General features: G+C 54.0%; 1 protein-coding gene across 1 annotated transcript; it reads left to right on the top strand.

Annotated features, from left to right (window-relative positions):
• Positions 1 to 15876: 15876 nt before the first annotated feature.
• MYH14 (myosin heavy chain 14) lies at positions 15877 to 106820 on the top strand. Its single transcript, XM_042919350.1, is given in 43 exon segments — positions 15877 to 15911; positions 20959 to 21369; positions 26970 to 27126; positions 30995 to 31022; positions 31152 to 31254; positions 31886 to 31906; positions 33206 to 33298; positions 34416 to 34479; positions 36622 to 36704; positions 36706 to 36721; positions 37383 to 37523; positions 46935 to 47030; positions 47978 to 48096; positions 49339 to 49491; positions 50991 to 51164; positions 51452 to 51625; positions 54069 to 54183; positions 58159 to 58346; positions 62270 to 62391; positions 64310 to 64379; positions 64502 to 64662; positions 65969 to 66077; positions 68311 to 68442; positions 69564 to 69770; positions 72212 to 72349; positions 74943 to 75066; positions 75744 to 75915; positions 78337 to 78549; positions 79123 to 79267; positions 79793 to 79999; positions 81526 to 81630; positions 81716 to 81868; positions 82953 to 83201; positions 88083 to 88295; positions 90515 to 90727; positions 91610 to 91771; positions 94365 to 94493; positions 95084 to 95172; positions 95268 to 95391; positions 99847 to 100055; positions 102780 to 102888; positions 105696 to 105868; positions 106014 to 106820. Coding segments are annotated over 42 exon segments (6018 nt in total). The 5' UTR covers positions 15877 to 15911; positions 20959 to 20961; the 3' UTR covers positions 106171 to 106820.
• The last annotated feature ends 1791 nt before the right edge of the window (positions 106821 to 108611 follow it).

The raw sequence follows: 108611 nt of genomic DNA, 5'->3' as shown, positions 1-108611 counted from the left end.
GTGCTGACAGCTCAGAGCCTGGAGCCCGTTTCAGATTCTGTGTCTCCCTCTCTCTCTGACCCTCCCCCGTTCATGCTGTCTCTCCCTGTCTCAAAAATAAATAAACGTTAAAAAAAATAAATAAAAATTTAAAAAAACAAAAATAAATAAACTTAAAGAAGATTCTCTCCCTCTGCCTCTCCCCCTGCTCACGCACACTCACTCTCTCTAGAAAAAAATCTATAAATTAAAAAAAGTAGATATCTAATCTAATCACATCACAATGATATCTAATCATTAATAACATCTAATAATAATAATAATCTGATAAGATGTCCACGTCCTAATCCCCAGAACCTGTGAACGTCTCCTTACGTGGCAAAAGGGACTTTGCCAGTGTGCGTAAACAAGAATCTTGAGTTGGGGAAATTATCTTCAATATCCGATACCTTCTTGGGTGTTACCTTGGGATCATCACAAGGATCCTTATAAGAGGTAAGAGGGCAGCGGGAAGGTCAGAGTCTGAGAGGGACATGTGCCGGCGAAACTGGCTGGAGTGACCAGGCATCGAGCCACAGAACAAAAGCAGCTTGGAGAAGCTTCAAAGAGCTGGAAATGAATTCTCTTTTAGAGCCTCCTGGAAGCAGGCTCCAGGCTCTGAGCTGTCAGCACAGAGCCTGATGCGGGGCTCGAACCCACAAACCTCTAGATCGTGACCTGAGCCGAAGTCGGACGCTCAACCGACTGAGCCACCCAGGCGCCCCTGTGCATTTTTTCTAAGGAGTGGATAGATTGTAGGGTTTCTCAGTTTTTGTTACTGACGTTAGGGGCCAGGTCATTCTTTGCTGTGGGGGCTGTCCTATGCACTGCAGTTGACCAACACCTCTCCCCCACACACAAGTTGTAACAATAAAAAAGAGTCTATTTCTAGGGGCGCCTGGGTGGCTCAGTCCGTTAAGCATTTGACTTCTGGTGCTGGCTCGGGTCATGAACTCACGGTTCGGGCGTTTGAGCCCTACATCAGGCTCCACACTGACAGCACAGAACCCGCCTGAGATTCTCTCTCCTTCTCTGTCTGCTCCTCCCCCACTCAAAATAAATAAATAAACATGAAAAGAAAAAAAAAAGTGTTTCTAGACATTACAAAATGTCCCCTGGGGGGTAAATTTGCCCCTGGTTCAGAACCCCTGAGCTAGAGGGAAGGACGCATGGATATACTTGTAAAAAAATAAACACAGCGGGGACGCCTGGGTGGCCTGGTCGGTTGAGCGTCCGACTTTCGGCTCAGGTCATGATCTCACAGTCTGTGAGTTCGAGCCCCGCGTCGGGCTCTGTGCAAACAGCTCAGAGACTGGAGCCTGCTTCAGATTCTGTGTCTCCCTCTCTTTCTGCCCTTCCCCTGCTTGTATTCTCTCTCTCTCAAAAATAAATAAAACATTAAAAAAAATTAAAAAAAAATAAATAAACACAGCAAATGACAATTGGAGAATGTAGCCAGTGGCTACATGTGTCTTCACTGGGCCCTTTCCCCCACGACATTTCCATATGCTTGAAATGCTTCATAATAAAATATGAGAGAACAATGCACAGGCCCTAAGATCCGTCAGTCTCACTGGCACCTGCCCTGGGGAAAGACAACTGGTCTCTGTTCACAGGAAGGCTTGTGTGGAACATTCAGTTTTCCTCTCATTTCCTTGTCTATAAAACACTGGAAACCTTGTAAGTGTCCGTCAACCCCATCAACCACTGGTTGAAATAAACTCTGATACAACCGTGCTGCGGGATTCTGCGCAGCTGCTTTTTTTGAATTTTATTTGCTTAGGTTAATTTATTTATTCTTGAGAGAGAAAAAGCAATCGCAAGTGAGTGGGGGAGGGGCAGAGAGACAGGGAGAGAGAGAGAGAGAGAGAGAATCCCAAGCAAGCTGTCCGCACCTCGGTCAGTGCAGAGCCCGATGTGGGGGCTGGAACCCACAAACCGGGAGATCATGACCTGAGCTGACATCAAAAGTCAGACGCTTAACCAACTGAGCCACCAGGCACCCCTGTTTTATTTATTTATTTATTTATTTATTTATTTATTTATTTATTTATTTATTTTTGAGAGAGAGAGAGAGAGCAAGAGGAGGCGAGGGGCAGAGAGAGGGAGACACAGAATCTGAAGCAGGCTCCAGGCTCCGAGCTGTCAGCACAGAGCCTGATGCGGGGCTTGAACACATGAACCGTGAGATCATGACCTGAGCTGAAGTCGGATGCTCAACCGACTGAGCTACCCAGGCGCCCCTGGTTTTGTTTTGTTTGGTTTGGTTTTTTTAAATTATTTATTTATTTGTTTGTTTTTGAGAGAGAGAGAGAGAGAGAGAGCAAGAGGAGGTGAGGGGCAGAGAGAGAGGGAGACACAGAATCTGAAGCAGCCTCCAGGCTCCGAGCTGTCAGCACAGAGCCCGACGCGGGGCTCGAACTCGTGAACCGCGAGATCACGACCTGAGCCAAGGTCGGACATTTAACCGACTGAGCCCCCCAGGCGCCCCTGGTTTTGTTTTTAATGAGCAAAACACGAGCATATTACCCTAGTGAGTGCTGTGACACCCGCCGACCTCAGCAACTGGACAGAGGTCTTGAGAGAATTTCAAGGGTGATGGATCTGTCCTGTATCTGGATTGTCTGTCTGCTTCTGTCAGAACCCACAGAACCATGCACTAGAAAGGGTGGATTTTGCCTGGTGTAGAAAAATGATATATGTGTCTATGATATAATTATACGTGTGCATATAGATTATACCTCAAGATGCCTGGCTTCACCAAAAAAACCCCAACTATACTGAGGAAGAGCTTGTGCGTTTTATTAGATGGCAGAGGTAGGAACGGGAAGGGACAGGAAGGCAGGTAGGGGAGTCAGGCTCGCGAGGCTTAAGGCGCGAGCGTCGTGTGTGCACATCAGCATCACCTGTCACAGCACACACGGAAGAAGGGGCAGGAAGGACATCCCAAGGTGAGGGCCCCGCCCGGGCTCAGGCGGAGGCTCAGAGGTGGGTCCTGGGGCAGGTGTGCCAACCAGGAGGCCGGAATGCAGGCAACATGGAGAGGAGTGGTTGGGGAGGAGGCAGGAGGTGGGTTGAAACCAGACCGGGACTCTCCGCGTTTATGGTTTCTACCCTGTCACCAGGCTATTCACATATACAGCCTGCCATATATTCGTTAATTATACACTTGCCTTATCTGCCCTCCCAGCCTGCGTTCCATTCAGGTGGGCAGACGGTTCCAGAGGCCTGAGGGACACTGGCTGCTATGCTGGGCTCTGAGGAACTCAAGGGGAGCCAACCCAGGTCCCTGGCCTTGAGGAGCTCCCGGGCCAGCGGCGGAGACCAGCAGGTGAGCAGTCAATGCCCACACCTGGGGAATTGGGGCCACAGGTGTGGGCAGAGCTCTTTATGAGAAATCATGGAAGGCTTCCTGGAAAAGGAGGCATGGGGGGGGAGGCCTTTCCCAACGTCCGCCAGCCAATCTCAGTAATAATAATGATGTTAAGATTGCTAATAATAGCTGGCAGCATTTATTGAGTGTTTGCAACGTGCCAGAATCACTGCGCTAAGCACAGGGCAGGAGTCGATTTAACCCTCCAAAAACTCTGTATGGTGATACTCTTTTATCATGGTCATTATCACAGTCCACCTTCTTGTGGATTAGGAAAATTGAGGCAGGACTTGGTTTCCTGCCCTCAAACTTCCCCCACTGTGGTGGGGGAGGCAGTCACGGACAGCGTCTCACTCTGGGGAAATTTGTGCTTTACGGGTTGCGGCAGAAGTCACAGGAGGGAACCGCCTGTTTCTGGCGGGGGAAGGCTGGGGGTCTTCTGAGAAGGGGTGACCCCCCTGAGATGGAGGGGCCAGAGCTGGGCGCATAGAGTTGTGACGTATATTTTCAGTGCTTGTCTCGCTCTCCTTTATCCATATTCCCATTTTGCCCTTCTAATTTTTTCCCCCTTGATTCCCCAGCTCCACCCCTGCACAAACCCAACACCTTTAAATTCATGCCTCCTCTGGGATTTGTGCCAAGTCTTGTGGACCAGACAATCTGTGTAACTCTGTCTTCTAAAGTGATACAAAAGATACATTTTGTCTTTTAAATGGTGCTGTAGAAGCCAGTTTTGTTTCTTACTTTTTCTGCTCAACCTTATGTTTTTAGGATCTTCCGTAAAGTCGGATTTATTGCTTCTAGAATACCCTGGGGGGGGGGGTGGGGGTGGGGAATCCACTCCCTTTTACTTCTACACGTTCACTCCCCAAGTAACAGGGATTGTCACCACGATTGTCTCTCTGTCCCCACACACGCCCGCGAGGCTGCCCCGGGCATCTTTGGACATGTCCTCGTATGTCCCCTGCGCATGCCTTCCTGTGGGTGCTTGGAAATGCGATTGCTGGGACGGAGTGTCGGTGCACAGTTGAGGTCACAAAATTCCTCCTGATCATCGAGGGTGGATCTCGAGGCCCTCACAGCATTTTAGCAGGCAGACAAGGGTGGAGAAGGGAACAGCCAGCTCGAAGAGCTGAGAAAGTCCACTGCGTTGGGATGGGGAAGGTACAGGTGACACCCCTCCCCCCACCAAGGGGTGGAACCTTTCGCAGAATAGCCATGTAATAAATACTTGACTTGGATTGGTTTCTTTTTCCATTTCTTTCCTAAAAAGGAAACCGGCAGTGTTGTGGGTGGCAGTTTGGCAACATTTATTATCATCTTAAGCGCTCAACACTCTGACTCAGCAATACCTATGCGTGTTGTGCATGAGGAAGTAGGAAGAACAATGTTCGATGTTCGCGGATTGTCATTTGCAAGGGTGAAAAATGGAAAACCACTGAAAGCCCCATCGATAGGGAAAGGGTCAAAGGTTCTACAGATTGATGTTGGAATGCTATGCAGGTGTGAAAAAGATTAAAGTGAATTTAAATGTAGGGGGTCCAGAAAATTCTCCGGGACGTATTGCTAAGTAAGAAAAGTTAGTTCAATATATCAAGTGTTATCCTATTTCCTAAACACAAGAAATCGTAGGAAATATTTTTCAGTTACTTTATCTATCTATCTATCTATCTATCTATCTATTTCTCATCTAAATCAGAGGTTGGCTGGGGCGCCTGGGTGGCCCAGTCAGTTAAGCGTCTGACTCTTGGCTTCGGCTCAGGTCATAACGTCATGGTTTTGTGAGTTCGAGCCTTGCATCGGGCTCTGCGCTATGAGTGCAGAGATTGCTTGGGATTCTCTCTCTCTCTCTGCCTCTCCCCCACTCACGGGGTCTCTGTCTCTCTCAAATAAATAAACTTTAAAATTGTTTAAAAATAAATAAATCAGAGGTTGACAAACTTTTTCTGTACAGTCTCAAATAGTAAATATTTACAGCTTTGAGCATCATACAATGTCTATCCTAAGTCCTCAGCTCCGCCTTGATTGTGTGAAAGCACCATAGACGATGCATAAACCAAGGAGCCAGGCTGTGTGCCAATAAAGCTTTAGTTACAAACACAGGCAGTGGATCCCTGACGTCAATAAATAGTGCATGTTTTTGGAAAAGGACACACCACAAAACTGTGAGGGGTCCATCTGGAAGGGGAAGTGAGAAGGAAGGTGATGGTCAAGGGAAGTATTACCCTCATATTCGAATTTTTTCCACCTTGCATAATTAAAATCGTTTTAATCCGAAAAGAAAATAGGGTTTGAAAAATAGCTTTTGGTAGCCTTTTCTCCCTTCCTGGTTATAAGGTAATGATTATTGAAAATGTAAAAAAGTAACCAGGAAGCAAAAGTTCCCCATCATCTTACCAGCTCGAGCAGAATTTTTTTTAAGTTTATTTATTTTTTTTTAGTAATCTCTACACCCAACGTGGGGCTTGAACTCAGGACTCTGAGATCAATAGTTGTGTGCTCTTCTGACGGAGCCAGCCAGGGGCCTCTCAAGCAGAGTTTCTTAAAGCGTTTATTTCAATCATGCAACAGATACTTCTAGAGCACTCACTGCGAGCAAGGGTTGGGAGCTGGGGACAGAGCAGTAAACGAAATAGAGTCCCCGCCCTCGAAAGGCTGATGTTCTGCAGAGACAGAGAATGAATAACAAACACAACAAATTAGTAAATGATATAATATGTTGGAAGGTCAAAAGTGCCGTGGGAAACAAAAACAGGAGAGCAGGTGAAGGAGATCGGGGTCACCTGGGGGCTGGTATGATATTAAACGGAATAGTCAGAGAAGCCCTCATTGCCAAGGTGACATTTAAGCAAATCCTTGAATGAACAGAGGGAGCAAACCATGGGGATTCTGGAAAGGAGGTAGCTCGTGCAAAGGTCCTGAGGTAGGAGCATGCCAGGTGTGTTCAAGGAACAGCCAGAAGGTATGGATGGAGCAGAGTAAGTGAGGGGTGGAGGGTGGAAGGTGAGGTCAAGGAGGGGACGTATGCGGGGGGGGGGGGGGGGGGCGGAGCATACCCTGCTGGGACTTGTGGTCATGGTAAGAACTTTGTTTTTATTCAGAATGAAATGGGAACCACAGGAGGGCTCTGAGGAGAGAAGGGACATGAGCTGACGTGGGGGAACTGGCTGACGGAGGCAAGGAGCTGAAGCAGGGAGACCAGAGAGGAGGTGACCCCAGTAGTCCAGGCAGGAGACGATGGCGGGTTAATTAGAGCAGAGTGGTGGCAGCAAGGGGTCGGATTCTGGAATCTTTTTAGAAGGTCATGCTGGCAGTGTTTGCGGGTGGCCCGGATGTAGGAGGTAAGGAAAAAGAGGAATCAAGGATGATGCCAAGTGCTGTGCTGTGTGATCTAGAACCACCTGCCTCGAGATCACCTGGGAACTTGTAAAAATGCAGATTCCCAGGCCCCACCCGGGTCCACTCAGCTGGGACCTCTGGGGTGGGGCCCGGGAACCCGCCTTCTGAGCGAGCTGCCCCGGTGAAGACTGGAGACCGTCGACCCCAAAGTAACCACGATGGGGTCCCCTGGGGGTGGGTCTACTCAGGAACAGAATAGGGGTAGGTGAGAGGCTCCCCGTTCCCCAGCTGCGTGGCCTGGAGGGACCCCTTAAATTCTCCCAGCCGTGATTTTTTCATCCGTGAAATGGGGCCATCGACGGAGTCTGCCTCGTAGGGCTGACGTGTGATCCGAATGAGCTCATGTGTATAAAATATTTAAACCAGAGCCAGCGCATAAAAGCTCCCCATAAAGGACAGCTATAATTAGCAGCCTCTTCCAAAGAGGATAAATACTCGGTAAAGGACCAAACTGATCATAAATAAGCCGCGATTTCCAGCAGACGCGAGAACGCCTGGCCCCATGTCGGGGAGTGCAGGGACAAGAGGTAAATCAGGACCCAGTCCTGGCCCTCCGGAGCCCCCAGCCTCATGGGCGAGGCAGTGCCAGCCCCAGACAGGCATGACTCACGGGTGTCAGAGTACGAAAGAGGAGGGCAGAGCTGGGGGGCCCCAGAGTGGGAGCAGGAGATCCTGGAAGGGGTGTCTCTGATTTGCCAGTGAATACATGAGTTCTAGGCAGATAAGGGGGGCCGCAGAAGGGTGCTGTGGACGTTCGGAAAGGTCGGAGGTGCCTAGAATATTCCCGCGAGTGCGATGAGCTTAAAAGGCATCGGAGCCGTGTGGTCAAGTGCCTGATCTTTTGAGTCAGACTGCCCGAGTTCAAATCCTAGCTCTGCCCCTTTCTAGCTGCGTGATCAGGGGTGAGTTTCTTCACCTCTCTGTGCCGAATTGCCAACCCTGTACTGGTTCTCCATGGGTGCATAACAGGTCACCCCCAAACAGAGAACACTTGGTGACTTAAAACCACACACATTTATGATCTCATAGTTTCTGGAAGGCAGGAAACACCAACAATTTTTTTTTAAGTTTATTTCTTTATTTTGAGAGACAGAAAGAGAGCATGAGCAGGAGAGGGGCAGAGAGAGAGAGGGAGAGAGAGAATCCCAAGCAGGTTCTGCACTGACAGTGCAAGGGGCTTGATCTCACGAAGTGTGAGATCATGACCGGGGCTTAAATCAAGAGAGAGACGCTCAAACGACTGAGCCACCCAGGCACCCCGAGCATCTGACTCTTGATCTCAGCTCAGGTCTTGATCTCGGGGGTCGTGAGTTCACTCCCCACGTTGGGCTCCATGCTAGGCGTGCAGCCTACTTAAAAGGAAAGGGAGGGGCGCCTGGGTGGCGCAGTCGGTTAAGCGTCTGACTTCAGCCAGGTCACGATCTCGCGGTCCGTGAGTTCGAGCCCCGCGTCAGGCTCTGGGCTGATGGCTCGGAGCCTGGAGCCTGTTTCCTATTCTGTGTCTCCCTCTCTCTCTGCCCCTCCCCCGTTCATGCTCTGTCTCTCTCTGTCCCAAAAATAAATAAAAAAAACGTTGAAAAAAAAAAAAAAAAGGAAAGGGAAAAAAAGTAGCTTTACTTCGAAACGAAAATAATGTTTTAAAAATAGCTGTGGTGACCCTCTCCTTCAGGACTCCTGCAAAGCCATAATTGAAGTGTTCCTGGGAATGTGGTCTCATCTTGTGGCTCAGCTGGAAAGGGTCAGCATCTGAGCTCACTCTCATGCTTGTCCACAGGATTCAGTTTCTTGCAGGCTGTTGGCTAGAGGCCGACTTCACTTCCTTTGCCACATGACCTTAAAGGTGGCAGCTTGCTTTATCAAGACCACCACGAGAGTCAGCTAGCCCCCGTCTTTTTATAACCTCATCGTGAAAGTGATATCCCATCACTTTGGCTGTATTCTACTCATTAGAGAAGTTTCTCTCATTTGTAAGCAATAGAATCTGACTCTAGATGCTCGTTGGGAGTTAAATGATATGACATATATGTACAAGAGGGAACTTGGGATGCCTAGGATACAATGGGTATCATAAGAAATATTAACAGTTGTTATCTGGCCAGCCAGGAGGAGTCAGAGAAGTCTTCTCAGAGGAGGGAACTTCTGAGTTGGGTTTTGAAGTATGAGTAGGAGCTCACCAAGTGCTAAAAGTCATACATCCATTCATCTTCTTAGTCAACAACCTTCTGCTGAAGCATCCTGTGTTCCAGGTCCTGTGCTGGGGGATCCCAGGGACCCAATGAGTCTGACCCTGACCTTTGTGAAGCTACCGGTATCAGGGATGTTAGTCAGACCCAAGACTTGTCCTCTAAAGGAATCAGCTGACAGATTGTTCCAATCTAGTGCAATCAGAGCATCGATATGAGGGTGAGGACATGGTGGCCGGACATAGGATGGGGGTGGAGGGAGACCAGGGAGCCTTTTATTCACCCAGCACAGATTGGAACTTGGGAAGTTGGCCTGGAGTTCTTGGGGTGGAGAGATGGAGAGAGGGTATAACAAACAGAAGGTACAGCACGTGCAAAGGTACGGGGGCACGAAAGACCATTTATCCATCCATTCGTTTGTCCATCTGTCCATTCATTCATCTTTCGATCTGTTTATGCATTAATTGATTCTTCTGTCCATCTGCCCACTTATATATTTATTTAGTATATATACACTCCATTCATTCACTTATCCCTCCATTCAAACAGTCATCCATTTCCTCACCAGCCATTTATTTATCCACTCCTTCAGTTATTTATTTATTCCATCAGTTCCACATCCATCCATTCATTAATTTACTCATAGTACTGTCATATCATCCTTCTACTCCACATGTCCCCTCCTCAAGAGGATTTCCCTGATCCCTTTCTAAAATAACACCCAAACTCCTGCCCTCTCTTCCGTCCTTTACTTTTTCTTTTTTTAATAAAATTTACAATTTTTTTTAACATTTTTATTTATTTTTGAGAGACAGAGCATGAGCGGGAGAGGGGCAGAGAGAGGGAGAGACACAGAATCCGAAGCGGGCTCCAGGCTCCAAGCTGTCACCACAGGGCCCGATGTGGGGCTCGAACCCATGAACCGTGAGATCATGACCTGAGCTGAAGTCGGACACGTAACCAACTGAGCCACCCAGATGCCCCTCTTTTTCTTTTTTTTAAAGATGCAATTCTTTTTTTTCTTAATTAATTAATTAATTTCGAGAGAGAGAGAGAGGTTGAGAGAGAGAGAGAGAGAGAGAGAGAGAGAGACAGCATGAGCAGGGGAAGGGCAGAGAGAGAGGAAAGAGAGAATCCAAAGCAGGCTCCATGCTGTCAGCACAGCGCCTGATGCGGGGCTCGATCTCACAAACCATGAGATCATGACCTGAGCTGAAATCAAGTCCATTGCTTAACTGACTGAGCTGCCCAGGTTCCTCTTTGCTTTTTTCTTCACGGCACTTACCCCGATTTGCCAATGTGCTCTATAATTATGTGCACATAATTATATGTTCATATTCATTTCTTCAGCGAGAATTTGTTGAGTATCTACTGTGTGCCCGGCTCTTTTATAAGCACTGGGGACACAGCAGGGGATAAGGCAGACAAAAATTCCCACCAGCACGGAGCTGCCATTCCAGTTGGGGGCATCAGACAATGATGAATGTAATAAGTAAATCACTGGCACGTTGGAGGATGCTGAGTGCTGTGGTTCAAAAAACCAAACAAAACAAAAACAAAAGGTGAGCAGGTGAGGGGCATCAGGAGTCCAGGAGACAAGGCGCTCAGAAAAGCCCTTATGGAAAAGGTGATATCTGAACAGAGACTAGAAAGAGGTGAGGCAGTCAAAGGGTTATCTAGGGGAAGAGCATTACAGTAGGGAGAATGGCATGTGCAAAGGTCCTGGGGCACGGCTGAGTCCGGTATATTTGAGAAGCGTCAAGGAGGCCAGCACGGCTAGAGCAGAGAAGTGGGGAGACGGCAGGAAATGAGGTCGGAGAGGGGACAAAGCGGGCCAGAGGGTGTAGGGGCCTGTGCGACCCCATGAAGACTTTGCTTTAACTGAGTGAGACTGGTGCCGGGGGTGGACTCCGAGCAGAGGAAGGATAGGGTCTCACTTAGGTGTGAGCAGTTTCCCTCCACCTGCGTGTAGGAGTAGATGAATATCTGAGTTCTGTGAGGGCTGGGATTATGTCTCCGTAACCTCCACCCCTTCAGCTTCCAGAACAGGGCTCTGCAAACTATGGCCCACAGGCCAAACCCTCCCACCTCCTGTCTACGGAAACAAAGTTTTAGGGAAACACAGCCACACATATAATTTACATATAATCCATGGCTGTTTACCTGCTCCAAGGGCACGCAGAGTTTGTACAGCGGAGGCCATGTGGCCCCGGGAGCGGAAAGGATTTACTGCCTGGCCCTGTACAGAAAATGTTTGCTGACCCCTCGTTCAGAACAGGCCTGACACGTAGTAGGCACTCAATAAATATTTGTTGTCACGGAACTGAACCCTTCACTTATCTGGCTGCCAGCTCGCTCTTGTCTCGGAGGCAGTTCCGGCCCTGAGTCACATGCGAGAAAAGAACAGCCCGGCAACCAAAAATAAAATACTAGAATCATTCAGCTCTTTACCACAGAGAGACAATGCGCAGGGAGGATTACAGTCGGGCCCCACAGTGAAATTTAACATGCTCTTTGTCCCTGTCTTTGTCTCTGTTAAGACTTGGGACGCCTTCAGCCCCGCCAGGCATGGGAGCTGCTCCCCTAACTTTTTTTTCTGGCTCAGTCAGTAGAGCATGTGACTCTTGATCTCGGGGTTGTGAGTTCGAGCCCCACGTTGGCTGTAGAGATTTAAACATAAAATGTATATAAAAAAAAAAATCCTCCCAGAATCTCTTCCACAGAGCAGCCCCTGCCTGGTCCTCCTGTCTCCTCTCCTCTCAGCTCCAACATTTTATTTTTGTATACGAACTTGGCTCCCCGATGGCTTTGATCCCACACCTGTGCTGCCCGTGCCTCAGATTCTGCATAACAAGGTCATTAGGAGTTAAGAATAATGAGGTCTGTGCTAGCTCGAGGGAATCCCTCTCTGCCTCTGGGGGCTCAGAATGCTCCCCCATTCCCGTCTCCTTTCTCCCTGTTACATCCATCCCGATAGTCCGTCCACCCCGATTTTCTGAGTTCCCTCTCTATTACAGCTTATGCTGCACCCACAGAGGAGTCAGACCTGGCCCCTGACAGCTTTGGGCTCACAACTTAATGGGGACGATTCCCGTGCCCGGGGTGAAGGGATGGGTGGATGGTGGAGATGCCTTGACCGCCAAGAGAATGAGTTTGGGGCTTTATCCTGAGGACCTTCTGTAGCCGACTTGGGATAGAGGACAGATGGAGGGCTTTGAACTGGTTTCCCGGGTCTCAGTCACTCTCTGGTGGTTTCATGTAGTGATCCACATTCCCTGCTTTGGAGCCAGACTGCCTGGGTTCAAATCTGGGCTCTGATGCTTTCTAGCTGTGCACACTTGGGCAGCTTTCTCTCAGTGTCCTCATCTGTAAAATGGGCATGACACCAGTACCTACCCCTTGGAGTTCAAGACTCATAAAGGGGGTAGCACCGTGCCTGGAAAACAGTAAGTGCTAGATATCTTACCCCAACGATTAGAGTGCTTAGCACAGTCATCCGTCTCATAGAACACCCTCAGCAAAAGGAAGCTCAATATCACCAGTCATCGATATCATCAGTTACCCCATAGATTGAGCAGAAGTAATGACGTCTCCTGCTTCCCCCTGGGTGGGAATGATGACATCACCAGTTGCCAAGTGGATTTAACCCTAGCCGGCACTGACGACATCACCAGTTACCAGGCAGAGTGTGGCTAGAATGGGGGCGTGCCAGAGCCTTCTTTCCTGTTTGAGTTTCTGTTGTGTCCTAGTTCACACACTCTTCCCTGGTGCCCTCAAGGACATGGGATTTCATGGGCTTTAGCCTTCGTTTTCTATCAGTCCAATGAGGATAATAAAAGTATCCATTTCACAGAATTGTTGAGAGAATCCAATGAGTTAATACACACAAAGGGCACAATGTCTGGCACACAGTTGGCACTCAATAAATAGCAGCTCGTGTTATATATATATTTTTAAGTTTATCCATTTATTTTGAGAGAGGGAGAACAAGCATGAGTGGGGGAGAGGCAGGGAGAGAGGAGAGAGTGAGATTCCCAAGCAGGCCCCACACTGCCAGTGCTGAGTCCCATGCGGGGCTTGAACTCACAAACTGTGAGATCACAACCTGAGCCGAAGTCGGATGCTTGACCGCCTGAGCCGCCTGGGCGCCCCCAGCTCCCGTTATCTTCACTGCAGGAGGCTTTCATGGAGAACACTTCGGTCGGAGTAACAGGGGTCTCAGCTCTGTCTTGGTTAGCCGCACAGACTCAGGGGTCTGATCTCCTGCAATCTAAGCCCAGATCTGCCACCAGGAGCAGCCAGGGGACCCTGGGCATGTTGCTGGCCTGTGCAGTGGGGTAATGACAGTGCCAACCTCACAGGACCCGGATGAGGATGCACTGAGATAATGGTGGGCACATTCCCAGCACGCAATCAGGCCTTAGACATGTGAGCTGTATTATCAGTTCGGGGCCCTCGGAAAAGTCCTTCCCTCCCTGGAATTCAGTTTCTCTGTCTGCAAAGAGTAGTCAGTGAACACAGCAACCTCAAAGCTTCTTGCCCACGAGGGCTCGCCTTGCTGGGCAAATGCAGTGGGAGACGGACGCTTGCACCTGTTTCTGCCCCCAACCCAACTCCATCTCTCTCCTCCTGTGTCTTTGTTCCCCATCTCTTACCTCTCAACCTTTCCCTTTCTCTGGCTTCTTTCCCTGGTGGTAGACTTTCTCTAGCTGCGTTGTTTCCCTCCTGCATGCTATCAGAAGGGTTTGTAGGGCAACAGATCACAACTCTCATAATAATCATTGTTTATTCAGCCTTTCCCTGATGTCTGGTCCACGGTAAGCTCTTTGCACGCATTAACTCATTCATATAATACAAGGATTTGTTACTATTGACTCAACAGAAACTCACTGAGTGCCTACTGTGTGCCTGGCCCTGACGATCCAGCACTGAACAAAACAAAGATCCTTGCCCTCTCGGGACCTATATTCTAGTGAGGAGACAAGATGATAAATAGATAAGCACATAAATACTTCCAGCGCTTCGAGGAAAAACAAAGCAAGGTCAGGGGAGAGAGTGATGAGGAGGATCAGTTTATACAGAATGGTCAGGACAGGCCTTCCAGAGCAGATGACATTGGAGGAGAGCTGGCAATAGGAGAGGCAGACAGCCATGCAGAATCTGGGGGGAACAGAGTTCCTGATGGAAGACACGGCAAATGCAAAGGCCCTGAGGCAGGACCACGCATAAGGAGTGTGTATAGAATTGAGGAACACCCAGGAGGCCAGTGCCACCGGAGAGGAGTGACAGGGAGAGGAAAGGAAGATGAGATCAGACAGAGCCCCAGGGAACACATCACCCAGTGAGTCACGGTGAGAACGGCTTTTACTTTGAGATGGAGCCATGAAGCACACGTTTCTGAGCAGAGGAGGGGTGCCGTCTGAATAGAGCTCGACAGGATCCCATTGGCAGTAGTCTGTGTGTGTGTGCGTGTGTGTGATGGGGGGGGGGTGGGCAAGAGCAGAGGCAGGGAGACATCATCCCATTTTACAGATGCAGAAATCAGTGAACGTCAAAAAAAAAAAAAAAAAAAAGCCGGCAACAGGCCCAAGCCCACACAGCTGTTGAACAACGGAGCCAGGCTGACTGGTGCTTGGTTCATGAGCAGGCCCCTGCTGCCACCCTAGCTGCCACCCTAGCTGCCACCCTAGCTGCTCACTCCTCCTGGAGTCTCAGTGCACACCTGTGAAATGGGGACACTGCTCAAAAACCAATGGTCCAGGGCTCTCCCACAACAGGCTGGCTTCAGTCGCGGGCTCCACCTTGTGGGTTCGCCGGGCCTTTGCTTTGTGACCTTGGGAACTCACCTGCCTCTCCCTGAGCCTCAGTTTTCCCATCTGTAAATTGGGAAGCATTAACCACCATTTGGCTGTAGCATGGTGATTAATTAAGAACACAAGTGCTGGGGACGTCTGGGTGGCTCCCTCTCTTGGTTTCCTCTCACCTCACGATCTCATTGTTCATGAGTTCGAGCCTGGCATCTGGGTCTGCGCCGATAGCGGGAGCCTGCTTGGGATTCTCTCTCTCCCTCTCTCTTTGCCCCTCTCCCACTCGTTCTTTCTCTCTCACTCTCTGTCTCTCTCAAAATAAATACACATTACAAGAAAAAAAGAACACAAGTTCTGGAGTCAGATTTGGCGGGATCAGAGTCCTTGCTCTGCCACTTGCCAGCTGCATGACTTTCGGCAATTAACACCCTCTTTCTAAGCTTCGGTTTACCTCATCTGGAAGATGAAGATCTTAATTCCAAGCAGTAGTTGTAAGGATTAAATGAGATCATGCAGGTAAAGCGCTTAGCACAGCTCCTGGCATACATCGGACACTCAATAAATGATCATTATTATTCCTGACGGTATCGCCCACACCTCCCTGGTGGGTGAGAGCCTGGGAGAGTGCCTGGTACGCGGTGGGGATTCGACAACAGTGAATTCTCTCTCCTGTCTCTCCTGCCCGCCGGCTCCCGGGGGACCCAGGCATTCCGGCCTCCAGCCGCCAACCCCCCCTACGCCAACTCTCACAAAGGCCCCCATTCATGCAGCGCGTACAAAGCGGCGCATTCACCCGTATCCCTCGGGCCTCCCGCCCCCAGCCGCCCCCCACAGATCGCCATTGGTCGCCTTCCCTGCCCGTCAGGCCTGGGGTCCTGCCCACGACCGCGCCGCCTGGCTCCGCACTCCGGCGCCCTGCTTTTCCCACGGCTGGCACACTCCGACAACTTCTGATTGGCCCGGTCAGCCAGCCGCTCCTCTTGATTGGCGGGAGCGTCCCCTACGGGCGGGGCCGTAGCTTGTCGCAGCGGGCGCCGATTGGCCCCAGCTGCGCTCGTGTGGGCGGGGCTTTCCTGGCGGGCCCGCCCCTCTTTCTCCCCAGGCCGAAGCCTCGGACGGCCCTGGAAGCCGGTGAGTGCCCGGGGCCCGCTGCCCGCCGGAGGCGGCAGAGCAGGGCTGGGCCCGGGGAGGCTGGAGCCTAGGGGCTTCGGATACGGGCCCCGAAGGCGGTGCGGGCGGCGGGGGAGAGGCGGTGACGCGGCCACTCACCTTGGGCGCGCAGCGGGACGGTGGCGGGGGGGGGGGGGGGGCGGGGGGCGGGGCGGGGAGTCCACACTCCCCCCGCCCCCAACTCGAGTTCCTACTATGTGTAAGGCCGGGTCTGGGTCCTCGCTGGAGGCTCCAGGCCTATTCCGCAGGAGGGGAAACTGAGGCTCGCTTAGGGACCTTGGACGCTCTAATACCTGAGTCATCGCCTTCACTCCTCCGCCCCCAGATGACAGTGTCTCTGTTTTCACGTGTAAAATCTGCGGACCAGAGGCAGGGGTCATGACTGGCAGAGGCAGAGGGGTAGGGAAAGACATATTTGAGCACTTATGATGTACTTGGACGCTTTTCTTTTTTACAACTAAAAAATTATAGTAACTCGAGATGGGTTATATTGTACCCATTTTACAGGGAGGGAAAACTGAAGCTGGACAGAGGCGGTGATTGCACGGAGAAGGGTTAAGAATAACACTTTGGAGGCCAACTGTGTGCTGGGCCCCTTAACCTTTTTAATCTCATGGTAGTCCCCTAAGGAAGGCTGTGGTCCCTATGGCGTAGATGGGGAAGCAGGTTCAAGAGATTTCACCAACGAGGAGGAAGACATTGATCTCTGAGAGTACCCACCACCCGTTCTCTCCAAATCCCTCTTGAGAAAGAAAGAAAACGGGTGAGCCTGAGTCCCAACTCTCCCTCTGTGTGACTGTGACCTTCCTCGCGTTACTTCCCTTCTCCGTGCCTCGATTTCCCCATTGGACAAATGAGGATCCTGAGCGTCCCTATTGTATTTTTTTAAAATTTTTAAAATGTTATTTATTTATTTTGAGAGAGACAGTGCAAGTGGGGGAGGGGCAGAGAGAAAGGGAGGCACAGAATCCGAAGCAGGTTCCAGGCTCCAAGCCGTCAGCATAGAGCCCAACGCGGGGCTTGAACTCACAAACCGTGAGATCGTGCATGACCGGAGCCAAAGTCAGACGCTTAACCGACTGAGCCACCCAGGCGCCCCGCTATCGTATTGGTTTTTGAGATCATTCTATGAATTAAAACTCGGAGAGATGTTCTGAGAGCAGAAAAACACCGGCGCAGAGTAGATGCGCTTACCACTATTGAGTCCTCCTTTCGCCCACGAGAAGAAAGGAGCTCCGGAGGCCGGAGTAACACCGTGGTCTTCTTCGATACACCTAATCCTCTCTGTGGATTGTGTTGTCCGGGGTTGGGGAAACTGAGGCTCAGAAAGATTAAATGTTGTCGTGAGGCACTGCTTGATTAAACACTGGGCTGGGGGCATTTTCTCCCACATCATCTTATTTCATTGGCCACAATTCACAGAGAGGAAAGCGGAGGTCCAGGTAGCTTGAGCGGGATTCGAACCGCGGAGGCTTCTCCGCCCCACCGGCCCTTGACTTTTGCCCGCCAGGAGGAGGAGGGGCTCATGGTGCCGCCGCGGCGGCCGCCGCCGCCCACCTGGCAACAATCTCATCTCCGCCTCCTCTTCCCTCCCACCTCCCCCCGCCCATCATCCCCCCCCCCCCCCCCCCCCCCCGGTGAAAGGCCCTGCAGCTCCAGGACCCGCCCCCTTCCCAGCCGGGCAGGTGCTGGGTGACATCAGAGCCGGGCTCCCTCCCGGTGACGCGACGTGGCCCCGCCCCGCGCTGGACCGCGGAGGTAGTTGCACCTGAGAGCTCAAGCGGCCTGGGGATTCCCGTGCCCCTCCCCATCTTCCCGCTTCCCGCACCGGCCCCGCACCGGCCGGCGGCCCCAGGTAGCGCAGAGGACCCGGGGGTTGAAGGGGCGGCCACAAGGGCGCTTGGGTCTCGGAGAAATGGGGGTTGGGCGCTCGGATTCCTGGATCAGAGGAGGGGAGTTGGGGGCCAGGAATCCCGGGTCTGAGTGGGGACAGCACTGGGAACTGGACTCCTAGATCTTGAGGGAGAAAGGCACTGGCGCCAGGAACACTGAGTCTGGGGACCTGGACTCCTAGTCTTGAGGAAGGAGGGGCCTGGGGGCTCGGGTTCCTGGGTCTGAGGGGGGAGCTGCTGGGGCCCAGACTCCTGGGTCCGTGGGAGGAGGGGGCTGGGAGTCCGGACTCCTGGGTCTGGGGGAGGAAGGGGCTGGGGGCCCGGACCCCTGGGTCTGAGGGAGGAGGGCTGGGGGCCCGGATTTCCGGGTCTGGCAGTGAGGGTACTCCAAAACTATCACTAGGCTGAGGTCAGAGGGCTGGATGCCAAGGGCCCAGCCCCTGCCCCAGGGGCGGATACCTGGCTCCTTTTCCTTTTCCAGCCCAGCAGTCTTTGCCCCTCCCAGGGCAGGTGAAAGCACCTGCCTTGGTGACAGTAATGAGCCCTGGCAAAGGTGTTCCTGCCGGCTCACGAGGGCGGGGCTGCCGGAGGGGCTCGGCCATTCCGAGCCAAGGCCTGCCGGCATTCCTCACGGGGGCTGTTGTCGGGGCTCAGAATTTGGATGTCCCATCATCCTCACCTCTAGCCTGGCTGCAGTGAGGTGAGAGGCCCCCGGGCTCATGGGTCCCAGGGAGGAGGGACTGGGGGCCCAGACTCCTGGCTGTAGGGAGGGGAGGCCTAGGACTGGAGGATTACAAAAACTCCCAAACCTTTCCTGGTCAAAGGTCGCAGATGGGAGGGAGCAGTGGGTGGGTGGGGTAGGGTGAGGGTAGGGGCAAAGTCCCAGGGATGGGACTTGGCTCTGGGTGGATCAGGGCCTCACCGGAGGCCCGGGATTAGCCTTGGCAATTGGGGGGTCTGTGGCGTGGAGTGTGGTAGAACCCTGCTGCTTGACTGTGGGGACCCTTGGTTTGAGGCCTGAGAGCATCAGGCCCGAGGAGTGTGTGTGTGTGTGTGGGGGGGGGGGGGGGGTCCGGGTGATGGGGCGCCCAGGTGGCTCAGTTGGTGGAGCGTCCGACTCCTGATTTGGGCTCAGGTCATGATCCCAGGGTCGTGGGATTGAGTCCCGTGTTGAGCTCCGTGCTGAGCATGGCTTTAAGATTCTCTCTCTCCCTCTGCCCCTCTTCCCCACTCTTGCAATCTTTCTCTCTCTCAAAAAAAAAAACCAAAAAAAAACCCAAAAAACAAAAAAAAAAAACCAAACAAACCAGACTTGGCCGTTTGGAGGGACTTCTCCAGGGGAATGTTGGAGGTGGGGGGCCTGATGGGCAGAGGCAGAAACACTGAGATGGGGAGACAAATGCTCGCGAATTCCGGTGACTGGAGTGGCGGGGCAGTGATGCGGGCGTTTGAGGTGGTGGAAGAGAAGAGGCAGACGTCTTCAGGGACAGGGAGGGTGTTTTTCCCGACTGGTGCTTAGACCGCCCTGGAATTGCTGTGGTCTATTCACCGCTGATCTGTGTGCCCTTTGAGGGCAGGGAGGCGTCTAGCACGTTCTGGCTCACCCAGTGTCTCCACCACGGCTCGGCTCATCGGCTCAGCGCTCACACTGGCTGCAGAAGCTCCTCAAGGCAGGGCCCCATGGGAAACATCTCTGGGTCCCCAGACAGCCTCAGGGAATGTTGAGTGAATGGAGAAGTGAATGAATGGGGCCTCTCTCCCCATCCTAAAGAAAAGGAAGCCGGGTTGCCAGGAAGCAGGGCACGGATTACTAAAGCATGAGATTTGAGTCTGTTCTGCAATTGTGGGGTAGACCACAGGTGGTTGGGGAACCTGCGTGACAGAAATCAGATTGACACTTTCCTAGGGCTTACACCTAAGAGGTTGATGTCCTCATCATGACCCGGTCTGGCCCTCTTGGTCCTCCTTGTTACCTCCCCTACTGCCTTCTCCCCCCCGTTTACTCGGCTCCAGCCACACTGGCTTCTTACAATGCCATAGACACATAGGCACACTCCTGCCTCAGGGCCTTTGCACTGGCTCTTCTCCCAGCCTGGAATGCTTTACCTCTTGACATTCCCATGGCTCATCCCTTCATCTCCCTCAGGTCTTTATTCAAATACCACATCAGAGAAGCCTTCCCTGGGCAATTAAAACTGCAGCACCCCTCAATCCTCACGTCTCCTGTTTCCTGCTTTATTTTTCTCCTTGACACTTATCACATTTAACATACTATATAATTTACTTATTTATCTTTTTATCTGCCTCCTGGGATTAGAGCAGCCCTATCCAATAGAAATACAATACAGGCCAAATATGTAATTAGGTATTTTCTAGTTGCCACATTAAAAATGAAAAAAAAAAAAAAACAACACACCAACTGGGGGTCACCTGGGTGGCTCAGTCGATTGAGTGTCTGACTCTTGATTTCAGCTCAGGTCATCATCCCAGGGTTGTGGGATCGAGCCCCGCATCAGGCTCTGCGCTGGGCATGAAGCCTGCTTAAGATTCTCTCTCCCTTTCTCTCCCCTGCGCACTCTCTCTTTTTCTCTAAAAGCAAAAAAGCCTTTTGAGTTTTTGAGGAAACCCTCAAAAGGAACAAGTGACATTAATGATATATTTATTTAACCGAGTGTATTCAAAATAATTATCATTGCAGTATAGCAGTCATCAAATATAAAAAATACTAACGATTATTTTGTGGTACCACGTCTTGGAAATCCGCCCTGCGTCTTATACTTAGGACGCTATCTCAGTTTGGATTCTCCATTTTAAGTGCCCAGGAGGCGAGCCCAGTGGCTCCCACACTGGACACACAGCACAGGGCCGGAAGGTAGAGGCGTTATTAATGTAGGCAGAATCCTTTGCTAAGGCTTTGAATGGTGCCTGGCTCAGCCAGGCTCGTTAGATAATTATTAAATGAATGAATGGAATTAGTAAAGGAGATCTGTGGGCCCATTTTGCAGATGTGTAAAAAGAGGTCGCGAAGAAAGGCAGTGGGGACGGCCTGGGGGCGGGAGCGGCTCCGGGCTGGGGATGGAGCCCCACCTGACTCCACTCTCTTCTCTCCCCTGCAGACCATGGCCGCGGTGACCTTGTCCGTGCCTGGGCGGAAGGCGGCCCCCAGGCCCAGCCCCGTGCCGGAGGCCGCCCAGCCGTACCTGTTCACGCCCCGTGGGCCGGGCGTGGGTGGCGGGCCCGGGGGCGCGGGCACCTCGCCGCAGGTGGAGTGGACGGCGCGGCGCCTGGTGTGGGTGCCTTCGGAGCTGCACGGGTTCGAGGCGGCGGCGCTGCGGGACGAGGGCGAGGAGGAGGCCGAGGTGGAGCTGGCGGAGAGCGGGCGGCGGCTGCGGCTGCCGCGGGACCAGATCCAGCGCATGAACCCGCCCAAGTTCAGCAAGGCGGAGGACATGGCCGAGCTCACGTGTCTCAACGAGGCCTCGGTGCTGCACAACCTCCGGGAGCGATACTACTCGGGCCTCATCTACGTGAGTGGCCTCCTGCGGGGAGGGCGGTGCTGGGGGGGGGGAGGGGCGGAGGAGCTGGGTGTCAGCACCCGACTGGACTCGACTGACGCTGGGCGATTTCTAAGGGGCATCCCGCGCGGTTGCCAAATTACAATTTACTGGGCCGGCGGAACTGCCTCCGACCCCATTGGGGGTGGCCCGGAATATTATACAGTACATGCCCCGCACTTTACTGTTTTCCTCAAGTGTAAAAAAAAAAATTCCGAGTTCGCAAATATAACACATCCAGAGGATTTTGAGAAAGGGATGCGGGTCTGTAATAATAATGGATAACAACCCCCGAGTATGGAAACTGGCAGGTCAGGCTCTGCGCTGACCGCCTTCCATGTGTTAATTCACTCCCTCTCACTTCGCACAGAGGAGAGGCTATTATTAAGCCCCTTTTATCTGAAAGGAAACTGAGGCCCCGAGAGATTTAATAACAGTAAAAGCTGACATTTGTTAAGCATGTACTAGGCACTCTTACCTATATTGTCTCCATACGCTTTCACAATTATAAAGCATGTCGTCCCCGTTTTACAGATTAAAAAACAAACAAACACTGAGGCACAGAAAGGTCAAGTCCCTTGACCAAGGTCACCCAGTTAGACATGGCAGACCTGGGTAGTCTGGCTCCAGGCTCCATCCCTTTGCTCTGGTGCCTCTTAAGATAAAGATAATATTAGGGCGTCTGGGTGGCTCAGTCGGTTAAGCATCCGACTGGATTTCAGCTCAGGTCATGATCTCACAGTTCGTGAGTTCACGTCCCACATGGGGCTCTGTGCGAACAGCGCAGAGCCTACTTGGGATTCTCTCTCTCTCTGCCCCTCCCCTGCTTGCGCTGTCTCTCTCTCTCTCAGGAATAAATAAATAAACTTGAGAAAAAAAGATACAGGTGGGGTTGATGATAGTGAGGTTGACTATGGAGCATTTCCTACCTCCCATGATTTCGTCTTCACAGCGGATAGGAGGAGTAGGGGAGTGGTTCTTAAGCCTGTCTTTGCCTTAGAATCATGTGGGGAATTTTTTGAAAATATAGCACCTGAGCCCCATCCCCCGTGTAAATCAGCCTTTCTGGGGCTGTGACAAGGCCGTTGGTCTCTTTAATAAGCTTCCAGGGTGGTTCTAATGGGCAGTCAGAGCGTTATTAGAGCAAACAGGATTAAAGAGATTGACAAAGAATGTCGACAATAATAACGAAAAATAATAATAATGGTGGCTAGCAAATATTTACTGAGCACTTACCATGTGCCAAGTGCTGTTCTAAGTGCTGACTGGGTTATCAGCGCACCCCTGGGTGGGGGACTGTTGTTATCACCTGATGTTCAGGAATGTCAAGTGACTTGGGTCCTGGGTCACCTAGATAGGAAGGAGTCAGGTCGGGATTTGAACCCAGGCGGCTGGCCCCAGAGTGGTATTCCAAACATCTGCTTACAGGACTGTGGTCTCACCGCCTTGGTGTGCCCCCCTCCACCAAGAAAAATCATTAAATTCCTAGCTAACACCTCGAAAGGAACAGTGCTGGTTTTATATTAAAAACAACAACAAAACTTAAAAAAAAAATTTTTTTTACATTTATTTATTTATTTAAAAAAAAATTTTTTTTTCAACGTTTTTTATTTATTTTTGGGACAGAGAGAGACAGAGCATGAACGGGGGAGGGGCAGAGAGAGAGGGAGACACAGAATCGGAAACAGGCTCCAGGCTCCGAGCCATCAGCCCAGAGCCTGACGCGGGGCTCGAACTCACGGACCGCGAGATCGTGACCTGGCTGAAGTCGGACGCTTAACCGACTGCGCCACCCAGGTGCCCCATTTACATTTATTTATTTTTAAGGACAGAGACAAAGCGCCAGCAGGGGAGGGGCAGAGAGAGAGGGAGACCCAGAATCTGATGCAGGTTCTAGGCTCTGAGCTGTCAGCACAGAGCCCGATGTGGGGCTCAAACCCACGAACCGTGAGATCATGACCTGATCTGAAGTTGGACACTCAACCGACTGAGCCATCCAGGTGCCCCCAAAAACAAAACTTTAAGGAGAGTGATGAAAGGACATTGACATCAGGAGTGACATATATCAAAATATTATAAACATTAATATTTATATATAAATATTATACTATAATATTATAAATATATTTAGTAGAGATAGTATATATTGTAAATAAATAAAGAGGCCCCACTATCCACCCTGTTAAAGGTCACAAAGCACAAGATCAGAGGTGTTTGTTTTTTTAAAAATTTTTTTTAATGTTTATTTATTTTTGAGACAGAGGGAGGCAGAGCATGAACGGGGGAGGGTCAGAGAGAGAGGGAGACACAGAATCCAAAGCAGGATCCAGGCTCTGAGCTGGCAGCACAGAGCCCAACGTGGGGCTCGAACCCACGGACCGTGAGATCATGACCTGAGCTGAAGTTGGATGCTTAACAGACTGAGCCACCCAGGCGCCCCAAGATCAGAGTATTTTTATGAAGTCAGACTCCCATTTAGGAAGGAGGGAACCGAGGCTGTGAGAGCCAGTGGCTGGCTCAGGCCCCTCCACTTGTAGTGACGGGCACGGGCTTTGAATTGAGGGCTGTCTGACCCTGGATGGCGTTGGCACCTTCTCCAGGCCGCACTGGCCCCTGCTGAGTCCTCCCTTGCTCTCGCAAGCCCTGGGAAAGAGACCTCTGCTCTGGATCTCACAAATGGAAGTGACATGGAAGATTCCAGAAGACTAGACAGGAAGCTAATTGGGCCTTAATAATAATCATTAGCACTTAGTGAATGCCTGCTTTCCCTGTTCTAAACTTTCTGATGTGATCTTGCTGACCCGCCCCCCCGGCCCCCTTGCCCAGGGCTGCAAGGTAGGAATTAGCAACTATTCCCACATCTTGGAGAGGAGAGGCTGTTGGCCCGGCAGTAGTTAGCAGCTAACGTATTGCGCCCGCACAGGGCGCCCGGGCCCTTGCTGTGCCCCACTCGTGCAACGTGAGCCTGCAGATGGTTCCCAGCAGCCGTATGTGGATAGTGCTGTTCCTGTCCTCGTGTGATGAGAAAGTGAGACCCAGAAAGCTCCAGGCGCTTGCTCAGGGCGCCAGCCAGAAGATGCTAGAGGTGTCATCGGGCTGCACCCCGTCCTGCCTTCGGGCCCCCGCTTTGTAAATATGTGCTTAGCGGCTGACCGGTGATGGGGAAGGCGGTGTCGCCCGGTGGAGAGTGAGGTGTCCGGGGCGCCAGAAACCCGGTTTCGGCCACTAATAACGTTATTTGGCTTTGAGTCGCTGAGGGTCTCAGTCCCTTTGCTGGGATGCTTCGGGCGTGGGGAGCACACGCTGTGCTCCCTGCTCCTTGAGGCACCGAAGATGCCCTGTGGCGGTTCCCTCCGAATCTTTCTAGGTGGTGGGGGCGCCCCGGTGGCTCAGTCGGTTAAGCGTCTGACTCTTGGTTTCGGCTCAGGTCATGATCTCACGGTTCGTGAGTTCGAGCCCCGCATCAGAGCCTGCTTGCGATTCTCCCCGTGTCTGTCTCTTTCTCCCTGCCCCTCCCCCACTGGCGTGCACGCACGCTCGCGCTCTCTCTCTCTCAAAATAAATAAATAGCCATTAGACAATAAAAAGAATCGTTCTAGGCGGTGAGGGTTAAAAGCCCCATTTCCCAGGCCTGGGGACTGAGGCTCAGAGAGGGCAAATCCCTCTGATGTGCCAGCCACACGCAGCTGGAAACCCGTGATGACTCGGCTTCCCAAGTGTGAGCGAGCTCCGAGCTCCCAGGCGGGATGGGTAACATGAGAGTCTCGGACCTGCGTTGGGAGTGCCTTTTATGGGCCCCGCCTTGGGCCAGCTGGTTTTTATTCATTATCTCCCTTAATCCCCACAGCCTCTGTAATGAGGTGGGGAGGAGACCGAGACTGGGGAGAGAGACGGGGTGGGGGGGGGAGGGAGAGTTGCTGGGCTGGTCCGCTTCAGAGCCCCGAGGGCTGGGGCCGCGGGGCTCCAGACCCTTCTGCCGGGCGTCCCCAGCTCTGCATGCCCCAGCCTCTGCCCTTTGCTCCCTGGCCTTGGCAGCCAGCTTGGGTTGCCACGGGGTGGAGGGGTGTCGCCCGGGCAACGAGGTGTGGCTGGCAGGAGGGGGCTGCGGTGAGCCGATGGGTGGCGTGGGGAGGGGGTTCCTCTGCCAGCCGGGAGTGGGGGCCGGGGCGCCAGGAGCCATGAGATACCCTCCCAGGGAATGTGGTCCGGCCGCCCCGCCCTCTGCTGCGAACAGGGGAGCTCAAGGCAGGGAGGGCAGACACCCAGCAAACCGGTTGTTCTGCTCCCGGCCCAGCCACCCACCCTCCCACCATTAAAAGGTTGGCACGGGTGGGGGGGGGGGGGGAGCTGGGCCAGCCTGTGGTGGCCACACCCTGAGAAGCTGTCTGAGCTTAAAGCAGTCCTTGTACCAGGCAGCTAAGTAGCTGGCTAGCTGGCTGAATAGCCCAGCGGCTTAATAGTTAACTAGCCGGGTCCCCGAGCAGCTAACTGTCTGGCTAATTTTGTGGGCAACTCCAGCTAGCTTCGCCGGCTAGCTCTCTGGGTCGGTCTAGCTAGGTGGCCAGGCAGCTCTCTAGCCATCCTGTCGCCTCTCTGTGCCCTCAGTGCCTCCCGTCTACCAGATGCTCTGTGTGAGCTGGAAAAGCTCTTAACCCGTTAACGGGGCCCTGAACCCCAGGCCCCCACGGATGTGATGACGAATTCCGGGGGTCCATAAACTTGGACGCAAGAAAAATGGCAGCTTTATTTCCACGCACCTTGAACCTGACGCTTAGCATTTCCAAACCCCAATGGGAGTGTGCCTCAAAGGCTGTCGCGTACGAGGCCCTGTGAGTCTGTTTTCAGTAGAGACCGCAGACTTGTCCCTGTCCTGTTTCAGCTGCAGAGACTGTGATGGCTTCTGAGCGTGTATTATGCGCATGTGCGCAAAGACATCCAAATTATTCCTTTTGCCTCTTTCGGTGCAAACAGCGCTCACCTTGTTTTCTTTATTTGATAATGTTTTGGAGAGAATTCTCCATCTGTACACCGAGAGCATCCTAGGAATCCATTGAAAGAACACGCATGCTGGGTCAGCTGGACGCACCTGCAGCTCTTGATCTCGGGATCATGGTTGTGAGCCCCAAGTCGGGGGTAGAGATGACTTAAATAAGTTAAAAAAAAAAAAAAAAAAAAAAAAAGAACATGAAGGCAGGTCGTTTTCAGTCTCCCGCCATTATATAGGGTGGTGCACATGAGCTGGCACATGGTCACTTTCTGTGTGTGTGTGTGTCCAGGCGGTGATGGGCTGTGAGCCAAGTCTGGCCAAGTCTGGCTGTACAGGCCACACTCTCTCTCACGGTGAATCATCCATACAGCACTTTTTGTGCCATTTGGAAAGATCCTCTTCTACCATCAGCCTGAAAGTCTTTGTAACAAAAGTTCGAATCTACCTTCTCCTGGTGTGAATGGCAACCCCTCTGATGGATATCCTCGTTCAGTGCACAACGTGCCCAACCGCACATGGCAGTCCCATGCTGCCCTCTGGGCCTCAGGCAGGCAGCTGAAGCCCTCTCCTTTCTTGCCCATTGCAGACGTACTCTGGCCTTTTCTGTGTGGTCATCAATCCATACAAGCAACTTCCCATCTATACGGAGGCCATTGTGGAGATGTACCGGGGCAAGAAGCGCCATGAAGTACCACCCCACGTGTATGCCGTGACAGAGGGGGCCTACCGAAGCATGCTCCAGGGTGAGTGTGGGGCCGGGACTGCTGGACATGTCTTTCCAAGGGGGGGCTGGTCTGGGGGTCAGAATAAGATGACAGGTTAAGAATTTCAGACTCTGTGAGGCTTCTTTGTGGGGCAGGAGGAAACATAAATGGAGGGCTCAGCGGGCAAGTTCTGGTCCTACCAGACAGGCCCCCTTTTTATTTGTCTCTGTGTTCGCTCACCCAGGCCTCTGCAACATTTCCTCTTGAGACAGTGATTCTTGGTGTTCATTCATTCAACACTTATGTCGTGGACATGATCTGCGTTGCCACGGAATTCATGTCAGTCCCATAGATGATGGGCAACATGGGGTTGCTGTGTACAGCTGGTCAGGTTGCACAAAGATGTCCAGGCAGGGGCACAGGGGTGACTCGGTTAAGCGTCTGACTTCGGCTCAGGTCATGATCTCATGGTTCACGAGTTCTGAGCCTGCTTCGGATCCTGTGTCTCCCTCTCTCTCTCTGTCCCTCCCCTGCTTATGCTGTGTCCCTCTTTCAAAAGTAAGTAAGACATTTACAAAATTTTTAAAAAATTTTTAATGGTTTATTTATTTTTGAGAGAGCGAGAGAAAGCACGAGCAGGGGAGGGGCAGAGAGAGAGGAGGACACAGAATCCGAGGCAGGCTCCAGGTTCCGAGCCATCAGCACAGAGCCCGACGCGGGGCTCGAACTTATGAGCTGTGAGATTGTGACCTGAGCCGAAGTGGGATGCTTAACTGACTGAGCCACCCAGGCGCCCCTAGGAAAAAAAAAAAAAAAAAAAAAAAAAAAATATATATATATATATATATATATATTTTTTTTAACGTTTATTCATTTTTGAGACAGAGACAGAGCATGAATGGGGGAAGGTCAGAGAGAGAGAGGGAGACACAGAATCGGAAACAGGCTCCAGGCTCTGAGCTGTCAGCACAGAGCCCGACGTGGGGCTCGAACTCACGGACCGTGAGATCATGCCCTGAGCCGAAGTCAGATGCCCAACCGACTGAGCCACCCAGGCGCCCCTAGAAAATATTTTTAAAAATGAAAAAAAAAAGATGTCCAGGCAAAATTACATAATTCACGTGTCTTATACATAATGTAACCATTATGTATTTATTGTAAGTTTATTTGAATAACTATTTGGTTTATATAAAGCACATTCACTATTTTAAAATGTATGTCTTACTGACGTATAATAATATGCAGCAGGATATTTATATGGTACCTATATACTTACATCATTTATATCCTTATATCACTTGTGTATCTTATATCATTTATTACATGCCATCGTTCTATCGTGTGTTATAATAATGCATTTATATTATATAACGCAGTGGTTCTCGGAGTGTGGTGCCCTCACCACCAGCATCAGCGTCACCTGGGCACTTGTCAGACCTGCCAACTTGGGCCCCACTCCAGACCTGCTAAGTCAGAGAAACTCTCGGGGTGAGGCTCAGCGGTCAGTGTTGGCACAAGATTCCTGGGCTCCTTCTGGGGATTCTGATGCTGGAGCCAAGTTTGAGATCCACTGGTGTAATATCCGATATATCACATGCCTGCATTATGCGATAGAACGCATCCGTATGCGATGTTTTTGTATTCACATTATAAATTTCTATGTAATCATCGGGACCGCCGATTGCCTTTCGTTATGTCACCTAATTTGTTCTACATTTCTTTTTAAAATAATTTTTAGCCATTATTACATATTAGTTATTACGTCTCAGGAATAAATCAACGTACAATAAAGTAAGGGTGAGTGGCTACTCTGTGCTAGGCACCTTTCGTGAATCAACAGGTTTAAATCTCACAGCAACCCCATGACGTAGGTGTGCTCGTTATCCCTGCTTTCCAGATGGGGAAACTGAGGCACAGAGCGGTACGGTCATTGCCTACAGTCCAGTGGTGGGTGGGTGTCTGGGATGGGACTTGAACTGAGGGCCCCCAACCTCCGCCTCCCTGTAAGTCACGCTGTGTGTCGCATCCTCCTCCTGGGCTGGGTGCTGTGGGTGTTAACGTGTGACCCGCCTGGGTTCCGATTCCGCACCCCAACTCGGCCCCTTGCTTGCTGTGTGACCCTGGCAAAGTGGCTCCCCGTCTCTGAATCTCAGCTTCCTCACCTGTAAAATGGAGGTGATAAACCTCAGCTGAATAGAACGTGGTTCACTCAACAAACTACAATTCGTGCTGGGTGTGTGAGATTCAAAGACGTGAGAGCGAGATCCTGGGCCCCAGGGCTCAGCCCCGGACACAAAACAGGCCACAAAGCAGCAATCTATACCAGCTAGTATGTAGAAACTTTTTGGACGTTCTCTCTGAGTTCTGACTACAGCCCTGTGATGTCAGGGCAGATTTGAGCCCCGTTTTTGAGATGGGAAAACTGAGGCACAGAGCACCTCAGAGTTACTAGGCAGAGGGGAGGCTGGACCTTGAACCCACGTCCGTATGGCTGCCAAACCAGGCTGAATGCAGCTCTCCCTCTGGCTGAAAACCACGTAGAGGCCTCCTGTCCTGCTTAAAAACCATCCAGATCTTTTTTTTTTCTTTTAAGTTTATTTATCTATTTTGAGAGAGAGAATGAGTGTGAGCAGGGGAAGGGCAGAGAGAGAGAGAGAAAGAAAGAGAGAATAAATCCCAAGCAGACCCCACACTGTCAGCGTGGAGTCTGACGTGAGGCTCAAACTCATGAACTGTGAGATTATGACCTGAGCTGACACCCAAGAGTCGGATGCCTAACTGACTGAGCCACCCAGGCGCCACCCCCCATTCAGAGCCTTTAACCATGGCCTCCAAACCCCTCTGCACCTATCTCCAGCTCTGTCCTGTCCCCCGGCCTCCCTGGCCTCCTTTCTGTCTCTCAGACGTCTCCAGCTTGGTCCCACCGCAGGGCCTTTGCACTGGCTGTGTCCTCTGCCTGGAATGCTCTTGCCCTACTTCCTCGTCCTGTAGGGCTGAGCTGAAACACCACCTCTTCGGGGAAGCCTTCCTGGCTCTCTACCCCTCAGTCATTTCTTTACGCCAGGGTTTCTTATTCCTCACCCTATTGGCATTTGGGGCTGGATGATTCCTTACATAGGGGCGTCTCATGCATTGTAGGGTGCTTGACAGGATGCCCGGTTGTGACAATCAGGGATGTCTGCGGGCATTACTAACCAGTCAGATCACCTTCGGTTTTACGTGATGTGCTTCTTGTCCCCACTCAAGCAGAAGCTGCGTGAAGGGGCAGGGACCTTGCCAGTTCCCACTGTCGTAGGCGGCTGGCACTCCGTAGGTAGTCAGTGCACGTTTCTTGAAGGGTTGTGTCAGGTGCAGGGTGAGCGCTGGGGGAGTCGCTGGGGGCTCAACTTGAAGTTTGTCGAAGGAATGACATTCTTTCCGGTTGGAGTTCGTCGGCTCCTTTTGATGGGGCAGGAGACTGAGGCTGAGCTACTTTGCCAGCATCACATAGCAGGCAAGAGGCTGAGTTGGGCTGGGGTATTAGAATCCAGGAGTGTCACACACCAAAGCCCTTCTTGGGGGCGGGGCGCCGGGGTGGCTGAGTCGGTTGGGCATCCGGCTTCCGCTCAGGTCATGATCTCGCAGTCCCTGGGTTCGAGCCCCACGTCGGGCTCTGTGCTGACGGCTCAGAGCCCGGAGCCTGCTTCGGATTCTGTGCCTCCCTCTCTCCCTGCCCCTCCTCTGCTTGCGCTGTCTCTCTCTCTCTCTCTCTCTCAAAAATAAATAAACATTAAAAAAAAAATTTTTTTTAAACCCTTTTTGGGGGCAAAAGGCTTCCTTACCCCCTTTGAAAAGGGTTTGGTATAAGGGACCAAAAGTCTCACTAGAGAGACCCTCCAGGTGACCTGTCCCCCTCTATCTCTTCCAGATCGTGAAGATCAGTCCATTCTCTGCACGTGAGTAATCCTGGAGGACTTCCTGGAGGAGGCAGGGTCCTGGCTGGGTGTGGCTCTGCTTGGAATGGGCAGGTCTTACCTGGCACCACGGTCCACCCTGTTGCTTCCCCCTTGTGTTCTCCCCCATAGTGGGGAGTCCGGGGCTGGGAAGACAGAAAACACCAAGAAGGTCATCCAGTACCTCGCCCACGTGGCATCGTCCCCAAAGGGCAGGAAGGAGCCAGGCGTACCGGTGAGTTACCTGCCTTGGGACCCGCTCTGGACCCTGCCACCGGCAGTGCCCCCTCCATCTCAGGCTCTGCTTTCCCCATGGTCCCCTGCCTCCCGTGTGGAGGGCCGCAGCTGGGAGCCTTCAACCGGCTGCCCGTGCTGCCTGCGCGCCTGCTGTGTGCCTGGAAAGGGAAATTTGAGGGCCGGTTCTTGACCCCCTTAGCCCTTGGAGCGGCACCCAGCACGTGGTAGGCGCTGACGGTCTTGAGCACCTACTGCGTGTGGGGCCTGACCTGAGCACCTGCAGTCCTCAGTGTACTTCAGCAGGGAGCGTCCACGTAGTGCCCGTCTCTCTTCTTACGTTAACCCCAACGCTCCAGTGAGTGGGTGTCGTTTTCCGGAGTGAAAGAGGAGGAACCGAGGGCGAGGCTGGGGTGCCTTGGTCGTCGGAGGTCACGCTCCCAGGAAGGGGCTGGAGAGGATTCGAACCCGGGCCACCCGACCCCACGTGCCCAGTTTTGCAGCCCCTCACATCTCTCCCCACCCTGCCCGCCACCCGGGACCTCCGGTTCACCTGTGTGTCTGTCCACGTTCCATGTGCCGCGTCCCGGTCTGTGTCCTGGTCCGTGTCTCGTGTCCCGTGGCTTCCTCAGGCTGCCATCACCGTGTCTTATGTGAGTAGCCGGGAGTCGCCTCAAGTCCTGCCCTCGTGCCCCGCCCCCCGGGTCCGCCCCGCCCACGTCCTCCCGGCAGACAGGTCCAGGGCATCGCCGGCCACCGGGGAGCCGTGCTCCTGTTTCTGTGGGCGTGCCCGGCCGTGCGCCGTCACTTAATGCAGCCCCACTGTGTACGTGCGGGGCTCCCACTGCTGTCGTGGGGCACACACCGGGTTCCATGCTACGGTGTGGTATGGCCCTACCATGGCCCACGCAGCTTGTTGATGTCAAAATTCTTTCTAATGTTCAGAGTCAGACCTGAATGGTCGAAGAGACCTACCGCCTCTTGAATGCCTACTATGTGCCAGACTTTGAAGCACGTCATATTGACAGTACAGATCTTTTTTTCTTTTTTAAAAAAATTCTTATTTATTTATTTATTTAAAAAAAATTTTTTTTAACGTTTATTTATTTTTGAGAGAGAGAGAGACAGAGCATGAACGGGGGAGGGGCAGAGAGAGAGGGAGACACAGAATCCGAAGCAGGCTCCGGGCTCCGAGCTGTCAGCCCAGAGCCCGACGCGGGGCTCGAACTCACGGACCGTGAGATCGTGACCTGAGCTGAAGTCGGACGCCCAACCGACTGAGCCACCCAGGCGCCCCCAAAAATTCTTATTTATTTATTTTGAGAGAGAGAGAGAGAGAGTGAGTGAGGGATGGGCAGAGAGAGAGGAAGAGAGAGCATCCCAAGCAGGCTCCTTGCTGTTAGCACACAGCCTGATGCGGGGCTCGAACTCATGAAAACCATAAGACCATGACCGGGGCTGAAACCGAGAGTCGGATGCTTATCCGACCGAACCAACCGGGCGCCCCTAGGTTTTTTTTTTTTTTTTAATTTTTAATGTTTATTTATTTTTGAGAGACAGAGACACAGAGCACGAGTAGGGCAGGGGCAGAGAGAGAGGGAGACAGAGAATCCGAAGCAGGGTTCAGGCTCCGAGCTGTCAGCACAGAGCCCGATGCGGGGCTCGAACTCCGGAACTTCGAGGTCATGACCTGAGCCAAAGTCAGAGGCTTAACCGACTGAGCCCCTCAGGCGTCCCTCTCAAGGGATCACGTTGTGATCTACAGCTGGCTTTCGTTATGTTTTGTGATGTTTCCACTTCTCCTTGTATCTTGGAGTTTCTCCCTGTTCCCTTAACAATCGGGAAAGCAGGCCCCGGCCAGTTGCAGCACAGACCCCCCCCCCCCCCCACAGCTGGGCCAGCCCCCCTACCCCGGGCGGTCCTCACTGACCTGCTGTCTCCCACGCCCGCAGGGTGAGCTGGAGCGCCAGCTTCTTCAGGCCAACCCCGTCCTAGAGGCCTTCGGCAATGCCAAGACAGTGAAGAATGACAACTCTTCCCGATTTGTGAGTGCCTGGGGCGGGGGGTGGGGGGAAGGGAGGCCGCAGGTTGGCTGCAGGGTCAGTGAGATGGGAGGTAGGAGTGTAGGGGGTGGTAAAGGGGAAAGGAAGATGGTGTGGACTGGCTGAGGGAGGAGGGTGCCGGGAACTAGACTCCTAGGTCTGAGGGAGGAGCCAGGGACTGGACTGCTGGGTCTGAGGGAGGAGGGGCCAAGGACTGGACTGCTGGGTCTGAGGAAGGAGGGACCAGGGACTGGACTGCTGGGTCTGAGGGAGGAGGGGGTGGCGGCCGGGACCCCTGAGTCTGAGGAAGAGGGGCTGGGGTTTGAACTCCTGGGTCTGAGGGAGGAGGGGCTGGGGGTCAGGACTCCAGGGTCTGAGGGAGGAGGGGGCTGGGGGTCAGGACTCCAGGGTCTGAGGGAGGAGGGGGCTGGGGCAGGACTCCTGGGTCTGAGGGAGGAAGGGGCTGGGGGCAGAACTCCAGGATCTGAGGCAGGAGGGGGCTGGGACAGGACCCTTGGGTCTGAGGGAGGAGGGGCTGGGAGCAGAACTTCTGGGTCTGAGGGAGGAGGGGGCTGGGGGCAGGACTCCTGGGTCTGAGGAAGGAGGGGGCTGAGGGCCTAGACCCCTGGGTCTGGGGGAGGGGCTGGGGGCCAGGACTCCTGGGTCTGAGGGAGGAGGGGCTGGGGGCTTGGACTCCTGGTCTGAGGGAGGAGGGGCTGGGAGTCTGAACTCCTGGGTCTGAGGGAGGAGGGGCTGAGGGCCTGGACTCCAAGGTCTGAGGGAGGAGGGGCTGGGGGTCAGGACTCCAGGGTCTGAGGGAGGAGGGGCTGGGGCAGGACTCCTGGGTGTGAGGGAGGAGGGGGCTGGGGGCCTGGATTCCTGGGTTGAGGGAGGAGGGGGCTGGGGCCTGAGGAAAGCAGTCAAAGGGGCCTGGACCTTAGCTTCCCCAGGGACCCCCTGGTTGGGACCTCATGATTGGGATGGGGTTCAGGAGGAGGGAGAAAGAAAGTTGAGATGCCGCCCTAGTTCTGGGAGGGGTGAGTGTGGGTTAGGGGTGCTGTTCAGGTCCTCAGGGGGAGCAGGAGGACCCTCTGCTAACTCCCAACCCCTTCCTTCCCAGGGCAAATTCATCCGCATCAACTTTGACGTGGCCGGGTACATCGTGGGCGCCAACATCGAGACCTGTATCCTCTCGTAGCCCCCGAGGGGCACCTGGCGGCCGGGGAGGGTGGCCCTTGGGGTCTCCCTGCTTGCAGGAAACAGGTGTTCACACACACTGGGAAGCCTGGCTCCTCACTGCTCAGAAACGGTGCCTCAGTTTCCCCCTCTGTGAAAGAGAAAGGAACCTTGGGTAGGCGTCGGTGCAGCGCCTCCCCGTGGAGGGAGGAGGGCAGGGGCGGTGGGTTGGCCGCGGCTTTACCACAGAGAGAGGACACAGGGCACAGCCAGCAAAGGGAGAAGGTGCTTGGGGCAAGTGTGGAGGGGACCAGGGCAGAGTCTCCTCCCCCTGGAGTCACACACGATGCACAAGGTGCGACAACGCATGTGAGGTGTCGATCAAACAGAGGAGCTCCAGGAGTGCAGCATTTAAGAGGAGGGGCAAAGAAATCACAACGACCTGGGTTCACATTCTGGCTCTGCCACTTTGAGCCGTGGGACCTATGGTATGTTATTTGACCGCTCTGTGCCTCAGTTTCCCCCTGTGTGCACAGGGAAGGATCATAGAACCTGCCCTCGAAGGGTTGTAGGACAATGGGGGTCAAATTAGTAGCATGGCACCCACCACATGGTAAGCATTCCAGAACGAGCTGCCATCGTTAGGAGTTAATGATGGGAACAAATTAGCAATGTCCTTATGGGAGTTACTGGCAGCTTCCTGGGGCTTTTGGCCTCGGGTCCCCTGGAGCTACCGGCACCTGCAGCCCACTGCTCCTCAGCATCGAGGCTCCTGCTTACGCAGGTTCTTAGAGTGCCCGGCTCTTCCTGCCCCATCCATCCCGCCATCTTGTACCTCCTCTGACCCCGTGGTTCCTGGTGGGGGGTGGGGGGGGGGGGAGAAGGACATTTGTCTTCTCTGCCCACCTCCAGATACAGACTTTCTTTGTCCGCACTCCCCTTCTAGTTCCAGCTGCCCCCTCTGGGCAGATCTCTAGTGCATGGCTGCCTCTGCCTTGGGGCCAATGACCAGCCTGTGGGTTGATGTTCATGGAGGGTGAGGTAGGGGGGGTGCCACCCCCAGGCCAATCAGCAATCAGGTGGGTCTCAGGCTCAACCTGACCCCTCAGCCCTAGCGTCACCATGACCAGAATTTTTTTTTTTAAGTTTATTTACTTCTTTTGAGAGAGACAGAGACAGCGCAAGTCGGGGAGGGGCAGAGAGAGAGAGTCCCAAGCAGGCTCCACGCCGTCAGCACAGAGCCCAATGCGGGGCTCGAACCCGTGAAACCATGAGATCATGACCTGAGCCGAAACCCAAGGGTTGGACGCTTAACCGACCGAGCCACCCAGGTGCCCCGAGCACGACCAAAATTTCTTGAGGGTTTCTCCTCTGAGAGGTCACCCTATGAGATCCCAGGTCCTCTCTCTGTACCCATACCAGCCAGATATGGCTATCATCCCATTTAACAGAAAAGGAAACCGAGGCTTGGGGTGCGTGCTCCCCCAACCCTACCCTGCCTTGGGGGATCCCTTCCCCGGGTCATCTTCTTCTTACCTGAGCAGGTTAGCGACCCAGGGCTTTTGGTCAATGGTTTGCAGCTGACCTTGGTCAGGGCTCCCCAGGGTAGGTCTTATGTGACTGCTGTCCCTCGAAATAGGTGCTTCGCGGTCCATGAGCGTGAGACGTAGAGGGGCAAACATGTTATCAGGTGTTTGATTTTACTTTAGGGCGGCTTGCCAATTTTTAGTGCGTGAACGTGCCATGTGACTTTCCTGGAAGGGAGGCGCCGATGGCCCCCCGTATCTGTACGGGGAAACTGAGGCTGGCAGGGAAACAATGGACAGAGAGATTCTTGGTCGCGGTTAACTACATGCCAGGCACCGCTCTGGGTGTTTGACGCACGATAACGCACCTGCCCTCGCAGCGGCTCATTCCTGCGTGTTGCGTCCAGCCTGTTGCACAGATGAGGAAACTAAGGCACGGTGCTTGAGTGACGGGTCTGAGGCCATTCTTCCAGTTAGTGGCAAGGACGCTGGCCTGGGCTGTGAACAGCTCCATGGTTTCACAGGAGAGCAGTGGGGAGCGGCGTGGGTCGAGGGCACCGTGTGGGCTCGCCTCCCCGCCCGTCACCACCCTTTCCCTGTGGCACTTGACTCCTGGCCGCCCAGACCTGCTGGAGAAGTCGAGGGCCATCCGCCAAGCCAAGGACGAGTGCAGCTTCCACATCTTCTACCAGCTGCTGGGAGGCGCGGGGAGAGCAGCTCAAGGGTCAGTGCAGGGGCTCACGGGGCGTGGGAGGGAGCCCCGGGTGGGCGTCTGGCTTCCCTGGGCCCCCGGAGGAGGAAACGGGAGGCGCTAGAATTTGCCAGGCACCTGCTTGAGGTCAGGCTCCTGCTGGGCGGTGGATACGGGTCCCCTCTACGCCGCCTCCTGCCTGAGCTCCCCCCTGTCTCCTCTTTGCTCCTCCCACGCTCTGGCTGAAGAAAGTCCGGGGCTCCCATTTACTGTGGTCCCCACTGTCCCGAGGCTCCTTCTCAGGCTGGCTCCTTCGCCCGTAGCCTTGGCTGCCTCCCGGCCCCCCTCTGTCAGGCTCCAGGACCCACGTGCCTTCTGCTGCCAACCCCACTGTCCCACGGCTTCCGCTAACTCAGGCCCCCGCGGCCTCATTGCTTCTGCAGCCCCTGCCTGCCCTGGGCAGTTACGGGACTGGACAGTCTCTCCGGAAGGAGGGAAGACGAAAGGGTCTGATGTGTGCTAAGCGTGCACTCCACCGTGAGGGAAGGGTCTTCACTCATTGGACAGGAGGAGACTGAGGTCCCCGGTGGGGAAGCGACGCTTGCCCCGGGGGTGGCCATCGTGGCCATCGGGACGTGAGTCTGACTCCGCGGCTCGCCCCTGACCTTGGGCCTCCACTCATGACACCCTGCAGCTGACCTCCTCCTGGAGCCTTGCTCCCACTACCGCTTCCTGACCAACGGGTCGTCGTCCCCTCCCGGCCAGGAGCGGGAGCTCTTCCACGAGACTCTGGAGTCGCTGAGGGTCCTGGGATTCACCCCGGAGGAAATCACCTGTGAGTGAGCCCCAAACCCCGGCTGCAGGTGGGGCTGGGGCGCCGCATGGGCAGGCGGGGAACCTGGGCATTCAGTCCCGGGTTGGGAAAAAGAACCGGGGGCGGGGGGGCAGAGGCTGGAGGAGGGAGGAGGTGTAGCTTTAAGGAAGGGATCGGGAAGGGGACACAGCGACGGTGGCCTCTGAGCAAAGGCCCGAGGAGCTGAGAGAGTGAGGACCGGTGTTCCCAGGGTGTTAACCCCAAAAATAGAACTCTTGGCTCAGTTGCTAACAAAATGGATTGATTTGGGAACAGCAGAGAACCGTAACTGGGGACAAGCAAGCTACGGCAAAACCACAGACCCGCCTGAGCTGCTGGGGCGGCCAATTTCTTTTTCTTTTCTTTTTTTTTTTTAATGTTTATTTGTTTGGGGAGAGAGAGAGAGAGCGAATGAGCAGGGAAGGGGCAGAGAGAGAATCCCAAGCAGGCTCTGTGCTCTCAAGCGCAGAGCCCCATGCGGGGCTCGATCTCATGAGCCATGAGATCATGACCTGAGGTGAAATCCAGAGTCAGACGCTCGACCGCTCGACCGACTGAGCCACCCAGGCACCCCGAGGTACTGTATTTGTTTGCTAGGGCTGTTGTGACAAAGCACAACCCGAGCGCACAACCCAGCGGAAGCCGCTGGTCTCCTGGTTCTGGAGGCCAGCAGGCCTGGTCCTGGGAGGATCTGTTTGTTCACTGCCTCCCTCCCAGATTCTGGTGGTTTCCTGGCAGTCTTCGGTGTTCCTTGGCACATAGGAGCATCACCCGATCTCTGCCTTCATCATCACGTGGCTTCTGCCCATGTGCACATCTGTGTGTTCAGATTCCCCCGTTTATAAAGACACCTGTCGTGTTGGATCAGGGGCCACCCTGCTCCACTGCCATCTCATCTGGACTTTAATTATATCCGCTTGAGTCAGTACCCGTATAAGGTCACATTCTGAGAGGTCCTGGGGGTTAGGACGTCAGCATATCTGTTTGTAGGGGAACAGGCACGATTCAGCCCATAAGTGCCTATAGGTGGACCTCAGTCCTTCCGCGACTGCCTGACTTTTCATTGTTCGCGTGAACTTTGAGGTCTAGGGTTGAGTGGAGGGGCCGCGTCCCTTTCTCCTCTGGCCTCCAGCACTGCGGGAGGCCCAGGGAGCTATTGTTGGCTCCAGGGCCAGCTGGGAGGGCTGGAAACCCAGCGCCAGCTTGCCTGTCTACCCAGGCTGCAAACTGGCCGGCCTCCTGGGGCGTATTGACCCAGGGTCTCAGACCTTCCCTGCTGGATTTCCCAACCTTGGTTGTGTAACTTCCTCCGCCTGCCTGAGAGTCGTCCGGGCAGCTGGCAAACAAATTCAGACAGCGGCCACAGGGGGGCCTGGCCTCTGACACACTTGCCTCAAGTAACCCTGGGAGCAGCTGCCCTGCTGTGCCCTGGGTATGGGCAATTCTTTTCCTTTATTTTTTATTTTTATTTTTTTTAACTTTTAAAAAATGTATTTATTTACTTGGAGAGAGGGAGAGAGAGGAAGAGAGAGAGAATCCCAAGCAGCTTCCACACTATCAGTACAGAGCCTGACGTGGGGCTCGAACTCCCGAACCGTGAGATCATGCCCAGAGCTGGAATCAAGAGTTGGACGCTTAACTGACTGTGCCACCGAGGTGCCCCCAATTTTTGCAATTCTGAAAAACAAAAAATTTTTGAAGTGCCGTAGGCACGTGGTGACATAATCTGAATGTGCCTAAGGTCGCGGCGAGGAAACCCACGTCTCCTGAGGTGCCCTGAGCCCTAGGTTCCCTCCCACTGTTCAGCTTCCTGCATCCCCTTCTAGAAATATTTTAGACATCTACGAAAAGACACATGTTACTTTTCTATAAAAGGAGGCATTTCCTAGCCCCGGGGCTGATGTTCAGCCGTACTAGGGACAAAAATGTTAAGATATTTCTCTACTGCATTTTTTAAAGTTTATATATTTATTTATTTAGAGAGAGTGGGCGGGGGGGTGGAGGGAGAAAGAGAGAGAAAATCCCAAGCAGGCTCCTGGCGGTCAGTGCGCAGAGCCCAATCTGGGGCTCGATCCCACGAACCGTGAGATCATGACCTGAGCCGAGGTGAAGAGTCAGGCGCTTAACTGGCTGAGCCCCCCAGCCAGTTTAAATGCTCCGCTGCTGCATTTAAAAGTTCCTCTGTAGTTGCTGCCGCAGGGGGACCGCATCTCCTTGACCTTCTGCCCAGGACCATCCCAGATACAGCAACGAACAGGTGAAAGGCACCTGGCACACCGGGGGTGGCATTGCGGTTAAGGACTCAGCTCATCTCTCCTCTGCTAATGTGCTTTGTGCCTCACTTTTCCCAGCAGACAGTATATTTTAGCAATAATTCTGGTTTTGTATGTATAGGTAGGACTTCAGTCGTGTGTTGGGGAGGGGCTGCATGAGGTTTCGTTGTTTAAATGGACTAGGATTCTTTTTAAAAAAAATTTTTTTTAACGTTTATTTATTTTTGAGACAGAGAGAGACAGCGCATGAACGGGGGAGGGGCAGAGAGAGAGGGAGACACAGAATCGGAAGCAGGCTCCAGGCTCCGAGCCGTCAGCCCAGAGCCCAACGCGGGGCTCGAACTCACGGTCCGCGAGATCGTGACCTGAGCCGAAGTCGGACGCTTAGCCGACTGCGCCACCCAGGCGCCCCGAGCGTTTTTTCAATTGTGGAGAATCCACTTCATCGCCGCCCAGAAGGTGGCGCTAGTTTCCATCTCCACCCACGGTGTCCCCAGAGTGCTGTGTCCCTGGGTGCGTGCCAGCAACCGCCGTCGTAAGCTTTTGGGCTTTCGCTGGTGTGGCAGGTGGATGGGGTCTCGTCGTCGTTTTCTTTAGCGTTTTATTGACAAGGAGTGGAGTCAGCCAGTCACCTTTGTCTAGACTCCTTCTGACAGAAGAGGTGACCGAGTTCCAGGGAGTTGGGGTGTCTTCCCTGGGACTCACCCCAGTGGATGAGGAGGTGGTGGGACCTGGGTCGGACCCCACAGCCAGCCGGTGATCTGGTTTTAGGGAGGCGGGTGGGCACCTCTGGGAAGCTTTCCGGACCATCTCTGGGAAGGTGGTCGCCAGTGGGAAGCCTGGGGCGGAGAGCACTGGGGACCAGTCCAGGCAGGCACCATGAATGACACTTCCAGTGGTTGAGCAGAGAACCTGGCACTTGGGTCCTGGCTCCTGTGAGCAGGACTGGGCGTCACCGGCCCCACGCCCCTGCCCCCGCTGGCCTGGGCTTCCTTGCCATCGGCTGGTCCGAGGTCACCGGCAAGAGCTAACTGCCAACTTCTCGGGTGTCAGATTCACCCGGGCGCTTGGCCCCGGTGCAAGTTCCTAAGTCAACTGTCAGAGGCCATTTTAAAGGCCACTGCGGGGGACTCAAGTCCGGGCTGGGTCCGGGCTGATGTTAAGGAATGAACGATCATTCAGTTTTTAGGTGATGATGCTATTGTGGGTCCATAAGGGAGATGTCCTGGTTTATTTATCTTCTGGGAGGTGCGCCGCTGTCCCCAGGGGAGACTCCCAGAACTGCCAGGGCTCTGGGCTGTCCCCCGACTGCCCAGTGCCCCCTGACCCCAGGCGGGCAGAACCAGAGATCTCTGAACCCAGCTCCTCTCACTGCCCAGCTTGGGAAACTGAGGCCCACGAGGTCACCCAGCTTGTCCAAGGCCACACTGCAAACTCCCACATCCAGTAATGTATCCCCCACTAGTTAACTTTTTGGCATTTATTCATTAATAGGGTGAGTCTTCCAATGGCGAAGGGGTTTGTGGGCCAGTCGTCTGTAGGCACTGGGCGAAACTCACAGTGGCCAAGAAAGAACGAGCCCCTGACCCGTGGAATGCTCAGACCTAGAAGCGTCCGTTTACACAAACGGATTAGAGTTGAGCCCGTGGAGGGGGGAAGGGTGACCAATAGAAGGTGCATGGAGCAGGGACCACATGTCACAGGGTTCCATCACGGTCGGGGGAGGGTCAGGGCAGCCTCTGGAGGAGACGGCCCTCGGCTGAGCACTGATGACCTGGCAGGAGTTAACCAGGCATAGATGGGAGGGTCTGGGGCAAAGCCCTGGCGGCAAAGAAGAGTGTTGGAGGAACCGAAAGGGGGCTGGGTGGCTGCTTGGAGTAAGCGAGGGGACCCTGGGGCCGGAGGAGCTGTGAGGGTCAGGGACAGGGTGCCAAAAACCCTGATAAGAGGTTAGATTGCATCCCAGAAGTAGTGTGGACCACGGAAGGAATTCCTCCCTGGAAACAGGCAAGCTTAAGTTCATCCGTGAAAGCATTTATAGGGCACTAACTGTATGCAGAGCGCACGCTCAGGAGATGAGGAAGGAACAGGTACTTTCCATAGGGATTATGATCTCAGTGGGGATGGAGAAAAATCAGTATTTGTTGCACACCCTGTTGTGCCCTGCAAACTATACCAAAACCTGTTTTGTTAACTCATTTTTATTCTTAATGGATGTTACATTAGTTTCAGATACACAGCGTATGGATTTGACAGTTCTTTCATTAGTCAGTGTTCACCTCAAGTGCAGTCAATGTCTGCCTTTGGTTTTCTTTGAGAGAGAATTCATGTAACCGTGAAATTCATCATTGTGAAATGCACAATTCAGCAGTTTCTAGTGCACGTAGATTCCTGTGCCGCAAGGTGTTTAATTCCAGACACCAAATCCTTTTTTTAAATGTTTATTCATTTATTTTGAGAGAGAGAGAGAGAGAGAGAGAGAGAGAGAATCCCAAGCAGAGTCCACACTCTTCAGGCAGAGCCTGAAGTCAGGGCTCGAACTCGCCAACCGTGAAATTATGACCTGAGCCGAAATCAAAAGCCCGAGGCTTAACCGACTAAACCACCCAGGTGCCCAACATACAGCTTTTATGGTAGTAACTCTCTGGAGGTGCCTAGTTGGCTCAGTCGGCTGGGCGTCCGACTTCAGCTCAGGTCATGATCTCGCAGTCTGTGAGTTCGAGCCCCACGTCGGGCTCTGGGCTGACGGTTCAGAGCCTGGCGCCTGCTTCGGATTCTGTGTCTCCCTCTCTCTGCCCCTCCCCCGCTCACCCCCCCCCCCCAAAAGTAAATAGATGTTAACAACAAATTTTATAGTAGTAACTCTCTGTAGACTCTCCTGTCTTAAACAGCCAGGGCTCTGAGGAGATCAAAGCCTGCCATTTGGACACTCTCGGTTACAAAGGAGACGCCCCGGCTTGGCCACCCCTGAGCCCCTGACCTGGAACACTGAACAACATGTTCTACATATTCTGCTTGATGGGCTTAGAGATGGCTCTCTATAGTCTCAAGACAGGGGCTAACCCGGGCGTGCAGGGTATGCTTGTACTAACCAGCCTTCCAGCACGTGCCTTACAACATGGTACCTCTGACCCCCTGTATCAGCTTCCCATGACCAGTCACCAGTGACCACAAACAGTGGCTTAAATCAACACACCCTTATTCTCTTACAATGCCTGAGGCCGGAAGTCCAAAGCCAGTCTCCTGGGACTAAAATCGAGCTCTGGGCAGGGCTGGTTCCTTCTGAAGGCTCGCCAGGAACATCCGTTTTCTTGTCTTTCCCGGGTTCAAAGCACATCACGCTAACCTTTGCTCATGTGGTCTTCTCCCTCTGCCTCCCTCTTTTTTTTTTTTTTAAGTTTATTTATTTTGAGGGGAGGATGGGCAGAGGAGAGAGGGAGACAGAATCCCAAGCAGGCTCCTCCCAGCTCAAAGCCCGATGTGGGGCTTGAACCCACGAACTCATGAAATCATGACCTGAGTCAAAATCAAGAGTCGGACGCTTAACCAACTGAACCACCCAGGCGCCTCCCTCTTACAAGGACCTACAGTGAGAGTCTACTTGGGTTATCCAGAATAAATCTCCTATCTTGACTTTTTTTTTTTTAATTTTATTTATTTATTTTGAGAAAGAGAGCTCGAGTGAACAAGGGAGGGGCAGAGAGAGAGAATCCCAAGCAGGCTTCACGATGTCAGCAAAGAGCCCGACGCGGGGCTTGAACTCACAAACTGCAAGATCATGACCTGAGCCGAAATCAAAAGCAGGACACTTAACTGACTGAGCCACCCAGACGTGTCCCCGTTTTGACATTTTTAATTTAATCACACCAGTGAAGGCCATTGTGCTCTACAAGGTAGCATTCACAGATGCCAGGAATTCGGATGTGGCTCCTGGGTGGCTTAGTCGGTTAAGCATCTGACTCTTGATTTTGGCTCAGATCATGGTCTCACGGTTTGGGGCATTCGAGCCCCTCTTTGAGCTCTGTGCTGACAGCATGGAGCCTGCTTGGGATTCTTTCTCCCCCTCTCTCTGCCTCTCCCCCACTCTCTCTCTCTCTCTCTCAAAGTAAATACATAAACATTAAAAAAAAAAAAAAAAGTCGCACATTCCACCAACTGAGCCAGCCAGGCACCCCTCAAAAATTTTTTAGGTTACACACACACAGGTGCACGCACACGCACAGGCATGCCCATCCACACACATTTCCCCAGGATCACACGTGTCTAGCACATTTCACTCTCCGTCGGTCTGGAACTATTCCTTCTTTATCGTTGGTGACCTTGAGACTTTTGAAGATTACAGACCAGTTGTTTTGTCTCAACTCTGGCGTGTTTCCTTGCGATTAGATTTAGGTTACGGGTTTTTGGCAGGAGTATCCCAGCAGGGTGCTCGTCCCTTCCCCCTCCACCACCCTCTTTTTCTAAGTAATCAGCCTAGAAGCAGAGACACCAAAAAAAAAAAAAAGTGCCCGGAGCCTAAGCATCCAGTCCGGGGGCTTTCTGCAAGCGAATGCGTGTATAACTGGCACCTGGAAGGTCCCTCGTGCCCCTCCCCGTCACCAGACACCCCACACCCCCCACCCCCAATGTGATCATTATTCTGGCATCTAACAGCATGGAGCTATTTTACTTGTTCCTGCATTTGGGTACAAATAGACGCATACTGTGCGTGTGCTTTCGTGTCTGTGTTCTTCTGCTTAACCACGTGACAGTGAAGTTTGCCCATGTTCAGCGAGTGGCCAGGAAGGGGCTTCTGAGAGGCCGGCTCCACGGGCGCATCCACTCCGTAAACGCTCGGGCAGCTGGAAGTGGATGATTTGTGCGCTTTTCTGTATGCGGGCCACGTGTACGTGCTTCCATTCGAATTTTATGCTGGAAGAAGGCGGCAAAGACGAAACGGATGCGGAGCCTGGAGTCAGACTGTCCCAACTTTGCGTCTCCCCTCCGCTGCTGGTGAGCTCAAGTTGGTCGCCTGACTGTGCCTTGGTTTCCCCATGTGCCAAGGGTTTTTTTTTTTACTCACAGGTAAAATGTTATTGGAGGACCTGCCTCGCGGAGTTAAGAAGGTTAAGTGAGTTCATTTGGGAGTGTTTGGGACAGGACCTGGCATGGAGGGGGTGGAAAGAAATCGACATCCATTTGAGCCCGGAAATCGCGAAAACCGTTCTGGAAGGCGTGGTTGATGGGGAAGCTGGGCGCTTGCGCGGATCTGTAGCGTCGCCATAAAAGCGGCGGGTACAGGTCCAGTCAGTCCCGTGTTCATGGGTTTTCCGGTCCCACTCAAGGGCTGCGTGCAGCTTCACTGTCGCAGATGAGAGGGTTCCCAAATCTTGATAAAATGCTGAACAAAACCCGACCACAGCGTCTCCTGGGATTTCATCGTGGCTCCGTTCCTGGAAAACCTACCGCGTGTCAAAACCAAACACGAAACACTTGGTGTTTATGCATAAACCAGGTCGGGTTGCTCAGATCATTACAAACCATTCTGTCATGGGCAAAAATGTCCACGGGGACGCTTAGGAGTCATGCGGTGTGGGCAGTGCTTCGTGCCACAGAAGGGCGTCTTCACCCGGGTCCCCACCTGCCCGGGCCCTGTGGTATCCAGACACACCCCGCAAGTGGCCCCGTGGCCTCGGTCTTTATGCCCGCCACCCCCTGGGAGTTCCCGCGATGTACTCTAGGGGGCAGCGCTGCCCACTCACCATGAGCGAAATTTCTGGCAGCTCTGTGCTGACAAGGAGGGGGACAGTGCATCCTCTTTTGCGGGTTCTGCATTTGCGACTTTGCCTACTCGCTAAATTTAACCAAACCCCCCCGAACCAGTACTCCTGGTGCTTCTGTGACCGTTGCGTCTTTCACACAGGGGTGGAAAGTTGGAGTTGCCCACGCACACACGGGGCTGGGGTTCCGCGACGCAGTGCTCTGCCGCCTCGTCTCGGCTCCACCGTAAACCGGTGTCCTTTTCGCCGGCTACTGAGTGCCACGTGTTTCACGGTTTTGCGCCTTGCTGGTTGATGGTTTCACTGTCTAAAGTGCCCCCCACGCGTCGGGCTTAATGCGGGCTGGCATCCCCACGTGCAAGAGGGCTGTAGTGTTTCTCACAGAGAAAACACATACATTAGATGAGCCTTCTTCCGGCTCCCATTAGAGAGGTGTTGGCCGTGAGCTTGATGTGAAGGAAGCAACATTATATAGGTGAGGTATCTTTGGGACAGAAACACGCATAAAATGAGGTGATGTAAGGGCTGCTGCGTGGCTCAGTTGGTTAAGCATCAGACTTTGGCTCAGGTCATGATCTCGCGGTCTGTGAATTCGAGCTCGGCCTCAGGCTCTGTGCTGACAGCTTGGAGCCTGGAGCCTGCCTCAGATTCTGTGTCTCCCTCTCTCTCCGCTCCTACCCCACTCGTGCTCTGTCTCTCAAAAATAAACACACATTAAAAGAAAAAAAGAGGGGCGCCTGGGTGGCTCAGTCGGTTAAGGGTCCGACTTCAGCTCAGGTCACGATCTCGCCGTCCGTGAGTTCGAGCCCCGCGTCGGGCTCTGGGCTGATGGCTCAGAGCCTAGAGCCTGCTTCTCATTCTGTGTCTCCCTCTCTCTCTGCCCCTTCCCTATTCATGCTCTGTCTCTCTCTGTCTCAAAAAATAAATAAACGTTAAAAAAAATTTTAAAAAAATCATTTATCTGCTCATATGTTTTAAGAGCTGCCCAGTGTCACCAATGGATTTTAAGCTGAAGAATAGTGGTGTAATTTTGACATAGGGTTTTAAAGCTGGATTTCCTTTTTTTTTTTTTAATGTTTATTTATTTTAAGAGTGAGAGGGAATGCACATGCGTGCGAGCAGGGGAGGGGTAGAGAGAGAGAGGGAGAGAGAGAATCCCAAGCAGGCTCCTTGTTCTCAGCGCAGAGCCTGACTCGGGACATGATCTCGTGAACCACGAGATCGTGACCTGAGCCGAAATCAAGAGTCAGACGCTTAATGGACTGAGCCACCCAGGCGCCCCATTAAAACTGGATTTCTAAGGGGCTAGTTAAGAGCACGCATCAGAGTGCACGCACACGAATACCCTCTCTGCCCCTTAGCCATGCTGCGGATGGTCTCGGCTGTTCTCCAGTTTGGCAACATCGTCCTGAAGAGAGAACGAAACAACGATCAAGCCTCCATGCCTGACAACACAGGTAACCCCACCTGGCCCGCTGCCCACGCGGGGTCCTTGTGTCCCTCTGTTCCCCCGGACAGAGCAGCCCCCCTACTCCCTGCTCCCCAGCAGGGCATGCCTCCAAGCTGTGCTGATCCTTTACCAAAATATCATCGTCCACTCTGTTCCTCATTGTAAAAGGTGTGACCTCTGCCAAAGCTTTGAACAACACCAGTGTGCCCGAGATCCCCCCCATCATCCTGGCCCCTCTGACAAAACTGCCCTTAGCATTGGGCTTATCTCCTCTTGGCCTCTGTGCTTTGCATATATACTTTAGTTTTTGCTTTTCAGAAGCAGGATTATAACCGATATTCCTTTTTTAATCAAAATGGAAATAGTTCTGCTTCTTTATTATCATGAAATAATACAAGCTGGATGGGGGGGGGGGCGGGATCAGGCAACACAGAAAAGTATAAAAGCAGGGGAATTACCCACTGTCATACACCTGAGCGGTAATTCACTGCAACATTTTTGGGCATTCCTCTCTGGGCTGTGTTCTTCCTTTTTTTGTTTTTATTTATTTAAAATATTTTTTTAATGTTTATTTATTTTTGAGAGAGAGAGCAGGGGAGGGGCAGAGAGAGAAAGAGAGAGAGAGAGAGGAGACACAGAATCCGAAGCAGGCTCCAGGCTCTGATCTGTCAGCACAGAGCCCAATGCGGGGCTTGAACTCAGGAACTGAGAGATCATGACCTGAACCAAAATCAAGCTTCGGCTGCTTAACCGACTGAGCTACCCAGGCGCCCCACGTCCGGGATTATTTATCCCATGTCGGGGTCCCAGAGAGAGAATCGTTGGGCCAGAGGAACATACACACTTTTAGGGCGTGTGATACCTCTGGTGGGAGAGGCCGGGCCCCTTGTCTGTGCTCAGCGGCCGCTGCCGCTTCCTAAGGCTGATCAGACCCCCTGTCCCTCCCGCCCTCAGCCGCACAGAAGCTGTGCCGCCTCCTGGGACTAGGGGTGACGGATTTCTCCCGCGCCCTGCTCACCCCCCGCATCAAAGTCGGCCGAGACTATGTGCAGAAAGCGCAGACCAAGGAACAGGTGGGCGGGGCGCCGGGGGGGCGGGGCGCCGGGGGGCGGGGCGCCAGGGTCCTGGAGCTTTCAGCCGCTTATGCCGGGTTTTTCTTGCACTCAAACTTTTGCTGAGTGTTCGCTCTGTTACCATCTCTGCTTCTGGTGCTGGGAATAAAAGTAGTAATGGAAACAGACCATGCCTTTGTGGAACTCAGGCTGAAGTAGGAAACAGATCATTAAAAAAAAAAAATGCATAAACGGTGGGGCCTCCTATGAAGGAGGGGGTTTGGGGGGTCAGGGAAGTCCTCTATGAAGAGATGATGTTTGCGTTGAGACCGAGATGGCTCAAGGCAGAGGGAACCGCATGTGTAAAGGCCCTGGGGCTGGAACAGGGTTGGCGAATTGAGAACACGAAGGAGGTCAGTGAGGGTAGATAGCCAGGGCCAGGGAGGCAGAAGCTGCAGTCGGAGGGGTTGGAAGGGGACGGATCACACAGGGTGTTAGGGGCCACAGTAAGGAGGTGAGTTTTATTCAGAGTGCAGCGGGCCAGTGAGGGTTTAGGCCAGGGAGTGACTTGATTTGGTTCGTCTTTTATGAAGACCCCTTTGTCTACTGCATGGAGAATTGGACCCAGGGGGCATGGGTGGGAGCAGGGAGACATGAGGAGGTTGCTGTCAGAGTTCAGGCGAGCGATGGGAGTGGGGGGATGGGGAGTGGGGCGAAGCGAGCCCATGTTAGAAGTTTCCAGAATCCAGCTTTTGGGCAGAGGCCTCTGCCTGTCCCCAGGCTGGGAACTCGAATGAAGTACAATTGTGAAGACATAGAGAGGGACATGAGGGCCAGAGATCGGAGCTCCCGCCGACCCAGGTTCCATCTCGGCTGAGGTCCTGTCGTTAGTACCATTTTACAGATGAAGAAACTGAGGCACAGAGAGGTTTATTCACATGCTTGAGGCCACACAGCTAAGGGGCAGAGCCAGGATTCAAACCCGGGTTGTCAGCCTCCAGAGTCCACCTTCTGAACTCTCACGGTGCTGTCGAAATTGGTTCAGGCGTTGGGGGGGCGGGTTGATGACCTCACGCGCCCCCAAGCGGTACACAGTGCCTGGCGCAGCGTGGGGCTCTGTACCGGTCGGTGTCATCGATTAGCGTCATTGTTCTCGATGAGCCTCGAGGGGGCCCGTCAGCGTCAGTGTCTCCTTGCTGGCCCTGGGCTTGTGCTGGGGCCGTGGAAGGGGGACCAGGCCCTCACATGTGCCCCGCCCCACAGGCCGACTTCGCGCTGGAGGCCCTGGCCAAGGCCACCTATGAGCGCCTCTTCCGCTGGCTGGTCTTGCGCCTCAACCGTGCCCTGGACCGCAGTCCCCGCCAGGGCGCCTCCTTCCTTGGCATCCTGGACATCGCCGGCTTCGAGATCTTCCAGGTCTGGACCTGGGGCCAGGCTGGGGCCGGAGGGCTCCGTCACTCCGGCCCTGTCCCCCTCTCTTTGTGTCCCTGTCCCCCTCTCTCTGGGTGTCTTTCCACCAATCCTGGACCATCCCCCCCCCCTCCTCCCTGTCTCTGTCTCCTCCCTTTCTCTTTTCTCTGTGCCCACCCCGTCTTTGTCCTCCCCGTGTCTCTGTCCCCCTATCTCTGTTCCCTTACCCATCTCTGTCCCCCTCCTCATCTCTGTCCCCCAGTCTCTGTCCCCTCTGTCGGTATTCCCATTTCTGTCCCCCCATCTCTGTCCCACCCCCGTCTCTGTCTCCCCCCATCTCTGTCCTCCCCCCCAACTCTGTCCTCCTTGTCTTTGTACCCCCCATCTCTGTCCCCTCACCCCATCCCCTCATCCCTGTCCCCTATCCCTGTCCCCCCATCCCTGTCCTCCTTGACTTTGTACCCCCGTCTCTGTCCCCCCATCCCTGTCCCCCATCTCTGTCTCCCATCCCTGTCTCCCATCCCTGTCCCCATCCGTGTCCCCCATCCCTGTCTCCCATTCCTGTCCCCCCATCCCTGTCCCCCATCCCTGTCCCCCATCCCTGTCCCCCCATCCCTGTCCCCCCATCCCTGTCCCCCATCCCTGTTCCCATCCCTATCCCCCATCCCTGTCCCCATCTCTGTCCTCCCATCCCTGTCCCCATCCCTGTCCCTCATCCCTGTCCCCCCATCCCTGTCCCCCATCCCTGTTTCCATCCCTATTCCCCCATCCCTGTCCCCCCATCCTTGTCCTCCTTGTCTTTGTACCTCCGTCTCTGTCCCCCATCCCTATCCCCCATCCCTGTCCCCCATCTCTGTCCTCCCATCCCTGTCCCCATCCCTGTCCCCCCTTTCCTGTCTGCCATCCGTGTCCCCCATCCCTGTCTCCCATTCCTGTCCCCCCATCCCTGTCCCCCCATCCCTGTCCCCCATCCCTGTCCCCCCATCCCTGTCCCCCATCCCTGTCCCCCCCATCCTTGTCCTCCTTGTCTTGGTACCCCCTTCTCTGTCCCCCATCCCTATCCCCCATCCCTGTCCCCATCTCTGTCCTCCCATCCCTGTCCCCATCCCTGTCCCCATCCCTGTCCCCCCATCCCTGTCCCCCATCCCTGTTTCCATCCCTGTCCCCCCATCCCTGTCCCCCATCCCTGTCCCCCCATCCCTGTCCCCCATCCCTGTTTCCATCCCTGTCCCCCCATCCTTGTCCTCCTTGTCTTTGTACCCCTGTCTCTGTCCCCTATCCCTATCCCCATGTCTGTCCTCCCATCCCTGTCCCCATCCCTGTCCCCCCTTCCCTGTCCCCCCATCCTTGTCCTCCTTGTCTTTGTACCTCCGTCTCTGTCCCCCATCTCTGTCCTCCCATCCCTGTCCCCATCCCTGTCCCCCCTTCCCTGTCCCCCAGCCCTGTCCCCCAGCCCTGCCCCCCCAGCCCTGTCCCCTCTCTCACTGGTCCCTTATCCTCCGCAGCTGAACTCCTTCGAGCAGCTGTGCATCAACTACACCAACGAGAAGCTGCAGCAGCTCTTTAACCACACGATGTTCGTGCTGGAGCAGGAGGAGTACCAGCGCGAGGGCATCCCCTGGACCTTCCTGGACTTCGGCCTCGACCTGCAGCCTTGCATCGACCTCATCGAGCGGCCGGTGAGCCTCAGGGCCCGCCCGCCGCCGTATCCACCGCCGGGAGACACCCCCGCCCCGCCCGCCCCCCTCCGCCTCCTGCCCCGCTGGGCCTCAGGCCTCTCCCTCAGTTAAGGACTCGCAGGGCGCGCGGCCGCCGCGGGCCCCGCTTCCGCCCAGCCTCTGATCGACAGCCGTTCTCGGGTTTGGCTCCCGTCCCCGTGCCCCTCACAAGAGCTACGAGTTAGCAGCAGCCTAAGTGTCCAGCATTCGGGGATCTGACGTCCTCTTCCCCTCCTGTGGATGCCTAGGCTAACCCCCCTGGACTCCTGGCCCTGCTGGACGAAGAGTGCTGGTTCCCGAAGGCCACGGACAAGTCCTTCGTCGAGAAGGTGGCGCAGGAGCAAGGAGGCCACCCCAAGTTCCAGCGGCCGAGGAACCTGCGGGACCAGGCCGACTTCAGTGTCCTGCACTATGCGGGCAAGGTTGGAGGCGGGGCGAGCCGTGAGGCTCGTGGGCGGGAGTGGGGACCACCAGGCTGCAGACCCGGGAGAGGGCAGGGGGGAGAACGCGGGGGGGGGGGGGGGGGGGGGGGGAGGGGGGGAGAGGGCAGCGGGGAGAGAGGGCATGGGGGAGAGGGCAGGGGGGAGAGAGGGCAGCGGGGAGAGAGGGCATGGGGGAGAGGGCAGTGGGGAGAGAGGGCAGGGGGGAGAGGGCAGGGGGGAGAACCTGGGGGGAGGGGGGAGGGCAGGGGGGAGAGAGGGCAGGAGGGAGAGAGGGCAGGAGGGAGAGAGGGCAGGGGGGAGAGAGGGCAGGGGGGAGCAGGAACTGCCTGATGTCCTGGCAGGGGCCAGGAAAACCCCAGGAGGACTGAGGACTCTGATGTAGGCAGCAATAGCTTCCTCAGGGCGCCTGGGTGGCTCCGTTGGTTAAGCGTCCGACTTCTGCTCAGGTCATGATCTCGCGGTCCGTGAGTTCGAGCCCCGCATTGGGCTCTGTGCTGACAGCTCAGAGCCTGGAGCCTGCTTTGGATTCTGTGTCTCCCTCTCTCTCTGCCCCTCCCCCTCTTTCACTCTGTCTCTGTCTCTGTCTCTCTCTCTCTCTCAAAAACAAACATAAGAAAAAAGAAAAGCTTCCTCAAGGAGGGGCTATTTACGATAGGTTTGGAGGGGGGGGTCTGAGAGGAGAATGACAGCATTTTATCCTATCATTCGGCAAAGGTGTGCCTTCTGTGCTCAGCCCTGTGCCGAGCAAAGCTGGGGCCCCAGGGTGGACAGGGTCTCTGTCCTCACACAGCTCCTGCTCTGGGCGAGAGACAAGTACAGACCGTTAGGGGGTAAGGCGGAGGGGGGCGGTGTTTGGTGGGGGCCGCGTAGGGCGGTGTGAAAGCCCAGCCGAGGAACGCCAGGGGGATTTCACAGAAGAGAGGCAGGCGTGATTGGAAATTGAAATCAAGGGTCCACAAACATTTTCTGTAAGTAGTTTTGGCTTTGTGGGCCAGTCTCTGCCACAGCCGCTCGGTTCTGCCATTGTAGTGTGAAAGACACAACGGGTAATGCGTAAATGGATGCATAGATGAAGGCTGTATTCCAACAAAACCTTATTTACAAAAACGCGGCAGCCTGGATTTGGCCTGCGGGCCGTAGTTTGCCAATCCCTGGCCGAAATGACGAGAAACCGGGGGTGCCTGGGTGGCTCAGTCAGTTGAGCGTCTGACTCTTGATTTTGGCTCTGGTTGTGATCCCAGGATCATGAGATCAAGGCCCATGTCTGGCTCCATGCTGAGTGTGGAGCCTGCTTGAGATTCTCTCTCTCTGTCTCTCTCTCTCTCTCTCTCTGTCTCCCTCTCTGTCTCCCTCTTCTCTCTCTCTCTCTTTCCCCCTCTCTCCCTCTTCTTCTATCCCTCTCCTGCTTGTGTTCTTTTGTCTCTAAAATAAAAGCAAAAAATTTAAGGGGAGCCTGGGTGGCTCAGTCAGTCGGTTAAGCGTCAGACTTTGGTTCAGGTCATGATCTCACGGTTCGTGGGTTCGAGCCCCGCGTCGGGCTCTGTGCTGACAGCACAGAGCCTGGAGCCTGCTTCGGATTCTCTGTCTCCCTCTCTCTCTCTCTGCCTCTCCCCCACTCACGCTCTGTCTGTCTGTCTTTCTCTCAAAAATGAATAAGCATTAAGATTCTCTCTCTCTGTCTCTGTCTCTGTCTCTCTCTCCTTCTGCCCCTCTCCCACTCGTGCTCTTTTTGTCTCTAAAAAAGGGCAAAACATTAAAAAATAAATGAGGAGTAACAGCCATCAAAGGATAGGTGAAGGCTGGGAAGGGCTGTGGGGGGGGGGGGGGAAGGAACAGCATAGGGAGGCCGGGAGACAGGAGACCTATGCGTTCTGTGTCTAGCACCCACTTCCTTTCCCAAACGTTGTCTGAGACCTCCGGTGTGCCCAGCCCTGTGCTGTGAGTCAGACCTGAATCCTGGCCTCAGGGGAGCCACTGTCTTTGGGGGGCGCACACGTGTGGGGAGTTGTGTGGGTCAAGACTCGGACTCTGAGAGCCTCAAAGCAAAGCCCTGAATACTCAGAAGGCGCCCGCCGTGTGACAATCCGCGGTGACCAGGAATGGCAGGGGTAAACGCCGAGGTGGAAATGGACTTGCACGTTTGAGGAGCCGTGAGGGGGCCAGGGTGGCTGGAATAGAATGGATAAGGAAGAAGTGATGGCGGGCGAGGTCCTGGAGGTGGGACAGAGAACAGATAAGGGAAGTGAAGGGAGAAGGGCCATGCAGGTGGAGGGTGCAGTTCTGGGCACAGACACTAGGTGGCACTGACGCTCTCTCATCTGTGGAGCTGGAGGTGTCCAGGGTTTCTGGGAGGTTCCTTGGGAAACTGGGAGAGCTGGTGAACCTGCGGGCTCACCACCTTCCTCTGCCTGACTTCGTCCAGGTCGACTACAAGGCCAATGAGTGGCTGATGAAAAACATGGACCCTCTGAACGACAACGTCGCAGCCCTGCTTCACCAGAGCACAGACCGGCTAACGGCAGAGATCTGGAAAGATGGTGAGGACCGTCATTTCCCCAGGCCCTGTCCCTGGAGCTCGGTGCATCCCTCTTCCCAGCCCACAGGGTGCACACCTTTGTTCTAGAGGCTAAGTTCTGAACGTGACTTGTCTGCTCAGACGCAGAAGTGAGGCAGGCAGGCCAGACGGTCTGACAGTAGCATTTCCAATCGGTGACTCGTTGACTGAATGATTGGCTGACTGCTACAAGCCAGCCTCATGCTCAGTGATAAAACACTCCTCCTTAACCGGAAACAGACGAGGATGCCCGTGGTCGCCACTGCTCTGAAACACGGTTTTGGCAATACTAGCCTATGCAATCAGACTGGAAAAAGAAATAACTGTATGAATGTTGTAAAGGAAGAGAGAAAGTCATTCATTGTAGATGGCCTGTGATCCCTATGGAAAAAAAAAAATCAGATTTGACTGAAAATTAATTCATCACAAGAAGGAGACTCAGCAGGGTGGTGTTTTACAGATTAGTCACCTTTTAGGCTTTGCTCTCTGCACTCTCACAAAGTTCCCTTCAGGGCCCCAGGGAAGAACAATAGACTGAGATGTAGATTTTGCAAAGCTTTCCTGCTCCAACAAGGCCCCTGTAGATTTGGTCATCAGTCTTTTTGGAATGACCCTTCTGGGAGGCACGGGCAGAAAAAGTATGAGACCCCATACCTTTCCAAGCCTTGTTTGCCACTTCCCCTCCTTAGAGGAGACATGATTTTCACAACTGACAAAATCAGCATCCTGGTTTTTTCCTCCTGATTCAAGGCGTCCAGGGTCTATCCGTTTGCTGACGCCTTTTACTGAAATGAAAAGCAAAGTTGTAATTGCTAGCCCACGCAATTAGACAAGAGAACAAAATAAGCAAGATGAATGGTTCCCAAATGGACTCACAGAACTAGAAGAGTGTGAGGTGCCTTGATGTTATGAGGTGATTTTAGACAGAGGAATTTGAGGTTTGTGTCTTCTGTGGTTTGTACAAGAGGGATTGAAAAGTAGTGCTTGATGTTCACTAACAGAACCAGATTCTGCTATGAGAATCATCTCCTCAGAAAATCTCCCCCACCACACACACACTTCTTTAATATCTGTGTCCCCTTTAAAATTTTTTTTTTTCAACGTTTTTTATTTATTTTTGGGACAGAGAGAGACAGAGCATGAACGGGGAGGGGCAGAGAGAGAGGGAGACACAGAATCGGAAACAGGCTCCAGGCTCCAAGCCATCAGCCCGGAGCCCGACGCGGGGCTCGAACTCACGGACCGCGAGATCGTGACCTGGCTGAAGTCGGACGCTCAACCGACTGCGCCACCCAGGCGCCCCTCTGTGTCCCCTTTATGGACACATCATGCCCCACCCCCACCCCACCGTGATCCCTCACATACCCCATCTCATATGAGCCTGGCTCTCCAGGGATTCCAAGAGAGAAGCGGAAGCTGTGTCCTTGTCTCCAACCCGGTACAGTGTTCCTTCCTCCACAACTCTCCTGAACAAAGCAGGTCAGAGCAGCCCAGATTCAAGGAGCTGCAAGTCACAGGAGGGACAGGGAACTGGGGCCCTCGTGCGTCAATCTCTACTACGGCTGTCCTGAGCCCAGAGTTGGGTGTCCAGCATCCTGGGAGCCCAGGGGAAAAGCCCTCCTCAGAGAGACCAATGCAACGAGCTAGGAAGGAGCATTGAGTCAGTCCTTGAGCTTCCTGGCGGCCAGGGCAAAAAGGGATACCTAATAAAGCAGATACAGATTTAACCTCCAGGGAAAGAGATTTTTTATCTCCTTGGCATTGAATTCCCACAAAGGACGGTCATCCTTCCGGTCATCTTCATGCCCTCAGTGGGTAGACACAAACGTGAACAGGACAGTCGCCCTAGCTTTAAAAGTTCATGGCCAACATTCAAGTTTTTCCTCCCGCTTTGCCCTGTGCTATTGACTAATAATGCTCTCTTTTTCTCTTGCCACCTTCTCTCCCTCCTCCCTTCTCTTGCTGTTCCCACTGCATCTCCCACCCCTCATCACTCTGCCTCCCCCCTCCATCTGTCCTCACCCCCCAGAACACGGGGGCTTCCAGCAATTCCCTTTCCTTGGCTCCTTCCCACCGTCACCCCCAGGATCTTCAGGGAGGCGCAGCTCTGCCATTTCTCCGTCAGGGGGTGGGTGTTGCTGTGCACCGACGGGTGAGATTTGCCGGATGAAGAGGGTGGGCCTGTTGGACCGGGTACCTGACTTTGAACATCTGTCCCCTCTCCTCCGTGCGGGGGACTCTCGCTCTCCTTCCTTGTCGCCTCCCTCAGCAGTTTCCAGACTCTTTGTAGCCACACGACGCCTTCTAATTAAACCGCATGTAAAAGTACAAGCCTCTTGGTAGCACCAGCTGGCATTTACTGAGCATGTACTACATGCCGTGTGCTGTGCAGAGCCTGTTTACAGTTACCAACGCCTAGAACCCTCTGAACAGGGGCGCCTGGGTGGCTCAGTAGGTTAAGCGTCCTACTCTTGATTTCGGCTCAGGTCATGGTCTCACGGTTTCGTGAATTCAAGCTCCATGCCGGGCTCCGTGCTGACAGTGTGGACCCTGCTTGGGATTCCCCCCCCCCACCCCCCCTCTCTCTCTCTCCCTCTCCCTCCTCCCCCACTCACACTGTCTCTCTGAAAGTTAATAAATAAACTTAAAAAAAAAAAAGGATCCTCCGAACAACCCAACGAGGCAGGTGCTAGTGCTATTATCCCCATCATACAGATGAGAAAGCACAGAGAGGTTAAGACACCTGCCTGAGGTCACACAGACAGTAAAGGACAGAGCTGGGATTTGAACCCAAGACATCCCAGGGCCTCTGCTCTTATCTGTGCTGTAAGAACTTAATTACCATTTTGATAACAGCTGGGAGCATGGCGGTGAGAGGGAATGTTGAACCTGGGGAGGAAAAGGCCATAGGTGAGCCCCCACTTGTGCACCAAGCCCTGCCCTAAGCGAAGATTATCTGGTTGACCCCTGATGACCCTCATTGCTGAGAACTGCAGGGCATCAGAGTCTGCCCCCGCCGCAGGTCCCTGAGAAAGGAGGCGTGACTTCAAACAGAATTCGAGGGGCACATGGGTGACTCAGTCGGCTAAGCATCCGACTTTGGCTCAGGCCAAATCTCGCGGGGTTCAGGCCCCGCGTTGGGCTCTGTGCTGGCAGCTTGGAGCCTGGCGCCTGCTTCGGATTCTGGGTCTCCCTCTCTCTCTGTCCATGCCCCACTCACTCTCTCTCTCTCTCTCAAAAATAAAAATAAAAATAAACATTAAAAAACCCCACAGAATTCGAGATGAAGGAGGGGGATTTCTCACTAGCTGAAGTGACGCCACCAAAGGACAAAAGAGAGAAGCGTCACCATGAAGTCAGGCCTTTTTGGAAAAATGGTTCACGCGGAGGCAGTCTGTGTGCTTTTAAATATTGCACAGAAAAGCCGGGCTTTATTACGTCCTCAGTGGGACATCGTGTTAAGTTCCTAAAACTGCAGCCATACTGAGTGCGCTGTTTCCCTCTCTGTGCCTCGGTTTCCTCGCCTGTAAAATGGGAACGATTCTTACAGGCTTATAAACGAGAAGGTGTTTATAAAGCGCTTCGAGTGGAGCCTGATAGAGAGGACGTGCCAAGTTAGCATATGCCGTTGTCATGACCACTTTTTGATAAGGAACAGTGGAGATCGTTCCTCGAGAAGAAGAGCGGTCAGAGGCCAGGTTTCCAGTGGACTCTCGCTGCCTGGGTTCGAATCCTAGATCTGCGCTTTCTCAGCTGTGTGACCTTAGGCACAGACTTCCACCTTTCTGAGTTTACACCTCAGTCCAACGGGGCTGCAAATACCTACCTTACCGGTGTTTCATATGTAAAGTGCCAGGTCCTATAAATGACAAGACCCTTGAACTTGGACTTAAAACAGTGCACCTAAAACTGACCCCTGACCCGCTTCTTTCTCTACATCTGTTTCCTCTCCCCGTAGTGGAGGGCATCGTGGGGCTGGAGCAGGTGAGCAGCCTTGGGGATGGCCCACCCGGCGGCCGCCCCCGCCGGGGCATGTTCCGAACAGTGGGACAGCTCTACAAGGAGTCCCTGAGCCGCCTCATGGCCACACTCAGCAACACCAACCCCAGCTTCGTCCGCTGTATCATCCCCAACCATGAGAAGAGGGTGAGTGACCGGCCTGGGGACGGGGCGGGGGCAGCGCTGGCATTGGGTAAAGGCGAGGCCACTGAACCCGGTTGGAGCCACGTCTGGTCCCAGGCTCGCCTCCGACTGGCTGTGTGACCTTGAGCAAATTCCTTTCCCTCCCAGGCTCAGTGCTCTGTTGGGAAAATTCATTCTTCAGTGGGACTTAAATTTTATTGAGCACCTACTAAGTGCAGGGTACTGGGGATACTGGAGAGAGAAAAGCGCAGCCAACCCCTATTCTCACAATCTAATGGGGAGCCCAGACACTCGACTGACCACTCACGATAAATGGCCAGTTGAATTTGTAGGGGAAGTAAGTATCACCTAAGGTGAAGTCAGGGAAGCCTCCCTGGAGGAGGTGGTGACTGAGATGGGATGAGCTTGTGCAAAAGCCTGGTGGGAGGTTGAGGCATGAAAGGTACAAGGGATGGAAAGCAGGCTTTTGGGGCTGGGGACGTCACGGAGGTGTGGGGAGACCATGCCTGGCTTCGTAGGCCACCCAAAGGTTTTCTTGTTAGGAAAATCAGGGAAGGGGCCCTGCAGGGAGGGGTCAACATGAGTGGAAAACGAGAACACAAAATGAGGGGTGCCTCGGTGGCTCAGTTGGTTAAGCATCCAGCTTCGGCTCAGGTCAGGATCTTGTGGTTCGTGAGTTCGGGCCCCGCATCCGGCTCTACACTGACAGGGCAGAGGCTGCTTGGGATTCTCTCTCTCCCTCTCTCTCTACCCCTGTCCTGCTCTCACTCTCTCTCTCTCTATCAAAATAAATAAGTAAACTTAAAAAAAAAAAAAAAAGAACACAAATGAGGTTCCGTCCTCAGAAACTAGGAACTGTAGTTACTGGGTGTGTGTGTGTGTGTGTGTGTGTGTGTGTGTGTGTGTGTGTATCTCCTGTCTGCAAATACTGTTATTTTATTGAATCTAAGACACATTTATTTCTCACACTTTAGCATCTCTGAAATTGGGGATGTGGTTTACAATCAGTAGCCTGGCAGAGGTTAATTGATAGGAGTTTTTCTTTCTTGGTGGTATAACACCAATTGGCAATTGAAGGTGGCTTATATTTGGTGAAATACATAGTACATAGAGTCACCCATTTCTCCGAGGGGACCTGGTTCTTTTTAGTGAATGGTGCTTAGAGTCTACGATGACTCTGTATATATACACACATAAAAAAACTTTTAAGTGTTTATTTTCTGAGACAGAGAGAGCAGGGGAGGGGCAGAGAGAGAGGGAGACACAGAATCCGAAGCAGGCCCCGGGCTCCGAGCTGTCAGCACAGAGCCCGACGCGGGGCTCGAACTACGGACCGAGAGATCAGGACCTGAGCTGAAGTCGGGACGCTTCACCGACTGAGCCACCCACGTGCCCCTTCATGTTTATTCTTGAGAGAGAGATAGAGAAGGGAGACACAGAATCCAAGGCAGGCTCCAGGCTCTGAGCTGTCAGCATGCAAGTCAGACACAACCGACTGAGTCACCCAGGAGCCCCGATATACGCACATTTTTTTCAGTAAACTCTGCCCCCAACATGGGGCTCGAACTCATGACGCCGAGATCAACAGTTGCACGTTCTGCCAACTGAGCCCACCAGGCACCCCTGGATATAAACATTTACATCTATATTTCCTTATATAAGCATCCTTACATATGGAACTCTGAGTTCACACCAGTATGTCATGTTCTTGTTCAACATCACAGAGTTCAGGGTCTCTTTTTCCTCATGCAAATTTGTACCTGTGTGTGTGTGTGTGTGTGTGTGTGTGTGTGTGTGTGTGTGACAGTGAGAAATTAGGTTCCTACAACATACTGTATATTTACGTGTTTTCTCGGTCCCTTTTAATGTAATCCACCTCCCCCCCCCCCTCCAGCCTGCCAAATAGTTTGTCAAAGGAGGGGCTGGAGGGAGGCACGAAGAGAACAAAGTATTAATGTGAGACCGTCCACTGTATCATTTTCAACTTCCGGGTCTTTCCAGCTATTTCCTTGGGGCTGTTTTGATTGTGAGATAGTCAACTAAGATGGCTTAAGCACACATGAGGATGTATAAACTACCTAATTGAAACCCCAAGGTTGGGTTCAGTGACAGCTGGATCTAGGTGCTCCAACCGTGATGTCAGGGATTTATCCCTTGCTTGGCTCTGCGTGGTCTTCACTCTGAAGCAATCTCATTCTCTTTCTTTCTTTCTCTTACTCCCCTCGGGACGGCAAGGCAGCCCCCAGTAGCTCCAAACTTTCGTTCTCCTAGTTCAGCAACCCTGGAGGAGAAAGAGAGTCTCTTGTCCCGTGGCCTCATGGGTCCAAGACGGGTCTTGCGCTCACTCCTGAGCCGCTCACTGTGATTGATCAGCCCTGGGTCACATGACCGTGCATGGAGCCAGGGTGGGCTAGCCCTAGCCAGTCACGGACCGAGAGCAGCAGAGGAGACAGAGCTGTCTCCCACGGGAGTGCAGCCTATTGCCAAGGAATAGGGGACACGTAGTAATAAAGAGAAACTGCCTTTTTCCAGAACTTAAGCAGTCTGAGGGCAGAGGCTTTTACCTCCTTTTTCACTGTTGAGTCCCCAGTGCCTAGAGCAGTGCTTGGCGCACAGTGGATATTCAATAAATGTTTGACGGATGCACAAATATTAGATATATAGGCTGCTTAGATGGCCCTAGAAAAAGATCCAGAATGACGATTCTTATGGTTTAATTCATAACACCCCCCCGCCCCCCAAGAGATCCATATTCTACCCTGTGCTGTAGCCAGGACATTCGTTTTTTTAATTTTTTTTGGCGATTTTTTTGGTAAGCTTCCCAGAGAGTGCCAGCGTATAGCCAGAGTTGAGAACAGCTGATCTAGAAGGTTCTATAAGAAACTGGGAACTCTGTGGCTCGCTCTGGGGGCCTGGGCAAAGCAAGGCAAGAGTTCTCTTTTAGAATGTAGAGTTTGGGGGTTCCCCGGGTGGCTCAGTCGGTTGAGCGTCTGACCCTTGCTTTCAACAAGAATGATCCTGCGGTTGTGGGATCAAGCCCCACGTCCGGCTCCATGCTGAGTGTGAAGCCCGCTTGGGATTCTCTCTCTGTCTCCCTCTGCCCCTCTCCCCTGCTCACTTGCGCTCTCTCTCGAAAACAAAGAAATAAAAAATAAAAATAGAATGTAGAGGTCGAATTTTCAAATGGTTTAGATTTTCTAGAAGCAATTAAAAAAAAGGAAAGACAAAGCAACAAAAGTTAGCTACCCCCAAATAATGATGTAAGGTTTTTTTTAATGTTTATTTATTTTGAGGGGGAGGGGCATGGAGAGAGAGAGAGAGAGAGAGAGAGAGAGAGATTGAGAGAGAGATTGAGAGAGAGGTTGAGATTGGGAGAGAGAATCCCAGGCAGGGGCTGCCCTGTCGTCTCAGAGCCCAGGTGGGGTTGGATCCCAGGAACCATGAGATCATGAGTGGAAATCAAAGTGCGGGATGCTCAACCGACTGCGCCCCTGATGTATGGGTTTTATTCAACTCCTCGCCTTCCCGGGGAGGCCGTCCCCGACTATGCTCCGGGCAAATTCACCACTCCCCGCCCGCCCTCCGCGCTGCTCTTTTCTCCTTAGCACTTAACGTTTTATTTTTCCCCCATGCTGAGTAGGGATTGATTTCCTGACCTCATTTATCGTCGGCCTCTCCCGCTGGTCGAGACCCCCCCCCCCCCCTCCCCCGGCAGGCATTTCTAAACCGGCACACGTAGGTGCTCAGTACATTCTAGGTTGAACCATATGAAATCGCCAACCGTTTCCGAGCCGGCGTCGTGCCCCCCCCCCCCCCCCCCCCCCCCGCCCCCCCCCCCCCCCGTGTCCCCTGACGGCTGCGGGCCCGCGAGTGGCGCCCCCGTGTGGCCGCCGCCGACGCCGCGTGTCCGTGTCCGCTCTCCGCAGGCCGGGAAGCTGGAGCCTCGGCTGGTGCTGGACCAGCTGCGCTGCAATGGGGTCCTGGAGGGCATCCGCATCTGCCGCCAGGGCTTCCCCAACCGCATCCTCTTCCAGGAGTTCCGGCAGCGGTGAGTGCGATGGGGTGGCCGTGGGGCGGGGTTCGGGTCTGGAGGCCACCGTGTCTGCACCCACACCCCCCCTACCGGCTACTTCTGAGCCTGGGGACTCCGGGCAAGTTCCTCTGGTTCCTGTTCTCAGCTTTCTCCTCCGTGGAATGGGAGAGCAGTACCCCCCTCCCACCAGTGCCTTCCCTAAAAGCATAGAGCCTTATGTTAAGTTGCAATCCTTATGATACGTTGCCATGTTGCCCTCGGCGCGGGGCAATCTGCATTTCTTTACAAATGCAATAGAACGGGACAGAACAGAAAATATTGGCGTGTAAGAAGCCAGTAATCCAGGGGCGCCTGGGTGGCCCAGTCCGTTATGCGTCAGATTCTTCTTGGTTTCCCCTCAGGTCATGATCTCAGGGCTGGTGACATCCAGCCCTGAGGGAGGCTCTGTGCTGACAGTGCGGAGCCCGCCTCAGATTCTCTCTGCCTCCCTCCCTCCCCCGCCCCTTGTCTACCCCTCTCCCCAGCTCACGCCCTCTCTCTCTCTCTAAAAAAAAAAAAAAGAATATAGTAAATATTGTAACATAAATTACACTTCACACAAGCTGTATACAGCAGCACCATTACAAAGAGCAGAATGTGAGGCTTCTCTACAATTTAAAATTATCCAGTAGCGATATTTCTAATAAAAAGAAACAGGTGAAATTAATGTTACCAAGATATTTTATTTAGTCCGGTTACATCTAAGGTACTAGATAATTTTAACATGAATCAATATAAAAACGTGCTAGTGAAATACTGTGCATTCTTTTTTTTTCTACCAAGTCTGCGAAAGCCGGAGTGTGCCTTAAGTTCGGATGCTCTGAAATGTAGTCCTAGCAAAACAGTGAAGTTGCGTTTAACAGAAAAATATTTTTCGCCGCTTCAGCTTTTTTTTTTTTTTTTTTAATTATCATAATTTGTTTTGAGAGAGAGAGTGCGTGCAAGCAGGCGAAGGCCAGAGAGAGGAAGAGACAGAATCCCAAGCAGCTTCCGCAGCGTCAGCGCCCAGGCGGGTCTAGAGCTCACGAACCGTGAGATCGTGACCTGAGCCAAAACCAGGAGGTGGACAACCAACTGAGCCCCCCGGGCGCCCCTACACTGCTTCAGTTTTCAAATTTAAATTCCACTTAAATACAGTGAAAAACCCTCGTTCCTCAGGGTGCCTGCGTGGCTCAGCAGGTTAAGCATCTGACCCTTGGTTTCGGTTCAGGTCACGACCTCACCGTCCGTGAGATCGAGCTCCCCGTTGGGCTCCGCGCAGCGCGGAGCCTGCTTGGGATTCTCTCTCTCCCTGTCTTTCTGCCCCTCCCCTGCTTTCTCTCTCTCAAAAAATAAACAAACTTAAAAAAAAAAAAAAAATATATATATATATATATATATATATATATATATATATAACATACATTATGTCCATGATATACGTTTATGTGTATACATATTGTATATATAATGTGTATTTTTTTTTTTTTAACGAAATATTGAGATCCAGGGAAGGGCACAGCAGGGGAAGGGCTCTGAAGACAGACATGAATGTGTTTATGAAACGTATCCTGCTTTATTCTCAGTTGCTAAGTTCCCACTTAGCAGTTGGGAAGACCGTGCAGTAGGGCACTTAGCTCAGGGCCTGACAAACAACACATATTCCAAAGCAGCAAGCTGTTTGTTATTCGCAGTCGCCCGGGGAGATCCGCTGGTCGGGCGGTGAAACCCTCCCGATCAGCACGTGGCGGGTGTCCACCAGGTGGCGCTTTTACTGCCAGTGCTGTCGGTGGTAACGCCTCCGCCCCGTGGGTGCTGCTCCGTAAACGTAATGTTGGCTTTTCTTACTGTCCCTGTTGTTATCGCTGTCGGGAGTTCATTGACACCTGTCTGTAACGCCCCCCCACCCCCACAGGTACGAGATCCTGACGCCCAATGCCATCCCCAAGGGCTTTATGGATGGGAAACAGGCCTGCGAGAAGATGGTGAGTGAGGCGCGTTGCCTGGGGGTGCAGGTGTGGATGTGTGCATGTGCGGGGTCCCAGGTGGTGGAAGAGGGGGTCCGGGACCTCCCCCCATCGCCCCTCCTCTTCGTCACCCCTCACAGATCCAGGCCCTAGAACTGGACCCCAACCTCTACCGTGTGGGACAGAGCAAGATCTTCTTCCGGGCAGGGGTCCTGGCCCAGCTGGAAGAGGAACGGGACCTGAAGGTCACAGACATCATCGTGTCCTTCCAGGCAGCTGCCCGGGGTTACCTAGCTCGCAGGTAGGGCACCACGCCATCTCCCGGGGCAAGGAGGGGTTGACCAGATGGCTCCAGGTGTCGGGGCCTCCAACAGGGCAGAAGGGCTGAGAAACAAAGAGGGATAGAGTCACCAGATACCTGGGCTTTTCGGTTCTGCGGTCCCTGAGGGCCCCGACAGGCCAGGTCCAGTGCAGAGTGGTGCTCGGGACACGGAGAAGATCTAGGCTTGGCCATAGGGTGACCGACCAGCCTGCTTTGCCCGAGACTGGAGGTTCCCCAGGATGCGTGATTTTCAGTGCAAAAACAAAGAAAGCCCCGGGCGAACCGGGTCACGGCGGTCACCCTACCGGCCAGTGCCTCGGGGGACCCCAGTCTGGAGCGGGGGAGACGTACCAGGGCACAGAGCGTCACAGTCTGGAGTGGGATGCACTTCGACGGGGGTCATACAAGTGCCGTGTGCAGACCCAGCTGTATGCCAGGATGGCTCCTGGTCACCCTGGATGACCAGGCAGGTGAACGAGCACGGGAAAGGTGCTCCAGGCAGGAGCGACAGCTTGTGCAGAGACCCAGTGACATGAGAGCGTGATGTGTTTCAGGAGCGCAAAAAGTTTGCAGGAGTCTCCTTCCCCCTTGAAACGGCCCAGAGGGAGGATCAGACAATAAGGGACTCCCCAGACGCCAGGCTGTGGGGCGGGGGCCTTGTCCAGGGATGCTGGGGAGCCGTGGGAGGGCTAGGAAGAGAGAAGGGATGGGTAAGCTCTGGGTGTCGAAAGATCCCTTGGGAGGCATGTTGGGGATGGGCTGGAGGCAAGAGATTGGAGGCTGGGAGGTTGGGGGAAGGGTCCAGGTGGGGGAAGAGGAGGCCTGTCTGTGCAGACGGAGAGGCAGGGACAGAGCAGAGAGAGTCAAGGGCAGAAGGACCGACAAACTGTACATAGATCTGCCAATGAGAGAACGGTGCTTGCATACAGTAGGCACTTAATAATGGTTGACTAATGGGGACGCCAGGGTGGCTCAGTCGGTTACGCATCCGACTTTTGATTTCGGCTCAGGTTATGATCTCGCGGCTTCGTGAGTTCAAGCCCCGCACCAGGCTCTGCGTTGGCAGCGTGGAGCCCGCTCGGGATTCTCTCCCTCCCTCTGTCTGCCCCTCCCTCAAAATAAATTTTAAAACATTTATTTTTTTATGCTGTCTCTGTCTCAAAGTAAATTAAAAAAAATAATAAATAATGGTTGACTAATTGAAGGGAGCTTTGCTCTCTTGCTAAGGGGATGGGCCTGGAGGGGCCGAGCTTTCACTCTCCCACTTGGCCGTCTCCCCACCCAGAGCCTTCCAGAAGCGGCAGCAGCAGCAGAGTGCCCTGAGGGTCATGCAGCGGAACTGCGCGGCTTACCTCAAGCTGAGACACTGGCAGTGGTGGCGGCTCTTCATCAAGGTGAGGGCACCTGGGGAAGTGGCCTGAGCAGCAAGGAGACGGGACCGTGGGGCCAAGCCTGCTTGGGCAAGTGGCCTTCTATGTTTGGGCCTCGGCTTTCTGTATCTGTAAAATGGGATCCATCGGCCCAACCTTTGTTAGCCAGGATTCTTTGGGTGGCAGGTGACCAAAAATAAAAAAAATCTGACTCAAACCAGCAGAGATAAAAGATTCAGGACAGCTTCAGGATCCAGGGCTGAGTTGGGGGGTCCCGAAGGCTCCCCCGCCCCAGAATCGGTGATTCACTGGAAGGACTCACAGGACTTAGAGAAGCTATTTATCACACACGTGGTTCCGGTTTATTACTGTGAAAGGAAAGAGATTAAAGTCAGCAAAGGGAAAAGGTGCACAGAACAGAGCTCAGGAGAGACCAGGCACAAGCTTCCAGTTGTCCTCTGTGGACACTGCTTAATTCTTCCAGAAACAACGTGTGACACACATATGGGCTGTTGCCGACCAGGAAAGCTCTCCCGAGCCTCAGTGTCCGGGGTTGAGATTGGGGGGGTGAGTCTCATAGGCATGGCTGACCCTCCGTGTGGTTGACCTTAGTTACCCAGTCTCCAGCCCCTCCAGAGGTCAAGTTCATACCATGTGGCCCAAGACCCCCAGGTAACAAAGTCACTCTTATCAGTCAGAATATTCCAAGAGCTTGGAGATTATCTTCCAGGAGCCAGGCAGGGGCCAGTCCTTTCAAACTCTTGCGCAGGGTTTGGACAACCCAGGCCTGCTGAGCCAACCCTTTATTGCACAAGGGCCCGAATAAAGATGTCAGGTATGTGACATCCTGTGCCTCCCAGTTGGCTTTTCCTCCGTGATGATCTCCTGCAGACTTTTCCACGTGGGGGCCACCAGCAGATTGAGACTTGTCCCCCAACCAGCTAGGCCACCGTGGTCCTTTCTTACCGCAGATCTCCAGAGTTTGACTCGCCCTTGGATGGCTAGAGTCATGTGACCACCCCAGAACTCCCCACTACACATCAGCCTGCTTGGGATTCTCTCTCTCTCTCTCTCTCTCTCTCTCCCTCCCTCCCTCCCTCTCCCTTTCTCTGTGCCCCTCCCCTGCTTGTGCTCTCTCTCTCTCTCTCTCAAAAATAAATAAATAGGGGTGCCTGGGTGGCTCGGTTGGTTAAACGTCTGACTTTGGCTCAGGTCATGATCTCACAGCTCGTGAGTTCGAGCCCTGCGTCGGGCTCTGTGCTGACGGCTCAGAGCCTGGAGCCCGCTTCGGATTCTGTGTCTCCCTCTCTCTCTCTCTGCCCCTCCCCTGCTCTCTCTCTGTCTCTCGCTCTCTCTCAAAAAATGAATAAACATTTTAAAAATTTAAAAATGAGTAAGCATTAAAAAAAAGAAAATGATTTTTAAAAATTATGAGTATAAAATTACAGCCGTGATAAATGCCATGGGTTAGGACAGAAAAGAATATGATACACTGAAGAACCAGGTACAGTGGAGAAGAACCAGATACAAAGCAGTGGGACAGAAATGATCAGAGTGGGGGCGCCTGGGTGGCTCTGCCCCTTAAGAGGCCGACTCTTGATCTTGGCTCAGGTCATGATCTCACAGTTCGTGAGTTCAAGGCCAGCATTGGGCTATGCGCTGTCACTGCGGAGCCTGCTTGGGACTCTCCCTCCCTCTCTGTCCCTCCTCCACTTGTGCTCTCTCTCTCTCTCAGAATAAATAAATAAACTTAATAATAAAAAAAAGAAATGATCAGAGTGGCTCCCACTAACAAGGAGGAGGGCGGTTCTGCGAACCTGTCATTTTAGTCGTTCATGTGTGGGTGGCACCTGTCCTGCCCCCCCCGGATCACACAGTGTCAAGCGCGTCTCTCACCCTGGACCTGGGACTCGGAACACACTTTGGGAAACGTTGCGCTACAGACCAGCAGCCCCCGATGTCTCTTGTACCCCAGGGTTGGTTCAGCAGAGAAGGGGACCCGTGTAGCGCTGCTTGCCTGGGGGGGGGAGGGGGGCCCTGACTGTTCTAGGCGCTTCACAAGTGTTAGCTCATACACCCGTTGCAAAGACCCTGTGAGGCAGGGGCTCTTATCATCCCCGATGGCAGAGGACACTGTTGTGCCTGCCTGAGGCCACACAGCTGGCGGGTGGCAGAGCCGCCACTGGAACCCGGAAGCGGGCCCTGCTTGCTCGGTTCGGGGCCGAGTGGAGCAGCCATTCCCCTCCCCTCCCCCCAGGTGAAGCCGCTGCTGCAGGTGACGCGGCAGGATGAGGTGCTGCAGGCGCGGGCCCAGGAGCTCCAGAAGGTGCAGGAGCTGCAGCAACAGAGCGCCCGCGAGGTGGGCGAGCTCCAGGGCCGCCTGGCACAGGTAAGGGGCGGGGCCGCGGGTGGAGCCAGGGCGTGGGGGCGGGGCCGAGGGTGGAGCCAGGGCCTGGGGGCGGGGCTCCCAGCTGAGCCCCGGAGGGCTGTGGGGTGAGGGTGGGGGCAGAGCTGAATGGAATCCGTGGGGGTGCTGTTGGGCTGTGATGTGCAGGAGGCAGGGCCCTGGGGTGCAGCCGGGGTATGGGGTGGGGGACTGGCTCCTGCGGAACCCGGATGCTCAGGGGGCCTGGTTCCAGCGTCGGGGCAGGGCAGGGGTCGGCCTTGGGGCGGGGCTAGGGTGTGCAGGCGGCCAACTTTTCATGGTTTCCAGCTTTTCTGGTGGCTTCTAAGTGATGGTGAAGTGAACCCCTTCTTGACTGTTTTTCTGTTTGCTTTTGCTGAATTATTTCCTTTGGTTCAATTTCTAGGCGTAGGAGTGTTAAATGAAATGTGAGATGGTAGAAAGGCCTCTCTGGGCCTATTTGGAGGGTGGACTGGAGAGGGAGAGACTGGAGGCAGGGAGGCTGGGGAGGAGCCTGGGGAGAGAGTCCACTGGGAGAGGATAAGTAAGGCCTAAGCTTGTGGGGCCGCGGGGCCAGAGAGGAGGGGGCAGGGCAGAGAGAGTCCTGGGACAGTGGGTACAGGGCTGGGGACGGATGGGCTGTGAGGAGGTGAAGGAGAGGGCAGCCCCCGGGGGTCTGACCTGGTGACCCCGGGGGGGATGGAGGTCACCCCCCGATGGGGACCTGGAGGAAGGCCCTCCAGGCATCAAAGAGCAAAGCAGGGGTGCCTGGGTGGCTCAGTTGATTAAGCCTCTGACTCTTGGTTTCGGCTCCGGTCATGATCTCACGGTTTGTGAGTTTGAGCCCCACACTGGGCTCTGCGTTGTCAGCGTAGAGCTTCCTTGGGATCCTCTCTCTCCCTCTCACTCTGCCCCTCCCCTGCTCGTGCTCGCTCTCTCTCTCTCTCTCTCTCTCTCTCTCTCTCTCTCTGTCTCTCTCTCTCAAAGTAAATAAACTTAAAAAAAAAAGAGCAAAGCGAATCAGGAGGCAGGAGGGACCCGGTGCTCCCCGGAGACTGTCCTGGGAGCAGTGCCTGCTGAGCGCTGACCTCCCACCCTGCCCGCAGCTGGAAGAGGAGCGCGCCCGCCTAGCAGAGCAACTGCGGGCAGAGGCAGAGCTGTGTGCCGAGGCCGAGGAGACGCGCGGGCGGCTGGCAGCCCGCAAGCAGGAGCTGGAGCTGGTGGTGTCGGAGCTGGAGGCCCGCGTGGGCGAGGAGGAGGAGTGCAGCCGCCAGCTGCAAACCGAGAAGAAGAGACTGCAGCAGCATATACAGGTCGGCCTCTGCGTGCCCACGGGTCGCCCCTCCCCGTGCCCGTCTGTCTACGCTGGCAACCTTGGCTTGTGCAAACCCCTGTCTCTTTGGGCCATGAATTTGCAGAAAAGTCGACTCAAAGTGGCTTAAGCAAAAAAAAAAAAATTCTCTCTCTCTTTTTTTGGTTCCAATAATGGGAGACTCCAGAATGCATAAGCTTCAGGCATGGCTGGATCCAGCTGCTAGCCTTTGAACTCTTTCTCTGTTCCTCTCCTGGCTCCGTTTGTCTCTAGGCTGCTGCATTCCCAGGCTGGCTGCCCTGTCATTGTTCCCCTTCAAAACCCAGTGTGTGTTTTACACTTACGGTACCTTTGGATTCAGATGCTAAGTTTTCACTGGCAGTGAAACTTCACCTGCGTTTATGTTTTATGACTTCTTTGTTTGAAAAGGTAGATTTAGGTACCCGAGTTATTCCATACTTAAAATTTTTTCCCAGTGATTCACTGAGTGTCTGCTTTTAAATTTAAACGAAATAACATTTAAATAAGCTGGTAAAGGCAGTTCCTCAGTCATACTGACCACATTTCAGGAGACTCGGGACAGATAAGACAGCGGTTTATTAAATACAGCCTGCGGGAGGCAGACACTGCACCCTCAGAGAGCCACAGAGGAGTTGGACTCAGGCATAGAATGAATAGGCCACGGCCGTGGGAGGCAGGCTGTGTCATAACGAGAGGTTGAGGTGACCCCTGGTTCCTGCAGGGGGATGTGATTGGTTTGTTTGAATAATTAGTCCTCCAAGAGGGCACAAGCCAGCGCTGTGCCCGGTCCCCGTGATACGGAGGGTTATGGGGCCAGGGGAGGGTGGGTGGGCAGAAGACGTGTGGTCAGACCATTACGGGTCCTTCCAAGACCAGATAGCGAGGCAGCCCGTAATACTGAACCCTTTTATAAAAAGTGGAGGTTTCACGGACATACAGCATAATATTAGCTTCAGGTGTAGGACATGCTGAGTCAGTATTCACGTATGTTGCAAAACGATCGCCATCTAGTTAATGTCCGGCACCTTACATAGTAACAAAAATTTTTTTTTCCAGTGTGAGAACTTTTTAAAAAAATTTTTATTTTGTTTTGAAGGAGAGAGAGATGGAGTGTGAGTGGGGGAGGGGCAGAGACACAGAACCTGAAACAGGCCCCAGGCTCTGAGCTGTCAGCACGGAACCTGACACGGGGCTCGAACTCACGCGCTGTGAGATCGTGGCCTGAGTGGAAGTCAGACGCTTAACTGATTGAGCCACCCCTAGGTGCCCCTCTGTTGTGAAAACTTTTAAGATCTAGTATTTTAGGGGCACCTGGGCGGCTCAGTCAGTTAAGCATCCGACTTCCGCTCAGGTCACGATCTCACGGTTTGTGAGTTCGAGCCCCACGTCGGGCTCTGGGCTGACCGTGCAGAGCCCCCTTCGGATCCTCTGTCCCCCTCTCTCTCTGGCACTCATGCTGTCTGTCAAAAATAAACAAACATTAAAAAAAAAAGATCTATCTTAGCAAGTCTCAAGTACACAATACAGTACCATGAACTACAGTCACGCTGTGTGTTACATCCCTAGAACTTATTTACTTTAAAACTAGAAGTTCGTACCTTTTGACCCCCTTCGTTGGCTCTTCCTCCCCCAGACTCCGCCCTCAGCAACCACCCACCCGTTCTGTGTACCCGTGAGCTCAGTTTTTGTTCTTGTTTTTTAGATCCACATACGAATGAGATCGTATGGTGGTCTTTCTCTCTCTGACTTACGTTACTTGGCGTAATGCCCTTGACATCCATCCATGCTGTCCCACAACCTTAATTTCCGGTCTCATACCACACGTTGCCACATGTGCCTGGGCGGTGCCACAGGGGACAGTGCCCATCTCTGGGATGTGTTCATTATGTTTCTGGTTTATAGTCTTCATGCACACACAAGAACATGATTTCCAGGGGCACCTGGGTGGCTCAGTCAGTTAAGCGTCTGACTCTCGGTTTCCGCTCCAGTCATGACCTTGCGGTTCGCGAGTTCGAGCCCCGCATCAGGCTCTGCCCTGGCAGCTTGAAGCCTGCTTGAGATTCTCTCTCTCTCTCTCTCTCTCTCTCTGCTCTTCCCCCACTCGTCTCTGTCTCTCTCAAAAATAAATAAATAAACTTAAAAAAAGAAGAAGAAGAACGTGATTTCCATAAGGACAAAGATTTCTCATCTACCCTCAGTGCCTAGAACGGTGCCTGGCGCACACGGGTACTCCGTGAAGGCTCAGGGCTCACGGATGAAAACGGGAAGACCAGTAGAGGCTTGATCCTTCCCAGCCTCGCCCAGAGTGTGGACCTGTCTGAGCCACGAGCCCTAGGGGCTTGGGACCGTCCCCTCCACTCTAGCCGTCACATCACACCCTAACCCCTGGGTCCTGATCTCTCCTCCCCACGCCCCCTCCAGGAGCTGGAGAACCACCTTGAGGCAGAGGAAGGGGCGCGGCAGAAGCTGCAGCTGGAGAAGGTGACCACGGAGGCCAAGCTGAAGAAATTTGAGGAAGATCTGGTACTCTTAGAAGATCAGAATGCCAAGCTGAGCAAGGTCAGTGGCCTGTGAGCCCCCAAGGGCAGAAGGCGGTGGGCGCACTGGGGGCGCGTGGGTCTCTCTCTCCGTCTTCCCCACCTCTAGGGGTCTCCGGCTCGCAGGCTCAGCTGTGTCTCCCTTTGACCCTTTCTCTTCATACCTTTGCCCAAGCAGGTATTTATTGAGCAACTACTGTGTGCCATTATCTATCACGGATAGATCGTAAGACCCCCCCCCCCCCCCAGAGCCACATGACTGAAGACAAGCACCATTTCATTACGTCCCATCCTTCTGTGGGTCAGCCGTGGCTCTCTTAGGCAGTCACTGTGATGTGGCTGGGTGTGGACGTCTGGTGTCTCGGTGCTCCTTTGTGTGGCTTCTGTCCCCACAGGAGAGCCTGAATTTCTTAAAAAAAAAATTTTTTTAACGTTTATTCATTTTTGAGAGACAGAGACAGACAGAGCGTGAGGGAGGGAGGGGCAGAGAGAGGGAGACACGGAATCCGAAGCAGGCTGCAGGCTCCGAGCTGTCAGCACAGAGCCCGACGCGGGGCTCGAACGCACAAACTGTGAGATCTTGACCTGAATTGAAGTCAGACGCTTAACCGACTGAGCCACCCAGGCGCCCCGAGCCTGGATTTCTTAACTGACAGCTCAGGGCTCTGAGGAGGGGAAGCAGAAGCCTCCAGGCCCTGTAGGAGCCTCTGCAACTGACAGAGCACCACTTACGCTGAATTCTATAGATCAGGGGTTGGCCTGGCAAATACTGCCTGTAAAAGGCCAGACAGCAACTATTTCACCCTCTGAAGGCCTCCGTGTTTCTGTCACAAGCACTCACTTCTGCCGTTGTAGCGTGAAAGCAGCCGCAGATCGTACATGGTCCAACAAGCGTGACTGTGTCCCAATAAAACTTTATTTATAAAAATAGGTGGTGGGCCAGATTTGTTTGACCTGCACACTGTGGTTTGCAGACTGCTGAACTTAAAGCCCTCATAGGCTCAGCCCAGATTCACTGGGTTTAAATTAGACTCTGTCCCTGGGTGGGGACGTGGCGAAGAATCTGCCGCCACCTTTAACCGGTCACAGCGAGGACTCGGCTAGGCACAGGGCATATGGCAATGGCATTGAACAAACTAGAAAACCATTCATGTCCTCACAGGGAGATGGGGGAAAGGGATGCTAGATGAGTCACCACAGGGAATAAATATAATCACATATCGTGCACAGTTATGAACTGTTAGGGACGCCTGCGGTTACGCTCAATCCGTTAAGCATCTGACTTTGGCTCAGGTCATGATCTCACAGTTGGTGAGTTCGAGCCCCACGTCGGGCTCTGTGCTGTCAGCGCAGAGCCCCTCTTCAGATCCTCTGTCCCCCCCCCCCGCCCATTCCTACCCTGCTTGCTCTCTCTCTCTCTCTCTTAAAAATAAATAAACATGAAAAAAACTGTTAGAAAAGAAGACTATGACGGTCCCTCCACTGTTCTAGGGGTAGTCAGGGAAGCCTTCCTCGACGCAATGAAGCCTGAGATGAGAGGTCAAAGACGCACAGGGGTTTTCTGGAACGTTCCTTTGGTGCAATGGCTATTCTATTCTCCTCTGTTCTATTTCTTTCTTTTCTTTTAAGTTTTTTTTTTTCAACGTTTTTTTTTTTTTTTTTTTTTTTTTGGGGACAGAGAGAGACAGACCATGAACGGGGGAGGGGCAGAGAGAGAGGGAGACACAGAATCGGAAACAGGCTCCAGGCTCCGAGCCATCAGCCCAGAGCCCGACGCGGGGCTCGAACTCACAGACCGCGAGATCGTGACCTGGCTGAAGTCGGACGCTTAACCGACTGCGCCACCCAGGCGCCCCTTCTTTTAAGTTTTTTAATGTTTATTTAATTTTGAGAGAGAGAGAGAGAGTGCGAGCAGGGGAGGGACAGAGAGAGAGTGAGACACAGAATCCTAAGCAGGCTCCAGACTCCGAGCCATCAGCCCAGAGCCCGACGCGGGGCTCGAACACACAAACAGCGAGATCATGACCTCAGCCGAAGTCGGTCGCTCAACCAACTGAGCCACCCAGGCGCCCCTCTATTTCTTTCTTTTTAAGGGTAGTGCGAACACACTGCATTGGTTTCCAGAACCACTCACGGTTTGAAAAGTGCTTCTCAAATGCTAACGTGTGCAGGAATCCCATGGAAAGCTTGTTAAAATGCAGATTCTGATCCCGTGGGTCTGGGGTGCAGCCTGACATGCAGCATTTCCAAAAAGCTCCCGTTCGGTGCCGATGCCGCTGGCCCGCAAACCATACTCTGAGCGGTATGGATCCAGGAGGCCCTGGAGTGTGCCCGCCCTGCAAGGATGTTCACGCAGTGTTGTTTACAGTCGCAAAAACGAATTGGAAGGACCCTCAGTGCCCACGAGTGGGGAGGCGGGTCAATGAATGCCTGGGGTGCATGGAACCATGGCGTCTACCTGGTGGTTACTGGGTGTGAACCGGTGGGCGGGTCTGCGGACCCAAGAGAGATGGGAGAGGAGGGAAGGGTTTGGGAGCAGGAGGCTCAGGGAAGGGTGGAGATGAGCGTGGAGGGGGGCTGTCCTGACCGCCCCCACACTCCCCACGGTCCCTCAGGAGCGGAGGCTGCTGGAGGAGCGTCTGGCCGAGTTCTCGTCGCAGGCGGCGGAGGAGGAGGAGAAGATCAAGAGCCTCAATAAGCTTCGACTCAAATACGAGGCCACGATTGCGGACATGGAGGGTGAGCGCTGCCCCCGGGAAGCCGCGGGGACCTGCACAGGGTGGGGGTGGGGCCTGTGCGCGCTCCGCGGCCCGGGGTGGTGGTGGGGTGGTGGTGGGGACGTTGGGGGAGCCTCCTGCGTTATGAGGTGCGGGGTGGATGTTGGGTGAGTCTCCTGCGCTATGGAGCCTCAGCGGTCCAATCTGTTAAATGGGGGTCAGGAAAGATGGCTCGAGACAGATTGGGTGCCTTCCCAGCTCTTAGGTTATTTCTGTCACTCTGGAGGGCCGTTCTCTTGCTCTCTCCCTGGCGTCTTGGGTCACCCTCTCTCTCTGACCGTCCCACTGTTTCAGACACACGGTGGGCTCTCTGCCCCTTGCTATGGACTCAGTCACAGAAGCAGAAGGGACAGGGTGCAGGAGGAGGCTGCGGAGGCAGAGAGGGGAGGACAGGGCAGAGACAGGCACTGAGCAGGAGCAGGGCCGTCACTTGGGGGTGAGGAGGAGAGGACGGCACCTGGGGGTCCGGCCCAGGGCCTGGGAAGCTGGAAAGGGGGGGGGGGGGCGCAGAGGGAGATGCCTTGCCGTGGCCTTCCCCCCACCCTGGCCAGTGCCGGGGGCGGGGCCGCGGGTCTCGGGGAGCCGCCGGGCCCTGGGGGCTGGCGTCCCCGGTGCATGACCCCCCACTCCCGCCCCCAGACCGCCTGCGGAAGGAGGAGAAGGGCCGCCAGGAGCTGGAGAAGCTGAAGCGGCGGCTGGACGGGGAGAGCTCAGAGCTGCAGGAGCAGATGGCCGAGCAGCAGCAGCGCGCAGAGGAGCTGAGGGCCCAGCTGGGCCGAAAGGAAGTGGAACTGCAGGCCGCCCTGGCCAGGTGCGGGGGGCGGCGACGCGCGCGGGGCACCCCAGGGAGCCTCCACCCGCGCCCTCGGAGCCTCAGTGTCCCCTACTGCAAACTGGACCTGGCGAGAGCCCCAAGGCCGCCTGGTCAAGGAGAGGGCGGACCGAGGCCCCGCCGGTCTAGTAACTTGCCCGGGTCCGGGCGCGAAACAGCATCAGCCCTGATCCGACAAGTGCTGTGGCCGCGAGAGGAATCGCATTATTAGAATCACGGGCATTCGCAATCAGGGAGCACCTACTGTGCGCCAGATTCCGTGGTCGGTATTGCGAATGCCTTTTACCTGCTGTGCTTCACGCCGTCGCAGAGCCCTCGGTTATCAGTGCAGCTCAGGGTCAGAGACGTTAAAACGGGGGGAAAAGCGTGTGTCTCACCATCAGCGATGCGCGAGGTTGTGTGCGTGGTTAAGAGCGCGCACCGTCGTCTGGCCCCCGGGTTCACGCTCGGGCCCCGCCCACTTCTGCCCGCCTGACCTCGCTCCTGGGGCATCGCCTCCCTGGCCTCGGTTTCTTCGTCGGGTAGAATGGGTGAGATTGCAGGAGGCGCCTGGGTGACTCAGTCGGTTGTGTCAGACTCTTGATTTCAGCTCAGGTCATGATCTTACAGCTCGTGAGTTCAAGCCCTGTGCGGGGCTCTGTGCGACAGCTCGGAGCCTGCTTGGGATTCTCTCTCTCTCTCCCTCCCTCTGTCCCTCCCCCACGCATGCTCTCTCTCACTAAATTAAAACAAAAAAAAAATTTTTTTTTAATGGGAGTGATTTCTTCTAAGGTTAGTGTGGGGATCAAATAAGAATAAGAATAAGAATCAAATAAGAATAAGAAGTGTGTCTGTTACTGTTTTTCCTTATTTTATTCACCCATTCTCGTTATGTTTTCTTTTTTTTTAATTGAGGGTAATTTTATGTAACCATTTTATTTTTTTTTAAGATTTTATTTAAAAACTTTTTTTTTATGTTTATTCATCTTTGAGAGAGAGAGAGAGACAGAGTGTGAGTAGGTAAAGGGCAGAGAAAGAGGGAGACACAGAACCCGAAGCAGGCTCCAGGATCCGAGCTGTCAGCACAGAGCCCGACGCGGGGCGCAAACTCGTGAACCGTGAGATCATGACCTGAGCCGAAGTCAGATGCTCAACGGACTGAGCCACCCAGACGCTCCTAAAAGGTTTTATTTTTAGACAATCTCCACACCCGCTGTGGGGCTCAAACTCATGACCCCGAGATCACGAGTCACATGCTCCTCGGACTGAGCCAGCCCGGTGCCCCCATAAGAAGACCATTTTGAAGTGTACCATTCAGCGGCGTTTGTGGGTTCACACTGTGTGCAACCATCACCTCTGTATTGTTCCAGAACATGTTCATTCCCCCAGAAGGAAGCCCAGTACCCGTCAGGCAGTCCCGGCCCGTGACCCCCTCCTGCAGACCCCGCACCAGTCTGCTTCCTGTTCACATGGGACTTGCCTGTTCCACATAAGAGGAAGCACACAACATGTAGCCTTTTGTGCTCTTATGATTATTTTTATTGCCATCCTCCCAGCAGCTCCGTGAAGTGGGGTGTCGTGTCCTCTCACGGACCAGGAGCCTGCAGCTCAGAGAGGTTGTCACTTAACCAGGGCAGGTGGCCGAGCAGGGGATACAAACCCTGGGCTGCATGACTCCATGTGTAATTTCTTTCTTTCTTCCTTTCTTTCTTTCTTTCTTTCTTTCTTTCTTTCTTTCTTTCTTTCTTTCTTTTGAGAGGGAGAGAGAGAGGGCACCAGTGAGCTAGAGGCAGAGAGAGAGAGAGAGAGAGGAAGAGAGAGGGAGAGAGAAAGAAAGAATCCCATGAGGGGCAGAGAGAAGAAGAGAGGGAGAGAGAAGTGGGGCTCAAGCTCACCCCATGTGGGACTCGAACTCACAAAACCATGACATCATGACCTGAGCCAAAGTCAGATGCTTGGCGAGGGAGCCCCCCAGGTGCCCCATGAGCGATTTCACCCCCTGTCCATGCTGCCCCTCCATTCGGCTTCTCTTTGCAAGAGGCCGTGTCTCACGGGGGCCATGAGGCAGGCTGCTGGGGTCAGCTCTGCCACTCGCCGACCGTGTGACCTGGGCAAGTATTTTCCCACTCTGGACCTCAGTTTCCTCATTCGGTGTGGTCATTAAATGAGACGATAAAGCAAAGGGTCATATGTGGCAGGAGCTCGGTAAGCGTCCCTGTGGTTACTCGTGGTGTCATTCCCATCTTACAGCTGAGAAAACCGAGGCTCTGAGTGCTGAGCATGTGCCGAAGGGCTGAGCTGGGATTTCACCCCGGGAGGGGCCGCCCCCAAATCCACACCAAGCCTCCCTCCCGCCCCCAGAAATCATCCCTGCCCTCTGCCTGTCCCCGTACCAACTCCGTGGCCCCTGTCCACCCCCAGGGCGGAGGAGGAAGGCGGGGCCCGGGCCCAGCTGCTCAAATCCCTGCGGGAGGCGCAGGCAGGGCTGGCCGAGGCCCAGGAGGACCTGGAGACCGAGCGGGCGGCCAGGGCCAAGGCAGAGAAGCAGCGCAGGGACCTGGGCGAGGAGCTGGAGGCGCTACGGAGCGAGCTGGAGGACACGCTGGACTCCACCAACGCGCAGCAGGAGCTCCGGTGAGGCCGGGCTGCCCTGCGGGTGGCACAGCCGGGGTCTGTGAGGGGCAGGCGCGGGGCGAGGGGCGGTGGGGAGAAGGACTTGGGGCGCGAGCCCTCCATGGACGCAAAGGGTTTAGCCATCCACCAGTTGATTATGGGACGTCAGCTCTGCTTCTAGTCTGGGCCAAGCTGGGGGAAGGAGATGAGTCAGACACAGGGGTTTGCCGGGAACTGCCCGGCAGATTCTGGCAAAGGGACCCAATCGAGAACAAAGTGTGCTCTAAGGGAGCAGCACAGGGCATTGTGGGTGGAAAGAGAAAGCCCCTAAACCGTGTCTGTGGAGGAAGTCCAGGAAGACTTCCTTTGAGAAAGGGCCTTTTGGGTAGGGTTTTGAAGGATGCGCAGGAGTTCGCCCTCAAAGCCACACTCCTCCCACGGTTCCCACCCAGACCCCTTAGGGAATGTAGAGTGAGGTCCTCCTCCTTGAAGGGAAACAATCAAAGGAGGCACACCCAGCTGTCAAGAGGACTCCCCCAAAGGCCCTGCCTCTCTTCTGAAATGCTGTTCCCTGTTTGCCTCCTTCAACGCAAGGTCCAAGAGGGAGCAGGAGGTGACGGAGTTGAAGAAGGCTCTGGAGGAGGAGACGCGTGTTCACGAAGTGGCGGTGCAGGAGCTGAGACAGCGCCACGGCCAGGCCCTGGGAGAGCTGGCCGAACAGCTGGAACAGGCCCGGAGGGTGGGTTGGGACAGGAAAGGGGGCTTCCGAGGGGCTGGGGGAGGGGGAGCCAGGAGCAGAGGAGGGGCTTCCTGGTTCCAGGCCGGCTCGTGTTTCCTCGCGTGTCCATTTTGCTCTCGTTCCGTTTCATTCGGCAAACGTGGAGCAAATACCATGTTCTGGGGGTGGTCCTGGGGACCCCGTAGTGTATCAGACTGCTCTCTGTGGTGGAGCTCACATGTTAGCGGGAGAGGCAAAGACTGAACAATATCGACACATTCATGATATATACTGGGGAAAATATACATCTGAGTGGAAAACCGAAGGAGGTGGGTGGGGGGTGAGCCATCCGGCGCCACAGGGAAGCATGTTCCAGGCAGCCGGAACAGCCAGTGCAAAGGCCCCGGGGCAGGAAGGTGTCGGGGGATTTAAGGACCGGTGAGGCGTTCCAGGCAGAGGGATCAGCCAGCGCCAAGACCCTGAAGCAGGAGTTTGCCCGGTGGAGGGAGGAAGCATAAATCTTCGCCGGTCTCTCTCCCTTGCCAGAGCAAAGGTACGTGGGAGAAGACCCGGATGGCCCTGGAGGCCGAGGTGTCTGAGCTACGGGCAGAGCTGAGCAGCCTGCAGACCTCGCGTCAGGAGGGCGAGCAGCGGAGGCGCCGCCTGGAGTCCCAGCTGCAGGAGGTGCAGGGCCGGGCCGGCGACGGGGAGCGGGCGCGAGCAGAGGCTACAGAGAAGCTGCAGCGAGCCCAGGTGAGGAGCGGGGCAGCCGGGCCACCTCTCTGGGCTTCGGTTTGCTCCACGGCAGCCCTGTCGTCCCTTCCAACTCCTCCAACATAGTCACGCATGAGTAGCTAGTGTTTGGTGAGCAGATACTCTGTACCGAATATCCTGTGTATTTCACCAAATCTTCCCGACTTCTCCTTTGAAGGAAGTGCTAGTATGGTTCCCATTTTACACACAAGGAAACCGAGGCCCAGGGAGGTGAAGCTGATTGTCCAAGACCCCCCCCAGAGCCTAAACTCAAACCCAGGCATGCCAGACCGTGTACCTCTTAACCCTACCATGACTCCCCCCCTCCTAGAAGCCGTAAACAATCCGTATTCTGATTAGAAAAGCCCAGTGTGAACTTTTGGAACTGTGTGGGGACAATATCATACTGTGACTGTTCAAAGAAATGCAGCCCTTTTGAAAAATGTTTACTTATTTTTGAGAGAGAGAGACCGAGCACAAGCGGGGGAGGGAAAGAGAGAGAGGGAGACACAGAATCTGAAACAGGCTCCAGGCTCCGAGCTGTCGGCAGAGAGCCCGATGGACGCGGGGCTCGAACCCATGAACTGCGAGATCACGACCTGAGCTGAAGTCGGACACTCAACCGGCAGAGCCACCCGGGCGCCCCAAGAAATGCGGACTTTTAAATTTTAATCTTACTATGCTTTTTAACTAAATGACCGATACTTTTGCGGTACTGAGAATATATACAAAGAAGCAGAAAGAACGAAGGGAAGAGCGAATTGTCATTGTCCAACTCCTCCAGGGGAAAACATCATAACAGTTTTTAGTGTCCAAATTAAAAGTAGTGCGTTGGGGTTAGGGTAAAAAATTAAGCTGCTATCACAAAGGCATCCCGGAATCCATCGGCTTAAATAAAAGGCATGTGTCTTTCCCTCCCGAGAAGGAGACTCCGGGCAGGCAGTGGAGGCCAGCAGGATACTATGCTCCACGACCCCCCAGTTCCCCCCACCTCCCCTCCCCCCCCCCGACCCCCGCCGCCAAACACAACCCTATTCCCCTTTCTGTCTCTTTAAATTCCCTGTCCTGGGCGTCTCGTATCGGTGGGATCATACGACGTTTGTCCTTTTGGGTCTGGCGTCTTTCACCCAGCGCGATGCTCTCAAGGTTCACCCGTGCCGTAGCGCGTTATCAGCGCTTTGTTCCTTTGTACTTCGTTCCTTCCGTCGTACGGAGACGCTCCATTTCGTTCCCCCGTGCCTCAGCCAGTGGACATTTGGGTTGTGTCCACGTTTCGGGCCACGGCGAACGGTGCCGCCCGGAACGTTCCCTACGCGGTGTCGCAGAGGTCTACGTTCCCCGTTCTCGTGGGCACGTGCCTAGGAGTGGAATTGTCGTGTAACCGTTTGAGGAGCCGCCAGGCTGCTTTCCCCAGCAGCCGCCCCACTTGACGTCCCCGCCAGCCCAGGGTGGCAGGGATGTGAGGGGGAGGAGCGGCCGGGGCCACCGGCTGCAGGCCGCCACTGGAAGGTGCCCCTTCCCCGCAGGCTGAACTGGAGAACGTGTCTGGGGCCCTGAGTGAGGCCGAATCCAGAGCCATCCGGCTGAGCAAGGAGCTGAGCAGCACGGAGGCCCAGCTTCACGATGCCCAGGTGAGCCAGCCCTGCCCCCCCGCCCAGCCCCCCACGCCTCCCCACGCCGCCCTCACCTGACCTCCGCTCTGCCCTCCGTGTGCAGGAGCTGCTGCAAGAGGAGACCAGGGCGAAGCTGGCCTTGGGGTCCCGGGTGCGAGGCCTGGAGGCCGAGGTGGCGGGGCTGCGGGAGCAGCTGGACGAGGAAGCCGTCGCCAGGGAGCGGGCGGGCCGGGAGCTGCAGACCGCCCAGGCCCAGGTGAGAGTCCTGGACGGAGGCCTGGGGGGGCTGCCACACCCCCGGCGGCCCCCCTCCTCGCCCCTGACCCTCCCGCAGCCCTCAAAGTGGCGGTGCAGAGCCCCTCCGGCTCCGTCTCACCCCTGCTGTGTGTCCGCACAGCCCTGGCCCTGCTCGGGCCTCGTCCTCTGACACCTGGATCCTCATCTGAGCCTCCCTGCAGGCCTCCCCGCCTCCAGTTTCTCCCCTTCCAGCACATCCTCCACGCCGTCCTTCTACCACAGAGCTGCCCCCTGCTTCTGCCCTGATGACAGCGCCCCCGGGATACGGCCCGCGCCCCTCAGCCCCGCATTTGCCGGGTTCACGTCTCGCCTCCTTCCCCATCTCACACGACACGCCCTTTTCGCTCTTCAGGGCTTAACGGCCGCCTCTCCTGTGGCGGGAAGTCCCTCACCGCCCCACTCAGAGCTCCCGCGCCCTTTTTCCTCCCCGTCCCCACTCCAGTCCCCTCCGGCTGCAACTTTCTCTGCCCACGGGTTCCCCTACCAGGCCGCGCGCTCCTTGAAAGGGGGACCCTATGGGAATTCGATGTCGCTCTTCGGCACAGGCCAGCATGTGGGAGCCTGACGTATGGGAGGCCTGGAGACAGGCCCGCTGAATGAATGAGTGATGAATGCGTGCCTGTAACTGTCCTTCTTCGACTGGCAGACTCCTCTGCATACTTCGGGACCCATCTCAGATGCCCCCGCCTCCAGGAAGTCTCTCTGGAATGTTCTAAGCAAATTCTAAATGCCTCCTGTGGACTCCCATGCCTGTTCTACCGTAGCCTCCACCACCCTGACCCTGACGCTCAGTCTCCCCCATCAGAGTGGGGCTTCCCCAGGGCAGAATCCAAGTCTGATTCATCTTCTGGGTCCCCGGTGGGAGCAATTTTAATCCCCTAGAGAAGCTGAGGTTCGCAGAACTCACAACCTCAACCCTCCTCCATGGCAGAAGAGCCCAGGGCGGCGAGTCTTTTCCCTCTTCAGGCCTCAGTCTCCTCGTCCGGGAAATGGGGCAGCCATGCCTGTCACCCACTCCTCCTCAACCCGCCCCCTCCCCGCAGCTCTCGGAGTGGCGGCGCCGCCAGGAGGAGGAAGCGGGCGCGCTGGAGGCCGGCGAGGAGGCGCGGCGGCGGGCGGCGCGCGAGGCCGAGGCCCTGACCCAGCGCCTGGCGGAAAAGACGGAGGCGGCGGAGCGGCTGGAGCGGGGCCGTCGCCGGCTGCAGCAGGAGCTGGACGACGCCACCGTGGACCTGGAACAACAGCGGCAGCTCGTGAGCGCGCTGGAGAAGAAGCAGCGCAAGTTCGACCAGGTGGGGCACCGCAGGTTGCCCGGTGGGGAGTCGGGATGCTCTTTCACGCTTCCACGGTCAGGGTCATTGCGTGGAACTGGTAATACGCGCTGTCACAGCTGAGCTGTGAACTCGGGGCGGGGGGGGGGGGTGCTCAGGCAGGATGCTTCTTTCTTCTTTTTTTTTTTAATTAAAAAAATGTTTATTTTTGAGAGAGACTGCAGAGCAAGGCTGGGTCGGGGGGGCAGAGATAGGGAGACACAGAATCCCCAGCAAGCCCCAGGCTCCCAGCTGTCAGCACAGAACCCGACTTGGGGCTTGAACTCGTGAATTGCGAGATCATGACCTGAGGCGAGGTCCGAGGCTCAACCGACTGAGCCACCCAGGCGCCCCAGGATGCTTCTTTCTTCTAAATCTCTGGAAAATAGGACTCCCATCCATCCAGATTTATGTCTCTTGTCCCAAAATAATTGTCGGTAGTACCCACTTTTATTCCCCAGGATATCCTGAGTACGTACGAGGAATAAATAAAATAACCCATCTTGCTTCTCCTCCTGACTCCCTGTGTACCCCCATTTTGGCCTCAGTTTGCCCATCTAGCTGGGGATCATATTAAGCATCTGGCACTCTGAGAGTGAAATGAAAATCACAGAAGCCCGGGGCATTAAGGTCAGGCACCCCTGAGGTTCCCACCCCAGCTCGGCCCCTTCTGATTGCCCCACCTCTCTGTGCTTCATCTAGAAAATGTGCTTCATTCTTTTACAAAACTTCGTTTTTGCAAGATATTTATTTCACGGGCTCTTGAATTCGAGGTAACCCGTTTATTCTTTCAGCACTCTGAAGAGGTCATTCCATTATCTGTGGCTTCCATTGTTTCAGATGAAAAGTTAGCAATTTTTTAAAAAAAAATCCTGTGTCTTTGTAGGGAATATGATGTTTTTCTAGCTGGTTTAATTTTCTTCTCTTTATCTTTGATTCTTAGTTTGGCTATGATATATCCGGCTGTGGGTTTTTGTATTTATTCAGCTTCGGCTGTGGGTTTGTGTTTTTGTGAAATGTGGAATTTTCGGCCGTTATTTCTTTAATATTTTTCTGCCCCATTCTCTCTCTTTCCTCTTCTTCTCAGACTCCAAATGCATCTATTTTTGACTGCTTAATACTTTACCATTGAGGGGCGCCTGGGTGGCTCAGTCACTTAAGCGTCTGACTTTGGCTCAGGTCATGATCTCCCTGTTCGTGAGTTCGAGCCCTGCATCCGGCTCTGTGCTGACAGCTCAGAACCTGGAGCCTGCTTCAGATTCTGTGTGTCTGTCTCTCTGTCCCTCCCCTGCTCACACTCTGTCTCTCTCTCTCTTTCAAAAATAAATAAACGTTAAAAAAAAAAATACTGTACCATCGATTATCCAGGGTCTATTTTCTTGTTTCTCCTAGAATTTTGTATAAAATCTTTTCATATAAATCTTTTTTTTTGATTGGCTTCTTTCACTCAGAATTATTTTGAGATTTATCCATGTTTTGGCATGGATTAATATTTCATTCCTCAGGGTACCCGGCTGGCTCAGTTGGTGGAGCATGTGACTCTTGATCTCCGGGTGGAGAGTTCAAGCCCCACGTTGGGCACAGAGATTATTAATTTAAAAACATTTTTTAAAGATTTTCTTAAATGTTTATTTATTTTTGAGAGAGAGACAGAGACAGAGAGAGAGAACAGGCAGGGGAGGGGCGGAGAGAAAGGGAGACAGAGAATCTCAAGCAGGCTCCGCGCTGCTAGCCCAGAGCCTGACGTGGCGCTCCAACTTACGGGTCATGAGATCATGATCTGAAATGAAACCAAGAGTCAAATGTTTAACTGACTGAGCCACCCAGGCACCCCCCCCCAATTTTTTTTTTTAATAATAATTTTTCCTTTTTTTTTTTTTTACTGAAGAGTATTATTCCTGCATAAACCACATTTTGAAAACCATTAACCTATTGATGAACATTTAAGATGTTTCTAGCTTTTGACTATTATGAATAAAACCTTAGTCTTTCTTGGAGTGCCTGGGTGGCTCAGTCTGACTCTTGATTTCAGCTCGGGTCATGATCCTGGGGTCATGGTATTGAGCCCCACACTGGGCTCTGCACTGTGAAGCCTGCTTAAGATTTTCTTTCTCTCCCTCTGCCCCTCTGCCCCTCTCCACTGCTCACACCCTCTCTGAAAAATAAAAATAAAATAACAGTAATAATATTTTTAAAAAAGCCCTTAATCTTTCTAATAGGATGTAATGGTGTGAATTCATGATTCCCTAATGAGCACCAACATTGGATATCTTTCATGTGCTTTTTTGGCATGCAAACTCTTTGGAGAAGTGTCTCTTCGAATCTTTTGCCCATTTTTTTTTTGTTGGGTTGTTTCTTTTGTTTTGGGGGGGCATTGTTTCTTTTCTTATTGAATTGTGAAAGTTCTTTATGTATGGTGAATCCAAGTTCTTTACCAGATATATTGTTTTGCAACTATTTTCATCCAGTCTGTGGCTTATCTTTCTGCTTTCAAAGAGTTTTTCAATGAGTAACCTTTTGGGATTTTGATGAAGTCCAATCTATTAAATTGTCATTTTGTGGACCATGCTTTTTAATATTGTGTCTGAGGAAATATTGCATGACCCAAGGTCACAGAAGTTTCCTGTATTTTTTTCCAGAGGTTTTCTCCTTTTTGGTTTTATATGTAGGTCTCTGATCCAGATTGAGTTAATTTGTTTATATGGTGCTGTTATGGCTCCAGACTAATTTTTTATACATGGCTATCAAATTGTTTGAGCATTATTTGATGAAAAGTCTTTTAAAAAAAAAACATTTTTTTAAAATGTCTATTTATTTTTGAGAGAGACAGAGACAGAATGCAAGTGGGTTAGGGGCAGAGAGAGAGGGAGACACAGAATCCAAAGCGGGCTCCAGGCTCCGAGCTGTCAGCACAGAGCCCGACGTGGGGCTTGAACTCATGAGCTGTGAGATCATGACCTCAGCCAAAGTCAGACACTCAACCGACTGAGCCACCCAGGCGCCCCCTGAAAAGACTCTCTTTACTGACTTGTTTTTATGTATATATTGAAAATCAGGTAGTGTCAGCTCTCTGTTTTTTAAAAAAATTTTGTTAATGTTTATTTATTTTTGAGAGAGACGGAGTCAGAGACAGAGCGTAATTGGGGGAGGGACAGAGAGAGAGACACCCACCCAGAATCTGAAGCAGGCTCCAGGCTCCGAGCTGTCAGCATACAGCCTGACTTGGGGCTTGAACTCACGAACCGCAAGATCATGACCTGAGCCGAATTCGGACGCTTAACTGACTGAGCCACCCAGGCGCCCTTCCAATCTTTTCTTCTTTTTCAAAGTTGTTTTATTTCTTCTAGGTCCTTCACAGTTCCACATGTATTTTAGAATCTGTGTGTCAGTTTCTACACACAGAAGAAAAATCCTCCTGGTTTGGGAGTGTGTTCAATCTATAGATGGATCTGGGAAGAACTGACATCCTAATAACGCTGACTTTTCTGGCCCAGGAACGTGGTCCGTGTGTCCATTTGTTTAGGTTTCCTTCCCTTCAGGAATGTTTTTAGTTTCCTGTGTTCGTCTTTTACATCTTTTGTCGGATTTATTTCCAAGCATTTTGTATTGTTGATGCTATTTTCAGTGGTTCCGTTTTTATTTCAGGTTCTGATTGCCAGTGTACAGAAATACAATAGATTTTGATATACTGATCTTGCAATCCTACAATTTATTCGCTGAACTCACGTATGAGTGCCAGTAGATTTTTTTTTATAGGTTCCATTGGGTTTTCTACATTGGTGACCGTATTTTCTATGAATGAAGATAGTTTTACTTCTTCCTTTCCCTTTTCTTCCTCTTCCTGCGGGACTCAAAATACCAGTGCAGTCGACTGCTTGACGCTCCCACACAGGTCATTCAAGCCCGGTTAATTTGTTTATGATCTTTTTTGCTTTTTCTTTTTTTCTCTATCAAGGTCATTTCTATTAACCTGGTTTTTTTTTTTTTTTCTTTTTAATGTTTATTTATTTTTGAGAGAGAGAGAAAGAAAGAGCAGGGAAGGGGCAGAGAGAGAGGGGGGGACAGATGATCTGAAGTGGGCTCTGTGCTGACAGCAGAGAGCCTGATTCGGGGCTCGAACTCACCGGCCATGAGATTGTGACCTGAGCCAAGGTCAGATGCTTAACCAGCTGAGCCACCCAGGTGCCCCTAGATCGACCTGTTTTCAAGTTTACTGGTTCTTCTGATGTGTCCAGTCTGCTCTTAGTTTCCTCCAATGACTTGCTGATTTCAGATATGATGTTTTTCAGCCCTGGCCCTTCTAATTGGGTCTGTTTTACTGTCAAATCCCTCCTGAAAAAGCTGTGGGTCTTTACACACTGTGTCCATCCGGTCCTGACATTTACTAAATGTAGTTAAAGTCCTCATGTGATGATCCCAGGGTGGAGGTCATCCGTTGGTCTGTTTCCACAGACTGATTTTTCTCTTGACTCTGAGCCCTGTTCTCTTCCCTTTTGGCAGATCTTGCGATTTTTCTTGTTGCTAATTTCTGTGTCTTAAAACAAAACAAAACCCAAAAAACAGCAAAGGCCGAAGTACATTGTAAAAAATGACGTACCTGCTCTCTGTTACGACCACCCCAGGAGGAAGAAACACCCTTTCGTCTGGTGGGTTTCTAGAGTGAGGGGCTCGTCAGTTTGATCCACTCAGGAGCTGGGCACGGCTGCAACTTTAATCCCTCTACCTCCCTCTTGTGTCTCTGCCTCTGTCTGTCCGTCTGTCTCTCTCTTTCTCTCTGGCCCTGGCTGCTCCCTCCTCCCCGTCCGCTTGTACACTCCTTTCAGCTAATCTATTTCCTCCACCCCATCTCCCTCCACCCGGAAGCTCCTGGCAGAGGAGAAGGCGGCCGTACTGCGGGCGGTGGAGGAGCGTGAGCGGGTCGAGGCGGAGGGCCGGGAGCGCGAGGCTCGGACCCTGTCCCTGACCCGGGCCCTGGAGGAGGAGCAGGAGGCGCGGGAGGAGCTGGAGCGGCAGAACCGGGCCCTGCGGGCGGAGATGGAGGCCCTGCTGAGCAGCAAGGATGACGTTGGCAAGAACGTGAGTTGGGGGGGGAGCCGGGGGGGCCCGCTCCCCAAGACACACGTGTGGGCGGCGCACGCACTCCTCACGTTGGGAGACGCACACACACGTGTGTGCTGTCACGCGTGGGACATGGGGAGAACCAGCCGTCAGAGTCACGTGTTCATGCCGCGCACAGAGTGGGAGGAGAGCCAGTCCCCAAGCAGGTGCTCGCGGAACGCACGCTGAGGGCGCCCGGGTGGCTCAGTCGTTAGGCGTCCGCTTCGGCTCAGGGCGTGATCTCACAGTTTGTGAGTTCGAGTCCCATATCGGGTGAGCTCCTGCCCCTCGCTCACTTGTGCTCTCTCTCCGCCCCCCCCCCCCCCCCCCCCCGCCCTGCAAAAAATACACAGAGTGTGAGGGGAATCTTCCAGCAGACACCTGTGTTCGTACATACACGCAGGAAGTAAGGAAGCCACCCTGCCCCCCACTGAGCACATACAGGCTCCCCACCCTCCCCAGGCCTCTGTCTTCCTCCCTGGCTCACCGGCCAGTGAGGAGTCCCCTACGCCTGTCCCCCAGTCCCCGCTCACCCAGCCAGTGTCCCAGCCTTCTGAAAACTCCGCCACGCCCCTCACCCCATCCTTCCTTAAGTTTGCCCAGTAAATGTATTCACCGACGGGCACCTGGGTGGCTCGGTCTGTTGAGTGTCCGACTTCGGCTCAGGGCGTGATCTCACGGATCGCGAGTTCAAGCCCCGCATCCGGCTGTCTGCCGTCGGCGCAGAAGGCGCTTCAGATCCTCTGCTCCCCGCCCCCCGCCCCCCGCCCCTCTCCACTCATGCTCTCTCCCTGAAAAAATAAACTAAGTAACTGAAACATTTTTTTAAAATTGAACACATAAATAAATATTTTTATGGAGTGGCCGCAAGGCCAGGTCCAGGGGCACCAGCCACCGTGACTGCTGATGGGAGGCACCGGACAGAATACGCACTTCAGTGAGGCCCTGGACCCACGCGCTCCCGACGTCCTTCCTTATTGCCAAACAACGTCCTCTTGTGGGCACATCAGATAAAGGCTTTATCTTCTCCACACGCTCCAGGGACGATCTGGAGAGAACCGCCAGGCCTGGGGAGAACCCCTCACCCCGCGACCTACCCTTGGCCTGTAGCCCCAGGGAGGCGAGAGCCAAAACTCCAGCTCCTACTGGAACTACTAAGGTCTCTACTTCCGGAAAACTGTCAAGTTATTTGTGGCGCCTCCAGATGCCTACTTTGTGGGAAATAGGGTGTTGACAGGAGAAAGTTTAATTCCTTCCAGCAAGCAAAGCTGATTGGCAGGTGCCTAGTAGGAGGGGAAACCAGCTGGCCTCTTCCAAGGAAGGAGACCGGTCACTGATGAGAATTTCCAAGCGGGTCATTGGGCAGTGGGGACATGCAAATATTGTCCCTGTCCTGTGGAGTTCACAGTCCAGTGTGGGGGCAAGCGTTGCACAAAAAGACATCAGCTCATGTTAAATGACCGTTGTGACTAAGGCTGAGTCGAGGAAGGGCTCGGGGCCAGGAGTGTGGATAACAGGCCCTGACAGGTCAAGGGACGCTTCTCTGAGGCGGTGACAGTTAAAAGAGAGGGATGGGGCGGGGGTGGGAGTGGGGGAGGATCTGAGAATTCATAAGCCCGGATCTGCCCTCACAGGGTGTTTGGGGTTTGAATTTACAACTCGCCAGAAGCTCTGGGAACCTCACCCCCCCACACACACACCCCTCCCCCCCACCCCGCCCAAGCTGAGAAAAACATCTCAGTAGACGGGATGGTGCTCTCCTGGGAGTCTGGCACAAATGAACACTTCCCTCTGGAGCGACATGCCTTCAACCCATGACCGCACAGGATCCCCGAAGACGAAGCCCGAGTGAAGTGAGCTCACGATGCAAAATCACAAAACCCGTGAGGCAATAACCCACTGTGAGTGAGAGCTGACCTAACATACACTTGAGCTGGACTCTCACGGGCTTCAGATAACACAGCTTGCAACCAGGTTATTCGTGAAATGTTTTAGGACGATTCAGATCGAGGCACATCGTGAACTAGGTGTCAGGGAGATGGTGAGTGAACGAGCAAACGGAGAAGTGCACGTGGACCCGCTGTCTCCCCCTTGTCCGTCGAAGCTTCCCTCACTCTGCCCCGGGCTAGACCTAGGGTCCTGGCCTCCCCCTCCCTAGTGCCGCAGGTGCCCAGAGCTCACCCTCCCGTCCCCACCAGGTGCATGAGATGGAGCGAGCCCGCCGGGTGGCAGAACAGACAGTCAGCGACCTGCGAACGCAGGTGACGGAGCTGGAGGATGAACTGACGGCGGCCGAGGACGCCAAGCTGCGCCTGGAAGTGACCGTGCAGGCTCTCAAGGCCCAGCACGAACGTGACCTGCAGGGCCGTGACGAGGTTGGCGAGGAGAGGCGGCGGCAGCTGGCCAAGCAGGTACAAGCGGTCAGGCTGGGGCTGGAGGCTGCCTGGTGCCCGCAGGCAAGAGGGGCCGAAAGTCACACTCAGCTACCTGTCGCTCGGTCATTCTTCCCGGGACCCTCCTGCTCCCCGGCGCGTTCACCCACAATAACCCACCAACCCACACATATGTCCCAGTGACGGGCGGATATACCCGATGGGACGTCAACCCCCAAACCATTCACCCAGCCACCCACCACCCCGTCTACACAGGCCCCCCACCCACACACAGCCTCCCCACCAATCCACCTCCTCTCCACCATCTGCCGAACTGCTCCATTTCCGGCAACTTCCTCTCCCCAGCACCCCCCTCCCTGAGCCTGCCCCTGTACTCACGGACCTGCTACACCCCTTCCCCCACGACCTTCCTCCCTCATTCATTTACTCATCCCCTCTTCCTGTGGTCTGCGCCGTTCATTCAGGACTCAACCCGTCAAGGGATTTCCGGTGGTCTGCAGCCGGCTCATGCTGCGTGAAGAGCCAGGGGTGGGGGGGTGGGAGTGGGGGAGGGGTCAGGGGTGGGGGGTTGCGTGGGAGGGGTGGGAGTTGCAGGTCAACTCTGAGGGTAGAAGGACCCTCTAGAGGTGGGCCGGATGGGCTGGAGGGGAGAGATGGGAGCAGAGCGGGGGGGGGGGGGGGGGGGGGGGGGGGTGCGGTGCTGGGGGAGGGGATGAGCCCAGAGCTGGGGCCCTGGGGACTGAGAGGAGGAATCCGTCTGGGCTGTAGAGAGGCAGAGGGCAGGGGGAATGGCGCTGGAGGCCTGGGCAGCGGCCGGCAGGTGGACATCCATGTCACCAGCACGGAGAGGGAGCCCGAGCCTCGTGTCCCCTGAGCCTGCCCCTTCCGGCCTCCCCGCAGCTGAGGGATGCCGAGGTGGAGCGGGACGAGGAGCGCAAGCAGCGCACCCAGGCCGTGGCCGCCCGGAAAAAGCTGGAGGTCGAGCTGGAGGACCTGAAAGCCCAGAACGCGGCCGCCGCGCAGGGCAAGGAGGACGCGGTGAAGCAGCTTCGCAAGATGCAGGTAGGGGTGAGGCTGAAGCCACCTGCGAGCCGGGCCCGCTGTCGCTCCGCCCCCTGGGCCCCGCGAGCCGCAGCTTTGTAAGCACCCGCGCCCCAAAGCCTGGCTTGCTGTTTTATGTTTTATGTTTTATTTCCTTTACTTAAAATGCTTAGGGTTTAGGTCCAATTTCTTCACTTTATTTGATTTTTGACATGGAAATGCCTTAGGGTTCCTCCCCTAATGTGAAAGTCATAGCTGGTTGGTTTTGGTTTTTTGTTTTTTTAATTCTTTTTTGGCGGACGCCTGGCTGGCTCGGTAGGTAAAACATGCGACTCTGGATTTTGGGGTCGTGAGTTCGAGCCCCACGTTGGGAGTAGAGATTACTTAACTTTCTTTCATTCTCTTTTTTTTTTTTTTTAATTTTGTTTTTAACATTTATTTATTTTTGAGACAGAGAGAGACAGAGCATGAACAGGGGAGGGTCAGAGAGAGCGGGAGACACAGAATCGGAAGCAGGCTCCAGGCTCTGAGCCATCAGCCCAGAGCCCGACGCGGGGCTCGAACTCACGGACCGTGAGATCGTGACCTGAGCCGAAGTCGGACGCTCAACCAACCGAGCCACCCAGGCGCCCCTTTCATTCTCTTTTTTAATGACAACGGTGTGTCGGTGTACGTCCATCAGTTGTAACGTCCCACTCAGGCGAGGGAGGCTGATGACCGGATTCCGTGTGTGGGCCAGGGGCTGTGTGGGCAATCTCCGTACCTTCTGCCTAGTGTTGCCCTGAACCTAATACTGCTCTAAAAAAGGAAAGTCTAATGTTTAAAAAACTCCATTTTTTAAGTGTCCGATAAAGTGGGTGCCGGCCCCATGCGGCTTGGGCATCTAAGATGTGGTAGGACTGAAATCCAAATTACATGCTATATATGTTATTGTGCATATATATATGTTATGTCATGTGTTATATGATATATATATATATATATATATATATATATATATATATGCACAATTTTTATAGTGATTATAAATGGAAATAATAGGGGCGCCTGGGTGGCTCATTTGGTTGAGCCTCCAACTTCGGCTCAGGTCATGATCTCACAGTTCAGGTCATGATATCGCAGTTGGTGAGTTTAAACCGGGCATCAGGGTCTCTGATGTCAACAAGGAGCCTGCTTTGGATCCTGTGTCCCCCTCTCCCTCTTCCTCCCTCTCTCTCTCTCTCTCAAATAAAATAAATAAATAAATAAACATTAAAAAAATAAAAAAAAATTGAATAAAAAATAATTGAAATAATAAATAATTGAAATAAATAAATAATACAATTAGTAATGTATTAAATTTTGTAAATTTAATAATAATTAATAAGAAACAAATAAATAATTGAAATAAATAGAATAAAAATAAATTGAAAAGATAACAAATAAATTGAAGTAAATAATAATATTTTAGATATGTGAGGCTATGTAAAAATATAGTGTTCAACCTAATTTACCTACTTCTTTTTTGCCTTTTTAGTGTGACCATTAGACAAGGTAAAACGATGTATGTCTTCCCACTGGGCAGCACTGGGCTAGAAGGATCCCTCCCCCAAAAGTAAACCTGCCCAACCGTGTCTTCCCTGAGAGAAAAAGCCTGCAGCGAAAAGCTGCTATTGTCAAACAAGTAATAATATTAATGACAGCGATGATAATTGTCCTGCTAGTTCCAAGCCCAGTGCTGTCTTCACTGTCCTCTCTGCGCAGTAGGTTATTATTTGTATTATTTTTTCATGGCGGTGGACGTTTAGTTTGTGTCTTTTTTCTTTAAGCGCCATGGAAGAAAGAATTCTTATACTGGCATCTTTACTCACTCAGTGGTGTGGTCGGGTAGCAAAGTGGCTGGAAGTGTAAACCCTGGGGCCGTATGGCCCGGGTTCAAGTCCCGACTCTGCCACTTACCACCCTTGGCACGTTGCTGAACCTCTCTGTGCCTCAGTTGCCCCATATGTACACCGGCCAGGAAACGAGTCCCCACCAACTGGAGTTGTAGGATTAAGGGAGCCAGTGTGTACGTATAACAGGGCCTGGCCCACGGTAAGCGATCAGGAAGTGTGTGCCATCCTTCTCATTACCGCAGAGTCCAAATACAACACCCATTTCGGGCTTACTTAAAATTTTAAGGTGCTACTTTTATTTATTTTTGAGACAGCGAGAGGCAGAGCGCGAGCGGAGGAGGGGCAGAGAGAGGCAGAGAGAGAGAGGGAGACACAGAATCTGAAACAGATGAAACGGACCCCCAGCGCCTAGCTGTCAGCATGGAGCCCAACGCGGGGCTCGAACTCAGAAACCGAGAGATCATGACTTGAGCCAGAGTGGAGGCTTAACCGACTGAGCCACCAGGCGCCCCTGAGTTGTTACATTTTTAAACTGGAGGTTGCCGAAACCCCCAGAACAGGGGAGGGGCTGGCCCCGGGTCACACAGCGAGCCAGGGACTGGCTGCGGCGGCCCCGGGCTGCAGGGTTTTGTTCGCGCTCTCGGGGAACCGAAGAGCCCCCGCAGGGCCGAGGCGACGTTACGGGCTCCCGCATGAGTCACGACCAGGCGGCGCCCGCTCACTCGCTTCGTTCCGCCCAGGCCCAGATGAAGGAGCTGTGGCGGGAGGTGGAGGAGTCACGCACTTCGCGGGAGGAAATCTTTGCCCAGAACCGGGAGAGTGAGAAGCGCCTCAAGGCACTGGAGGCGGAGGTGCTGCGGCTGCAGGAGGTGAGGCCGGGATGGGCGTGGCCCTGGGGTGGAGGCGGGGCGGTGAGGGTGGGCGGGGCCAACCGGCTAGGCCTCGTGGGGAACTCGGGAGCCCTGGGAGGGTTCTGAGCAAAGCGGGCGGCCAGGTCTGCGCTGGTGCCATTAAGGAGATGGACTGGAGGGGGGACATTGGAGGCGGGAAGTCTGGGGAGAGAGGACAAGGCCAGAGCTGGGACTGAGCAGAGAGAATAGAGGGTCGACATGGACAGGGCTGGGGGTGATAAGGGGGCAGGGGAGGTAAGAAGGGACCTGGGGGTCAGGCCTGGTGCCTGGGGGCACCCGGAGGGGGAGCAGGTTGAGGCCGCGCTGAGGGGGAGGGGCCTGGGGACGGGAAGGGAGAGGTGGACAAGGGTCAGGGGCTCAGGAGACAGCTTTTAGGAGGCACCTGCCCGTGCATTGAAGTTCGTTCCAAGCTCGCCCAGGGATGGCATGTTCACGTGCAGCGAAAACAAGTCTGGGAGCCTTGAGGTGTGAGGAGCAGGGAGGCCGGTGCCCAGATAGCACCCCGCCCCCCCCCCACTGCTGACCTGCACCCGTCTCTGTCCTCCCAGGAACTGGCCGCCTCAGATCGTGCCCGGCGGCAGGTCCAGCAGGAGCGGGACGAGATGGCAGATGAGGTGGCCAACGGCAGCCTTAGCAAGTGAGTGGCCCGCGGTACTGTGGGGCAGGACGCCCTCCTCCCGCCGTCCTGCCCTCTCACCTCCCCCCTCCCCGCCCCGCTCCCGTTGTCCCCAGGGCAGCCATTCTGGAGGAGAAGCGGCAGCTGGAGGGGCGCCTGGGGCAAATGGAAGAGGAACTCGAGGAGGAGCAGAGCAACGCAGAGCTGCTGGGCGACCGCTACCGCAAGCTGCTCCTGCAGGTGACACAGCCCTGTCCCCCCGACGGCCCCGGGGCCCCGCTGACCCGGGAGCGTCATCCCCAGTCCTTTCATTCGACGCAGAACGGAAAAGGAAAGGTCTGGGTTGGGTTTTAGTGGTTGAATAGGAGTTCTCAAGGCGGGTAGGCGTCGATGAAGGGCTGGATCCCGAGAGTACTTACGTGGGTCGCTGCACTGCGACGTGGTCGCATCCACTGCGTGGACGTGGGTAGGGTGGCACGTGTGATAATACAAGTATCTTTGGTCCGGGAGGTGGGCGCCCGGGTGGCTCAGTCAGCTGAGCGTCTGACGCTTGATTTCGGCTCAGGTCATGATCCCACAGTCTGGGATCGAGCCCCCACATCGGGATCGGGCTCCATGCTGAGCATGGAGCCTTCTTAAGATTCTGTCTCTCACGTGCAGTCTCTCTCTCTCTCTCTCCAAAAAAAAAAAAAAAAAAGGAAGTATCTTCAGTCCAGCAGAGAGATGGAGGGAGGGAGGGAGAGAACGCTGCAAGAATCAGAAGAAAGCATGTGGAAAAAGGGACATTTGGCTGGGGTTTTAAAGCATAAGTAGGAGCGAGGCAGCTAAGCAGACAGAAGCATATTTCCATTTGTAGATTTATTTATAAATACTGTCTGAGGCTTCTGGAGGCTGAGGTCCTATTCTGGGTGATGCTGGGGACCTGGGGATGGCTCATTCCGGATCTCTGCCCTTAAGGACATCCTAGTCTGATGGAGGGGACAGACTCTCCCAATACAGAAATACAAGTGAAAATGCAGGAAGCACAAGACACTGTGAGGACTTAGAAGAGAATTCTGACCCCGCGTGGAGGCTGGGGGCTGTCAGGGAAGACTTCCTGTTGGAGGAGATGTCTTAAGAGGTCATGCTGGAAGTTAAGAGTTTGCCAGGCAGACAGTGGAGGGATGGGATTTCCAAAGAGAGGCCTGTGTCTCCATGACTTCGTCAATTTTTTTAAATGCTTATTTATTTATTTTGAGAGAGGGAGAGAATCTCAAGCAGTCTCCGCACTGTCAGCGCAGAGCCCACGAACCATGATTTCCTGACCTGAGCAAAAATCAAGAGTAGGACGCTTAACTGACTGAGCCACCCAGGCACCCCAATTATTTCATTGATTTTTTAAATGTTTATTTATTTATTTATTTATTTATTTATTTTTAATTTAAATTTTTTTAACATTTGTTCATTTTTGAAAGACAGAGACAGAGTGTGAGTGGGGGAGGGGCAGAGAGAGAAGGAGACCCAGAATCCGAAACAGGCTCCAGGCTCTGAGCTGTCAGCACAGAGCCCGATGCGGGGCTCGAACCCATGGACTGTGAGATCATGACCTGAGCCCAAGTCGGACGCTTAACTGACTGACCCACCTCGAGCTCCCCTATTTATTTATTTTTGAAAGAGAAAGAGCACGAGCAGGGGAGGGGCAGAGAGAGAGAGAGAGAGAGGGAGGGAGACACGGAATCTGAAGCAGGCTCCAGGGCTCCAAGCTGTCAGCACAGAGCCCGATGCGGGGCTCGAACCCACAGACTGTAAGATCATGCATGACCTGAGCTGAAGTCAGACACTTAACTGACTAAGCCACCAGAGCGCCCTCATTAATGTTTTTTAAAGATGTTCTTTTTTTTTAATTTTTTTTTAATGTTTATTTTTGAGAGAGACAGAGACAGAATGTGAGTGATTTAGGGGCAGAGAGAGAGGGAGACACAGAATCCAAAGCAGGCTCCAGGCTCCGGCTAGCAGCACAGAGCCCGACATGGGGCCTGAACCCATGAACTGTGAGATCATGACCTGAGCCGAAGCTGGATGCTTAACCGACTGAGCCACCCAGGCGCCCCATCCCCTCGTTAATTTTTAAAAACACATTTTGAGACTTCTCAGGGGACATGCCCTGACACCGCTGGACATTCAGAGAAGAGCGAGACCCCAGCTTCAGCCCTTGGGGAGCACCTAGGCCAGTAGGAGAGGCCGTCATACTCCAGGGTGATGATTTCACTTGTGGCGAAACCCCAGTCACAAACAAGGCCCCACACTGTGGTCCCTGGCTACCTCAGACCTTGTCTCTAGCCTTTCCATCCCTGGTTGGCTCTGCTCCAGCCACACCAGCTTCCTCACTATTTCTTGACTCTGCCAAGTGTATTCCTACCACAGGGCCTTTGCACCTGCTTTCCCCCTTCTTCCTGAGAGAAAGCTCTTACCCCAGACCATCCCATGTCTCATTCCCAGTAAGAGCCTTCCCTGACCGTACTGTGTGAAACAGCCACCCTCTCACCTGCAATTCCCCTCCATCCTCTCTGCTTTGATCTCCTCCCTTTCCCTTATGACTCCCTGAAACTATATTATATATTTACTTGCTTGTATGCTGTCCACCTCCCCAGCAGAATGTAAACACCTCGAGAGTAGGGCCTCTGTCTTTATTTTTTTAATTTTTAAAAAATCTTTATTTATTTTTTGAGAGAGAGAGAGAGACAGAGCGTGAGCAGGGGAGGAACAGAGAGAGAAGGAGACACAGAATCCGAAGCAGGCTCCAGGCTCTGAGCTGTCAGCACAGAGCCTGATGTGGGGCTTGAACCCACGAACCGTGAGATCATGACCTGAACCGAAGTCGGACACTCAACCAACTAAGCCACCCAGGCACACCCCCAGCCCACATCATTGGCTGTTGTTGAAAAGGAGAACTTTATAAAAAATCAGAATAAAACTAGGGCGCCTGGGTGGCTCAGTCGGCTAAGCCTCCGCCTCTTAATTTTGGCTCAGGTCATGATCTCCCGGTTCATGGGATCGAGCCCCGCGTCAGGCTCTGCACTGGCAGTGTGGACGGAGCCTGCTTGAGATTCTCTCTCTCTCTCTCTCTCTCTCTCTCTCTCTCTCTCTCTTTCTCTCCACCCCTCCCCTGTGCATGCTTTCTCTCTCTCTCTAAATAAGTAAATAAATAAATAAATAAATAAACATTTAACACATTTAAAAAATCAAAATGAAACTTAAAAGACGCCAAAAAAAGGATTTCCAAGAAAATTGCAAATATTGAAGACAGGCAAAGAAGACCCAACGTACGGTACTGAGAGTCCCCAGAGAAGACCCAAGCAGGGAGACAGAGTGAATAACCTAAGACGTAGTGCGAGAAAGTTTTCCTGAAACGATACAGCGGGAAGCGACATCCGGGAAGAGCACGCTGAGTACCGGAGGACATCGACCCGTCAAGACCGATACTGAGTAAAACTTGCGTGTGTCAGAGGCGGCAGAAATCCTTTAGGTGGCTAGGAAAACACGAGCAAGCAATCCACAAGGAAAAGGAAATTCGCCGGTCATCAGATTTTGGACAGCAAGACTTTGTGCTGCGAGAAAATGGAAGGACGTAGCTCAGATTCTCAGAGAAAGATGAGGGCGCCTGGCGCCGGCGCCCGTCTTCACCTGGCCTCCGTGTCTTCTGTATGTGTCTGGGACTCCTCTCCTCTTCTCATGAGGACGCCAGTCGTATTGGCTTTTGGGCCCACCCTCATCCAGCATAACCTTCGTTTAATTCAACTCATCGCAGCTCCAAAGGCTCTGTTTTCCAAAGAAGATCACATTCTGGGGGCGCTTGGGTGGCTCATTTGGCTAAGCGTCCAACCTTTGATCTCAGCTCAGGTCTTGATCTCACAGTTGTGTGAGCTCAAACCCTGCGTTGGGCTCTGCTCGAGGCATGGAGCCTGCTTGGGATTCTCTCTCCTCTCTCCGCCCCTCCCCCACTCACGCTGTCTGTCTCTCTCAAAATGAGCTTTAAAAAATACATTTTAGGGGCGCCTGGGTGGCTCGGTCGGTTAAGCGTCCGACTTCGGCTCAGGTCATGAACTTGTGGTCCGTGAGTTCGAGCCCCGCGTCGGGCTCTGTGCTGACAGCTCAGAGCCTGGAGCCTGTTTCGGATTCTGTGTCTCCCTCTCTCTCTGCCCCTCCCCTGTTCATGCTCTGTCTCTCTCTGTCTCAAAAATAAATAAAATGTTTAAAAAAATTTTTAAAAAAATGCAGATTCATGGACCCCACTCCTGATCTGCTCAAGCGGAGTTTTTGGAGGGTGGGACCCTGAAGTCTGCATCTTTTTTTTTTTTTTTACAAGCTCCCCAGATGATCCTGGTGCAAACAACAGTGTGATAACCCTTGCAATAGACTCTTTCACAATCAGAGGTAGAGTTCATAGCATTGAAACAAGTTTGTGATAGTCTTGTGGACATATTAAAATAGCAAAAAAACTACCCAAAACGTTAAAACCTGGTGCTGGCGCTGCTGTTGGCTGATCCGCCAATCGGGAAAAAGACGTGCTAACATCTGTTGTGTATTTAGTATGTACCAGGCTCTGTGCTATGCACTTAACAGTTGTCGACTCATTTAACTGGGAGGTGCCTGAATTTACCTACCACCTTCTTCCAAGACCCCACCATGATAGTTCTGCTTTTGCCTCTACTACAGGTGGACTCGCTGACTACAGAGTTGTCAGCCGAGCGCAGTTTCTCAGCCAAGGCGGAGAGCGGGCGGCAGCAGCTGGAGCGACAGATCCAAGAGCTCCGGGGGCGCCTGGGTGAGGAGGACGCCGGGGCCCGGGCCCGCCAGAAGATGATCATTGCCGCCCTTGAGTCGAAACTGTCCCAGGCTGAGGAGCAGCTGGAGCAGGAGAGCAGGTAGGTGGGAGGGGAGGGCACGGCTGGAGGGTGATTCCCCACACTCTGGTCGTGAGACAGAGGAGAGCTGTGTTATAAGCACCTGGCTTAGAAACATCCAAAAGGCATCATATTATTTATGACTGCTGATTTCCCATCTCACTTAGGATGCTTTGGGCTGTAAGTAACTGCACTGCGACTAAGAATGGATTTAAGTGGTGCCTGGGCGGCTCAGTCAGTTGAGCGTCCGACTTCAGCTCAGGTCACGATCGCACAGTTCATGGGTTTGAGCCCCGGGCTCACTGCTGTCAGCGCAGAGCCTGCTTTGCATCCTCTGTTTCCCTCTCTCTCTGCCCCTCCCCCGGTCATCCTCTCTCTCTCAAAAATAAATAGACATTTAAAAAAACCAATAAAATATATTGTTAAAAAATAAAAAAATAGGAGTTAAGCAGTAATGTAGCAGTCAGCTCTAGCTGCATAACAAAGAAGCCTGAGCTTTACTGGTTTCAAACAGCTACCATTTATTATTTCTCAGGAGCCTTTGGCTGGCTGATAGGTTCTGCTGATCTGAGTGCCGGGGTTTCATTCATGCGTCTTTAGCCAAGTCAGCTAGATGGATTTGCTGGTCTTGGATGAGCTCTCCTATGCCCAAGGCCTTGCCTGGGACAGCGAGGCCGACCCGTCTCTGCTCCAGGTTGGCCCAGGATCGTTCACATGGCAGAGACAAGGTTCCAAGAGTGAGGGAAAGTGTTAATGCCTTCTTGGGGCCTAGACTCGGAACTGGGCCAGTGTCACTTCTGTTGCATCCCGTTACCATGGCAAGTCACGTGGCCAGCTCAGATCGAAGGGCATGGAGAAATAGATTCTTTCTCTTGGCGAGAGAAGCTGTAAAGTTCTGTTGCAAAGGGTGTGGATACAGGAAGAGGTGAGAATTGAGGCCATTTCTGTCCCAGGCAGAGCAGCAGCCCTGGGGACTCAGACAGGAGACATCCAGGGCATCTGGAGGAGGGTGACTGGTCCTAGAAGCCTGTGACTTAGGAGAGGGATGGAGAGGCAAGAGCCTTGAATGCCAGGCTGAGGAACTCTGTCCTGGGAAGATGGGGAGCCTTGGGGGCTGTGAACCAGAGAGAGGGAGGGCCAGTGCTGGGTGTAGAAAGTCCCCCCTGGGGTCAAATTGGGAGCAGACTAGAGAGAGACTGGGAGCTGAGAGGCCAGGTTGGAGGCTGGGTGATGGTCCAGGTGGAAGGAAATGAGGCCTGAGCTGGGGCTGGGGCCGTGAGGATGGACACGAGGAGGTGAAACAGCGTGAGTGGGGGGCAGAGGAATGGAACTGGGGGCCGATATGCTGTCGTGGGTGTCGGGGGGAGAGTACAGGGTTTGGGGTAGAGTCCTGGTGCCTGGGGAGAATCGGGGGAACATGTTGAGTTCACTGGGGAGCATGATGAATGTGAGAAGTCTCAGGGACAGGCAGTGGGAACTGGCCCCAGACGCTCGTGGGAGTTGTTCTTATCCAGGGGCTCATGGGAGATGTAGTTTGGGGTCTCTGGGGAAGCCCCTCCCCCATTACATAGATGGAGACACTGAGGCTCAGGGGGTGTCGGTGACCTGCTCAAAGTCACCCCGGGAGCAAGGAGTGGCGGGGGATCTGTAGCTGGAGCCCCCACCCCCACCCCCGCATCCCTTTCCACGGCTGGAGCCTCCTGCTCCCCCCACCCCGGGCCTGCCTCTCAGCACATCTGGGGCTACGACGTCCAGTCGTGGCTGCCAAGCACCGCCCGTCGCTAGGGGCCCCGTCACGCAGACTTCACCCCGGGGGTGATGGTCCACGCGGGACAGCGCAGATGAGCCGGGGCCACGGGGATGGGGGAGTTCGGGAGAGGGGAGGGGCGGGCTTTAGGGGGTTGGGGGGAGGCGAGGATGGCTCCGGCGTCTGGCCTCCAGATCTCGGTGGAGGACGGGGAACCCGGAGGAGGAGCGGGTCTGGGAGAAGGCACTGAGCCCAGCGGGGAAGGGCGTGCAGGGTCTGGCGGGAGGCCGAGGCCGGGAGGCCGGGAGCGGGTCGGGGCTGGAGCCCAGGAGACACATTTAGCAGACAAAAGGCTGTTGATGGGTGTGGAAACCTGGGGCACAGATGAGCCTGTCCAGGGAAAGCGTGTGTGTGTGGGAAGGGGAGAAGGGGCCCCGGGGAGCCGAGAGGGGAGCTCTGGGCTTCCAGAATGTCCCATCGACACTAGGGACGGTGGAGAAGGGAGTTGAGAGAGAAAGGACAGGCTAGGCCAGGTGGGTGAGCACAAGGCTTGAGCTGAGGGCCGGAGGACAGAGAGGAAGGGACAAGACAGAGTTTGGAGGGGCAATGTGACAGGGTTTGGGTACTGACAGGCTGGGCGTGGGGCAAGGAGAGAAGGGGCGAGGACAGTGCCCCAGATCTGACCCGGGGACTGGTGGTCAGTGGGTCAGTTCCCTGAGAGGAGGCTGGGGGGAGGCGCTGTGGGGGATGGAGAATAGATAGACGCATGGAGACACTTTCAGGAACACCCGGCATCTTGGTACAAGTTCAGGACGAGATGCCCTGGAGTCGGGAGGCTGGGAGCCATGTCTGGCCTGCGTAGACCGTGGGAACCACTTGGGGGTGGGAGAGAGGGAAGAGGCCGCTCCAAAAACAGGACGCGGCCACTGGACAAGGTCGAGGGGACAGAAGCCCCCGGGAGCCCCTCTCCTGATCGTCTCCTTCACTCCTCTCTCCAGGGAGCGCATCCTCTCTGGCAAGCTGGTGCGCAGGGCTGAGAAGCGGCTTAAAGAGGTGGTGCTCCAGGTGGAGGAGGAGCGGAGGGTGGCCGACCAGCTCCGGGACCAGGTGAGCCGCTCACGTCTTTGGGGAGCAGTGGGGGGGGGGGGGGCGGTTTCCACTGATAGAGAAATAGCACGTGTTGTCTGCGGAGGCAGTGAGTTCCCATCACAAGAAATAACGTGCAGGTGCCAGACTGGGACTGAGAGCAGACACCATCCTGGGGCTTGGTGCATCAGCAGAGAGCTGGAATCAGTGACTTTGCCATCTGTAAATTGTGGAATTTTTTTTTTAAGTTTATTTATTTTGAGAGAGAGAGAGAGAGAGAAGGAGGGAATCCCAAGCAGGTCTTGCGCTGTCAGCACAGAGCCTGACTCGGGGCTTGAACTCACGAACCGTGAGATCATGACCCAAGCCAAAGTCAAGAGCCGGTCTCTTAACCAACTGAACCACCGAGGCACCTCTGTAAATTGTGGGAACCTAGGAAAGGTCCTGGTGGGGAGCTGAGACAGCCAGGGAGAAGGAAGAAGTTAAACCCTACCAAGAGGCTAGGCTGGAGCTAAAATAACAACGTGTAATGTTTATTGAGTTCTTCGTCTTTTTTTTTTTTTTAATGTTTATTCATTTTTGAGATACAGAGACAGAGCGCACGTTGGGGACGAGCAGAGAGAGATAGGGAGACACAGAATCTGAAGCAGGCTCCTGGCTCTGAGCTGTCGGCACAGAGCCTGATGCGAGGCTTGAACTCATGAACCACAAGATCATGACCTGAGCTGAAGTCAGATGCTTAACCATCTGAACCACCCAGGCTCCCCTATTGACTGCTTTCTATGTGACGGGCACTGTGCTACAGACATAACACGTAGTACAATTTGTTCTTATTGGAACCCTAGGTACTACTATTTTCCCTCTTATTCTGGTGAGAAAACTGAGACACAGAAAAGGGAAGCAAATTTTTCAGATTACTTAGCTAGTAAGAGATGGAGTCTGGGATCAAACCCCAGCGGTCTGGCGGCAGTCTGTGTTCTTAATTTAAAAAAAAATTTTTTTAACATTTATTTATTTATTTTTTAAATATTTATTTTTAATTTTTTTTTTAATGTTTATTTTTGAGACAGAGAGAGACAGAGCATGAATGGGGGAGGGTCAGAGAGAGAGGGAGACACAGAATCTGAAGCAGGCTCCAGGCTCTGAGCTGTCAGCACAGAGCCCGACACGGGGCTCGAACCCACGGACCGTGAGATCATGACCTGAGCTGAAGTCGGACGCTTAACCGACTGAGCCACCCAGGCGCCCCTAACATTTATTTATTTTTGAGAGAGAGAGAGAGGCAGAGCATGAGCAGGGGAGGGGGAGAGAGAGAGAGAGAGCGCGATACAGAATCCGAAGCAGGCTCCAGGCTCTGAGCTGTTTGTTAGCACTGAGCCTGACACGGGGTTCGAACTCGCGAACTGTGAGACCATGACCTGAGCCAAAGTCGGACGCTCAACCGACTGAGCCACCCAGGCGCCCCTGTTCTTAATTATTTATTGAGCAGTGACTGTGCCCCAAGTATTGTGCCACGTGTTGTTGTTTTGTTTTGTTTTTTTTTTTTTTAATACATGCTTGCAGTCTCTCACCAGCCCCAATGCACAGGTGAGAAAATGGAAACTTTAAAAGGGGACATAGTTTCTACCAAAGTCATACAATTAGTAGAGACAGAGCCTGGATCAGATCCCAGATTTGTCTGGCCCTAGATAGAGTCGCTGTGCCCTTAAAAGCTCAGCTGCGTCTTATTTGCCATTCATTCCACAATTGTCGGGTATCCACTACTGTGCTTGGCATGGGAGATATGGCTGTGAAAGAGAAGGAGAAGGTCCCTGCCCTCACAGAGCTCACATTTGTAGCACGGGAAAAGAAAGACACAAACCTATAATCAAGGAAAGATAATTACAGATGTGACAAGGGCTATGAAGAAAAAAGTGAATGAAGAGAGGAGACATGAGGTTTAGGGAATATTCCCTAGATTGGGGGTGGTGGGGTGGGGCAGGAAATCCCTTCTAAGGAGGTGACATATGAATTGAGAACTGAGAGGACAGGAAGAGTCAGGCGGAGGGAACAGCAGGTACAAGGGCCCTGGGGTGTGGAAATAAGTTTGGTGGGTTTAGTAAAGTGAAGAGTAGAGCAGTGTGGCTAGAGAGAAGAATGGAGCAGGAAGATTGAGTGATAAGAAATGAGGCCAGGGGCACCTGGGTGGTTCAGTTAAGCATCCAACTTCAGCTCAGGTCATGATCTTACTGTTCCTGAGTTTGAGCCCCAAATCGGGCTCTCTGCTGTCAGGATGGAGCCAACTTCAGATCCTCTCTCTCTCCCTCTCTCTCTGCCCCTTCCCTGCGTGCCCTCTCTTTCAAAAACAAATAAACATTTAAAAAAGAAGAAGAAATGAGGCCAGAGGGATTGGTGAGAGGCAGATCATATGTGGCTTCCCCCTGGACAGGGTTTAGGGAGGGTCTTAGTGAAGATGATCTGACCAATGGGTTTATAAGAAGAAGACCCTGCAGGGCCTGGAATGCCACACTGAGGGCCTGGGACCTTGTCCCAGCACCACTGGGGAGCCATGGGGGCGGGGAGAGGGGGGCTTTGAGCAGGGGAGGGACAGGGTCAGCTCTGGACATAGAAAGACCCCTCTGAGACCACATTGGGGGACAGTCTCACACTTGAAGTTGGGGCAGAGGCTGGCAAGAGGATCTAGAACAAAACGAAGCATGAACAGAAGGCAAGCGCAGGGCAGAGTCGGGGGTGGGGTGGGGCAGGGGGATGCGGCCCAGAGCTGAGGGAGTGGGCGAGGCCGACACCCCCCGCCCCCGGACTTGACCTGGACCTCTGCTTCCACCAAGGTGGAGAAGGGCAACCTTCGGGTGAAACAGCTAAAGCGACAGCTGGAGGAAGCCGAGGAGGAGGCGTCCCGGGCGCAGGCGGTCCGCCGGCGGCTGCAGCACGAGCTGGAAGATGTCACAGAGTCCTCGGAGGCCATGAACCGCGAGTTGAACACGCTGAGGAACCGGCTCCGGTAGGGTCACCTGCACAGCGCACCGTCACTCCATAAGCCCCGCCCCCATCTCGCTCTTTCTCCCGTAGCTCCCGCTCACTTTTCCCCTGCTCCCCTCAATTAACGGCCCGCCCGCCCGTCTCCTGGTCTCTCGCCCCCCCTGCAGACGCGGCCCACTCACCCTCACCACCCGCAAGGTGCGCCAGGTCTTCCGACTGGAGGAGGGCGTGCCATTGGAGGAGGAGATCGAGGAGGAGGAGCCCGGGTCTGGGCCGCCACCCCCGGAGCCTGACGAGCCCCCGGCGGCGCCCCAGCCCCAGTGACCCCGCCCTGCCCCCAGCTTTGGCCCCTCCCTCCCTGGCCCCTGGTCCCTGGGGCGCCCGTCCCGGGAACCCAACCTCTGGCTTCTTGCACTTTGAAGATGGTGCCAGCCTTTGGCACTATAGCACTTACCAACCCCATGTGAGGGGGCAGGGGCTGAGACCCATGGACCCCTAAACACAGGGGAGCAGGGGAGCAGGGCAACGTGGAGGAGGGCCTTCGCTTGGAAGGAAATCCGGGAGCAGTTAGCAAGCTGTGGCCCCATAGGGCTCCCCTCCCTCCTTAAGTTGTTAATGATCTTTATAAGCAAGGGAGCATGGCTCCCCTGTCCTCCGAAGCCAGGGTTCCCATTCCCCTCCCCCTCTCTCCCCCCTCTTCCCCTCCTCCTCTCCACTCTCCACTGACCCCGGAACTTCTGAGCGACAGCAGCCGGAGCCCCAGGTCTCCACCAACCTTTGACCCTTGCAGAGGGGCGGGAGAAGGGAACCCCCCCATCACCCCCTCTCCTCCCCCGTGTGTTCCACCCCCCCCCCCTTCTGGTTGCTCTCGTGTGATCACAATTAGGTTTGGAGTTTCCTGTGGGGGCTGGAAGAGGCCCCATATCCTCCCAGCCTCCAGGCTCTGGCAGAAATAAACTCCCACCCCAACTGGACCCCCTTGGCGCTGTGTGTGTTCCTTCCGGGGGATCTCTGATGGGGCGGGGGAGTCACAGGCTTCTTTGGCCGCTGGGGCAGCCGTCCAGAACCAGCAGGTGGGGCCGTCAGCTGGTTCTCACAGCTGGCAGTGTTGGGAGCCCCCTGGGTACCAGCGTTTCATGTGAAGTAACTCGTTTCAGCCTCCTTCCCGCGTATTGCCTCCATTATACAGATGGGGAAACGGAGGCCGGGCTGTGACGTGCCTTGCTTCAAGCCTCCCGGTGAGTAACTGGCAGAAGGGATGCTGCACTCCGGCTGACCCTCAAGTCTTTGCAAAGCAGTGACAGGGTGACCGTGGAGCCATCTGTGGAGTAGCGGTCATTTGCATAGCTGTGCTAAACAAACAGGGGAGCTCGCCTCCACCTAGAGCACAACCCCTAGAGGTAGGAATGATTCCTTTGCTTTCCGGCGCCTAGAACAGTGCCTGGCATGTGGTTGGGATTCGTGTATTTGCTGAATGAACAGATCACCCCCTCCTGCCCTTTTAGGGTGGTGGAAACAGCCCAGAGAGGTTGAGAGACTGCCCAGGAACACACAGCTACTGAGAACTTGAACCCACAGTCTGGCTTCAGAGTAGGCAATATGGAACATGGGGCCCTCGGCCCCTAACCTCTTATTGGAGACCCAGCTCCACTCCTCTCCTAGGGTCTTGCTACCCTCACGTAGGAGCTCATATAAAACCAGGTGCCGTTCACAGTTTCCAGTTAGGGGTGTGGATCCCATTTTACCATCAGGGAAAAGGCAGGCACTACCCCCCGCCCCCCCCCCCCCCCCCCAAATCACAAGGTGAGAGCCGGTGATCAAGGGGATAGCCGGCCCCCCAAAGTGCACACCCTTGTTACTTTCATACGACCCCTGCTCTTGAGGCCCCCACCCTGGCCCAGATCTGGAAACCTTCCCAGGAAACAGGATGCAACTTTTAAATGAAAAGGAAACTTTTATTTCGGTGGGAAGTGAGAGGGCGGGCGGGAAGGGGGCATGACACTTTTTCTTTGGGGAGGGCAGGTGACATGCGGCAGCTTCTGCATTGGGCGGTTCATGCACCCAGGGTGGGCGTGGGGGAGACTTGGGGGAGGGGCCACGCCGACCCCTCCCTCCCTGCCCTGGGGGTGGGCTGAGAAGACCCGCCATTAGCACCAGAGTTGGACGATTTGCAGACCTCCCCTCCCCACACTGACTCCGGACACCCGCCCCCATCCCTGAGAGCGCCCCCTGGCCACTCCTCCCCCCTCCCGCTTCGACAGGCCAGGCCCGCCCCGCCCACGTTGGAGTGAGAGACTCTTATTGCTGTGTGTGTGATGGGGAGGAGGAGCCGCTGCACTCAGGAAGACCCCCCGCCGTTCGTTCCTCCCCAATCGCCCCGCCCCTCGCCCCGTGTCCGTGCGTTCCCGGAGCGCTGGAGGGGCGCGACATGCGTGTGGGGAGCGCGTCATGCAGCGCATGCGTGTAGTTGCAGGCACCCTGGCGGCCGGGGAGAAAAGGGGAGCGGGACTTAGAAGTTGTCCCTTTGGCTCTCTCTTCCTCCCCAAATCCCACACTGTTTGTTTGACTTGGGGGATGGGGGTTGGGGTGAAGGACGTGAATCACGTTGTGTAAAGGTTTATGATTGTGATTATTTTTAAAAGCTGAACTAAAAAGCTGGGTACGTGTGGCAGACTGGCGAGCAGGGGGAGACGTTGGGAAGAGGGCTGTACCCTTTGGAAAAGATCCTCACCCCCTTTCCCCCGCACCGTTCGGCTTCCGTGAGG

The sequence above is a fragment of the Panthera leo genome, chromosome E2, assembly GCF_018350215.1.
Source record: "Panthera leo isolate Ple1 chromosome E2, P.leo_Ple1_pat1.1, whole genome shotgun sequence".
Classification (NCBI taxonomy): Eukaryota; Metazoa; Chordata; class Mammalia; order Carnivora; family Felidae; genus Panthera; species Panthera leo.
Note: the sequence above shows the minus strand (reverse complement) of the source record. Positions and strands in the feature narration are given on the sequence as shown.